Raw genomic sequence first — 144,179 nt, forward strand, 5'->3', positions numbered from 1 at the left:
ATTATGTTTTTGCAAATATGAAATAATTCTAGCTGTTGTTACCTGTGCAACATATTGCGCAGTAGGTCTGTCCGTTATTTTTCGTGAAATAGAAAGTTGCGTTATTTTCAGACAGTATCGAACACTTTGTGTTAAATAATTGTGAACATGTTTTGGTCAGTAAAAAGCGAATTCGATAGTTTCGATTAAGAGGAAAGGATGTCATTTTACAAGTAAGATGACGAAAAGTAAAGAAAATGTTGCTTTGGATAGTGTAACCGCGAATACATACATTTGCAGTTAAATTCCTATTCATCTTTAAGCAAGTTTAAGTTTTTAATATTATAACAATACGTGTACATTATGGTTTGTCTTAATCTAACACCAAAGGAATTTAAAAATGCTGACGGATAGTAGAGTTATGACCCCTGGAAAAAATTAAACAAAACTTAAGAAATACATGTGTATTTGAATATTGCAGGAAAAAACAGAGGTGAAAATTTAAGCATACAAACCAATATGTCCTTAATTTTTTTTCAGTTGCTTCAGTTAGTGGTTCTTACATTTGAATACGTGTTTCAAATTGGTCATGCACTTATCCTCTCAATAACATAAATACGGGAATGAGTAGACATACCCGTATGATCAATGAAAATAATAGAGTGCATAATAACGTACCTTGATATAAAAATATAAAAATAATTCTGTCCATAGAAAACAAATCTAGGAAATGTCCTTAAACCAACTCCTGCAATTTTCACCAAACTGAAATGAAACTTAGTGGGCATGTGGCATACATGCGCGTTTTCTTACCTTTATGTCCAAAGATTTTTTACCGGAGATTTTGGCCTTGTTTACCCTGTATATTACAATGACATCTGAACACTGAAAACTCAACTCCAGCATTCTATCCGATTCAAATTAAACTTGGTAAACATTATTGACACGCCCAATTTGTCTGAAGTTTTGTGTCCGATTCTGTTTGTAGTTATACCTTTTTTTAGACTTCATATTATTCTATCAAGCATTTTCAGCGGGCAAGTATCATAATATTTGTCTTATTGTATTTCAAGTTTATCTTTTTGCACGGCTTGATCATGATTATTTTTATACAATTTTTAATAGAACATCTGTGAAAGGGATATGTTCGTGAACAATTTGAATAAATCTTTTACTACATATCTAAAACATTGGTTGCAGGAATATCGGAGGGAAAGAGCGGCGATTCAACTCTAACTGGCTCGCTGACTATCATTGGCTACGATACTCGCAGTCGCAAGATTCTGTTTATTGCGCTCCATGCTTACTATTTGGAACTAGTAAAGACAGGGCCTCATCTTCGTCTGGAGTGAGCGATTGGAAGAATTTATCAACATATGTTAAGCGTCATCAAGTTGATGAATTACATCGTGCTAGTGTTGTTTTAGCCGAAAACTTTGTTGACGTTATGGTTGACAAAAAAGAATCTATCCTTTGTAAAAAATCCTCTTCCAGCAAACAAATAGTAGAAAAAAATAGGCATGTTCTGAAAGAAATCATAGAAGTTCTAATAATGTTAGGAAAACAGAATATTGCAATACGTGGTCACAAGGAGGAGAAAAGTAATTTCATGGCGGTTTTACAAGGGTTGGCGAAAAAGAATCCAGTTCTGTCAGACCATTTAGCCAATGCACCATCCAACGCAAAGTATACTTCGCCTGAAATACAAAATGAACTTTTAAGTTTATGCGGCGACCAAATATTGGACATGCTAACAACTCAGTGCAAGAATGCGGGTGTGTTTGCTATTATGGCAGATGAATCTTCTGACATATCCACGAAGGAACAGTTGTCAATCTGCGTCCGCTACATTGAAAAGAACGAACATAACAGACACAAGCTTAGGGAGGATTTCCTTGGATTCATCACCTGTAAATCAATAAAAGGACAGGCCATCGCACAACTCATCTTAGAAAATCTGCAACAATGGGGTCTTGATGTATTGAAGTTAAGGGCACAATGTTATGACGGGGCAAACAACATGTCCGGAAAGTATAATGGCGTGCAAGCTTTAATTCGAGAGCGTGCACCACTTGCACACTATGTGCATTGCAAGTCGCATTGTCTCAATTTGGCTTTGGTGCACAGTTCTAAATTACAATGTGTTAGGACAATGATGAAAACAGTGCAAGATATTGCATTTGCTTTCCAGTACTCTGCAAAACGTCTTCAGGCTTTCGCCGACGAGCTTGCAAATGATGCCAACACAAGGGAACAGCTTGACGGGCGACACAAACTGAAGACGCTTTGTGAAACACGATGGATGAGCCGTGCTGATGCACTGACAACATTCAAGAATGCTTTCCCTGTCATCATACATGCTCTGGAAACTCTTGGAGAAGACAACGATGATAAAGCTCGAGAACACTTGATAGGTGTTCTACGGTTTGAGTTCATCATTGCTTTGACGACTGCGGAACATATCTTGAGTGCTCTTGTTGGTTTGACAGCAATTCTTCAAAAGGTAATTTTATCAGATTTTCAAATTTATGCACGATTAATTATTTCTGCAACAGCGTTTTTGTTCAGGGTGGTATTAAGAACTTCTTTAATTCTGGAAAAAATTAAATCATGCAATCGCAAATTTATTAAGTAAATACTTCAATCCATTTTGAATGTAGCAATATTTTCATTGAGAAGACACTTTTAAAAGGAAGCACAAAGAGAGCATATGCATATGCTTGACAAGTTTTGCGAGTAGTTTGAATAAACGAGCCTAAATTACATAGACACAAACAAGTAATTACTCATTTCTCTCAAACACATAGTTATGGTAGTTCTGCAGGGTTGAACAAATATAGATCTACAATGTACAGTTCTATTTAAACATATATTTTCAAAGCACAATGAAAGGGACATGTGCTTGATTTTTTTGTTAGAACGATTTAAAAATTTTGGTTCTGAGGTTAATTTTCAGCGTGGACTCTTGCGGGCATTTTTGACACTTTATTTAAGACATTTTCACGTATAAAAAAGTTCCACGATGTATATTTCAATGAACCTTGTCATTGTTTTACAATTTTCAATCGCATTGTAAAATAAAATGTATGGGTTCGTGTACTTGATTTTACACAATTCACCAAATATCAATTAAAATCTTTACATTACTGCTTGTTTTATGTAATCATTTTGAATAATTCAACGCTAAAACTTGTATCTAGTATCTAGTATCAAAATTAACCATTAGAAAGACCGTTACGAAGACTTTTCAACGAGAATCGTATTTCTTCCACCTGTATGGCGACTACCAGGCATTACTTTAGGTTTTTCGGATAAATGAAGCTACACGGTCATTTCCGGTTTTAAAATCAAACGGGTAGAACTTCCTTGATTTTATTTTGCCTGTTTACTGCACGTTTAATGATTTGAGCCGCGCCATGAGAAAACCAACATAGTGCGTTTGCGATCAGCATGGATCCAGACCAGCCTTCACATCCGCCCAGTCTGGTCAGGATCCATGCTGTCCGCTAGAAGTTTCTCTAATTGCAATAGGTTTTAAAAACGAATAACATGGATCCTGACCAGACTGTAAGTATGCACAGGCTGGTTTGGACCCATGCTAGTCGCAAACGCACTATGTTGGTTTTCTCATGGCGCTGTTCATTTGTTTATCGCTGAATTTCAAATTAACTTTAATAAAATTAATTTGAAACAAATATAATGTGGTTGCAGAATTAGTAAAAATATGATGCATTGAAATATATAACACTAACAATACAATTGTCTAAATGTATAACGTTTAAGATATTGGCAAAAAACTAAGTGTTGCGTCAGAAGATTTGTAAATATGCTTATCAAATATATTGTATAGAAACTTTGTATTATTTAAGGCTGACATGGACTTGATTGAGGCCACAAAAGAGGCAAGGGTAGTTGTTGGTATTCTGAATGAAGAACGTGGAGACCCTCTTGTTTTCGAGGGAATTTTCCAGACAGCAGTAAACATTGCATCCCAGTTCCAGGTAAACAATTCTTTATCACTAAGTAACCTTTTTAACGGACTGGTAAGACTTAAAGTTATACGTTCACTACTAACAAACTCGGTACTTTATTCAAATATTTGATAAACTGGTTCTTTTAGTTATAATAGTTAAATTTCTGCCAGCATAGATCAAATGTACTTTAATGGCATGTGTTTTGAAAATGTCGACATGATGTACTGGTTTCAGATTGACCCGTCCATTCCACGGCAGATTCAGCGGCAACAACACAGAGCTAATTATGATATAGCAGACCCTGAACAATACTGGAGAGTTGCTCTTTACAATGTCTTTGTTGATCATCTTATCCTAGAAATCACAAATCGGGTGATTTCAAATGAGGATCGTTTCACCGCTCAGTTGCTGATACCTACCAGACTACCGGAATTAACTAACAATCTGGTGGATGTATGTATTGTTTAAATACTCCAAATAATATTGACAATTTAGATCCATCTTATTTTCTTATGTAAAAATGTGCTACCATCTTTATTCAGAAACCTGTATAGATAAAATGCTTATTCATTTTTTATTAAATATTTCTTTCTCAATAAAGTCAATTATACGTTAAGTTAAACTGCGTAAAATCACGCCATGTACCCGGATAATCCTAACTCTGTTCAGCGACCCTAACTCAGTGCCAACATGGCTGACAGAAAGACGATGTATGTAGTTAATTTCCTTGTCTTTTTTCGTGTTTTTATGTGAGTATGCAATGTTAGCGTAAAACTTTTGATAGTCATAATATCCTGTATTGATAACATGTTTTGTGTACTAAATATTTCAATCGAAATGTCACATTATGTGGCTAGAATTCATTAAAATGTACTCAAAAAAGTCTTCAAAATGAACAAGTTTTATGTTTCTAACTGTTTTAAAGTACCAGAAATTGCAGTAAGACCTTACTTATTAAATGTATTAGTTCCATAAATATCTCTTTGACAATGTTTAACAGTATCAAAGTTTGAAATCGATTTTTATAGCTTAAAAATTGTATTGATTATGAGGTGGGTTTAAATTTGCGGATAATTCCTAACTGGTATAGGAAACAGTGCTGGATAAATACGAACTTAGAATGGATAAACACCTAACCAACCGAAAACTGCTGTTCGTCTGTGCTTTTTTATGGACTGCTGATGCTCGAAGTTCTTTGATCTACCCACCCCTGCAGGGATGTGGGATTCCTATGTCCAACTTATCCGACTCGTGATTTTGTGCCGGCGGACAAGTGCATTTTTCATTCTGTGTGTCCGTGGACAAGCATACTTTTTCAGGTATAAAATGAGAAAACATAAAATATCATTTAGATTGTGTGTTGCTTCAAGTGTATGGAGGTGATAAAGATAATGGGTTCTTTGACAAGGTCTCGCGCACACTGTAATTCGGTGACCATGATAAAATATCAGAGAAGATTTAGATACAAGAAGATTTATTTAACGTCGGAAAAGTATAAACATATAACACTAGCTTAAAGCTATTTTCCGACAAACACATGTAAATAAGCTCAACATAAGTAAAACAGCTGTAATAAAATGCAAATATGTTAAAGCACATTAAAGCAAATAAAGCATCTGGCTCTAAGTAGATAAGAAACAAATCACAAATTATCACATACATGTTACAGCGCATTAAAACAAAATAGCACATATGTACTAGCAAATAAAACGAAAAAGTAATTTACCACATACAGATTTAGCACATTTAAAGCAACATAAAAAAGTTAGCTGACACTACACAAAAATAAGAAAAGTCACATTTTACAACATGCATTAAAAAAAAAAAAACATAAAAGAAGAAACCATATACATGCTAAAGGGAACATAAGAACTACTTAAAGCAGCTGAAGAAAAATATTTGCATCATCAGCATATAGCATTCTGTAACTAAAACTAAAAAAAAAGAAAACAAAGGTTACACACAGAGAACTAAATGGACATTTAAAGACATCAGACACGTAAACAACTTAAAAAAAGTATTATGACAAGTTTGTAAGTAGAATTCCAACTGCTGAGACAATAAGTCACTGTCAAAGGAAATATTTGACCCAGTAGTCAGCCAAATTAAAATCAAAAGCACACAGAGATCGCAAGTATGACAAAAACAAATCGGAACGTTTTAAGAGTCTTTCTCTGAATTCATCTGGCTTTGCACCATTGCGTGGGCAGTGTTTCGGGCATGACCTCAAAAGATCCCGAACACTGCTTACGCGATTTCAGACTTTTATAAACGTTAAAAGGCAAATATTTCAACAGCCTATATTTTACCACAGTTACTGTGATATGTTTTTCTTTTCATTGTCCTAAATAAAGAACTCGATCTCCAGTCTGTTTGCGCTTTCATGAAGGTTTAATATTACAAATCAGACAAGTGAAATTTGACTATGGACAAGTGGATTTTAAGTGTCCGTGGACAAGTGAAAAATGTAAGGATACCCACATCCCTGTCCCGTCAGTCCATGCATCACTCCCCCACCCCCCACACACACACACGCACGCACGCACGCACGCACGCACGCACGCACGCACGCACACACACACTTTTCATCCCTATTTACCGTCTGAAAATATCATATTTAATAAATAATCATAAATCTAATCCCATTTAAACAATATCAAAAATATTCCTTTAGCACCTCTATAAATCTCTTACACTATACGATATACAAGATTTGAAACAAACACAATTCTTCTGAAACAGTGTGTGTGTGTGCGTGTGCGTGTGCGTGTGCGGGAGAGAGGGTTGGGGACTACAGAACTTCGAACATCGGTGGTATTAAGTAATTTCTTATGTAGATATAATAATTTTGACTTTTATACCGAGTTATTTTTTAGGGTTTATCCAGATTTTTCCAAACATTGCTATTTGCATAATATCAAAATTATGAAAAAATATTTGACTGTAGTGGGCATACATATAACATCTTAAAATTAATGACAAAGTTTGTAGACAATACCGCTTATAAAGTAATGTTTACAATAATCAGACCATGTACACGTCAACTCATTCATTTCTATAGAATACTAGTCAGTTAGGTGTTTATCCGTCACACAATTTCGTTTAAGTTAGGTTTTTATCCATTCCTCATGTAAACTGAGTTCGGTTTTTATCAAATCAAAGTTAGGTTTTTATCCATTTTCTCGCTGTCAGTACATTTGAACATGTATTGTGTCAACATGTAGTGGGTTAACAACATAGTGTAAAGGGGCCTATAAAGCAGTATATCTTTGCTTTCAAACAACAAAATAGTCGAGGCATCAAAAGCATAGAAGTATTTTTAAAGATTTTTTGTAAAAGTTTTCATTGAAAAAGTTGCCTTGTTCGTCGTTTTTCCATCTGAATACACAAAGGTTGATATATTTAACATGATACATTTTGAAATAAATATACACTTGATCAATGGAGATAGATATAACAACAAAAACATTCCTTTATACATCGTAATTACACAGAAAACAAAGTTGTATCGGCTTTACATCCGCCATGTTGGCACTGAGTTAGGGTCGCTGGACAGAGTTAAGATTATCCGGGTACATGGCGTGAAAATACTATTATTATTATGTGCAGAAGAACCCGCTGACTCTATGAGTTCGCATGTGAGCGTCTGTTAAGCTGTCCCGTTCATAAAATAATTAAATTCCTTATCTTTGGCTGACAGGTTATATACACTTGCTATGCAGAGGACATCAACTTACCAAAAGAGCTGTTTGAATATGAGATACGGAGATGGACTATGAGGTGGTCGGATGGTGCACAAAAACCAACCACAATAATCGACACCCTAGACCGAACCCAAAGTGAAGCGTACCCGAGCATCTACAGTATACTGAAAATATTGTTGTCAATGCCAGCCACACCAGCGTCATGTGAACGGTCATTCAGCAGTATGAAGAGAATAAAAACATACCTTAGAAATACAATGACTGAAAACCGTCTCGCTAGTCTTGCTCTGTTGCATATTCATCGAGATATGGAGGTAGATGTTGACAAAATTATTAACAAGTTCGGTTAAATGCCGAAATATTGAATTCATATAGATGGAATGTCATACTGACACAGCTTGAGTTATTTAACGCTGATGAAATAAAGTAGAAAATAAATCATAGAAACCGAGAATAAATGGCACTGATTACAGTTTTGTTTAATACATCCGAAATGCACCAGATTGCACCATTTAACGTACATTTTCAAAAAAATTTTCAGCGGAGTGGGTTTATTGCACATCAAATGCGGTTTCAACCTGTCTGTGCTGTCAGCGCTTTGATTAAAATAGGCAACAGCGGGCCGATACAGCGCGGAGCATTCATTTTTCGAAAATAAATGAATGATTCATTTTCCGAAAACGAGAGGCGCACAATCCGTTGGCTGTAGGTTAATAAAGGTATTTAAAATCTTAAAATAATAAGACATACTGAATTTCCATACTTACATAACATTAATGATTACATATAATATCTAATTAAACTTCTCTATTCAAGTGTGACTCTTTCCAGACATTCACTGACATGCGCAGATGGGTGCCCGCAGATGAACCCCTTGACGAACCTCATTTAATTTTGTTGACGACGTGAGCAAATCATATCGCACAGGCATTCGTTGAGCGCGGACAAAGGAAGGAGTGTGTTTTTCAGTAAAAATGTTGAAACTTATATTCGCTGTTGTCTTGGTTGTGCTAGCAGGTAAATTGTTTTACTTTGTTGACGTTGATGTTAGTAAAATGATAAAAGATCACGTTTGACTTCTTAACTTTTTGATGTAGATCTATAAAGGTAGATCTATAGAGCTAACTTACTTTATCAGTGTGAATCTACAGTAGATCTATAAGCATGTAATCAGAGTTTTCTGTGAACTTTTCACTCTCTCTTATCAATCCTTTTCACAGTACTGAATTAACATGTGTATTTTACTGTAAATAATGTAAAACCTAGGTGATTTGTTTTTTTTGAAAATCAAAGGACCAAGGGCCGATTAGTGTGTGGCGTGGGGGGCGGGGAATGCGCACACGGCGAGCTTGCTTTCTTGATAACTTAAATTGATAGTCATTTCAGTCAAAATTTTCGTCTGGCTTCGCTCATAAAACTATCAATAATTACAAGTTGTAATTTCTCAGGTGGTTGGAGCAGACAGAAGTCAGATTTTTTTTTTTGGGGGGGGGGGGGGGGGGGGGGTTGAAAATTCACAAATTTAAGGTTTAGCAGTACTAATCCCCAATGATAACGTGATTCCCGCCGAAACGCGAGGACGAGTCTAAATCATGATAACTGATGAAATAACCATTCATAATGCTTGCACATTACTTGACAAGCAAATATTAGTATTTCTTTCATTTCAAATATCCACTAAGTATATGGCAACATAGCTCAGTTGGCTAAAATGCAGACAATAATTGGGTGTAAGCAGATCGTTTTGTGGGTTCGAATCCTCACAAGGGTTGTTTTTTTTTCATATCTATTTTTTGTTTTCCCTATTCGTTTTCATTTTTGCTTCCGTATTTTTGTTTCTTTCTTTGATGGTTTGTTGTCGAGCACGCTTGCGGTGAGCTCGATATAGTCGCCACTTTCGGTGTATGTGCGTGCGTGCGTCCGTCCGATTTTGTCCGGACCATAACTTTGACATGCATGGAGCAATCTTGTTTATATTTCGCATTAATGTTTAACTCAATGAGAAGGCTTGTCATGCACAAACCCCATGTTCCTATCTCAAAGGTCAAATTGAAGTTCGTCCGGAGCATTTCTCCTTCATGGCCATGCATGGTAGGATTTTGATGTAACTTGGCATGAATGTTCACCATTATAAGACGGAGTGTCATGCATAAGAAGCAGGTCCCTAGGTCCAAGGTCAAGGTCACACTTAGAGGTCAAAGGTGCTGTTAGGCTCGACATTCTGCTCGTGGTCATACTTGTATTTGTATATATGTCTTTATATAACACACTAGTATGTTCATTGTTTGCATGGCTAAGTGCATGCATTTAATCAATATCATCTTTGTTATGTAATAAACTATTCTGATCTGCCATATCGCCTTTAGCTACCTCTCTGTTGTGTTGTCACGGAGCTCATGAAGGAATCTTGATTTTTATGCAATTTAAAGTGAAACAAAAATTAAAAGAAAAATTAAATGTCGATGCCGAGTTTCGAACCCACATGGCAAAAGATCTGTTGAACTTGGACTGTATGCTTTACCACTGAGCTAATTCGTAATTGGTATAAAACCTGGAAATATTTAGATTGTAACATGTTAGGAAAATGTTGAATTCCCTATGTTCCATTATAATCTATTTATAGTCATGTTTGTAAATATCAAGTTATCGTTGGGGCATAGTATATCACAAAACCACAGAAATTTTTAGTAAACAAACAGTATCTTTATAAACAACCCATCTGACCAATACATTCTTACCGTTCTGTCCAAAGAATTGGATACTTAAAATATTCTAAAAGAGTTGTCCCCCTTTAAAAATGAATGCCATTTGTAAAGAAATAAAAGTAAACAATTGTCAAAAATGATGTTTAACCTTAAAGGTGGTCAATCACATTTAAACAACATTTAATGACATTTTTTACTTTTTGTATATTCTGGAAGAGAATTATTTAAGGAACAAAAAGACCGATTACACAGAGTTAGATTCCTATTTGAAATGTATATTTTATTATTTTTATAAAATTTTGTAATTACTCCCCTTTAATATGAAAGTATATAAAAAGCTGGGTATTTCTTTTTATTTCGATACAATGTCTAGTTTTACATTTGCATTTGATAGACATATCAACTATTGAACAATCTGAACCAAAATGCAAATTTAAAAGCTGTGTGTAGCTTCTGAATTCATTTATTTCCAATCTATCTTGGTTGCGCAACCAAGATAGGCAAAGGGAGGTAATAATAATTTTTCAAACTTGCGTTTCTAATGAATTCCATCTAAATACATAATTTTTAATGCAAATATTTTACAAATATATTACAATATGTCTAATATTTATACATTTCCTTAGGCAAAGTATGTTTATCAAATTTATACTTATGATAAAATAACTCTATCTTGGTTGGGCAACCAGGATAGGAAAATGAAATTTTAAAAATACCTCCAGTGAAAATCTAATTTGTATTAAGTGTTAAGTGAACATAAATGAGTGTAAATGATCAGATGCTAATGTTTCGAACAAATCCGTTACATGGCCAAAATCTGATTATCCACCTTTAATTGATATGTAAAGTTTAAGCACTCAAACATTGTTGCAAATGCATCGAAACGAAGACATGCAACAGCTTTTTTAATAAAAAATGGTGAGTTTTTAAAGGCATTGAACTGTCCAGATGTGTGGCCCCTTCATGCAGTCCCTTTCCGAAATTCAATACATATATGAGTAAATTGACAATGGTTTTGTGGAATAATATAAATGTTTTAAATATGCTGTTTGATTTTCATACATGTAAAACCTTTCTTTCTATGAGTTTGTGATATTTGAACTTAATTCTCCGAAACATGGACCTAACTCTTAAAAGATGACCTTGTCTGAAATATTCATGATCAAATATGTTTAACTCTTACCCTGTTAAATTTCTATAATGAACTTGAGAATGCTTGGGCCTAGGATCACGAAACTTAATAGGGAGGTTGATCATGATCAGCTGATGACCCCTATAATAGGCTGTTGATTTTGAGGTCAGTAGGTCAAATGTCATGGTTACTTTGACCCAGAACAGTAGAACTTTTTTGGCCAAAGAACTAGAGAATGCTTTGGTCTAAGATCACATTTAATACTTAGGCCTCACCAAATTAAAAAGTTGTTCATCGGATTTGCCGCTCGTATATTTTCAGAAACACAAAAAAAATATTTTTTTTTGTTTTTGGCTTGCGCTCGCACCATTGAAAAAAATCAATCCAAAATTTTTTGGTGCGCTACTTTTTACGGACGTAAAAATGTATAAATGCTTATAATTCCAGTCCTAGATTGTTCTCAAATGGATTTTAATCAAAATAAATACATACTACGCACACATCGTCTATAATAAATCATAACACTTATATTTAGTTGCATTAAAATTGTTTCCCCTTTATACAGTTACGCCATTTTCTTCAAATGTTTACCAAATTACATGCTAAAAAAATCGATTTATTTCATTGAAAACTGGATGAAGAAAAGGTTACTAATTTATTGGATAACATCAATCTGCATTATTTTGGTAAGGGTAAAAACTTGTTGATGCATGTCACTTATCTGTTTTCTGTTTTTCCTGTCCAAATGATCAGCATTTGCATACGAAAGTTGGTGGGGTAAGGAATTTACATTATGAGTTGTTTTCAGAACCGTTTTATTTTCCAATCATTTAGTTGACTAATGTTAATGCACGTTTATCTCCATTTCAGACTTTAATTGAGACTTTGTTTCAACAAATTTAATATGTTATGAAAGTTTAAAGTTAGAAAAAGAGCTGTACAATAAGACATCATGCTCGACTTTTCTGAATTAGAGCTTTGCTAGTAAAAGGGGCATGATAGTCAGAAGCTTTGAAAGTACAGAGCTATTGGTCATTATATAAAACTTAATATTTGATGTATCAAAAACTTTGTAAAGTCAGCTAAGAATGCTACATTTTCATAGCAGTAAATATTCAAGTCACATATGTATGTGATAAGTATGGTGTAAGGTTATGCATTGTTGTTTATTACATATTTTCTAACAGCATTTTCAAAAGCATGCATTATTTGATTACAGTGTACTGTATGACACTGTTAATACATTTTTTTCAGGAGTTTGCTTTGTTGTGCGTCTACAGGTCAGATTTTCTCAATCCCTGGGGACTTACTTTTTAATTTAAAAGGGCTATGCATTCATTTTAAGGTTTTTATTAGTCAGCCGAGAGCCAAATGAAGATAAATATATTTCTTCGCTCTTCGCTCGCTCCTGATTTTCTCAAAAACCTAAACAAATATTTAAATTATTTTTTCGCTCGCCGCCTCAATTTTTTCAGAAAAAAATCCGATGAACAACTTATCAATTTGGTGTGGCCTTACGACTGGTCAATGACCCATAATTATTGATTTGAGGTCAGTACGTCAAACGTCCAGTGACCAAATAATTTCTGTTCCTTGTGCAGTTACTGAATGCATTAAGGGGGGCATTTCGTGTTCTACAAGCTCTTGTTTAAATTACCTCCCCTGTTCTTTCTCTTATATATATGAAATTGCATACATGTACCAGATAAGCAATTTTTAATGAAGTTAAATGAGTCTGGTTAGGGTGGATTACCCAAAAATGTCACAGATTGCAAGAAACTAGAACTTGTCGACACATTGACATATTTCAATCTAGATATTTTGAAATCCCCTGATAGATCAATATTAACTAAAAATACGTATTATACCAAGAACAAAAACATGCGCACATCGTCAGTATATAAGTAAGCAGGGATTGTATTAATAAATGATATTAGCTTTTTACTAAGACCCAATTAAACATGTCCGTAAGACAGCACGCTCAATTTTTCTCAGCGCTCGACTCTGAATTAGAGCTTAGCCAGTAAATTTTTTATAAAATTCTGTCAAAATTCAAATCAGTTATGGGGATTGTTTCTCCTGGTGGACTTTGATAGTAAATAACTAATTAAGTTTCAAGTCAAAAGCTTTGATAGTAACAGAGATATTTGACTTTAGCAAAATCTTTAACCAAAAAATTCTAAGTTAAAAAGGGGCATTACTCTGTCAATATTCAGATCAGAGTTATGGGAATGGTTTCTCCTGGTGTAGACTTTGATAGTAAATAACTATTTTAAGTTTCAAGTCAATAGCTTTAATAGTAACAGAGATATTTGACTTCATCAAAAACTTAAACCAACGCCGACGCGGGGGCATGTGCAGTAGATCAACTTTTTCTTCGAAAAGTTGAGCTAAAAAGTGCTCTAAGTTATCAATTCAGTATGTTTGCTTGCAAGATTTTCACTGTGTATCTGTATAAAGACTGCCACATGCCTGATATGTTGCACTGTTTACTATTTAATGCATGTTTATGCCCCTGAAGGGGGGCATATTAGTTTTCAACTGTCCGTCCGTTCGTCACAACGTTAACTTTTTGCATGAAGGCACTTTACTCGCGAACCACTGCACCCAGGACCTTCAAACTTCACATGCTGATAGTACTTATTGAGTACACGACCCCTACTGACTTTGGGGTCACCAGGTTAAAGGTCACGGTCACAGGGGCCAGTGTTAACTTTTTGCATGTCTGTTCGTCGCAATGTTAACTTTTTGCATGAAGGCACTTTACTCGTGAACCACTGCACCCAGGACCTTCAAACTTCATAGCTGATAGTACTTATTGAGTACACGACCCCTACTGACTTTGGGGTCAAAGGTCAAGGTCACAGGGGTCAATGTTAACTTTTGCATGAAGGCACTTTACTTTCGAACCACTGCACCCAGGACCTTCAAACTTCACATGCTGATAGTACTTATAAATTGAGTACAGGACCAGGACCTTCAAACTTCACATGCTGATAGTACTTATTGAGTACATGACCCCTACTGACTTTGGGGTCACCAGGTCAAAGGTTAAGGTCACAGGGGCCAATGTTAACTTTTTGCATGTCCGTTTGTCACAATGTTAACTTTTTGCATGAAGGCACTTTACTCGGCAACCACTGCACCCAGGATCTTCAAACTTCACATGCTGATAGTACTTATTGAGTACACGACACATACTGACTTTGGGGTCAAAGGTCAAGGCCACAGGGGCCAATGTTAACTTTTTGCATGTCTGTTCGTCGCAACGTTAACTTTTTGCATGAAGGCACTTTACTCGCGAACCACTGCACCCAGGACCTTCAAACTTCACATGCTGATAGTACTTATTGAGTACACGACCAGGACCTTCAGACTTCACTTGCTGATAGTACTTATTGAGTACACAACCCCTACTGACTTTGCGGTCACCAGGTCAAAGGTCAAGGTCACAGGGGCCAATGTTAATTTTTTGCATGAAGGCACTTTACTCGTGAACCACTGCACCCAGGACCTTCAAACTTCACGTGCTGATAGTACTTATTGAGTACACAACCCTTACTGACTTTGGGGTCACCAGGTCAAAGGTCACGGTCACAGGGGCCAATGTTAACTTTTTGCATGAAGGCATTTTACTCGTGAACCACTGCACCCAGGACCTTCAGACTTCACATGCTGATAGTACTTACTGAGTACACGACCCCTACTGACTTTGGGGTCAAGGTCACAGGGGCCAATGTTAACTTTTTGCATGAAGGCATTTTACTTGCGAACCACTGCACCCAGGACCTTCAAACTTCACGTGCTGATAGTACTTATTGAGTACACAACCCCTACTGACTTTGGGGTCACCAGGTCAGAGGTCAAGGCGCTGCGGGAGGCATCCCTAGACTAGCTACTAGTCTGATAAGTTTATTTTTAGCTCGACTATTTGAAGAATAGTTCAACTCACCCTGGCGTCGGTGTCACACCCTGGTTAAAGTTTTGCATGCAAGTACATATGGCTATCATTTTAACTTATTTTTTTCTTTTTCTAGGTCAATTACCAACCTCACTGGGTCAAGTCCTTTAACTCTGACATGTAATTTGAGCATATTATGCCCCCTTTTGGACTTGGAAAATCCTGGTTAAAGTTTACATGCAAGTTACTATTTCCAAAACTAATGCATATGTTGAATTGAAACTTCACAATGTGTCTTCGGGGTTACAAAACTAGTTGATAGCATCAAGTCCCATAACTCTGACATGCATTTTGGCCAAATTATGCCCCCGTTTTGGACTTAGAAAATCCTGGTTAAAGTTTTGCATGCAGGAACATACAGCTATTTCTATTTAACTTAAAGGCATATAGATTTGAAACTTATTTTTTCTTTTTCTAGATCAATTACCAACCTCACAGGGTCAAGTCCCATAACTCTGACATGTATTTTGGGCAAATTATGCCCCCTTTTGGACTTAGAAAATCTTGGTTAAAGTTTTACATGCAAGTTACTATCTCCAAAACTAATGCAGATATTGAATTGAAACTTCACGTGTCTTCGGGGTTATAAAACTAGTTGATAGCATCAAGTCTCTTAACTCTGACCTGCATTTCGGCCAAATTATGCCCCTTTTTGTACTAAGAAAATCCTGGTTAAAGTTCTGCATGCAAGTACATACAGCTATTACTTTAAGGCATATAGATTTGAAACTTAATTTTTCTTTTTCTAGATCAAATACAAACCTCACTGGGTCAAGTCCCATAACTCCAGGCCTTTTTTTATGCTGATTTTAGGGCCGAAATTCGGCCCCATTCCCCAATCTAAAAAGTATACTTTTTTCCCCACCTTGGCCAAAAATTCCCCATGCAAAAAAAAATTAAATTAGTTTTGATTTTCAGTCCTGATTTTAACAACTTTTCAGCAAATATATTCCTCCAAACAATGATTTTGCGATGTAAATTTCCCCTCCAAAAGGGTCCTGGTACCCTTCCCCAAATTTACAAAAAAAGGGCTGAACTCTGACATGTATATGGGGCAAATTATGCCCCCGTTTGGACTTAGAAAATCCTGGTTAAAGTTTTACATGCAAGTTATTATCTCCAAAACTAATGCAGATACTGGATTGAAACTCTATAGATATTTTAACATTTAGGGTAACATTTTCCTGCTTCTGGGACAATAATTCGAATAGTCGAGCATCGGCTGTCTTAGGGACAGCTCTTGTTTATACATGTATATTATTCATATTTCCTGGTCAGTTAGCTTTCATTTATTATAATAGATTGCTACCTGTTGAATATCTGACTACATTATCATACACTAGGCAGGAAGAGAAGTTTATCATGTTACAACTATGAAGGGAAGTAATTTAACATGTTAAACTATAAGAAATTTAGACTATGATTGGCAGTTATAAGGACTGTGACCAATTATCTATGATATCCCAAGTGCTTAGTATGACCTGTGAGCATAGGTCATATCACAAAAATATACCTTGTAATGGTGGTATTAATAAAGGTGGCCAATCTGATTCAGACCTGGATTAATTAAAAATGACTTAATTACATTTCCTGAGTAATCAATTGTAATTTGTAATTGGGTGATTTTTCTGTTACATGTAATTATAATATAACAACTTGCAGTAGGATTTTTAGGGTGTTACTGACAAATACATTTCAATTACTTTTCATTTACATGACACATACAAAATGTACATGTACATTAATTCAGGAAACAACTAAAGGAATATAGTCTTTAAATATAATGAGAAAAGTTTGAGAGAGCAATAACACTGTATGGTAACTACACCGGTAGCCGTGTGTTTGGATCTGTCCAATATGGCCTGTCCCGAGCAAAAAAAGTCAAAAACATCACGTAAGTTTTGATATTTTGTACGATTTAACACATATTTTTACATAAAAAAATTACTATGTTTTCAGTTTTCATTCTAAGGTGCAAGTTATTCGATATAAAAAGATCAAATCATGCCAGTTCAAGTTAGTAAGTGATAAAAACGTGCAGATTATGGCAATCAAAAAGCGAAAACGAAACTTTTCAATGATTTTATCAAAACTCATGTAATTGTATTGTCAGAAAAATCAGTTAAGGATGACGAGGGAATTTTTTCTAACGTTAAGAATTTTTTTATACTCTGTGAGCTTGAAGAACATTAGTTTCTAAGACAAACAAGAGCAGAAAAAACAGGTCACCGAACTCGTTTTAATTTTATAGGGCATTTTCTTCACCCACTGCTTAAGCATTTCTGAAATTTTGTAAAATTAGAAAAATGGTGGTGCTATATAAAACATATAATATCCTACATAATCTTATACTTATAGGGATTTCAGGTCTTACAGGTTGATATAAGTATATGGTGATGTCAGTATTATATAAGCATAAATGTCACTAACAAGTCTCTTTAATTTTTACATGTTGACATAATTACCCCACCCACATTATTTTCAATGGAAAAAACGTATTTTGATCTACACAAAAAATTCTGACGTTAAGATTTTCAAAATATTTTGCAGCATTAAAGACACACAAAACTGCTTCAAAATGGAAAGAAAAAAAGTTGGGGTCACCGTGCATCTAAGAGATTTATTAAGAAAAAACTGCTAAAAAGTGGTGAATTTTGATATTTTTTGTTCTTTTTGTTTTAATCTATATTTTCTAGATAATATAAAGTGCTATCTTGAAAACTTTTATTTTATCTATAGCTTAACATTATATGTATCAGTCAGAAAAATATCAAAACCAAACCTGATCTACTTTAATAAATATTTGAAATTACCTACCCCTACCCCATTGTAAATCTCACGTTAATTTTAGGCAAATGCCAGCCAAAAATAAGGGTGAAAAATTTTTTTTCGCAAAAAGCATAATTTATTTTATGTTTTCTAGTGAATTATAGAGTTTTCTCAGTGAAATAAAAGTGATAATCCACAGTTTTGAAACAGTAGATTATCATTTTTTTTTTCACTGTTTTTGCCAAACTAGTCCCGGTCCTCCGTCGCCATTGAAGTCAAATTGTATACGGAGCGTTATGAATACCGGGGACCATAATGACGATGACGTCGTTAAAATTACGTCATTTGTGTTATGCTTTCTGCTGACCTTTCCCGCGATTTTCGACATTTATAAATTACGCAACAAAAGTAGAGTTTTACACATGAAATAAAAAGAAAATTTGTTTGTGTCAGTGAAATATCAATTTTATTTCACTCGTGAGCACCAAAAAAAGTCATTTTCACTTGTGGCTACGCCAGTCGTGAAAATATCAGTTTTTGATGCCCACTTGCGAAATAAAATTGATATTTCACCGAAACAAACAAATATCCTCTATATATTTGGTTAAATGGTACATTTTTAGCCATATTTTAATGATTTAGCATTAATTTTTGGCAAAACTTTTGTTAGAAAGCGATATTAGAAGAAACATTTTTCAAAAAATCGCGGATATCTTGAAAAAAAACGCTCGTACATCCTTCAGAAGAAAGAAGAAACATTTTCACATATCTTGTCATTGGTTTCTAAACTAAAAGTACCGGTATAGTATGTTTGCGAAAAAGTACCATCCAAATTCAATCACATGTATAAAGTGTGTAACGGTTTGGATACAAGTAAATGAAAAACTGTAAACGGTTTGGAATTAGTATATGCACCGGTTTGGACTGCAACTTAATTCACATTCCTGCACGATAGACTGGTATCAAAGATGATAAAACCACAGCATCTATCTCCTTCCATTATTTCTAGGATATCAGAGGTAACTTTTTTATGGATTGCATAAAATCTAAAGAAAGAAATAAACTGAAGTTCATAAAACTAAATATCTAAGGTAAAAGGAAGAACTGTGCATAAACGAACACTGTACCTACTGTAATTATTTTTGTTACCAGTGCATAATAATGTGTTAGGTTTAATAACGAATTTATTTCCGGGAACATTTTCAAAATGAATCACTATATAACCTGATATGTAGGATAAAAGGACTTTAACAAAAAGCACCGTAAGTACGTTTGAATGTCAGGTTGGTTAGATATCAAATTCGTTTGTTTTTGAAGCCCTGGATTCCGTCTGCCGTCTCGAGGGTAATTTGATTTCTTTTCTTAATAAATACTCATTTGTTTATCCTAGTTGTCAACTGCTTGTTTAGAAGAGGAATTGGTAAATGCTTAGAAAAAAGGCTCAAAATAATAATAATAACGTTTGTTTGCCTTTTCCTCTACCAACTTACAAGCAACCCCTTAAAACATTAGTTTTGTTTAACCATTCCAAAAGATTATTTATCTCGACTACTTGAAGAATACGAAAGACTATTGCTCACATCCGTTCGTCAACATCCGCATGCTCTTTGTTTATTATTTCTAAGATGTTATATCAGTAATGGCTAGTGGGGATTTATTGAAACTAAGTTGTTCCATGTGATAATCTGATATGCAGTATACATGTTCCATTATTCTAGTTTGCTTTGTACAAAGGTATGACCCTTTTCCCGATTTACAAAATAGAATTTTGTAACTTTTTTGTACGTACGCAGGTATCTCAATAATCAGTAGTTACAGTGAATCAGAACTTCACACACTTGTTCACCGTGAAGATCTAACATGCAAAGTAAGGGTCTGAAAGTCTGACTTTAAATTCATTATAGAGTTGTGCCGCTTCCTTTAGCTAAGAAATACTGGTTTAGCTTTGGTACTCAAGTACTATTTGGTATGTAAGCAAAAACTTCATTTATCACTTTTAAGAATGAAATGAAACTTCAAACACTTCTTTACACTAATGATCCGACATGCAGTGCACATGCTCCAAGAATCTCCTGCTAATTCATTGTGCCGCTATATTGGTTATGTTCATGTATGCAAGCAGGTATCTTATTTAGCATCAGAAGATGGGAAATTTCTATAACTGAATCATACGTCTTACTAAAATTGTTGGTCATTTTATACTTGTTTATGTCATTTATTCATTCAGTTAGCAAGCCCGCCCGCTTGGCTCAGTAGGTAAGAGCGTTGGTCTACGGATCGCGGGGTCGCGAGTTCGATCCTCGGGCGGGGCGTATGTTCTCCGTGACTATTTGATAAACGACATTGTGTCTGAAATCATTAGTCCTCCACCACTGATAATTCATGTGGGGAAGTTGGCAGTTACTTGCGGAGAACAGGTTTGTACTGGTAGAGAACCCAGGAAGACTGGTTAGGTTAACTGCCCGCCGTTACATGACTGAAATACTGTTGAAAAACGGCGTTAAACCCAAAACAAACAAACAAACATTCAGTTAGCCCGCCGTTATATGACTGAAATACTGTTGAAAAACGGCGTTAAACCCAAAACAAACAATCATTCAGTTAGCTTTCATTAGTGGCATAGCATTTGAATAGCTTATCTTTATTGCCCCTATCAAACTTGATATTTGCCTGTTTTCATCGAGATGCATATAAACAGTCGTGAAAGTAGAACAGAAGTCCGTATATTAGTAAACAAACAAGTGAATCATTTCCTTTTAAAAGCTCTGTTTTGAAATGTAAGATCAGGAGACAGGAAACAAAGCTTTTAATGGGGCCTTACTATTTAATTAACTGTCTTGCTTAATTAACAATGTTATGTATTCTTGCACTTGCAGTAGCCTATGTTATGTAGAACTAGGCATGTGCGTTTGAATTTCCAACGAAGATTGGTGTTGACCACTGCTTTTCGTGGCCATTCCTCTCCCACTGGTGTTTTAGACTGGAAAAATTCACTGCTATGCTTGAGAAAAGAAATTTTAAAATTGGAAATATATTCAATAGGAAATACCACGATGTAAGATCAAAACGTCTTCAAACTGAACCCTACAGCAGGGAATGTATGAATGTGTACATTATTTAAACTATTCTCAAAATATAAAGAGTTTTGTAAAGTAGAAGAAAGAAACAAACAAACATTTGGGCATCGCCTTGGAACTGTCATTGACAAAAGCACCACTTGGGTATAAACGTGTTAGTACATACAGAAAGGTGATAAGGTGTACAAGTCGTGTGTTAGTTAAACACTATATATTAAACCTGTTGCCGGCAGATCATGGAGCATAGCTTCCACAAGGATGTTCATTTGGGCAAGTGCTAACGCATATATCACTTGTGATGTGTGCGTCAATGTGTACCGAACTGAAGCAGTCTTCAGCATGCATTGATCAGTTACTCAGTTTTAACACATTTTTTTCATGGTCATCTGCAAGGATATGTGTATACTCATTTAAAAAATTATTGATTTCAAAATTGTTAACAGTAACAGCCTTCATATTGATCAACATATGAGTGTATTTCTTTAAAGTATATATCCCTATTTTATAAGAATATGTATTTAAAATAATCTAAAATAAATGCTTGATGACCATGCTCGGTATGCCGGAAGACATATTTGAACATGTATCATTGTAAAATATGAAAACATTACTTAGAAACAAACAGTATTTCAAAATTAGCAGTTAAAGTTGTTAGTCCAAACCGCAAACATCCAAGGAGATTAAGTCATCCAAACCGGTGTACACTTGTTATCCAAACCGTTACATACATGTTTTTACTACACAATATGTTTTGTGTCCTTTTGAATCTTAGGTGTTTTGTACATATCACAGTTTATTGTCGAGCCCTCTTGCGGAAGCGAAGACATAGTTGTCCAAATGGCTGTTTGGTGTATGTGCGTGCGTCTGTCCGGATTTGTTTGTCCGGACCATAACTTTGACATGCATGGAGCAATCTCATTTATATTTGGCATGAATGTTAACCTCAGTGAGACGGAGTGTCATGCGCAAACCCCACGTTCCTAACTCAAAGGTCAAGGTCACACTTAGAGGTCAAAGGTCAAATTCAATAACGACTTTGTCCGGGGCATTGCTTCTTCATGCATGGAGGGATTTTTGGATCGATTGTCTCGCAGTCGATCCAAAGTTAACAATGCAGAAATTTCCTTACTGCAAACCTAACAAAATAGTGCGGAAAGTAGTTCCATGCTATAGATTAAGTCAACCATCAAAATATAATTATTCTGGCACGACTGTATTTTCAGCTGTCGAACGTCCAAAACATGAAATTCTTAACGTATTTACAATTTTTATTATGTACATTTCTGTTTTGTATTTCTGACTGCAGTGACATATTAATGCGCGAAAACTAGGTCACCGACAAACCTACGATGCCAGCTTTGTTTACAGCACAGACTGATCCTTAAGACGTTGTTTAAAGATTACAGCTAGCCTAGAAAAGTCTTTTTTTTGTAGCGATTTTGATCGATAAGATTTTATTTACCTGAAAATCAAAAAAACAGTCCGAGATAGCAAGGGAAACAGCTGTAGTGCGAATAGTCTTTAAAATGTTACCTCCCTTTGTTTCATTTGCGTCCTTTGCATACATGTCAGAAAAAAAATTTTCCACGAAGAAAAAGAGGTTAATATCTCATCCCAACTATTCAGATCACCAGGCAGATCATACCTTTATTGTACAACGGACATGCTGATTTAATTTGTAAATGCCCTAGACTCTACAGTTCTGTAGATTATTAATATCTGTTTATGCAGGATGAAGGCGTAATTTCGCCCCAGTCAGTTCGTCCCCAATTTTTATACGCCCGTTTGAAAAACGGGACGTATTATGGGAACGCCCCGGGCGGGCGGGCGGGCGTCCACAGACCTTGTCCGGAGCATATCTTCTACATGCATGAAGGGATTTTGATGAAACCTGGCACAGTTGTTCACCATCATGAGACGGAGTGTCATGCGCAAGAACCAGGTCCCTAGGTCTAAGGTCAAGGTCACACTTAGAGGTCAAAGGTCAAATTCAAGAATGACTTTGTCCGGACCATATCTTCTTCATGCATAGAGGGATTTTGATGAAAGTTGGCACAATTGTTCATCATCATGAGAAGGAGTGTCATGCGCAAGAACCAGGTCCCTAGGTCTAAGGTCAAGGTCACACTTAGAGGTCAAAGGATATAAGAATGAAAACTTTGTCCGGAGCATTTCTTCTTCATGCATAGAGGGATTTTGATATAACTTGGCACAAATGTTCACCACCATGAGGCGGAGTGTCTTGCGCAAGAACCAGGTCTCTAGGCCTAAGGTCAAGGTCACACTTAGAGGTCAAAGGATACAAGAATGAAAACCTTGTCCGGAGCATTTCTTCTTCATGCATAGAGGGATTTTGATATAACTTGGCACAAATGTTCACCACCACGAGACGTAGTGTCATGCGCAAGAACCAGGTCCCTAGGTCTAAGGTCAAGGTCACACTTAGAGGCCAAAGGTCAGATACAAGAATGACTTTGTCCCAAGCAGTTCCCTTCTTTCGAATTACTTCCCTTTGTTGTTACTAGATTTTTGTGAGGACTTACAATTTTTTTTTTTTTGATTTTTTTTTTTTTAGATTAACTTCCCTTAGTTGTTACTATAAATAACTTATATTGTAACTTTTTTATAATTGACCGTAGGGAAAAACCAAGACCACTTTTCTGTGGTACAACATAGATGTTACTTTCCAATTTTAGGTGTATTTTAAGGTATCTCTACCTGGTAAGGAGTTTTTTTGTGGACTTAGAAAAACAAAACACTTAGTTATTACTAAACAACCACAAAATTAAAATTCCATTTGCAAATACAGCTGCTAGAGTAAAAAAATTTGCTGTGACGGGCGTATATTGTGACATTCTTGCACTCTTGTTTTTAATGGAATTGGTTAGAGATCCGTTACATAATAAATACAACAAGTAACATGTACGTATTATGTACTGTATAGCATGTGTATAAAATAATTGCTGCTAAAAGTTCTGATTGCCATTCTGTGTATTTTATACTTCTTTGTTCACGAATAGCGACGATTCATACACTTTCAACAAGAAAACTTATTTTCTTTGTGACAACAATACTAATTTGCCAAAATATTTCATAATTTGTTCAATTAGCCAGTTATTGCAAAATTAATATCTGTGACTTTAGCATTATAATTATTCTATTTTCTGTTGTCGCAATTTGCCATGTGACTGGGACGAATAAATTTGACGCAAACTTGTGATCTTTTTACAGTTATATAAAATATCATTTGTCTTTTATCATAACTCCAGCTCATATGGGCAGTTCCCGATAAATATATTCATGAAAAAATGGTGTCTGGGCATTACAATAGAGCATGTTAAAATTTGACGTTCTACAGACCCCTTTTTGGGCCTGGCTAATTCCCCGCAAACATGACATCATTTCACAGGAAAAACCCTAAACTGGTAATGCCGGAGCTTAATTGTGTATATATGTTAATTGTTTTTATTTTTATATTATCATTATTATTATACCAGATTTATATAGCGCCCTTTTCATGATCAATTTCACGTTCGAAGGCGCTTTACATAGTCCAAATGCAGCCACACAGGGCCCATAATTCATCCTCTACTAGTACAGACACATAGCGATCTGACCAGAGGAACAGAGTGAGACAAAGCCCCCACGACAGAGAGATCAGAAATCAGATACAGGCTAACTTAGCCTAGCTCGTTGCGAATAGACAGCCTGGTTCTTTAACATGCCCAGTGTATAGCACTGATACATGCAAGGATTGCCTGGGTTCCTGACCAGTACACCTCTAGTTGGGTGGGAAACATTGAAAAGCGTTACTGAAAATTCCCCGAGTAGCTGCCAGGGATCGAACCCCCGACCTCGGGATTGGAAGGCCAGTGTGCAATGATCATTTTTAATATTGTTTAAGCTTTTGAGGACGAAATATATGCGATATCTGTCCAGGGACTACTCGTATGCCAGTAATGGTGTTTTTAGCTCACCTGAGCACGAAGTGCTCAAAGGTGAGATTATCATTTTGTGATCGTCTTGTGTCCGTCGTCAACAATTTGACTGTTAACACTCTAGAGGTCACGATTTTGGACTAAACTTAATGAAACTTGGTCAGAGTGTTACCCTCAATAAAATCTTGGACGAGTTTGATATTGGGTCATCTGGGCTCAAAAACTAGGTCACCAGGTCAGATCAAAGGAAAAGTTTGTTAACACTCTAGAGGTCACAATTTTGGCCCAATCTTAATGAAACTTAGTCAGAATGTTACCCTTAATAAAGTCTTGGACGAGTTTGATATTGGGTCATCCGGGATCAAAAACTAGGTCACCAGGTCAAATCATAGGAAAAGCTTGTTAACACTGTAGAGGCCAGATTTTTGACTGTATCTTCATGAAACTTGGTCAGAATGTTAATCTTGATGATTATGTTCCTGATTGCCAAAAACAGACATAACTTTTACATGCATCTTGTTTATATATTTAGCATGATGTTTACCTAAGTGAGAAGATGTGACATGCCTAAACCCCATGTTCGTATTTCAAAGGTCAAGGTCACAATTGGGGGTCAAATTTCAAATTGAAGTTCTTCTTCATGCATGGTTGAATTTTGATGTAACTTGGCATGAATATTCACCTTTGAATTTGCAGGTGGCACTGCAGTTAAGTGCTTTTGCTTTATGTTCCTGATTGCCAAAAACAGACAGTGTCCAAATTGTATGTTCATACAACTCCATTTAGTGATTTTTACCACTGTGACTGAAGTATTTCTAGTTTTATAAGAGAACCAAAGGTTTAAAAAATGCCGCACAACAGACCTAAAAGTATTTATGATGAAATGATATTCTCATCCTATTTCAAAATAATTACATAGGTAATTTCTCAAACTTGCATTTGGTTGAAGAATTTAATTTTTAGCTCGACTATTCAAAAAATAAGTAGAGCTATCCTACTCACCAAGGCGTCGGCGTCACACCTTGGTTAAGTTTTTCGTACCAGTCCACATTTTGACAAAGTGTTTTGAGATAAAGCTTTGAAACTTTCAACACTTGTTTACCATCACCATGGCCAGTTATAGACAAGAACACATAACTCCATCAGGGATTTTGGCTGAATTATGGCCCCTTTTGACTTAGAAATCATGGTTAAGTTTTGCGTACCAGTTCATATTTTGACAAAGTCTTTTGAGATAAAGCTTTGAAACTTTTAACACTAGTTTACCATCACCATGTCCAGTTATAGGCAAGAGTACATAACTACGTCAAGGATTTTGGCTGAAAATGGCCCCTTTTGACTTAGAAATCTGGGTTAAGTTTTTCGTACCAGTTCATATTTTGACAAAGTCTTTGAAGATAAAGCTTTAAAACTTTCAATACCTGTTTACCATCACCATGTCCAGTTATAGCAAGAGTACATAACTTCATCAAGGATTTTGGCTGAATTATGGCCCCTTTTGACTTAGAAATCTGGGTTAAGTTTTTTGTACCAGTTCATATTTTGACAAAGTCTTTGAAGATAAAGCTTTAAAACTTTCAGTACCTGTTTACCATCACCATGTCCAGTTATAGGCAAGAGTACATAACTTCATCAAGGATTTTGGCTGAATTATGGCCCCTTTTGACTTAGAAATCTGGGTTAAGTTTTTCGTACCAGTTTATATTTTGTGTAAAGTGTTTGACATATGGCCTTGAAACTTTTATCACTTGTTTATCCCCCCGCCAAAGGCGAAGGGGATACTAAAAATGCTCTCCGTCCGTCCGCAACGATCTTTGTCCGGAGCATAACTCCAAAAGTACTGGAGGGATTTTCTTCAAACTTCATACACTGATAGAACACATTGGGAGGAAGTGCAGTGTGCAAGAACAAGAACTCTACCTTGCCTATTTTTGGAGTTATTCCCCTTTATCATATTTTCTTAAAAAAAAATTGTCTGGAGCATAACTCCAAAAGTACTGTAGGGATTTTCTTCAAACTTCATACACTGATAGAACACATTGGGAGGAAGTGCAGTGTGCAAGAACAATAACTCTACCCTGCCTATTTTTTGAGTTATTCCCCTTTATCATATTTTCTTTAAAAATTTTGTCCGGAGCATAACTCCAAAAGTACTGGAGGGATTTTCTTCAGACTTCATACACTGATAGAACACATTGGGAGGAAGTGAAATGTGCAAGAACAATAACTCTACCTTGCCTACTTTTTGAGTTATTCCCCTTTATCATATTTTCTTTAAAAAAATTGTCCACAGCATATCTTTTTCATGCATGGAGGGATTTTGATATATCTTGGCACAAATGTTCACCACCATGAGGTGGAGTGTCATGCACAAGAACCAGGTCCCTTGTTCTAAGGTCAAGGTCACAGAGGTCAAAGGATACAAGAATGAAAACCTTGTCCGGAGCACCTCTTCTTCATGCATAGAGAGATTTTGATATATCTTGGCACAAATGTTCACCACCATGAGGTGGAGTGTCATGCGCAAGATCCAGGTCCCTAAGTCTAAAGTCAAGGTCACACTTAGAGGCCAAAGGTCGGATACAAGAATGACTTTGTCCCAAGCATTTCTTCTTCATGCATGGAGGGATTTTCATGTAACTTGGCACAATTATACACCATCATGAGACGAAGTGTCATGTGCAGTTCCCTTCTTTAGAATGACTTCCCTTTGTTGTTCCTTTAAATAGCTTTTATTGTAACTTTTTCATTACTAGTCGTAGGGAAAAATCGAGACCACTTTTCAGTAGTACAACATGCATGCTACATCCAATTTTGATGTGTATTTTGACCAATCTCTACCTAGTAAAGATTTTTGTGTGGACTTACAATTTTTTAATTTTTTTTAAAGATTAACTTCCATTAGTTGTTACTGTAAATAACTTATGTTGTAACATATTTATAATTGACCACAGGGAAAAAACAAGACCACTTTTCTGTGGTACAACCTGGATGTTACTTTCCAATTTTAGGTGTATTTTAAGACATCTCTACCTGGTAAGGAGTTTTTTTTTGTGGACTTAGAAAAACAAAAGACTTACATTGATTACTAAACAACCACAAAATTAAAATTCCATTTGCAAATACAGCTGCTAGAGTAAAGAAATTTGCTGTGATGGGCATATATTGTGACATTCTGGTACTCTAGTTCCCTGTTAGCTTTCCATTCCTTCTTTTTACAGTAGCCATATAGAAAAACGTCATACAGCTATACTGTTCATTAAAATTAATAAAATTTAGCAGTAAACCACCTCACCACTGAATAATTCTTCTTCCACATCAAAGCTTCTCCCAAAATGAATACTTTCAGACACTAACTTGCCTGGAACTTTAGCCTTCAATTATAATATGCCCGGCGGGGGGGATTGGCCATGTCTAACATGGCTCTTGTTCAATATAATAATCTCTGTCTGTAGGAAAGAGTACATAACTCTGTCGTATGTTTTGGCTGAATCATTGCCCTTTTTGGACTTGGAAATTGGTTCTGATTTCATACAAGTCCACGTTTTGTCAAAACTATTTGATATATGGCTTTTAAACTTTGAACACTTGTTTATCATCATGATTTCCATCTGTAGGCAAGAGTACATAACTCTGACAACTATTTTGGCTGAATAATGGACCTTTTTGGACTTTTAAATTGGTTCACATACGCCATTTAGTGCAAGACTTATCGAAATCCACAAATACGGGAACATTGTTTGTCTAATGTATTTTTTTTTATTTTGTCTGAATATCTGTAGAAATATTTTGACTCCATTCTTCAATCAATTCTTCTAATAGTTGAGCGCGCTGTCATCCGACTGCTCTTGTGGATTAATCTCATGATTTTCAATTTCTTGAAATAAAATAGATGGAGGAAAATACATGTAGGCATAAGTATACATTTTCACTTTGTCATTATAATTTGTATACATTTGTTTTGGATTCTTCTGATATTGTATTCTCAAGTTTTACAATATTTTGCTAAATCCTCTCCATATTTAAATGTAAGAATGCTTCTTACACCAAGTAGGAAAAGGTCTGGGTTCAAGTCCCAGTGGAGAGTATTTTACTACTGGGTATAAAAAATTGTGAACTAGACAAAAACATACCTGCTCTGCATAAAAAGTGACTAAAAGGGAAATGTAAAAATTATAGTGTAACCCCCACCCCTAATATACCAGAGTCAAAAGCTATACAAAATTTATAGCTTTAATATGTTTGTACTGTTATAATTCAACAATAATATTGTTTACAGACAATAAATAAATATTGAATGTATTTCACAAAAAGTAGGTTTAACTTAAAATTACCTGTTGTGCAAGCTTTGAATTTTCAGTTCAGTTGTGTTAAAATCTACTTCTCGATTACCATTCAAGATACTGCTGGTTATAGGATGGTGAAATATGATTACTGAATGCATAAGGCTAGCATATATGTTCCTACATCAAAAGTAAAGTTCACATATATGGTTAAATGTCAAACTTTGTGTACATGATATTTACACATGATGTGTACACTCTGTGTTGTTCAGAGACAATCGATCCTCCAGTACTTTCGGTGCTTTGATAATGTAACTTGGCACAGTTGTTCACCATCATGAGACGGAGTGTCATGCGCAAGAATCAGGTCCCTAGGTCTAAGGTCAAGGTCACACTTAGAGGTCAAAGGATACAAGAATGACAACTTTGTCTGGAGCATTTCTTCTTCATGCATGGAGGGACTTTGATGTAACTTGGCACAAATGTTCAACACCATGAGGCGGAGTGTCATGCGCAAGAACTAGGTCCTTAGGTCTAAGGTCAAGGTCACAATTAGAGGTCAAAGGTCAGATACAAGAAAGACTTTGTCCAGAGCATTTCTTCTTCATGCATAGAGGGATTTTGATTTAACTTGGCACAATTTTTCACCATCATGAGATGGAGTGTCATGCGCAAACCTAGAATTACTTCCCTTTGTTGTTACTATAAATAGCTTATATTGTAACTTTTTTATTACTGGTTGTAGGGAAAAGTCAAGACCACTTTTCTGTAGTACAACATGCATGTTACATCCAATTTTGAGATGTATTTTGACCTATCTCTACTGGTAAGGATTTTTGTGTGGACTTAGATTTTTTTTTTTTTTTTTTTTTTTTTAAGATTTACTTCCCTTTGTTGTTACTACAAATAACTTATATTGTAACTTTTTGCAATTTTTTTTTTATTTGGCATAAATGTTTGCCTCTATGTGACAGAGTGTTGTGTGCAACTCCCAGTCCTTTTGACAGCTGACGGGCTCGACATGTTGCCCGTGGGCATCTAGTGCATACTTATACTAGAGATTATCATAAAGTATATTTACATCCATTTAGTCCAAATATTTCAATTTAACAGATAATAAAAATGAAATCTAGGAACATTTGACCGAACTGGACTATTTCCATGAGTTAATAAGATATATCTATGCTAAATATGATTCCGATCGCCATATCAGTCCGGCGCTTACTTCTTTAGACATTACCGCGATTACTGAACAAAGTTTGGTAATGAAACATAGCCAGGCGTAGTAAATATCTTCAAGAACTTACATGAAGTTCCATTGTTTTTTAAGCTCATCGGATTTTTTGAAAAAAAATGATGAGTTATTGTCATCACTTGAGCGGTTGTCGGCGTCGGCGTTGCCTGGTTAAGTTTTATGTTTAGGTCAACTTTTCTCCTAAACTATCAAAGCTATTGCTTTGAAACTTGGAATACTTGTTCACCATCATAAGCTGACCCTGTATAGCAAGAAACATAACTCCAATCTGCTTTTTGCAGGATTTATGGCCCCTTTTGGACTTAGAAAATATCAGATTTCTTTGTTAAGTTTTATGTTTAGGTCAATTTTTCTCCTAAACTATCAAAGCTATTGCTTTGAAACTTGGAATACTTGTTCACCATCATAAGCAGACCCAGTACATCAAGAAACATAACTCCATCCTGCTTTTTGCAAGAATTATTGCCCCTTTTGGACTTAGAAAATCAGTTTTCTTGGTTAAGTTTTATGTTTAGGTCAGCTTTTCTCCTAAACTATCAAAGCTATTGCTTTAAAACTTGCAACAGTTTTTCACCATCATAAGCTGACCCTGTACAGCAAGAAACATAACTCCATCCTGCTTTTTGCAAGATTTATGGCCCCTTTTGGACTTAGAAAATATCAGATTTCTTGGTTAAGTTTTATGTTTAGGTCAATTTTTTCTCTTAAACTATCAAAGCAATTGCTTTGAAACTTGCAACACTTGTTCACCATCATAAGCTGACCCTGTACAGCAAGCAACATAACTCCATCCTGCTTTTTGCAATAATTATTGCCCCTTTTGGACTTAGAAAATCATTTTCTTGGTTGAGTATTATGTTTAAGTCAACTTTTCTCATAAACTATCAAAGCTATTGCTTTAAAACTTGCAACAGTTTTTCACCATCATAAGCTGACACTATAAATCAAGAAACATAACTCCATCCTGCTTTTTGCAAGAATGATGGCCCTTTTTAGACTTAGAAAATCATGGGTAGGACAATATTTCTATTATACAAAAAAAAAATCAGATGAGCGTCAGCACCCGCAAGGCGGTGCTCTTGTTTTATTTGAGCGGCCATATTGGACTAAACCAAACAAGCCTACCGTTGTAGTTACCATACAGTGAATAAAGAGTCTTAATAAAGCAGTAAGAGTGTAAGAGAGCAATGTTGAGAAATAAGAGTCTAAGTGAGCAGTATGGAGGAATAATCTAAGGGAGCAATATAGAGAAAGAGCAATATCATGGACAAAAAGTCTTAAGTGAGCAGTTTGGAGAAATAGAGTCTTAAGAGTCTAAGAGCTGCTGCCCCCTTTCCCATGATCTACAGATAAAAATGAAGGTCAAGTTGGTACCCTCCCCCCACCCCCCCATTCTTTTTTTAGCTCACTTGAGCACACATAAAGTGCTCAAAGTGAGCTTTTATGATCGTCCCGTGTCCGTCGTCAACAATTTGACTGTTAACACTCTGAGGTCACAATTTTGACCCCAATCTTAATGAAACTTGGTCAGAATGTTACCCTCAATAAAATCTTGGACGAGTTTGATATTGGGTCATCTGGGGTCAAAAACTAGGTCACCAGGTCGTATCAAAGGAAAAGCTTGTTAACACTCTAGAGGTCACAATTTTGGCTCAATCTTAATGAAACTTGGCCAGAATGTTGCCCTCAATAAAATCTTGGATGAGTTTGATATTGGATCATCTGGGGTCAACGGGTCAATCAAAGGAAAAGCTTGTTAACACTCTAGAGGTCACAATTTTGACCCAATCTTAATGAAACTTGGTCAGAATGTTACCCTGAATAAAATCTTGGATGAGTTTGATATTGGGTCATCTGGGGCCAAAAACTAGGTCACCGGATCAAATCAATGGAAAAGCTTGTTAACACTGTAGAGGCCACATTTATGACTATATCTTCATCAACCTTGGTCAGAATGTTAATCATGATGATCCCAAAGTCCAGTTTAAATCTGGGTCATGTAGGGTCAAAAACTAGGTCACCAGGTCAAATCAAAGGAAAAGCTAGTTAACACTCTAGAGGCCACTTTTATGACCATATCTTAATGAAACTTGGTCAGAATGTTTATCTTGATGATCTATAAGTCAAGTTCAAATCTGGGTCAGGTGGAGCCAAAAACTAGGTCACCAGGTCAAATCAAAGGAAAAGCTTGTTAACACTATAGAGGCCACATTTATAACTGTATCTCTATGAAACTTAGTTAGAGTGTTAATCTTGATGATCTTTAGGTCAAGTTCGAATCTGGGTCATTTGGGGTCAAAACCTAGGTCACCGGGTCAAATCAAAGAAAAAGTTAGTGAACACTTTAGAGGCCACATTTATGAGCATATCTTAATGAAACTATCTTGATGATCTTTAGGTCAATAGGTCAGGTGAGCGATACAGGGCTTTCATGGCCCTCTTGTTTTTTTGTTACCTCCCCATACATTTAATATGCTTGAATGTACTAATTGGTGTATTAACCAATATTTTCTGTTTACAGGTCAAGGGACAGATGCTGCTGACTGTTGTAGTAGTTATACAGATGTAGCTGGTAACTATCATGAATCTGTGCTATGCGCCGACTACTGCTGTGTGAACTTTAATGTGGCGTATAAAGATTGCTGTAGCGACCCAAATAGACAGATTCCTGCCTCAAGAAATGAGAACGAAGCTTGTGTCAAAAGCTGGATTAGTGAACACATGTGAGTATCAGTATTGAAGCATTAAGCTTAAAGAAAATATACATATAGCTGTATAGTGGCAAAGTCAGTAAGTGTTATTTAAAGGCATTGACATCCAGATTTTGGCTTAAAATGATCTTTCTTTAAAATTGAAGTTTGGTCATATTATGAACATTAGAACATTAGTTTCTATTTCTGAACTATCTAAAAAAATGCCAAAACAAGACAAAATAACATGCCCAGGTGCGGAATCGACCCTGGTTTGCTGCGGCAATCAAATTTTTCTTGCATTCTTGACCAGTACACCACTGAGAAAAATGTACTTAAATGTCCTTGAATATAAAGCTTTGTTATTAAGGCAGTTTACCTACTCTGTCACAAACTATTTTCAATTTTGAATGGAAAAATTAGTGAAAACAACTAATTCTTACGTGTTTCCATATCATATAATCTGTAATCTGTCAGGAACTACGTTTCATAACCTTAAGAAATGTAGCAATAATTTTTTGATATATCTGAACATTTTTAGCTCGACTATACGAAGTATAAGGAGAGCTATCCTACTCGCCCCGGCGTCGGCGTCTTTCCGCGTCCCCACCTTGGTTAAAGTTTTGGTGCACTTTCTCTTTTTTCAACTTATCTCTGTAATTACTTGATGGATTTGATTCAAACTTGGAATACTTATTCCTCATCATCATCCACATCATCTGACATAAGGGCCATAACACTGGCACCCGTATTTCATGAATTATCCCCCCTTTTCACTTAGAATATCAGGTTAAAGTTTTGATGCACTTTCACTCTATCTCTGTTATTACTGAATGGATTTGATTCAAACTTAAAATAGTTGTTCAACATCATCACCCACATCATATGACACAAGGTGCATAACTCTGGCACCATTTTTTCATGAATTATTCCCCCTTTTTACTTAGAATTTCAGGTTAAAGTTTTGGTGCACTTTCACTCTACCTCTGTTATTACTGAATGGATTTGATTCAAATTTAAAATAGTTGTTCAGCATCATCACCCGCATCATATGACACAAGATGCATAACTCTGGCACAATTTTTCATGAATTATTCCCCTTTTTACTTAGAATTTCAGGTTAAAGTTTAATGCACTTTCACTCTATCTCTGTTATTACTGAATGGATCTGATTCAAACTTAAACAATTGTTCAACATCATTACCCTTATCATATGACACAAGGTGCATAACTCTGGGACCAATTTTTAGCTCGACTATTCGAAGAATAGTCTAGCTATTCTACTCACCCTGGCGTCGGCGTCGGCGTCACACCTTGGTTAAGTTTTTGCATGCAAGTACATACAGCTATCATGTAAAGGCATAAAGCTTTGAAACTTATTTATTCTTTTTCTAGGTCAATTACCAACCTCACTGGGTCAAGTTCCATAACTCTAACATGTATTTTGAGCAAATTATGCCCCCTTTTGGACTTAGAAAATTCTGGTTAAAGTTTTACATGCAAGTTACTATCTCCAAAACTAATGCAGATATTGAATTGAAACTTCACATGTGTCTTCAGGGTTATAAAACTAGTTGATAGCACCAAGTCCCATAACTCTGACCTTTATTTTGGCCAAATTATGCCCCCTTTTGGACTTAGAAAATTCTGGTTAAAGTTTTGCGTGCAAGTACATACAGCTATTACTAAAAGGCATATAGATTTGAAACTTATTTTTTCTTTTTCTAGATCAATTACCTACCTCACTGGGTCAAGTCCCATAACTCTGACATGTATTTTGGCCAAATTATGCCCCCTTTTGGACTTAGAAAATTCTGGTTAAAGTTTTGCGTGCAAGTACATACAGCTGTTACTAAAAGGCATATAGATTTGAAACTTATTTTTTCTTTTTCTAGATCAATTACCTACCTCACTGGGTCAAGTCCCATAACTCTGACATGTATTTTGGGCAAATTATGCCCCCTTTTGGACTTAGAAAATCCTGGTTAAAGTTTTACATGCAAGTTACTATCTCCAAAACTACTACAGATATTAAATTGAAACTTCACATGTGTCTTCGGGGTTATAAAACTAGTTGATAGAATCAAGTCCCATAACTCTGACATGTATTTTGGGCAAATTATGCCCCCTTTTGGACTTAGAAATCCTGGTTAAAGTTTTGCGTGCAAGTACATACAGCTGTTACCAAAAGGCATATAGCTTTGAAACTTATTTATTCTTTTTCTAGGTCAATTACCAACCTCTCTGTTTCAAGTTCCATAACTCTTAACATGTATTTTGAGCAAATTATGCCCCCTTTTGGACTTAGAAAATTCTGGTTAAAGTTTTACATGCAAGTTACTATCCCAAAACTAATGCAGATATTGAATTGAAACTTAACATGTTTCTTCGGGGTTATAAAACTAGTTGATAGCATCAAGTCCCATAACTCTGATATGCATTTTGGTCATTTTTTGTCCCCTTTCGAACTTAAAACTCTTTTGATATTTAACATTTTGGGTAATAATTTCCTGCTTCTGTGACAATATTTCGAATAGTCGAGCTTGGCTGTCTTACGGACAGCTCTTGTTATACAACCGTTTGAAAAACGGGACGTATTATGGGAACGCCCCTGGCGGGCGGGCGGGCGGCGTCCACAGACCTTGTCCGGAGCATATCTTCTACATGCATGGAGGGATTTTGATGAAACTTGGCACAGTTGTTCACCATCATGAGACGGAGTGTCATGCGCAAGAACCAGGTCCCTAGGTCTAAGGTCAAGGTCACACTTAGAGGTCAAAGGTCAAATTCAAGTATGACTTTGTCCGGAGCATATCTTCTTCATGCATAGAGGGATTTTGATGAAAGTTGGCACAATTGTTTATCATCATGAGATGGAGTGTCATGCGCAAGAACCAGGTCCCTAGGTCTAAGGTCAAGGTCACACTTAGAGGTCAAAGGATACAAGAATGAAAACTTTGTCCGGAGCATATCTTCTTCATGCATAGAGGGATTTTGATGAAAGTTGGCACAATTGTTCATCATCATGAGACGGAATGTCATGCGCAAGAACCAGGTCCCTAGGTCTAAGGTCAAGGTCACACTTAGAGGTCAAAGGATACAAGAATGAAAACTTTGTCCGGAGCATTACTTCTTCATGCATGGAGGGATTTTGATATAACTTGGCACAAATGTTCACCACCACAAGACGGAGTGTCATGCGCAAGAACCAGGTCCCTAGGTCTAAGGTCAAGGTCACACTTAGAGGCCAAAGGTCAGATACAAGAATGACTGTCCGAAGCATTTCTTCTTCATGCATAGAGGGATTTTGATGTAACTTGGCACAATTATACACCATCATGAGACGAAGTGTCATGCGCAGTTCCCTTCTTTGAAATTACTTCCCTTTGTTGTTACTATAAATAGCTTATATTTTAACTTTTTCATTACTAGACGTAGGGAAAAATCGAGACCACTTTTCTGTAGTACAACATGCATGTTACATCCAATTTTGAGGTGTATTTTGACCAATCTCTACCTGGTAAGGATTTTTGTGTGGACTTACAATTTTTTTTGTATTTTTTTTTTTTTTTTTTTTTTTTTTTTTTTAAGATTAACTTCCCTTAGTTGTTACTATAAATAACTTATATTGTAACTTTTTTATAATTGACCGTAGGGAAAAACCAAGACCACTTTTCTGTGGTACAACATAGTTGTTACTTTCTAATTTTAGGTGTATTTTAAGGTATCTCTACCTGGTAAGGAGTTTTTTTGTGGACTTAGAAAAACAAAAGAATTACAATGATTACTAAACAACCATAAAATTAAAATTACATCTGCAAATACAGGTGCTAGAGTAAAGAAATTTGCTGTGACAGGCGTATATTGTGACATTCTGGCACTCTTGTTTATGAATTATTTCCCCTTTTTACTTAGAATTTTAGGTTAAAGTTTTGATGCACTTTCACTCTGTCTCTGAATGGATTTGATTCAAACTTAAAATACAATGTAGTTGTTTAACATCATCACCCACACCATATGACGCAAGGTGCATAACCCTGGCACCAATTTTTTTATGAATTATTCCCCCTTTTTACTTAGAATTTTAGGTTAAAGTTTTGATGCAATTTCTCTCTGTCTCTGTTATTACTGAATGGATTTGATTCAAACTTAAAATAGTAGTTCAACATCATCACCCACACCATATGACACAAGGTGCATAACTCTGGCACCAATATTTAATGAATTATGCCCCTTTTTGCTTAGGATATACTTATATAGTGTTTTGATACATTTTATCTTTACCTCTCTTATTACTTTTAAGTTGATATTTTTAACAGACTAGACTCAGGCTATTGTGCAATATCTTCATCCACAATTGGAGTCATTAAACACTCCAGTGACAGCTCTAGTTTCCTCAGATGTGCCCAGTTTCACTATCCAGCATCGAAATAGTCGAGCGCACTGTCTCCTGTGACAGCTCTTGTTTCTCTTTTTGTTGTGTTGTACAATCTGCAGGTTAGTGCCTTTAAGCCGTTATATGTTGACTCTGATAACATTTCTTTCAGTATAAGAACTAATGTGAAGTTGAGAGTTTGTTCACTTGAATGTTTATCTTGATTTGAATTGAATTGTTTTACTTTCAAATATATGAGCAATTTTTAGCTCACCTGTCACAAAGTAACAAGGTGAGCTTTTGTGATCGCGCGGCGTCCATCGTTCATGCGTGCATAAACTCTAGAGGTCACATTTTTCATGGGATCTTTATGAAAGTTGGTCAGAATGTTCACCTTGATGATATCTAGGTCAAGTTTGAAACTGTGTCACGTGCCGACAAAAACTAGGTCAGTAGGTCAAATAATAAAAAACCTTGTGACCTCTCTAGAGGCCATATTTTTCATGGGATCTGTATGAAAGTTGGTCTGAATGTTCATCTTGATGATATCTAGGTCAAGTTCGAAACCGGGTCAACTGCAGTCAAAAACTAGGTCAGTAGGTCTAAAAATAGAAAAACCTTGTGACCTCTCTAGAGGCCATACTTTTCAATGGATCTTCATGAAAATTGGTCAGAATGTTCACCTTGATGATATCTAGGTCAAGTTCGAAACTGGGTCAAAAACTAGGTCTGTAGGTCAAATAATAAAAAAAAAAAAATCCTTGTGACCTCTCTAGAGGTGATATTTTTCATGGGATATGTATGAAAGTTGGTCTGAATGTCAATCTTGATGATATCTAGGTCAAGGTCGAAACTGGGTGAACTGCTGTCAAAAACTAGGTCAGTAGGTCTAAAAATAGAAGAACCTTTTGACCTCCCTAGAGGCCATATTTTTCAATGGATCTTCATGAAAATTGGTCAGAATGTTCATCTTGATGATATCTAGTTCAAGTTCGAAACCGGGTCGCGTGCGGTCAAAAACTAGGTCAGTAGGACTAGTCTAAAAATAGAAAAAACTTGTGACCTCTCTAGAGGCCATATTTTTCATGAGATCTTCATGAAAATTGTTGAGAATGTTCACCTTGATGATATCTAGTTCAAGTTCAGAACTGGGTCACATGCCTTCAAAAACTAGGTCATTAGGTCAAATAATAGAAAAACCTGGTGACCTCTCTAGAGGCCATATTTTTCAATGGATCTTCATGAAAATTGGTCAGAATTTTTATCTTGATGATATCTAGGTCAAGTTCAAAACTGGGTCACATGAGCTCAAAAACTAGGTCACTATGTCAAATAATAGAAAAAACGACGTCATACTCAGTTCAAAACTGGGTCATGTGGGGACAGGTGAGCGATTCAGGACCATCATGGTCCTCTTGTTATATGCCCATTCTGAAGAAATGGACATCTTATGTGATGGCGCGTGCACGTCCGTCCATCAGTCATATTTCTTATCCAGAGCATAACTCAGTAATCATTCAAGATATTAACTTCAAACTTGGCATGGTGGCATAAAAAAAAAGCTTAAAAGGGCCTAAAATAGTGTCGTACATATCTTAAGAAGTAAGGAAATTTTATATAGCATGTCAAAGATGTGTACCTGGAGTTATGTCTCCCACCACACAGTGGTGTGGGAGACATATTGATTTACTCCTGTCTGTCTCTGTCTGTAAAAAGGGCCTAAAAAAATAGTGTCGTACATATCTTAAGAAGTAAGGAAATTTTATATAGCATGTCAAAGATGTGTACCTGGAGTTATGTCTCCCACCACACAGTGGTGTGGGAGACATATTGATTTACTCCTGTCTGTCTGTCTGTCTGTCTCTGTCTGTCACAAAGCTAGTCCGCACTCTAAGTCAAACATTTCTCATCCGATCTTCACCAAACTTGAACAAAATGTGTTTGACCGTAAGTCCTCGGCCAAGATCGTTAACTAGCCAAATGGTCCCAGGCATTTCGGAATTATGGCCCTTGAATTACCAAAAATTGGCCTTTTTAGCTCGACTAATCGAAGAATAGGGGAGCTATCCTACTCGCCCCGGCGTCGGCGTGAGCGTCACACAAATGTTAAAGTTTGCGTACCACCCCAAATATTTTCAAAGTCCATTGAGATATTGCTATGATACTTTGCATACTTGTTTACCATCATGACCCCAGTCTGTAAAAAGGAGGAGGCAACTCTATCAAGCATTTTGACTGAATTATGGCCCCTTTTCGACTTAGAATAAATGTTAAAGTTTGCGTACCACCCCAAATATTTTCAAAGTCCATTGAGATATTGCTTTGATATTTTGCATACTTGATAACCATCATGACCCCAGTCTGTAAAAAGGAGGAGGCAACTCTATCAAACATTTTGCCTGAATTATAGCCCCTTTTTGACTTAGAATAAATGTTAAAGTTTGCATACCACCCCAAATATTTTTAAAGTCCATTGAGATATTGCTTTCATATTTTGCATACTTGTTTACCGTCATGACCCCAGTCTGTAAAAAGGAGAAGGCAACTCTATCAAGCATTTAGACTGAATTATGGCCCCTTTTCAACTTAGAATATGCTTATTGTAATGTTATAGTTTTACTCATAGCTTATATTATACTATCAAACACTGAGAATAGTCGAGCGCGCTGTCCACTGACAGCTCTTGTTACTCTTGTCTGCACTGTAAATCGAACAGTTCTCATCGGATCTTCACCAAACTTGAACCAAATGTTTTTGACCATTACTCCTCGACCAAGTTCATTATAACTAGCCAAATCACCCGAGGCACTTCAGAATTATGGCCCTTGAATTACCCAATATCAGCCTTTTTACTCTTCAAAGATATATTTGTAGTGAGTAAACAGTATATAGAGACTGACTTACTATTTAGATGATAAGGCAGTTGTAGGAGACATGCGATTTCTCAAAAGCAGCTCTAGTTTTGTTTGGATTCCAGTCAGCAGGACCAGAGTTATGGCCCTCGGCTTCAAAAATATGCATAAATACAAAATGTATACTAAAAGTTTGTGTTACACATATTTCAGATGTATTTTACTTATAAGTCATGAAACTTTTTAGGAATGGTATAGAGAATCGGAAATTTTGCACCAGAGGGTTTTGGGATTTTTCTCATAATCAAGTATTTATTTTACTCTTTCAATTTCTTGCATCTTGTGTTTCTTGACACAGTTTCATTAGTAGCCCATTCCCACTCCCATCTCCCCATCCCCTCCCACCATCCTGAGATGTTTTGGTTTCTTAACAATGAAGCTGAATTGAAAGCTTTCTTATTTTTGCATTGTCAACAAGTAACATATGGCAATGGCACTTTTCTAGATTGTTTAATCTGTATAGTTAGCTCAGAACAGTTTCTACAGATCAGTTAATAATTTAAGAGAATATATGCTACCAATTTGAGGTGTGGTATAGACTAAAAAAGTTTATGTTGGTGTTGTTTTATATTTATTCAATACTAATTTTTGTATTGCAGTTGGGTGCCGATCGTTGGTGGCATTGTGAGTCTGGTCATATTGATTGGCATTTGTACTTGTTGTTGTTGTTGCTGTGGATGTTGTCGCAGCAGACAAACCCCTGTGATAATACACAGTAATGCCCCACCATGTAAGTATATATTTTACAGAACTTGACACTAGTTTATACTTCAAAATCTTATCTCAACACCAGTCTGGCTCAGTAGGAAGAGCAGAAGACTTTGAATCTAAAGGTTGTGGGTTTGATTCCAGGCTGAGGATAAAGCAATTATTGTCTGTGGTGGTTTGAGAGAGGAAATTTCATCTGAAATTAGTGATCCTCCACTTTTGATTCATGTTTGGATGTTGAGAGGAAATCAGGACTGGAACAGAATCTGGGAACATATATAAGGTTAATAACTGCTGTTGTTTAATGGAAGTTTGAAAAACTGTAACAAATCCTAATTACATCTGTATAGCAAACAAGGCAAAAAAAAGTGTCATGTTTGAAAGGTTTTGACTTGTTTTTGCCCTGAGGATCTAAGTTTAAAGACCCACCACGACCTAGTGACCTACTTTTCCTCCCACATGAAATTCGTGCAAATAATTCTGATAATACTGGTATAATACAGCTATTCTACAAGATGACAGGTGGACAATTTAGGCCCTCCCTGAATTAATGTGTTTTCACAACTTCATCTGCAGACTTATTCAGTCATTCTCTTTTGAGTATAGTTTTATAAACAAAGAATAATAACTATCTTACACTGTAGAAACAAAGTGTTGTCTAAACTCACCTTAATACTACAAGTACTGTGCATACTACTACATTAATTTAGTAATATATCTAGACATTAAACACATAGTCAAAGCCTTATATATGCCACTGTCAGTTTGTAACTAGATATTTGTTATTTCTCATTTTCTTATGCAAAGCATGTATAATTACCATCATGGAAATACAAGAGAATACAGTTATTTTGTGGTGCGTCTTTAAGGTAGAAAATCAATAAGTTAAGCAATAATTTTGACTGAAATGTCACACTATTTGAAAACCACAAAGACCCAGCATATAAAACTGTACATTTTTTTTACGATGCAGGTATTTATATCTGTATAATTTTCATGGGAACTGCAGAGGCAAACAAAAGTCTTTATGTATTTAGAATTTGATATTAGTGTTTAAATTGTTCATGTGGAAAAGAAAATGTATTATGTTACACTTTGGTTATTGTCTAGTAAGTTATGTTATGTTCTGTACAAGGTGATACAGGTGGGTAGATGGTCTGTAAAGGAAAATAAACAGTTAATTTTATGAGAAGGAAGCAAATATCTAAGTTTATGTACCTGACTAACCTTTTACCCTGCTAAATTTCTAAAATGGATTGGTCCATCATTTAATTTGAGCAGTATCATTGATTATTGGAAGGGCTGTTCACTGAAAATTTACTGACTGAATAGCGAACAGTGCAGACCATGATCAGCCTGCACAGATGTGCAGGCTGATCTTTGTCTGCACTGGTCTCAAAGGCAGAATCACTTGCCACCAGCAGGCTAAAGGCTAAGGTAAGTATTAAGGTCCATAAACTTGGATATATATTCAAATAGTCGAGGCTTCTGTTTCATGTAAATAGCTGATTGCTTGTATTGACATGCTGCTGTTTAAGCTGTAATTCATTAAGAATTATGTCTCCCCCCACTGGGGGAGACATATTGTTTTTGCCCTGTCCGTCCGTCCGTCCATCCATCTGTCACACTTCATTTCCGATCAATAACTGGAGAACCATTTGACCTAGAACCTTCAAAATTCATAGGGTGGCAGGACTTATGGTAGACGACCCCTATTATTTTTTGGGTCACTCCATCAAAGGTCAAGGTCACAGGGGCCTGAACATTGAAAACCATTTTCGATCAATAACTTGAGAACCACTTGACCCAGAATGTTGAAACTTCATAGGATGATTGGTCATGCAGAGTAGATGACCCCTATCGATTTTGAGGTCACTCTAATAAAGGTCAAGGTCACGAGCTTGAACATGGAAAACCATTTCCGATCAATAACTTAGAGAACCACTTGACGCAGAATGTTGAAACTTCATAGGATGATTGGTCATGCAGAGTAGATGACCCCTATTGATTTTAGGGTCACTCTGTTAAAGGTCAAGGTCACAGGGGCCTAAACATGGAAAACCATTTCCAGTCTGTGACTTGAGAACCACTTGACCCAGAATGTTGAAACTTCATAGGATGATTGGACATGCAGGGTAGATGACCGGTATTGATTTTTGGGACACTCTATTAAAGGTCAAGGTCGCAGCTAACAGAACATGGAAATCCTTTTCCGGTCAGTATCTTGAGAACCACTTGATCCAGGATGTTGAAACTTCATAGGATGATAGGACTTACAGAGTAGGTGATCCCTATTGTTTTTGGGGTCACTCAATTAAAGGTCAAGGTCGCAGCGGACAGAACATGGAAATCCATTCTAGTCAATAACTTGAGAACCATTTGACCTAGAACCTTCAAATTTCATAGGTTGATAGGACTTACAGAGTAGATGACCCTTATTGTTTTCGGGGTCACTACATCAAAGGTCAAGGTCACAGGGGGCTGAACATAGAAAACTCTTTTCAATCAATAACTTGAGAACCACTTGACCCAGAATATTGAAACTTAGGATGATTGGACATGCAGAGTAGATGACACCTACTGATTTTGGGGTCACTCTATCAAAGGTCAAGGTCACAAAGGCCTGAACATGGAAAACCGTTTTCAGTTCATAACTTGAGAACCACTAGGCCAGAATGTTGAAACTTAGTGGGATGATTGGACATGCCAAGTAGATGATTCCATTGCAGCCAACCATCAGTGTCTCTTTGACTTTTGCTCCTGTCCCCTATTGACTTCTTGCCTATACGACTATGCATTGGTGGAGACATGTGCTTTTCTACAAAAGCATCTTCTAGTTAGTCACTATTTTTTTATGATTTTAGATTTTAAACCTGATTCTTCGAAGTCCATGTATCCCCACAAAGATAGATTGGATTTAAATAGATTTTGAAGCTATGCTTTTCTAAAACTTGCCTTATTGTTCAGATTGTTGAAATAATCATATATCTTTTAAACACAAATGTAAAACAAGAAATGATATTGTAGACATCTTTTTACCTCACCTGAGCACAACTGGAAACTTCAAAAATCTTCTTGTATGAAACTGCTGGCCCGAATATAAAATGAATTCACACAAATGGTCCATGTATGATCATCTACCAAGATTGTTCAAATTATTCCGATTCGTCAAAAACATGGCTGCCAGGGGTGTGGTCTCTTTCCCCTATATGTATATAGAGGAATCTTTAAAAATCTTCTTGTATGAAACTGCTGGTCCAATTTCAAACTGAATTTACATAAATGGTCCTTGTTTGATCATCTATCAAGATTGTTCAGATTATACCAAAAACATGGCCGCCAGGGGGCCTGGTGTCTTCCCTATATGTATATAGTGGAAACTTTAAAATTCTTCTTGTATGAAACTGCTGGCCTGATTTTAACATAATTTCACACAAATGGTCCTTGTATAACCCTCTGCCAATATTGTTCAAATTATTACAATTCATCAAAAAACATGGCTGCCAGAGGGCGTGGTCAGTTTTCCATATGTATTTAGTGGAAACTTAAAAAATCTTCTTGTATGAAACTGCTGGCCCGATTTTGAAATAATTTCACACAAAAGGTCCTTGTGTAACCCCTCTGTCAAGATTTTTTCATCAAAAAGCATTGTATTATGAGGTGTGGTCACTTTACCCCTTATTTACCCAGGTATGTAGTGGAGACTTTAAAAAATCTTCATGTTTGATATTGTCATACCACATCATCCCACAGCGTCTTACAGGGTTGTAGTAATGCTAATGCTAATGCATTAGTAATGCATTATTTTTTTCAAATAATGCCAAGTAATGATTAATGCCACAATTTTAGCATTAAAAATAATGCTAATTGAATGACAAAGTTAGTAATGCTAATGCTAATGCTTAGCATTACTTAGGCATTATTTTCTGTATCACTGGAAATCCCTGGTTCAAGTTAACTTGGTGTGAACCAGATCAGATCCAGAGATTACAACAAACCTCAAACAGAAGGACATAAAACACAGTCCAAATGTTCAGGTATGCACAATATTATGCCTAAATACTGATAAAATTTAAATCATATATGGGCCATCTGGTTATGAAACATTTTTGAACCTACAATTTTACTTAAAACTCTAGCACTATTTGTCTGTAAGCAGTGAAACATTCAAAAACATTCACAGTGTATCTAATGCAAATTAACCCTTACCCTGCTAAATTTCTATAATGAACTTGTCCATCTTTCAATTCGGACAGTTCCATTAACTGTTAAAAGGGGTCCTTGCCAAAAAGATACTGACTGAATAGTGAACAGTGCAGACCATGATCAGACTGCATGGATGTGCAGGCTGATCTTGGTCTGCACTGGTCGCAAAGGCAGAATCACTTGCCGCCAGCAGGCTAAGGGTTAATGCATTAAACTATACATTTAAAACCTGGGTGCAAATTCATAATAATCAAACAGAATCATTGTTATCTTTTGACACCTTTTTATCAATTAACAGTATGCCACTGACAGTGATGTTAAAGACCTTAGGCCAGAGTTCTTTGATTTTTCGTTACTCAGACCCGCCGACCCTATTTTCCGTCATTTTCGAAAAAAATAAAAATTGAAATTTCAAAAATTTCAACATTATTTTCGGGCGACGATCGATGTTTTGCTGCATTCTGACGACGACAACGTCTATATTCGTCAGCGCATTATCCGTCAGTGTCATATAGGCGCAATTTCCGCTCAAATGGAAGCGTCTCCCGTACTTAAACAAAAACTTGAGTGAAATTTAAGATTGTCTTTGAACGATTTATGCGCAATAGAAAAGCGGAATATTTGGTTTGTGATCTAGTATATAAACAATAAAACAACGAAAAACAAGTTCTGTAAAGGTTACGGTCAGTAACGGTGTCTCAAAATGTCAGAAAAACATAGATTTACCCGACGTAAATAAAAACGGCAACATTGAATGTGAATTTGACATGCCTTTGGCAGTTATATATTACATGAGGATGAGGTATAGGAGCAACAAAGTGCTGCCAAACAAAGGAGTCATCCGTTACAGATTTTGGGTTTTTTTAACCAGGAGGGAAAGGGGGCCCAGGCCTGTGATTTGGAGCAAAAACTTCTCGGTGTTTGGGCAAAGGGGAATAAAAAACCTGATGTAAAGTCAGTTTTTGGGGAAAATTGCATAATTTAAAAGATATTTTCTGAGGGAAGGACCCTATTATGAAGGGGATAAAACCCTGTGATATGCTTATGAAGACATATATATATTACAAGTTGCCTGATTGGAGGTATTTATCTATATATTCCATATATGGCCAGACTTTGAATCACTTGCCCCTGACCACTGTGGGATCGAGCCCCACTCAGGTCTTCATGTGAAAAAGATATCCAGCTGGCTGACGGAAGGTAGGCCATTCTACCCAGATGCCAATTCTTGCCTGAGATGATGCCCAGAGGAGTACCTGGGGTCTTCCTGCTCCATTTAAGTCTGGAAAGTCACCATATGACCTATAAAATTGTGTCAGTGTGACTTATAACACAACAAATAAATATTAAAATGTATTAAATAAAGATCTTGGTCAGAAAAGTTTATGAATTAAAAATAAAAGTATGCACATGCTAAAAATGAAACCAGCCGATCAGACCAATGAAAATTGCTATTCAGTCATCAATTTAATACTCGCCAGAGATGTTATGACCAAGGGCAAATAGTACCCATGCCCAAAGAGTGATTTTGTTAAAGTTTTTGAAATCATCAATTTTATGTTCAAGATAATAAAAAAGCTAAACACAGAATGGTAATTTTCTTTGTATTACATGTTAAATGCGTATTAAAGTAGTGTTAAAATCCTTTCAGGCAACACATTTGAAGTGATCACTTATCGTCTGTTGTTTTAGTAATTTTACTGCCTTTTTATTTTTAGCTCGACTATTCGAAGAATAGTCTAGCTATTCTACTCACCCTGGCGTCGGCGTCACACCTTGGTTAAGTTTTTGCATGCAAGTACATACAGCCATCAATTAAAGGCATATAGCTTTGAAACTTATTTTATCTTTTTCTAGGTCAATTACCAACCTCTCTGGGTCAAGTCCCATAACTCTGACATGTATTTTGAGCAAATTATGCCCCCTTTTGGACTTAGAAAATTTTGGTTAAAGTTTTACATGCAAGTTACTATCACCAAAACTAATGCAGATATTGATTTGAAACTTCACGTGTGTCTTCGGGTTTATAAAACTAGTTGATAGCAGCAAGTCCCATAACTCTGACCTTCATTTTGGCCAAATTATGCCCCCTTTTGGACTTGGCAAATTCTGGTTAAAGTTTTGCGTGCAAGTACATACAGCTATTACTAAAAGGCATATAGATTTGAAACTTATTTTTTTCTTTTTCTAGATCAATTACTAACCTCACTGGATCAAGTCCCATAACTCTTACATGTATTTTGGGTAAATTATGCCCCCTTTTTGGACTTAGAAAATCCTGGTTAAAGTTTTGCGTGCAAGTACATATAGCAATTACTAAAAGGCATATAGATTTGAAACTTTTTTTTTCTTTTTCTAGATCAGTTACCAACCTCACTGGGTCAAGTCCCATAACTCTGGCATGTATTTTGGGCAAATTATGCCCCCTTTTGGACTTTGAAAATTCTGGTTAAAGTTTTACATGCGAGTTTCTATCTCCAAAGCTAATGCAGATATTGAATTAAAACTTCACATGTGCCTTCGGGGTTATAAAACTAGTTGATAGCAGCAAGTCCCATAACTGATATGCATTTTGGTCAAATTATGCCCCCTTTTGAACTTAAAACTCTTTTAATATTTAACCTTTTTGGGTAATATTTTCCTGCTTCTGGGACAATATTTCGAATAGTCGAGCTTGGCTGTCTTACGGACAGCTCATGTTATTTTTTTCCCTCCTCCTGTCAACATTTTTCTGCCCAAAAATCCGAGTAACAAAAAATAAAAAAAACTCTGGCCTTAAGGCAGCTAGCTTTACAATTCAATTCAATTCAGTTCAATAGTTTATTTACATCTCATCGTATGTATGTCACAATAAAACATAATAAAATCTTATTAAAATACATATGCCATTCTTAACAGAATTACAAGAGACAGGCAAGCATAGCTTACTTTAATTAATATATCTGTTATTTATACTATACATGTCATTTTATTTCTAAAACATTTTTAAAACGAGAGCTGTCAGTTGACAGCGTGCTCGACTATTCTCAGTGCTGGATAGTATAATATAAGCTATAAGTAAAACTTTAATATTCCAATAAGCATATTCTAAGTCGAAAAGGGGCCATAATTCAGTCAAAATGCTTGATAGAATTGTCTGCTCCTGTTTACAGACTGCGGTCATGATTGTAAACAACTATGCAAAATATGAAAGCAATATCTCAATGGACTTTGAAAATATTTGGGGTGGTACGCAAACTTTAACATTCCAATAAGCATATTCTAAGTCGAAAAGGGGCCATAATTCAGTCAAAATGCTTGATAGAGTTGTCTGCTCCTGTTTACAGACTGGGGTCATGATGGTAAACAAGTATGCAAAATATGAAGGCAATATCTCAATGGACTTTGAAAATATTTGGGGTGGTACGCAAACATTAACATTACACTAAGCATATTCTAAGTTGAAAAGAGGCCATAATTCAGTCAAAATGCTTGATAGAATTGTCTTCTCCTGTTTACAGAATGGGGTAAACAAGTATGCAAAATATGAAAGCAATATCTCAATGGATTTTGAAAATATTTGGGGTGGTACGCAAACTTTAACATTTGTGTGACGCTCACGCTAACGCCGACACCGGGGCAAGTAGGATAGCTCCTCTTCTTCGACTAGTCGAGCTAAAAATAAAATAAAATAAAAAAGATGTTGTGAACCGATCTATTCTTGACAACTGGAAAAAGTTATTTATAAACCGAGATCCGAGAGGCGTTACCTTGGCTTTGCTTTTATAAGACTGTTAACACACACACGCACACGCACACGCACACACACACACACACACATCAACAAAGAAAGAAAAAAATCAAAACTTTTGCTTCTAAGGTATTCAAGAAGATTGATGTGACGTTAAGTTAGGTAAGTTTTATTTGGCACAAGTGTACATGACATGGCAATATAGCGATAAAACAAATGACAAATCAATGCGTAATAAATATTACATAGTGACAAACCAACAAATCATTAGACAGTTACATCATATTACTCAGCAAAGCCATGTAATGCTCACCAATACCAGGGATAACACAAAAAAGATGAAGTGATTCTTCTTATTTCCATTGTGGTCCCTGTTATTGGCGGCATGACACAGAAAGTCATGTTTAACTGTTATATTTTGAGTAATTAAGCAAGATACATAATCTTAAGTACTTAAGTAATTTATGAAAGCTGATTGAGATCACATATATGTATCACAGTAAAGGATTTATCACATAATATTTCATGAGGAATGATCAGTGAAGGATAAAATGATCACAAAGTTGTCAGCCAAAATAGAAAACTCACTACATTGTACTTCTGACGAAAATAAAAATATTTATACTTTAAAAATGTAAGTATAGCTACATTTAAATGAAATCAGTACAGCAGCAAAAATAAAAAATATAAATGACTGAGATAAGAATTATATTTCAAAGACTTGTCTGTTTAAATCAATTAAAAGATTTTAATATACTACAACTGAAAGACTATTAAAATCAATTAGGCATTAAAAAGGATTTGATGGCATGCTTAAATGAATGGGAAGATTCAATATCCCTAAGATGTTGAGGGAGACCATTCCATAAGACAATCCCATTGTAAGCAGAAGACTTTCTACCAAAGCTACCCATCCTCTCTGGCAAAGAAAACCGACCAGTATCAACAAAGGAATAATTAGAATCAAAAGAATTTGATGATGGAAGTGCAGACACTCTAGATCTGGTAAAATGGTCATGGACTGGAAAATGGGATGTAAAATGCTCCTTAAGATATTCCGGTGCAGTGCCTGACTTTATTCTATGGACATGACAGAGAGTTATCTGATCTACTCTCTTTGAGACAGGCAACCAATTTAGAGACTTGAATTGCTCTGACCCAACATGAGACCTACTATCCATGTTCAAAACAAATCTGATCATTTTGTTTTGAGTAGTTTGAAGCCTATTTTTCCAATACTTGGTCAAACTTGGATACCAACTAGAGCATACATAATCAAAATGACACTGTATCAGAGACATTACTAAAAGCTTCTTAGTATGAAGATCCAAGAACTGATGCTTTCTATGAAGGAATTTTCACCGAGCATTAGACTTTGTGACCACTGAACGTGCAATTTCATCACCGGAAAGATTTTGGTCTAATGTAGCTCCCAGATACTTCACTGAACTGGTTGCTTGAATGTTTGTACCATTACAAGAAACATTTAAAGCATTTTGTGTCTTTAACCTAGGCTTAGACCCAAAGAGAATAGACTCTGTTTTACCAAGATGGAGTGAAAGCTTGTTGTCAATAAGCCATTCACTTACATTTTCCATTTCCATAGATAAAATAGACTCAATATCAGCTATATTTTTACCATAATTTATACAAGAATTCCAGTCATCAGCATACAGTAATAACTTATTTTTGACCACAGCTGACATATCATTGACATAGATTAAAAATAAAAGGGGACCAAGGATTGAACCTTGGGGAACCCCGCAGGTTACAGGGGCACGAATGGAATGGACACCTGAAACAGCAACTAACTGGTGTTTATCAGAAAGATATGATTGGAACCAGAGAACAGCATCTGAACTAAGGCCAATTGCATTCAGTTTCATTAACAAAATACTATGATTAACTGTATCGAACGCCTTCTGTAAATCCAGCAGAACCATTCCAACCATGTTACCTTTATCCATTTGAAACTTGACAAAATCTGAAAGATGGATAAGACAGGTATTCGTGGAAAATCCACGTCTGAACCCCGACTGAAAACTGTATAAAAAAAATTTCTCATTCAAGTAACCTTCCAGTTGATCATAAATGACCCTTTCAAATATCTTGGAAAGTATACATAAAATAGACACAGGACGATAGTTACCAACATTGGTTTTATCGTTCTTCTTATAAAGAGGGATAACCCGGGCATTCTTAAGATCATCGGGAACAGAACCCTGGATAATTGAAAGATTGATAATATGAGTCAAAGGACTGGCTATAACTGAAGCACTGTCCCTTAGAAACCTACAGGGGATGCCATCTAAACCAGTAGCCTTATTAGCACTGAGTCTGTTAAGAATTACTTCAGAATCTTGTTTTCAGAAACAATTGAAAATGAAAAACTATTTGGAAAAGTACCTTTAGATAAATAAAATTTATTTACAAATGATTTACCATATTTAAAACAACTTTTCAACTAATTTTGATGCAACGGTTGTATAAAAACTATTGAATTTTTCAGCAACATTTAAAAAATCAAAGCTAACTATAAACTATTGAATTTTTCAGCAACATTTAAAAAGTCAAAGCTAACTTCTCCATCAATTTTCAAAACAATGTTGCTAAATGAACTAACACCTTTCTTAGATGGCAAACCAAGCTGTTTTAAACATTTCCAGAGGGATTTAGAGTCTGATTTATTGCTTTCTACACTCTCTTTGAAGTAATTTTTCTTTGCATTATGAATAAGAGTTTGAGTACTATTTCTGTGTTGTTTATTCTTTTTGTACAAATTAAAAGCTTTGTCTCTAGCATTGATACTTTGTAGAATGTCATCATTGATCCATGGCTCTGTTCGCTGTTTAATGCGAACTTCCTTTACAGGGGCATGCATGTCCAAAACAGACATAAAAATGTTTTTGAAATTACACCATGCTTTACTAACATTATCACTGAGTATAACAGTTGACCAGTCAGATGAAAGTAATGACTGTTGAAAATCTTCTCTATTATAGTTTTTCTGAGATCTGATTTTAACATTGTTGTGTTTACCAATTGAAGAACGAGTAATTTTCCTGGTACAAAATATCATAGAATGGTCACTCAAAGATACATCAACAGCACCACTATTTCAAATTTTATCTTTGTCTGAAACAAGTATGAGGTCAATTGTTGTAGATGATAATTGTGAGATTCTGGTAGGATCCTTTATTAACTGCTTGAAATTGAAAAGCTCACAAAAAGATGATAAGTTGGTAAGAAGTGAACATTTAATACCACTAACATTATCACCGAAAATTAAGGTTTCATGTGTAATAAAATCGTCACAAGAATGGCACAGTGTTTCCAGGATGTAATAAAAGTTAAGCTGTTTTGGTGGTCTGTAGATGACTCCACAAAGTATGGGTTTGGATTTGGGCAGAAGAATATCCACCCAGGTAGCCTCCAGATCCATGATGGTTAAATCATGACGGGGGTTAAACGCCAGGTCATTCCTTATGTAAGCGCAAACGCCACCTCCTCGACCGTCCGGCCTGTCTCTTCTTTGAACATTATAATTAGAAATATGAATTTCAGAGTCTGGCACAGATGTGTCAAGCCAAGTTTCAGATATGAATATAGCTGCAGGATTGTTTTTTCTGGCTATAATACGAATTTCCTCCAATTTTGGTATCAAACTACGTGTATTTAGATGAATGAAATGCAAACCACGCTTTCGATGAAAGCAAAGAGCTATAAAAATAAATGTATTTTATACTTCTTTGATGAAAGTTAATGCCAGATTTTTCACTATTTTCTCTATGGACGGGGCCGGGGCATGGGTGAACGTCACCACACAGTAGAAGCCACACTGGGGTAGTTTTCTGACTTTTAGTAATGCGAATGTGTGAAGTTCTTTTAGAAACATCAGTAAATGAATTGACAAAGTTCTGGTAAAACGTATTTTGTCCATATGAAATTGTCAGATCACTCGCTGTTACAAAAAAGTGGGTGGGGTACAGCTCATTCTCAGGTTTTTCAGTAAATATAAAGTCACCAGTTTTTCTTCCAATAACTATTATGAATATAATTGATCTCAGCACGTCCATTATTGTGTTCTCCAATATCAAAACGTTGTAAAATAGAGTCTAAAATCGTTTAAAAATCAGTTTTCTGTCAAATTTTCTTTTGTTTACAAAAACACGACTTTAGGTATCACACCACCAAATCAATTTTGACAAAATTTTATCAACATTTTGACCAAGAAATTAAAATCTTTGTTAAGTACACATAAAGGGCCATAATTTTTCGAAATGTATGGAAGGATTATGGTTCTTGATCTGTTTACTCATTTAGTGATGGTACACTATCATTAAGTTTCAAAGGTATATTTCTTAAAGTTGATAAACCAACGCCAACGTACAAAGGTCAACCGCCTCTTGTAGATTTCATTTATTTCCTCCTGTGATCAGACAAGCTAAAAACAACTAAAATAGTACTTCTAAAATGATTTAAAAGAAATTCATCCTGTCAGATCAAATTTGATAAAAGATATGTCAAATTCACAACATCATTACATGTCATGTCAAATAGCCTGTTAGGGAGTCATTAAACAGGTACTTGACTTTCAACATAAGTGTTTTTATAAAGTAATGGTAATGGTAAAAGAATAATACAAGAAAGCCATGCATGTATTTAACTATAGATTACCTAGGTAAATACTGTAATGCAGACTAAACGCTCAAATCTTTGAGCGGCTCATGTTCATAAAATGCAACAGTGATAAACTATAATACATTAACAATATCAAGCACTGGAGATATAGACATACAAAATACTGTAGAATTTAAATGCTGTGTTTCTTATGGTGCTGTTGGATCATTTCAAGTATTTCATACAAATTATATACATGTATAATCCCTAGTTGGTAGATTTGATTCATTACGAATGATAAATGTAATAAAGTCATGTGTTGCTGCTATGAAATAATTACTAAAATGATTAATTGAAAAGCAAACAAATAGTGTAAGCGATTATAACATGCAATGATTCACAAAAAGTAATGCTAATGCTAATGCACCCTATGTAATGCTAATTTAATGCTGATTTTTTCTAAGTAATGCTAATTTAATGCATTACTTTTGCAAGTAATTTTTAACACCCCTGGTGTCTTACCCCACCTCTATCACCATCCCCCCTTCCTTAACACGCCCATACACATATATGCAGTACCTGCCTGTATATATTTAATAGAAACTTTTAACTATTCAAGCAAGCAACTAAACTCAGATGAGCGATATCTCTTGTTTAAAAATGTTGTGATTAAAGGGTGTTAATTGCTAAATTGCAGAAAAATTATACAGCATACATTACTAACAGAGATCTAACTGTGGAATGCAATTTTTTGCTCTAACAGAATAAATAAAAGCTAAAAATGTTACAAAATGTTTAAATGTGATTGACCACTTTTAATTTTAAATACGATTGCTTTAATTCTTTCTTTCAGCAACAACAGTTGCCATGGCCAGTACCAACGTTGCCCACAACCAATTCCATGCAGGGTACGATCAGTAAATGTCACGACAACAACAACAACAACTTGACCGGAAATAGTTGCAGCAGGAAAAAGCCTCTAGTTTTAGGTGGACAAATCGTTTGGACTAATTAAAGAAAGTTGTTGTTTTTTTATTTAGAAAACCTTTTTTGACATGAAAACACCTTTGGAATTTTTATTAAAATTTTATAAGTATAGATGTATATTTTGTATATAGCATGTATTAGGAACATCAAGGTGAATATGCCATATCCCTTATAACTTGCTGTAGTGAGTACATAAAATAAATCCCTTTAAAGAAATTTTCAGATGATGGCTATTGTCATAAATGTCAACAGCGGAGATTATACACATTTAGCAGTAAGTGTTTTACAAGCATTTAACTTTTTGGCCTATTTTTATTTATTTTTTTTTTTTCAAAATATGCAATTCATAACAAGGCCTAGGATTCTTCAGGACTGGCCCTGATTTCAGGCTTTTGGCGCTGCCAGAATTACCCTATTTAACTACATTGGAAACTATGATTTCAGGCTTTAGTATGTAGGTTTTCAGGCTTCCAGTTTTTGTCTGAATCCCAGGCCTAATTTCTCCATAAATACATGTAGCTCAACAAATAAAACCTGCCAATTTCTGTTTGGCTTACTTTTAGGATCATAATTGTCCTTTGAAAAAAATTCATTTTGTATATAATCATTTATGTTCTCATGTCATGCAAAAAATGATCCATTTTATGCACAGCCTATAGTATCGTATGACAGATCTTTTGTTGTCACTAAATAATGTATGCAAGCTGGTACATTTGTGGTGCATCTACCAGGGAAAAGATCTGTTTTCGTATCAATTTTATTTGTTTACCTGAAAAGATTGTTGTATGTCCTGTGTCAAGGTCATTTGGTGTATAGACTTGTTTACTATTGATCTTTTTATTTTGTATGTCACTTGATTTATCTATCATCTGGTGCACTACGCAAAAATGTTTCATTTTAAATGTATACATGGAATTTCTTCAATCATACTTGTTTGTCCATTCTTTGTGCCTACATTTTGAAGAAAAAGGAAGAAAAAACACTAGCATTTATGTTTCAAACATTTTTTTGGGGGAAAAAGTTAACTTTGTGATGACATTGAGTTGGGGAATGAGAGTGGCTAGGGTTAGGCTATTTGCACGAAGATTGGAAAAACTTTGAGAGTTTTTATGACATTTTTTGTAAAATTTGTATAATGAAAACATTCATTTGTGTTTTATATATATTATGGGAGAACCATATTTCTTTCACTTTAACCAAATTTGTTTTGTTTTTTTTTGTTACAAAAACTTCCTGTAAAAGGTGCTTTAACCTAATCTAAGTGAATAAATATTCAATTCTCATTATTTCTATTCTTAAAAATGGTTTGATTTTTAGCCCACCCAAAGTTTGTTCAGGGTGATGAACTTTGTCCAGGATGAGCTGTTAAAGGTGGGACTCCAGAGCTAAAATAGAAGAAAACTAAATATTTTCTTATCATGAAGTTTGTTCTAATGGTAAAGCATTTTTGGGCCATCACAGCAAAATATAGAAAAAATAAAAACTTCAAATAACTTCTTTAACGATCTGCTTAAAGGATTTTTACCAATAACTTGGTCAAAAGCAAGGTCAGGTTGTCAAGGTCTTATCAGATGACTGCCTAATGGCTATTTGGGCCTCTTGTTTACTTTAAAAGTTTTAAGCAAGGATATAGGGTTTCATGCAGAAAACATTTTGACATACAGAAGTTTTATTGTTTACAACAGATTAGCAACTTACATGATTTTCAATGTAATCAGTGTAGCACAGTTATAAAACTAGGTTGTAAATGTTTTAGCCCATCCTTTGAAATTATAAAACAAAAATGTGTGTATTGTAGTTTTAAAACCACAAGTTATAAAGGTTTTTCAGTATGTTTTGAACATATCATATTGTAAATTATGAGAGTGAAATTCATCAGTATTGTTTCCTTGGTGATGTGATGAGATAAGGAGGGATTCCCCTTTGCATATTTTTATCAAACTTTACACGAAATAAAAGCTGATTCCCCTTTGCATATTTTTATCAAACTAAACGCAGAATAAAAGCTGAACAATTTTAGTAACGGTTATTTGTTCAAAGGTATAATTTGTTTTAAAATTGGTCTTTGCTTTTCCTGGTACATGTACAGTGGAACTCCACTGAATAAACAGTCCTGGGGCTAAAAGAAACAGTTGTTTTAGGGACAATTCCAGTTTAAGAAGGGTTATTTTCAATGGGAAGAACTCATTCTGGACAAAAACAGTTGTACAGGTTAGAGGCAATTCTGCTTTGTAGAGGCGACTTTGTTTTACGATGGATAATGTTCAGTGAAAGTAACTTATTCTTGATCATGATGATTGTTCAGTTTTGAAGGGTTTCTACTTTGTAGACATTGTGGTTTAGAGGGGTTATATTCAATGGAAACAAGTTCAGTTGTCCAGTGTAGAGGGGATTCTACTGTGTACAGAAGAGTTTCGCTGTAGTAAGGATTTTCTTTCCAGATAACCATTGATAACTTGGCTCTAACATTTGTTTAATTCAAAGATTTTTTTTTTTTTACTTTTGTGTAGGTGTGAACATCTTAAAGTTTACAGGATATGCAACTCTTAAATATATTTATCCAGGCGGTACAGATAATACTTCTACTATTTATAAAGGCTTTTCTCATGATTGTGGTAGATTTACTGATTGACGTGGGGTAAAATGGTGCACAGATTTGAGGCCCTGCATGAAAACCTTTACATGCAAAGTATTTTTATATATTTCCATGTTAATGTATTATTAACTCTATAATAGTCATATCACATTGATTGTATATTTATTTCAAATTTAAGTTGAAGCAAATTCTTCTAACTTATATTCATAGTAAAAAACATTTATTTCTATGTGGGCACAATGTTAATGGTGAAATAAATTCTTCTAACTTAAAAATATTTATTGCGAGAAATATTTATCTCTATGCATGCCCCAAATTGTTGATTGTGAAACAAATTTTCTAGCTTAAGAAAATTCATGTTGAGAAAAGGAAACAAATTATTTTCTATGCGGGCCTCAAAAGACTTGTCAACTGTGGCATTTTACAGTTGTATATAGGGTTATTTGGCATGCTTTTCTAGTTGCGTAATATGATAACTGAAGCATATCGGATATGGTAGATGCCTTGAAAGTGGTTTGCTGGGGCAGTAGATGAATATGTTAAATTTTGACTATATAACCAGGGGTTGTTGAGTTCGAGACCTCGCTCATCCGACTAAAAAGAAAAACACCAACAGTCCAGTGTATGGGTGCTTTACACCTGGTGCCCTCTTAAAGAACTATCGGGCATTTTATACCTTTGACAGATTGGTACATTTAGAATAGCAAGAAGTGAAGAAAATATTAATTTTTTGTTGTTGTTTGATATAATTAGTTCTGTCAGGCAAGACAGTAGAAGTTTCGACTCTTTTTCGTGACCATGTTGTCTAATAACGCTGAATTTTACTGTTGTAAATAATAACAGCATATTTTTATGTACATTTATATATATCACAAATAAAAATTGTTAACAATTCATGATATAATGTGCTTTTTGTGTTTTTGTAAATGTGGGTTGGCATGGTAAAAAGAGCAAAAACAATGATAATTTTGAAACTATCCATTTTCCACTTTGTGATGTTAATAGACTTTAATTACAGTATTAATTTACCCTCAGTTTGGGTTTAGATTTATGTAAAAAAATAACATTAAATATGTTTATCAACAAAATGTATGTAACACTGTGACTTCATTTAATATGAAATGTTTTCTGTTGAAACCTTACCATGTAGTCTTCATTATCTTGACAGCCCACAAATACACTTAGCAGTTTTGTGAGTATTCTGTTGAAATTTTTATTTTTATTGTTTTCTTTGTTGTACCATTTAAAAAAATCAGTTTCACAGTTTTTAGAATTCTTCAAGGCTTTTAATGATTCTTTCCACTTTTCAAAAGTTCATAGAAATGTATTAATAAGTTCATACAAAACGTCACTTAAATGTTAAAAAAGTACAGTTTAAAAAAAGAAAACTAACCTCCCCCCACCCACACACCACTCCCAACCACAACAAAATAAAAAGGAATTACCTAAAAAATTTGAATCCTTAATACAACGTGGTTTGAAATTTTTCTATTTACAAGTGCACTTATACAGACAAAAACTTGTCTGGACATAGACTTTCCTAGTATATACTAGAACCTAGTCCCAATCTGTGACTCTAGTTACCTCCCCTGACGGTCAGTCCACAGAGTCACGAGAAATGGTAATATCAAACTGAAAAGAAATGAAAGTGATAATTATGCCACGAGTCGGACTAACTAGAATGCGTTTAAGTGAACAGTTTCATTGGCTATTTACCTAAAGTCGAGCATTTATTTCTTTTTAAGTCGAGCACAAAATAATTTTTTATTATTCCATTAACTTTAACAGGGATATTGTGCACCTTAAAACAAAAACCTAACATAAAGTTGAGAATACTTTTTTCATGGTGGTGATCTTGTGAAATACATAATTCCTTAATTGTCATCAGAAGTGTCATATATACTTTTTTTTTTCTTTTGCTTAGCTACTTCAAATCAGTGTCGAGTCATATCCTTTACAAATACTTAATATTTAAGAGTGCATTCTCTTCTTTTTGTGACAAACTTTACTTCCTCAAGCTGCATTATCCGGTTGCATTGTCAAATGTATATAAGGAAAAGCAATCTTATAATATCTATTTTTAGCAAGTTTTAGATATTTTCTCTGTAATTGTGTGGGAGTTACTTATCAATTATATTAATATTTACCTTGCTAAATTTCTAAAATGGACTGGTCCATCATTCAATGTGGGCAATACCATTTATCATTTGAAGGGGTATTCACTGAAAATTTACTGACTGAATAGCAAACAGTGCAGACCATGATCAGCTTGCACGGAAATTTTTTAATATTTTAGCGGTCAAAGTTTAAGACAAAACTGAAGAATCTGGGCCCAGGTTAATGACTACAAATCTCTCTTATTGTTGAAATATGGCTGGTGACCGTATGTTGAACAAAATAATGATAAAAACCATGGAAACAGTATTAATTTACCAGTATCTTGCTTTTGATTATTGGCCCAAGTACTTCATCTTTATGGGACTATAAATTTCTCTAACCTTTGCAATATAACTCATGACCTTTTTCTATTGAACAAGATAATAGTAGAAACCACAAAAATTTTAATTTCACTAACATCCTGAAATATGTCGCAGTAATACCTTTTGACCAAATACATTATGACCATTACCAAAATTTCATGAAAAGAATCCGTATTACTATTTGAGGTTTACATATTTTATTTCACCACATTATAGGTCATATGTTTATTTACAACATTGAGAAGTTTCATTAAAAGCTACATTGTAGAAAAATTTCTATTTGAGCCGTGCCATGAGAAAACCAACATAGTGGGTTTGGGACCAGCATGGATCCAGACCAGCCTGCGCATCCGCGCAGTCTGGTCAGGATCCATGCTGTTCGCTAACAGTTTCTATAATTGTAATAGGCTTTGGAAACGAACAGCATGGATCCTGACCAGACTGCGCGGATGCGCAGGCTGGTCTGGATCCTTGCTTGTCGCATACCCACTATGTTGGTTTTCTCATGGCGCAGCTCATTTGCGAAAATGTTATGAAAGTTATGATTTTCCTATAGACTCTCATGAAAAATTGCACAAGGTCCAAATTTTTCAAATCTGTCCAGAAAAAAATCAACCCTGTCTTTTTTATTTGCTGAATTTCCTAAGTATATTCTGAAGTTTTAAAAAATCAGAGTTTAATCGAATTATACATTGATCCGAACATGCAGAAAGACATTAACAGTGAATAGTTTTCAGAAGGACTGACTTTTACTAACTGAAAAAAAAAAAAACATTATAAACTAGCTATATAATCCTTTGCCAATAGTTCTCATTTTACACTACCAGATTAATAAAAAAAACTTGAATATTCCTTTCAAATAAGTTTTAATGGCTCTATAGAGACATAATTAAAATTTCAACAAATCGCTCAAAAGAAAAAATTTCTTTTTTACTTTTAGGGTTTTACGACTATTATAATAACTGTGCTTTTTGTGTTTAAATTTTAGTTATATCCTTTTGTGAATAAAAATTTGTATTCAGATTGTTGTTTTTGTTACTACATGAGTTTGTGGTTAAGGTGAAAATGTCCTTGTGGGGACACAAATTTATAGATACTAAATTATGAAACAAAAGGGAACTTTTTGGGGGCTTGGGAGTATTAAATTTTGAGTTTAGCCAGCCTGCTTAGCTCAATAGGGAGAATGCAGATCTACAGATGGCGGGGGTCACTAGTTTGATCCACAGGTGGGGAGTATGTTCTTCATGACAATTTGATAAAAGACATTGTGTCTGAAATTCTCCACCTCTTGATTCATTTAGGGAAGTTGGCAATTACTTGCGGAGAACAGCGCCGAATCCATGAACACTGGTTAGGTCAACTGCCTGCCATTACGTAACTGAAATACTGTTCATTCCCCACAAATATTAATGCTTTCGCAGTAGCCAGTCAGTCATTAAAGCATTTATGCAGGCATTAATGTAGACATTCTCTAAGACGATTTCAGAAACCTTTGCCCCCCAGCTATACGTTGATCTTCCCGCACAACGAGTACTCCGAAAGATGGACTGCTCGTCATGGAACTTTTACGCTTGCCAAATAACTGAGCAGAGATGTCGCTGTCTGTCCATCCCTCACACTCTTGGTGTGATCTCAACTACTGCAACAAAAAAGCTGAAAAGAATACTTTAAAATTAAATCTACAGAGGATATTTGTTTGTTGTGCCCCTCAAAATATTTTTGGGGAGGGTTGGGGGGTGGGCACTCTCGAGTTGCCCTTGTCTGTCTGTCCAAATTTGTCATGCATATCTCAGAAAGTACCTGACCTAGAGTCATCAAATCTCATAGGATTGTTATTTAGTATTCAGTATATGATTAAACTGGGATTTCACAGCTAGACCAGAGTTATGGCCCTTGACTTAGTAAAAAATATGCAGTGACAGTAGTGCGGGCACCAGTGTCCTATGGACACACTAGTTTTATTGTAAGATCAAAATGGAAACCAGCATATTTCTACAAGTAGCATAAAGTGTAAAATCTGGTGTTCACAGTTGGAAGTACAAATTTCTTTTTAGCTCACCCGTCACATAGTGACGAGGTGAGCTTTTGTGATCACCCCACAATTTCGTGAACATGATAGACCACACTTTGCACACAACTTGTATTGCCATAATATCTCGGTTTCCTTTCAAAAACTGGCCAGATCCCTTCATGGGTTCCAGAGTTATGGCTCCTTAAAGGGCCAAAATTTGCTATTTTGGCTTGTGAACACGATAGAGACCACATTTTGCAATCGATTTTATCAAACTTGCACACAACTTGTATTGGCATTATAGCTCGGTTCCTTTCGAAAACTGGCCAGATCCCATCATGGGTTCCAGTTATGGCCCCTTAAAGGGCCAAAATTTGCTATTTTGGCTTTTTAATCTCCTGCCACAAGTGGTGGGGGGTTATAGGAATGGTCTCCGTCCGTCCTTCAATAACACTTTCGTGTCCGCTCCATATCTCCTAAACCCCTCGAAGGATTTTCATGAAACTTGGTTCAAATGATCACCTCATCAAAACGATGTGCAGAACCCATGAGTGAGCCTTGTCGGCTCAAGGTCAAGGTCACAACTCGAGGTCAAAGGTTTGAGCCTACCATTTTGTGTCCGCTCTATATCTCCTAAACCCCTTGAAGGAATTTCATGAAACTTGGGTCAAATGATCACCTCATCAAGACGATGTGCTGAACCCATGAGTGAGCCATGCTGGCTGAAGGCCAAGGTCACAACTTAGGGTGAAAGGTTTGAGCCTTCCATTTTGTGTCCGCTCTATATCTCCTAAACCCCTTGAAGGATTTCCATCAAACTTTGGTCAAATGATCACCTCATCAAGAACTCATGAGTCAACTCAAGGTCAAGGTCACAAATCAAGGTCAAAGGTTTGAGCTCTGTATCTCCTTAACCTCTTGAAGGATTTTAATGAAACTTGGGTCAAATGATCACCTCATCAAGATGTTGTGCAGAATTCATGAGTCAGCCATGTCAGTTCAAGGTCAAGGTCACAGCTAAAGGTCAAAGGTTTACCCTTTCACCATCCATAGCAGTGGCGGGGGATTAAGCTGTCTTTCAGACTGCCTTGTGCAGCCATGTAGGTACTATTTATGGTTTGATTTGATACAAACTTGCAAAATATCTTTAACAATAGATCTTGGATTCCGTGATGAATCCGTCAGATCCAATCGTAGGTTCCAGAGTTACGGCCCCTGATTGACCCCTGAAAGAGCCAAAATTTGTTAATTTTTACCTTGTGAACACGATAGAAGTGACATTTTACATTCCATTTTAACCATACTTACACACAACTAAATCTCGAGAAATAAGATCTCGGTTCCTTTTGAAAACCGGCTAGATTCCATCAGGGGTTCTAGAGTAGAGCCAAAATAGAAAATTTTTCCCCTTTCAGCCATATAGAGGTTTCATTTATGCTTTGATTTGATACGAACTTGCACAGAATGTTTGTCATGATGACCTCTAGGCCAAGTTCGAAACTGGGTCATGTGGGGTCAAAACCTAGGTCACCAGGTTAAATCAAAGGAAAAGCTTGTTAACACCCTAGAGGCCACATTTATGATCCTATCTTCATGAAACTAGGTCAGAATGTTTATCTTGATGATTCCTATGCCAAGTTCCAAACTGGGTGACATGCGGTCAAAAACTAGATCACCCGATCAAATCAGAGGAAAAGCTTGTTAACACTTTTGAGGCCACACTTATGATCCTATCTTCATGAAACTTGGCCAGAATGTTTATCTGGATGATTCCTAGGCCAAGTTCAAAACTGGGTCATGTGGGGTCAAAAACTAGGTCACCACTCAAATCAAAGGAAAAGCTTGTTAACACTGTAGAGGCCACATTTAATACCCTATCTTCATGAAACTTGGTCAGAATGTTTATCTTGATGATTCCTAGGCCAAGTTTAACAGGTGAGCGATGAAGGGTCATCATGACCCTCTTGTGATTTTCAATGGTTTTAACTAGATTTTTTTCCCCAGTGAAACATATATTTGCACTTGTGACTTAATCAGATATATTTCACTCTTATTCTGAGACTTTTATCAACAAGAGGGAATGCAGTGTGCAAGAACCTATTCTGAATAGTTCTCAAATAATCTCCCTTCTGACTTAATTTATTTCCTTATTTTTCTACTTTGCTGTTCCTTGTCAGGAGTCGACTCAAGAAGTACCTTAGAGATTCAAATGAAATATAAAATGTAGATGAACAGTGAGAGAAAGAACAGAATAGACAAGGCAGTCTAAAAGACAGCTATATCCCCCGCCACTGTTATGGATAGTGAAAGGGTCGACGGATTGACGTTAAGTATACTTTATAGTCCATGTATGACGATATCAGTGAATTTGTTCAGAACGCAGGAATAAGTTTAATATAAAAAGAGTCACGAGTATACATTACAGCCAAGTCATATTAAAATCTTTCAAGGGGTCTAGGAGATACAGAGCGGACACAAAATGGGAGGCTCAAACCTTTGACCTAGAGTTGTGACCTTGACCTTGAGCCAACATGGCTGACTCATGAGTTTTGCACATCATCTTAATGAGGTTATCATTTGAACCAAGTTTCATGAAAATCCTTCAAGGGGTTTAGGAGATACAGAGCAGACACAAAATGGAAGGCTCAAACCTTTGACCTCGAGTTGTGACCTTGACCTTGAGCGGACATGGCTGACTCATGAGTTCTGCACATTGTCTTGATGAGGTGATAATTTGACCCAAGTTTCACGAAAATCCTTCAAGTGGGTTAGGAGATAGAGAGCGGACAAAAAATGAAGGCTCAAACCTTTGACCTTGAGTTGTGACCTTGACCTTGAGTCGACATGGCTGACTCATGAGTTGATCACACATCGTCTTGATGAGGTGATCATTTGACCCAAGTTTCATGAAAATCCTTCAATGGGGTTTAAGTTATATGGAGCAAACACAATTGTTACGGAAGGACGGATGGACAGAGACCATTCCTATAACCCCACGCCACGAGTAAACATCAGTGAGAGAAAGAACAGAATTGATAAACATCAGTGAGAGAAAGAACAGAATAGATAAACATCAATGAGAGAAAGAACAGAATAGATAAACATCAATGAGAGAAAGAACAGAATAGATAAATATCAATGAGAGAAAGCAGCTACAGATCAATGAGAGAAAGAACAGAGCACAAAGATCCATAATTGTATCTTGAATTATTTTACTTTTTGTACACAAGTTTTCCATGTAATTACTATCAAAACAATATACTCATCTGCTGATAATAAGTGAAAAGCTTCAAAGCTACACAAATACCTTAACCAATGCCAACATCACAACATGAAGTGATGACAATACCTCCTCAAACTTTTTTCAACTAGAGCTATCACTGAAGGTGATGAATGTACTCCCCGCACACACTGATACAGTACATTGCAATTTGACGCACATAAGAATGCATTATTATGTGGACTGTATGTATACAGACTCTATGTATATAGTATAGTAACAAAAAACAAAGTCCTATAACTCTGCAGAATATTTTTCTGAAAGAACCTAACATGCACCATGCACAAGTAAGGTTGGTACTGATCACTTGTGTGAAGTTTAATTAAATTGTGTGCAAGGGTTCGGAGATTAGATGCGCACAAGATTGCATATGCTGACTCTATGTATATAGCATAGTAACAAAAAACAAAGTCCCATAACTCTCCAGAATATTTATCTAAAAGAACGTAACATGCACCATGCACAACTAGGGTTGGTACTGGTTACTTGTGTGAAGTTTCATTAAATTGTGTGCAAGGGTTTGGGAGATTAGACACCATAAGATTCCATATGCAGACTGTATGTATATAGTATACATGTGTATTAACAAACAAGAGGACCAAATGGTCCTAGGTCGCTCACCTGAGAACAGCCAGAAAAATCTTCCTGAAAATGACTGTTAATTTTTTTTTTGTACCTAGATGGCCCATATTGCTGCTTGACCTAGACTTCATCAAGAGAAACATTCTTATCAAATTTCATAAAATATCCAGTCCCTATTGCATACATAAGGTTTTTCACAAGGTATCTATTTATTTGTCCAGTTTACCTATTTTTTGACCAATATTTGAACCTGACCTAGATTTCATCAAAACAATTGGCAGGATCAAATTTCATGAATATCCAGTCTAAAGTGCAGCCCCTAATGCTTACACAAGGTATTTCTTTGATTTGACCTGGTGACCTAGTTTTTGACCCAAGATGACCCATATTTGAACCTGACACAGATTTCGCCCAGACAAACAGCCTGATAAAATTTACTTGAATATCCAGTCTAAAATGCAGCCCTTAATGCATGCACAAGGTATTTCTTTGATTTGATCGCGTGACCTAGTATTTGATCCAAGATGACCCATATTTGAACCTGCCCTAGATTGCATCAAAAGAAACATTTTGATCAAATTTAATGAATATCCTGCTTAAAATGCAACCCCTTTTGCATAGGCAAGGTATTTCTTTGATTTGACCAGGTGACCTAGTTTTTGACCCAACATGACCCATATTTGAACTCGACCTAGATTTCATCAAGACAAACATTCTGATCAAACTTCATGAAGATCCAATGAAAAATGCAGCCCCTATTGCATACACAATGTTATTCTTTGATTTGACCAGGTGACCTAGTTAATGATCCAACATGACCCTTATTTGAACTTGACCTAGATTTCATCAAAGCAAACACTTTGATCAAATTTCATGAACATCCTGCCTAAAATGTAGTCCCTATTGCATTCACAAAGTTTTTCTTTGATTTTACTGGGTGACCTAGTTTTTGACCCCAGATGACCCCTATTTGAACTCGACCTAGGTTTCATCAAGACAAACATTCTGATCGAATTTCATGAATATCCAGTGTAAAATGCAGCCACTATTGCATACTTTGATCTTCATTGATTTGATGACCCATATTCCAACTTGACCTAGATTTCATCTAGACAAACATTGTGATAAAATTTCATGAAGATCCAGTGTAAAATGCAGTCCCTGTTTCATACACAAGGTTTTCCTTTGATTTGCCCAGGTAACCTAGTTTTTGGCCCCAGATGACCCATATTTGAAATTGACCTAGATTTCATCCAGACAAACATTGTGATCAAATTTCATGAAGATCCAGATTAAAATGCAGTCCCTATTGCATACACAAGATTTTTCTTTGATTTGACCTAGCGACCTAGTTTTTGACCCCAGATGACCTAGATTTCATCAAAGCAAACATTTTTATCAAACTTCATGAAGATCCAGTGTAAAATGCAGTCCCTATTGCATACACAAGGTTTTTCTTAGATTTGACTGGGTGACCTAGTTTTTGACCCCAGATGACCCATATTTAAACTTGACCTAGATTTCATCCAGACAAACATTCTGATCAAATTTCACGAAGATCCAGTGTAAAATGCAGTCCCTATTGCATACACAAGGTTTTTTCTTTGCTTTGACCTAGCGACCTTATTTTTGAACCGAGATTACCCATATTCGAACTTGACCTAGATTTCATCCAGACAAACATTGTGATCAAATTTCATGAAGATCCAGATTAAAATACAGTCCCTACTGCATACACAAGGTTTTTCTTTGAAACCCTAGTGACCTAGTTTTTGACCGCAGATGACCCATATTCGAACTAGGCCTAGATTTCATCAAGGCAATCATTCTGACCAAATTTCATGAAGATCAATTGAAAAATACAGCCTCTATCACATACACAAGCTAAATGTTGACAGACAGACGATAGAAGACGGAAGCCAGACATCGAGCGATCACAATAACTCACCTGTGAGCTAAAAACAAAGTCCCATAACTGTGCAGAATTTTTTTCTGAAAGAACCTAACATGCACCATGCACAACTAGAGCTGTCACAGGAGTGACGAATTATACCCCAACAATACGGCCTTGTCACAGAAGTAAGCCAATGTCAAAGTCGAACCTCAAGATCAATTGGGGTCATCTGCTGGCCATGATCAACCTCCCTATCAAGTTTCGTGATCCTAGGCCCAAGCATTCTCAAGTTATCATCTGGAAACAGTTTATCTGTTCCTGGTTACTGTGACCATGACCTTTGACCTACTGACCTCAAAATCATTAGGTGTCATCTGCTGGTCATGACCAACCTTCTTATCAACTTTCATGATCCTAGGCCCAAGCGTTCTCAAGTTATTATCCGGAAATGGTTTAACTGTTCCGGTTCACTGTGACCTTGACCTTTGACCTACTGATCTCAACATCATTAGGGGTCATTTGCTGGTCATGACCAACCTCCCTATAAATTTTCATGATCCTAGGCCCAAGCGTTTTCAAGTTATCTTGGAAATGGTTTAACTGTTCCGGGTTATTGTGACCTTGACCTTTGACCTACTGATCTCAACATCAATAGGGGTCATCTGCTGGTCATGACCAACCTCCCTATCAACTGTCATGATCCTAGGCCCAAGCGTTCTCAAGTTATCATCCGGAAACCATTTAACTGTTCAGGGTCATTGTGACCTTGACCTTTGACCTCAAAGTCGAACTTGACCTGTATTTTATGATGTTACACCTGTGTACCAAAACTTATTATCCTAGGCCCAAGTGTTCTCAAGTTATCATCTGGAAACTATTTGACTGTTCCAGGTCATTGTGTCCTTGACCTTTGACCTACTGACCTCAAAGTGTGGCTTAACCTATATTTTATGATGTTACTCCTGTGTACCAAAAATTACTTAAATCTGTCAAGCCTGTCATGAGTTACTGACCGGAAACCATGAAAACCAACGGATCGACTGACAGACCAATCAACAAGCTCACTCCTATATACCCCGCTCAAACTTTGTTTGTTAGGACTAGGGCTACTACTGATCACTCGTGTTAAGTTTCATTAAATTGTGTGCATGGGTTCAAGAGATTAGGTGTGCACAAGATTGCATATGCAGACTATGTATATAGCATAGTAACAAAAAACAAAGTCCCATAACTCTGCAAAAAAAAATTCTGAAAGAACCCAACATGCACCATGCACAACTACTGTTGTTACTGATCAGTTGTGTGAAGTTTCATTAAATTGTGTCAAGGAGATGAGGAGAGTTGGTGCGCACAAGATTGTGTCTATGGACAGACAGACAACCTGAAACCAGTATACCCCCCACCCCCGCCTTTACAACTTTGTTGTTTGGGGGGGTACAAAAACAGACAAACTGAATATTTCTATAGGTAAAAGACTTAGCTAACATGGTTTTAGTATCAATACCAAAATACTGTTGAAGCTTAAAACTGATCATATAGGAATCAACAAAAGGGTCATGATGACCCTGGATTGCTCACCTGAGTAATATGAGCTACATGTTTCAAATGTCAAACTGATGCTAAAATATTAAGAAAGTCAGTAGGTCTCATTCATGGTCAATGAAATTCAGTTTTACGATCGGTGTACAAAACTGTGTATGTCATCTAAATTTCAAGGCTGTATCTTAAAAAACAACCAAGTAGGACAGCAGGTCAAGGTCACAGTCAAGTGACATCATATTACTTGGGGTCATCAGGTAATTATAATTAAACAGTCTTGGAATAGGATCAGATAATTTTTTTAAGTATCTTTTCCTATATAACTCATATAATAACTAAGTAACCCCAGGGCAGGGCCTCTTTTAACCCAAGAGGCATAATTTGAACAATTTTGGTAGAGGACCATAAGACAATGCTACAAACCAAATATCAAAGGCCTATGTCTTGTGGTTTCAGACAAGAAGATTTTAAAACTTTTTTTCCTATATAAGTCAATGTAAAACTTGGGACCCCCGGGCGAGGCCATATTTGACCCTAGGGGGATAATTTGAACAATCTTGGTAGAGGACCGCTAGATGATGCTACATACCAAATATCAAAATCCTAGGCCATGTGGTTTTGTACAAGAAGATTTTCAAAGTTTTCCCTATATAAGTCTATATAAACAATGTGACCCCCAGTGTTGGGCCATATTTGACCCTAGGGGGATAATTTGAACAATCTTGGTAGAGGACCATTAGATGATGCTACATACCAGATATCAAAGCCCTACGCCCTGTGATTTTGGACAAGATTTTTAAAGCTTTTCCTTTCGGTTGCCATGGCAACCAGAGTTCTACATGGAATTCAATTCTTTGAAAAATTTTGCAAGGGGGCCACCCAAGGATCATTCCTGTGAAGTTTGGTGTAATTCTGCCCAGTGGTTTTCAAGAAGATTTTTTTAGAAAATGTTGACTGACACACGACGCACGAAGGACATTGAGCGGTCACAAAAGCTAAAAAAAACTTTTGATATTACTTTATTCCACCTTAATAAATATTTATTAAAAAAACAAAATATTTCAGAATATATAAAATCAAATACATTTCATATTTCTTAAAAGAACAGTTTTTTACATAAAACACTGCTTTTATTAACAACATTCTTTTTATCACAGATAAGTTTTCTATCTAACTCTTCAAGACTGTCCCCAAAAATGTCGGGAGAATCATCAACACAAATGTTTTCTTTCATTTCATTCAGACTTTGTTGATAACCATGATGAACTCCAGTTTCAGAAGAATGGTCCTGAAATTTTAAACACATGGCTCTCTGTTTAGAAAGAATATCAGTATCACAGTCTGGGGTATTAATCACCAAACATTTTAAAGCTTTCCTTTGGCTGATTTCCCCAACTTTCCCAACAAACTGAAGAGGCGGGTCTTTGTTAATCTGGTACTCTGGTAATTTGCAACTTTCTGAACAATCATTTTTGCTCCCTTTTGAATAGGTAGGAAGCTTCATAAAATTTTGTTGACTGGTGAATAAATCTGGTGTTTCTGAATTGGCCGTAGTGAAATCAGATGCATATACTTTTTCATCATTATTTTGCATATCATCGGGATTCTGTGAATGTCTGTTACCTGGGATAGCTTCATACATAAATGAATCAGTTGATTCATTTAGCCACAGATCTTGACTATTAGGCATACATGGTGTTATATTTTTCTTGTCTTCCCTTGTAACATTCTCTTTCATGTTATATGTTCTTACTGTTTCAAGATTATATGCCCTTACAGTTTCAGCTTCTCCAGTTTTTTGTTCTTCATGCTTACCTTTATGATCAGTTAAAATTAAAGGTTCTTTTGGTGAAATAACCAAACTTTCACCAAACAAATCTGATGATCCATCTAATTCTAAACAAACTGAAGTTTGTTCTACATTATTACCATTTAAAGTACTACTTGCTACAATACACCCATTTTGATCTTCTGAGATCCTTTTATCAAAATCAGCGTTAGCTTCAACATTATGACTATTATTACGGCTTTCCTCTACCACAGAATTTTCAGCAACATATTTTGACGACAATTTACGTGATTTCAAACAGGACTTTACAGCTAGAACTGGCATATTTAAGGGACTTTCATTTAACCTCATTCTAATATCCATAACATGGCAAGAGCTAACTCTTCTTAATCTTTTATCAAATTTCACTTTTCTTTTAGCATCTCCCTGATTAGCCAAATTATTTTTAGACTGACTTTCATAAACATCAGACATGTCTTGACTGTCAAATATCACACATTCATCTAACCCTGGTGTCGATGTTCCCAGTGGACTGTCTTCAAATGCATCTTCATTTAAACTAGAATTTTCAGAATTTAGTTTAGTGTTAAAGCTTGGAGTGCAAACGGTCAGAACATATGCAGAACCTTGTTCAGATTCTCCACCAGACATTTCAAACAGATCGGCTGAATAATTTATTGAACTTGATTCATATCTACTATCTTTACATTCTCTCTTTTCTGTTGGAGTTTCCAAAGTTCCAGATGTATTTTTCACTTTTTCAAAAGAACCAGTGTTAGAAGCATTCACTTCATTAAATGTTATCACTGTTTCAATGGCATTAGACTCCTTTGCAGTGTCTGATCTAGTGTGTTCTAACTTACTGGAATCAGCGTTCAATTCTGTCACAGTTTTAACTGTCCTTTGTGATGTATTTCCTACTCTCAAACAACTGCTAAATGGCACTAATCTAAACACTGGCTTGATTTTGCCTAATTTTACATTTGTTGCTTCAAAATCAGAAGACTTGTCAATAATACTGCAGTTTTCTTCATGTTGATGTATTTCATTTTCAATAACTGGATTAGCAGTCATTTTGCGCTTTGTAACATTATTTGCATTACTGTCTGTTTTAGAATTTACATTTTCATTGCCTATTTCTATAATATTTATACAAGAATCTTTTCCAGATTCCTTTAAGCATAATTGTGATAAATCATGAAAGAACTCATCAAGATCACTTTCTGTATCTTCAGCGACTTCTACTAAGTCAGCAGTAATTTTTTCTGTCCTCGTTTTCTCCATATCATTTTCTTTTGAAAGTTCATTTGCTTGTTTATTCTTCAAAGAACTGTCATCAGGTCTAAAGATTTCTTCTCTCATTTCAGGAATTTGTCCTTCATTATTTGAAATATCAGCCAAGAACTGCTCTAAGTCACTGGACTCATTTTTATCATCTTCAGACATGCTTTCGGCTGTACTGTCAATTAACTCATTTCCTTCAAGCCCAAGGTCACTTTGCACTTTATCTAAATCACTGTGCGTAGATCTTGCAGAATTGTCTTTACCTAATAACATTATGCTGGATGGCTCTAACTTTAACTCAACACTTGCGTTATTAGTTGAAGAGTCATTAAAGTTAAATCCGCATTCATTTATACCTTCATTTTCGATATCGTCTAATCCATATTTTGTCCCCTCATTATCATTTTCAACAAAAGACAAGGTTGAAAAAAATTCTTCTTCTTCATGAAGATCAGCTTCTCTGTCAAGTAAGAAATCATCAACTACTTCACCTTTTAACTCATTTACAATATTGTCATTAGCAACCTTTCCAACTTCCTTAGTTAATTTGCATTCTTCAGCTATGTTTCCTAATATTGCAGCAGTTTTTATATCAGTTGACTCTTTATATACTTCCGTGCAGTTATCTGTTAAATTCTCCTTTTCATCACCATCAAGTTTTTCACTTTGCGTGTTTTCTGCAACAGTTATTACTTTAACCTTACTCTGTGCTGCAAGCTCTTCTTGGAGCAAACACTCTTCAAAGGAATCAAGAAAATCTTCAATCTGTTCAGATTCTGGTAAATAGGGAAAATCTATTGTAACATCTTTCAGATTTATTCCTTCAACTCTGGCCATTACTGGACACTGTTTATTTTTTACCCTATCAGAATCAATCTCTTTATTTTTAGTGTCAAACTTGTCTAAATCAAGATTCTCAACCAAAGTATCTTTTGATTTCTTGTTTATCATATTAGTTAAATATTCATCTCCATCCTTTTCTTTGGTATTATTCTGTACATCAACAACATCTTGTGTAAACTGTATACCTTCAAACCCAGACTCAAAGAAGGCATCAAGGTCTTCAGACTCTGGCATGTTGAGTTCATCAATTATATTACAGTCATGTTTTCTCTTTAAACCAGAATCAACTATTTTATCAGATACATTTTCAAAGTCCTTTAATTTACCCTTGCTAATTATAGCATCATCACAGTCTGTTTCAATAGTAATGTCATTCAAATTCTCACTAACAGTTAAATCATTTTCACATTTTGTTTTCAGTCTATTTTTATCCCAGCATGCCTCTATATCAGGTATTCTCCAAAATTCTGAAGATGCTGCTGTCTTGCAACACATGCTCTTCTGAAATGACACAAGTCTTCTTCTTACAAGCTCATTATCTATTTTTCTGCTTGTGTTTGAAGCATCACTTTCATTAAGATTATCAAAATCCAATCTTGCAATTAAATTATCACTGAAGGTATCAGCATTAATACTTCCTACAGATGAAGCAAAGTTACCAACTCTAACAAAATTTTGATTTTCTGACTGCAAAATACTAAATGCTTTACTCCCATTTCCTACAAAAGGGAAACAACTTTCTTCATTTTCTTCATTTATGGTATCAAAAGTCACACATCTTTGAAAATCATCTGGATTTACCCCACTTCCTGTAAGAAACCTTTCTTTATTCCTTAAATTTTCTTCATGTGTTACAAAAGGACTTTTGTCATTTTCTGAACATTCTGTGAGATGCTGGTAGTTTTTTGATACACTGATCTTACTTCTGTTAAATCTTTCAGTTTCCTGAAAAGAAATGCTCCGATTTTCGTCAGTCTCAAAACTAAATTTCAATGATTCTTGATCTGCACCAAATGACACTGTTCTACAGGAGCTTAGACTGCCTGCAGTTCTACTTGACAAATTTTTAATAGACTGTGGCTCTTTTGAAACTTTCCAGGACTGGTTACAGTCTGGAGTCTTAAACGTTTTAGACTGGTTCTGATTTCTAAGATGTTTAACCAATAACCTCATATGGTCAGTAACAGTGGCATAAACAGCATCTGAACATGCAAGCATCTGATAAGCCAGAGTATGAGAATTTTCAAAGTTTGAGGTACAGTCTAGCTGACTGTAACATAGACTATTTTCTGATTTCAGGACATCCTTTAGAGCTGGTGTTTCTTCTGCATCACTTGGCCCAGTCAACTTAAAACCAAAGTAAAAATATTTCCCATGGAAGGTCCTCAGTAAAGCTTCTGACAACATTGATGATGCAGGATAACCAGTCCTCTCAAGATCATCAATACTCCTGAAATTAAAATCAAAGTTATGAAAAAATAAAATGTATTTCTGACACTTTTTGTGAATTTCCTTTTTGCTTGAATCATAACAGGATTTCAAATCAACAGGTCTATTGCTCCTAGATTAATAGAAACACCATATTTAATTCTATGGTGATTTTCATACAATTTGTCCATTCTTAAATTCCAAATTAACAAGTTTAATTTAAGAAAATTTGATCATTACAGGTACAATGTTAAAAGTCACAATGTCCACAGCAATAAACGTCATGTGTTAACTACATGTAGCTATAATTACTTCTCACGAAAAGTTTGTAAGACATTTCAAGGCCAGTATGTTCAGACCTTGGGTCATATTACCTAAAGAAACAAGAGCTGTTTGTATCTACTATTCTGAAGTGTTTGCCAGTTTTATAGAAAATGGACACAATAACAAGAGCTGTCACAGGAGACAGCGCGCTCGACTATTTTGATGCTGAAGAGTGAAATTGGGTACATCTGAGGAAGCTGGAGCTGTCACTGGAATGTTTAATGACTCAAATGTGGATGAAGATATTGGACAACAGCTTATGTCTCAAAAAATTAAATCAGTATAAAAGGAACATAATTCATGGAAAACTTCTGCAAAAGTAATGCACCATGTGTCTTATCACGCGGCTAAAAATTTGGAACAACTATTTTAAGTTTTAATCAAATCTATTTAGTAATACTGGAGATACAGCAGAAGTGCATCGCAACTTAAACCGGAAATTCTATTAGTAAAAAGAGGGCATAACTCAGAACATATTGGTGCTGGCATTATCGAACTTGTGTTGTATGATGTGAGTGATGATGTGGAACAACCATTTTAAGTTTGATTAAATTCATTTAGTAACAGCAGAGATATAAAAAGCATCAAAATTAAACTAATTCTAAGTAAAAAGGGGATATAACTCATAAAACATTTGTGCCAGAGTGACTGACCTTGTGCCATATGATGAGGATGATGATCTGGAAAAAGTAATTTAAGTTTTAATCAAATTCATTAAGTAATGACAAAAATATAGTGAAAGTGCACCACAATTAACCTGAAATTCTAAGTAAAAAAAGGGCATAATTCATGAAATATTGGTGGAAGAGTTACGCCCCTTGTATCATATGATGTGGATGATGATGTAGTACAACTATTCTAAGTTTGAATTAAATCCATTTGATACTAACAGAGATAAAGTGAAAGTGCATCAAAACTTTATCCTGAAATTTTAAGTACAAAAGGGGGATAACTCATAAAATACAGGTGTCACAGTTATGGCCCTTGTGTAAAATGATGTAGGTGGTGATGATGAACAATTATTTTAAGTATGTATCAAATCTCTTGTGAAATAACAGAGATATAGTGAAAATGCATCAAAATTAACATAAAATTCTCAGTAAAAAGGAGGAATAATTCATGAAAAACTGGTGCCAGAGTTATGGACCTTGTGTCATATGATGTGGGTGATGATGTGGAACAATATTTTAAGTTTGAATCAAATCCATTTAGTAACAACTGAGATAAAGTGAAAGTGCACCAAACCTTTAACCTGAAATTCTAAGTAAAAAGGGGGGATAATTCATGAAATATTGGTGCCAGAGTTATGACCCTTGTGCCATATAATGTGGGTGACGATGAGGAACAACTATTTTAAGTTTGAAGCAAATCTATCAAATAATAACAAAGATAAAGAGAAAGTGCATCAAAACTTTAACCGAAGTGCGGACGCAGAAGGACACCAACGCCGATGCCGACGCCGGGTCTAGTAGGATAGCTCTACATACTTCGTATAGTCGAGCTAAGAACGTAACCCAGACTTGTGTACCTTTGGGTGATGACAGCATGAAGTGAGAACTGAAGAATAATATGGTGAAACACTAGAAACTGAAAGAGGAAAGAACCTGACAAAAAGCACAACATTTTTAGAAAAGAAAGAACCTGACAAAAAGCACAACATTTTTTCTAACACCCCTCCCCCACTCCCTTAAACAAGAGGGCCAAGATGGCCCTAGGTCGCTCACCTAAGAAACACTCCATAACAGTGTAAAACATGTTTGACCTAGTGATTTCATGGAAACAAATATTCTGACCAATTTTCATTAAGATTGGACCAAAAAATTGGTCTCTTGCGATAAAACAAGCATTTTCTTAGATATGACCTAGTTTTTGACCCTAGATGACCCATGTTCAAACTCGACCTAGATTTTATCAAGGCAATCATTCTGACCAAAATTCATGAAGATCAACTGAAAAATACAGCCTCTATCACATACAGAAGTTTTTTCTTTGATTTGACCAAGTGACCTAGTTTTTGACCTCAGATGACTCATATTCAAATTCGACCTAGATTTCATTAAGGCAATCAACCTGACCAAATTTCATAAATATCAACTGAAAAAAAACAGTCTCTATCCCATACACAAGATTTTTCTTTAAGTTGACCTAGTGACCTAGTTTTTGACCTCAGATAACCCATATTCAAAACCGATCTAGTTTTCATCAAGGCAATCACTCTGACCAAATTTCATGAAGATCCATTGAAAAATACATCCTCTATTGCATACACAATGTTTTTCTTCGATTTGACCTAGTGACCTAGTTTTTGACCCCAGATGACCCATTTTCGAAATCAGCCTAGATTTTATCAAGGTAATCATTCTGGCTAAATTTCATGAAGATCAGTTGAAAAATACAGCCTCTATTGCATACACAAGGTTTTTACGTGATATGACCTAGTGACCTAGTTTTTGACCCCAGATGACCCATTTTCGAACTCGGCCTAGATTTCATCAAGGTAATCATTCTGACCAAAATTCATGAAGATCAATTGAAAAATACCGCCTCTATCGCATACACAAGGTTTTTCTTTGATTTGACCTAGTGACCTAGTTTTTGACCCAAGATGACCCATTTTCGAACTCGGCCTAGATTTCATCAAGGCAATCATTCTGACCAAAATTCATGAAGATCAATTGAAAAATACAGCCTCTATCGCATACACAAGGTTTTTCTTTGATTTGACCTAGTGACCTAGTTTTTGACCCGAGATGACCCATTTTCGAACTCGGCCTAGATTTCATCAAGGTTATCATTCTGACCAATATTCATGAAGAAGAATTGAAAAATACAGCCTCTATCGCATACACAAGGTTTTTCTTTGATTTGACCTAGTGACCTAGTTTTTGACCCGACATGACCCATTTTCGAACTCGGCTTAGATTTCATCAAGGTTATCACTCTGACCAATATTTATGAAGATTAATTGAAAAATACCACCTCTATCGCATACACAAGGTTTTTCTTTGATTTGACCTAGTGACCTAGTTTTTGACCCGAGATGACCCATTTTCGAACTCGGCCTAGATTTCATCAAAGTTATCATTCTGACCAATATTCATGAAGATTAAATGAAAAATACAGCCTCTATCGCATACACAAGGTTTTTCTTTGATTTGACCTAGTGACCTAGTTTTTGACCCGAGATGACCCATTTTCGAACTCGGCCTAGATTTCATCAAGGTTATCATTCTGACCAATATTCATGAAGATTAATTGAAAAATACAGCCTCTATCGCATACACAAGCTAAATGTTGACAGACGACGGACGACAGACGACAGACGACAGACGACGGACGCCGGACATCGAGCGATCAGAAAAACTCACCTGAGCATTGCTCAGGTGAGCTAAAAAACACACCAAAGAACTTCAAGGGTGTGCATGTGTGTGTGTGTGCATGTAATGGGAGGGAGGAAGAAAGGAGAAATGTGTATGGAGGTCAAGCACAAAGGAGCTGAAGTTGAGAGAGGAGGGAGAAAAAAAATGTTTTTTCCAAAAAAAATCCAGGGTGGGGTTGGGGAAATTTGAGTTATTTAAGGAATATCAAAACATTATCTGTAGCATAAGTAAGTGCAATAAACAAAACAAAGTGTTCAGAAGAGACAGCCGCTCAACTCCTGATTGCATCATGTCAAAAAGGCCTTGTAATATATAATAGGAGAGATGATGGGGAACAACTGTTTTAAGTTTGAATCAAATCAGTTATAGTGTGAAAGTACATCAAAACTTTAACTTCTAAGAATCAATGGGGAAATAATTAAAGAAAAATTAATACCAGAGTTACGGACTTTGTGTAATATGACACGGGTGATGAGGTGGAAAACTAGCTTAAGTTTGAATCAAATCCATTAAATGAGCCGCGCCACGAGAAAACCAACATAGTGGCTTTGCGACCAGCATGGCATCCGCGCAGTCTGGTCAGGATCCATGCTGTTCGCTTTCAAACCCTATAGCAATTAGAGAAACCGTTAGCGAACAGCATGGATCCAGACCAGACTGCGCGGATGCGCAGGCTGGTCTGGATCCATGCTGGTCGCAAAGCCACTATGTTGGTTTTCTCATGGCGCAGCTCAAATGTACTTGTTTGAAACTTTAACATCTGATCATTTACACTTACCTTTGTTCACTATTAAAGCCCTTCATAAAAGTTAGATTTTCACAAGATTTGATTTTTCCATTCCTGGCTGCCCAACCAAGCTTGAGTTATCTTACCGTATTATAGTATACGTTGGGTAGAACATATGATGCCCAAAAAAGTACAAATACAAGACCTATTGTATTATTCATTAACAATTTTGCATTTTGATGAAACTCATAAGTTTGTAAAAATTATTACCTCCCTTTGCCCATATTAGTTGTGCACCTATAATAAATTGGAAATAAAGGAATTTTGAAACTACACACAATTTCAAAATTTGCCTTTTGGTTTTAGATTGTATCACAAAATGTATAATGAATACTGAGTACCACAAGAAAGTAATAAGGGAAAGAATGAAATAAAAACAATTCAGGGGTTTAATGGGAAAGTTATCCCTTGTGACCTTGATTTGTCAGGTCCCAAAATCAAAACAAGGAGCTGCATTCAATAAACGCTTGATGCCCCCCGGTGGCATCCTTGTCGATACAAAGCAACCTAAGTCCAATATGAGGTCAAGGTCAAACTGAGGTCAGGGGAGGTTTTAAGATGAGGAATGGTCACAGGTTACATCTGTGTTAGTATCAATTCATTCTTGTAAGCAGTAATGATGCTAGACGAAACGGTCCCATTTGGTTAACCAAGAGATGGCCCATATAAAGCAACCTAAGTCCAAAATGAGGTCAAGGTCAAGGTCAAACTGAAGTCAGGTGATGTCTGAAGATAAGGAATGGTCACAGGTTACATCTGCATTAGTATCAAGTCATTCAAGTAAGGGGTATTGATGCTAGACGAAACGGTTCCATTTGGTTAACCTCGTATGGATGGACGGACGGACGGACGGACAGGACAATCACTATATGCCTCCTGCATCAGTAGATGCCAGGGGCATAACAAGACAGTCACCCTTTCTCTAAGAATATCAGTCCCATGTGAGGTTATATGATAACAGAGGTAGTAGTTAAGAGGAAATGTGAACCTGAGAACAAGGTCATATAACATTTACAACATTAATTAGTGACAATGACTTTTAGGTTTCATGATATTATTATTAATCCAGAATATGTCTGTCCCTTTACCAAGACCAATCTTATGTGAGGTTTAATGATTGTAATGACAGTTGTTAAGAAGATATACTGTTAAATCTGACCCTATTGACCTTGACCTTATGGGTTCCTGACCCTTAACACATAATTTCTATCCCTTAACAAGTCCAGGTAGAGTGATGATACAGTGAAACTGAGAAGCTTAGGCCAAAACCATAGAGAGTGCAACAGACCTTCCAATTCTTTGATAAGTCAAGTTAAAAGGAATCTTTAATAGTGCAATGATATATATATATATATTGTGAGAGGTTACCTATGGCTCAACGAACAGTGTTACTGTCAGGCAAAAAATGGAAATCAACTCTGAAACACATTTTTGATAATTACAAGGCACTAGAGCTTTTCATACAACACTTAATCATTTACCCATCAAAACTACCACCCTATGATAACCTGTCAGAAATGACCCCAAAACAGTGGAAGTCACCTATTGACTGCAGGATATCCTTTTGTGAAGGCTCATTTATGTCAGTCCATGAATTCTCCAGTTACTGATACGAAACAAAAGTCATTATGACCTTGTTCTGACAATGTCAGTTGAACCTAAAACAGTATTAAATAGGTCATCTTTAACTAACAGCAATAAGTCTATGAAGTTCTATGACAGTTTTAGACTGAAGCATTATCTAGCTATTGATTAAAAAAAAATCTTGAGGCCGATGTAATCTTTTACCTACTGATCTCTTAAAACAATTGGGAGTAATGTTGACCAACTGACCTTAAGATCTATAGGGATAATGTATTAACAGCACAAATCATGTTTAGTTTGACTACTGTAGGCTCCACATTCTTCACTACGTGATATGAAACTGTTTTTAGTGTTGATGTCACTGTGACATTGACCTTTGACCTACTAACCTATAATGGAAAGGGGTCATCTACTGACCACAGGCAATCTACCTATGAAGTTTGGCAATGGAGACCCAAACACTCTTCACATGCTGTTCAGTTTTGTGGAACTTTGACGTTCTAACCCCAACACAATAGTGGTCACCTACTGACAACTTGCAATCATCCTATGAATGTACCAACACCAACCAACATGAACAAAATAAGCTATCTTCTTTTCTTTAAAGGTGGCACTTAATTTGTCTAAAAACGAAATTAAACACGCAACAACCAGAATTTGAACCTGCATCATCATTACATTTACCTGCTAAAGTCTGTAGCCGTCTTTCCAAAGAAACCATCCAGTGTCCTGCCAAACACGACTACTCTGCCGATAGTTGTTCCATCTGCTACCGATAGAACCAGTCTGTATCGCCATTGTACCTTTGTTCTGTCACAGCTTACACCACACCGAATACAGTGATACCTGTCAACACATGCAAAATTATCATACACTTACCTATTTAGAAGTTCCTATTGAATAAGAATCTTTTTAAATACTAGTTTCACTAAATGCTTAAAATTATATCTGTTACTCATGCAGAAGCATGGACACCAGTGTATCTACTAGCAGTTTTTTTGGATCCTGTTCATTTTTGTTGAGTGCTGTTTTGTGCTGTTTTACATCAGAATTTCAGGTATGTAATGGGAGGCAGTTATCCTATCGTAAGGTCCTGTGGATTCTGTACAGGAACTGAACTGTTCTCAACTAGTCTATCAAACCATCATGGAGAACATACACCTTGTAAGGGTTAGAACTCACTATACCACAATCTGCAGATCTGCCTCTCCTTACTGAGGTAAGCGTACAGGCTGTTTGAACAAACAATTCACGGAAGTTAAATAAATACTTCCCCTATATCATGATCAATACAACTTCTGTATTTCTTTAAGACTTATCTGTCATACCTATCTGTAGTGGGGTCCACCAAGAGTTTACTGTAGCAACCACAACAACTTGGATATGTAACTGTGGAATCGTGTATATCTGTTACCACAGCAAGAATCAGGACACGCCTTTCACACATGGAGAGTTACATGTCCGAACATTTTCTAAAATATCTGTAACTAGAAAAGGGAATGAATACCTGATACATCTGTGGGTAAAAAAAAAACATGATAATATTAGTTACACTGCTTGTTGGTGACAGGATACGGTATATAAGCTGTCTCGAAAATCCATACCAGGCAAGAGCGTAGCGTTGAATTTTAGTCGTTGGTTACCGAAAGATTACGGAATTTAACAATTGTATTGCTCTACCTATTTTGCTCGTTTTTTGAGATTACCATTATTTGCGTAAGTCAGAGATTAACTCCGCCCCGCCAGATCGAATAAAACGCACAATAGTTGTTACTGACATACATAGAACAGCTTGATAATTGCAAACAAAACTTTAACCAAATTTTCCAATTCTGAAAAGGGACTTAATTTTAATCAATTTCTACAAGGAGTTATCTAACTAGGTTATTTCTGTAGGTCTGATGACTAGGATGCCTTGTATAACCGATTGATTCTGCCTTTGCGACCAGTGTAGATCATGATCAGCCTGCACATCCGTGCAGTCTGATCATGATCTGCACTGTTCGCTATTCAGCCAGTATCTTTTTGGTAAGCACCCCTTTTAACAGCTAATGGTACTGTCCAAATTGAAAGATGGACAAGTTCATTATAGAAATTTAGCAGGGTAAGGGATAAAGATTCAATCCAGTACATATAGTTGTTACAGCTTGATTGTTGCACACAAAACTTTCAAAGTTAAAAACGGGCTTTAATTAACCCTACCCTGCTGTTCTATAATGAACTTGTCCATCTTTCAATTTGGACAGTACCATTGACTGTTAAAAGGGGTGCTTACCAAAAAGATACTGACTGAATTGCGAACAGTGCAGACCATGATCAGACCGCACGGATGTGGAGGCTGATCTTGGTCTGCACTGGTCGCAAAGGCAGAATCACTTGCTGCCAGCAGGCTGAGGTTTATCTTGAAGTCAATTCAATCAAGAGTTATCAAACTTGGCTATTTTAGAAGGTTTGATGACTGGGAATCTTTGTTGGAAGTTTTAATCCAATAGTAATACTTTTATGTAGAAAAGTTGAATTGATTCAAGCAAGAATTATATAACTTGTTACATCTGTATTTCAGCAGGTTTGATGAAAGGAAGCATTGTGTAAAGTTTCAATTTCCATTCAGGCAATGGTTACTGAGATATATCTTGTTTGCAAAACTTTAACCAAAGTGTGATGCCAATTGCAGTGCCTCCAGGGGTGAGTAAAATAGCTCTTTACCTTCTTTGCGAATAGTCAAGCTAAACAAGAGCTGTCTGTAAGACAGCCAATGCTAAACTATCGAAAGCAGAAATATTAGCAGGCCTTTTTTTATGCTGATTTTAGGGCCGAAATTCGGCCCCATTCCCCAATCTAAAAAGTATACTTTTTTCCCCACCTTGGCCAAAAATTCCCCATGCAAAAAAAAATGAAATTAGTTTTGATTTTCAGTCCTGATTTCAACAACTTTTCAGCAAATATATTCCTCCAAACAATGATTTTGCGACATAAATTTCGCCTCCAAAAGGGACCTGGTACCCTTCCCCAAATTTACAAAAAAAGGGCTGATTAGCCTAAATTTTAAAATATCTATAGAGTTTCAATCCAGCATCTGCATTAGTGTTGGAGATAATAACTTGCACGCAAAACTTTAACCAGGATTTTGAGAAAGTTGAGCCCTGCTGTATGACCAGCGTTTTTAACTTAAATATTGATTATATGAAGGTTAGCAACATATTATCTATGTAGTGATAGTAGGTTTATAGGCCACTTCCGACAGCCTTGCTGCTGGGCAAACCCTTTAGCAATGTGGTTAAGAGTGTCTGCTTATAGATCATAAGGTCCGCAGTATGACCTCGGCAGGGACCTTGGTATTTTCTCTCCCAGGGTTTACTTTAATGGTGTCAGAAGTGTTTGACGGACTCATGCGATGTGCATGGAGTATCATTCTAGAGAGCTGGTGAGCTCTGAAAAGTAAAGGGGGAGAAGTGTAGTGATAGTACGTTTATAGGCCACTTCAAACAGGCTTGCTGTTGGGTTAACCCTTTAGCGCTTACAAGGTCCAGTAACCATGCGGGGTGAAGCAGTTTGGCTGGGGTGTGCATCTGAATTCAGTAAACAGTCTGCGGCAGACATTGGCCAGGAGTGCCAATGTCTTGCAATAAGAGGGAAGGTGTGTAGCGGTTCTCGTATCAGGTGGCCTCGGTAGCTCAATTGGTAGAGCGTTGGCACGGTAAGCCGAAGGTCCGAGGTTCGAATCCCTGTCAAGGCTGCAAATTTTTCCTGAGACTGTTACACTAATACCTAAGAAGCCTTTGACCCATCTTAGTGTGTTACCTCTGACTCCATATTCGTGCATTTTTAGAAGGACTTTCCAGGGCTTTTTCACCCTATCTCACGGGGCCGATATTCGGCCCCATTCCCAATGCCAAATATGCTCTATTTTTCCCAATCTGGAGCAAAAAATTCCCAATCCAATGAAAAATTTCCCAACTGAAATCAGTTACTTTCTGTTTTTTAATAATAATTCTTGCACAATTAGCTTTGCTTGCCAAGTAAATTAAACAAAATGTTGGAAAAACCAACTCGTTTCTATTTTTAGTAACACGACCGTCTGCAAGCTCGGCAAAAAATAATTACAAGATTTTGCTGAAGAAATGCAAGATTTGCATGCAAAAACCTCTCAAAATACATAAAAACACAAATATTAATTGAATAAAGTACCCAAAACATGTTGACAGGTAGTTCTTATATCATTAAAATCAATTGTCACATATTTTCGCGACCTAGTTTTTACACTCGAAAATACAAGCACTTTGCCATTCTACTTTTTGGATAACTTCAGTTATAACTTTAGTGAAAACAAACTAAACAAAAATTATAGCATGACAAATAAAGAGTTACTGCATTTTTAGGCAATATTGGAACACAATCCTGAAAAAAAAAATCAAAATTTCACAAGGGGATACTGTCTACCAGTAAAATTTGAAACTGAAGATTTAAACTAATATATATTAATTAAAAACTCACTTAATTTGTCAGTATATTTTCCCAAATTTGACAATTTACCGCGTTAAAAATTCCCAATATGACCAGGGGCCTTTTTCCCAAAACCCCCTGAAAAAGCCCTGCTTTCTCATGGCTAACCTTGTCGAAAGCCTTACTAAAATCTAGTAGTATAAGATCTACTTTTTTCTTATTGTAGACTGAAGTGACCAGATCATTTACTAACATAACTAACTGAGTAACGCATGACCTTTTTTCCCTAAATCCATGCTGTAGGTCATACAGAATACCATGGTTGGTGAAGTGCTTAACAATTGATGAGGAAACAATGTGTTCAAGAACTTTGCATAGGGCGCATGTTAATGAAATTGGCCTATAATTTACTGGATTTGACCCATCACCTTTTTGAAAAATGGGGGCAACATATGCAGACTTCCACTGGGATGCAGGGATCACTTTTGGCCGCGATTTCGCGATTTTCTCGCATTATTTTGGTGAAAATCGCATAAATTTTGCTCAAATGCGCTTAAAAATCGCATCCGTGTGGCCGTAGATCTTTTGCCGAAATTGCAACTATTCACTGAAATGCGGTCTTGCCGTTACTTAATTTTCGTATGACGTTCATTTAGGCGCTTGAATTTCGCTTTTATCTCCATAGAGCGTCCGATGATTATGACTACCAGACAAAAATAATCTGTTTTCGCGATGTTTCAAAATACCACTGAAACAGAAATTTAAGCATTTGGAAGGCCTAGCTTTCTGCCTCCATTCGCGCGGATGAATAGCGATGAGAATAACAAGATGGTGGAGAAACCTCCGGTGAAGTCCCTTCATAAAAAACGCTGAACGCCCGAATTTCCAAACGAAATGGTTGAGTGTAGGGTCATAAATAAGTTTGACTTTAAAGTTGTTTTGACCTAATGGAAGTGTATCAATTTAAGTCCAGAAAGATTAAAACATAACTGAACTTCAACTTTGACAAAGCAGCTTTGAAGTAAAAGCATTAGGGGGAAAATGCATGTGGACCCAAGACTTGGTTACAACTTTCATCAACCTATTCAGCAATTCCTGGCACTGAATTTTAGAGTTGTAAAAGGTGTCTCTGAAAGGATATGTTTTGTTTATTTACAAGATAATTGTTCTTACAAATAAACAGATGGTTGGTTTTCAGTGTAATAAAAGCTGTCTGCCGATGTAAAATCCCATTATAAAAAGAAAAAATCCCATTCATTTTGTCAAAAATCTCATTGATTCAAGGCAAATGGGAATTAATCTCATAATAGTATCTGCCAAAAGTGATCCCTGGGGATGGAAGTGATCCTTCCTCCAGGGATTTATGGAATATGACCTCAAGGATGGGGGATAGTTCTACAGAGTGTTTTAAGTATTATAAGCTTGATTTTTTGTCAGGACCACTGGCCTTATGTTGCTGAGAAGTTTCTCAGTATCAAGTATAAACAACTCATAAAATTTAAAACATAGATGTTTTTAAAATCTAACTTTTACCCTCATATTTCTATAGTATTTCCGCTATAAATATAGGCAGTGGCTACGATTACGGTACCGTAATCCTAGCCTCCGGTTCTAGGATTACGGAAGTTCCGTATTCCTAGACAACCCTATGAGATAGATATGCTATGAGAATAGGCTAGGATTACGGAAGTATTTAAGAGGCATCATTTATTTATTTTAGGACATGCATAAATGACATTGTAAACTTACTCATTTCACTTAAAATTAATTTCACTAATATTTCGTGCTATCGATCGGCCGTTTTGGGTTAGTATAATCTTAATGGCGGTGCGCGGAAATATTATAGAATGTAATTATAGAAATGTTTCGTATATACCTGCATTTTTTCATCAGGTCAACACAAATGGTATTTAATAACATATAATATGGCTATAAATCATAAAATTCAAAGTATAGAATATTTTTTTTAATCTAACTTTGACACTCATATTTCTAATATATTTCCGCGCGCCGTCATTAAGATTATTCTGACCCAAAACGGCGGATAGATAACACGAAATAATAAGGCAGGCATAAAAAATTAAGTGAAATAAGTAAGTTTACAACATCATTTATGCGTGTCCTAACATACATTTTATGCCTCCTAAAATACTTCCGTAGTCCTAGCCTATCCTCATAGGGTTGTCTAGGAATACGGAACTTCCGTAATACTAGAACCGGAGGCTAGGATTACGGTACCGTAATCGTAGCCAGTGCCATAAATATATCGTTCAAGATTATACTAACCCAAAATTGTTGATCGATAACATGAAATAATTGGGCAGGCACGAAAAAAAAACTCTATTTTAAGTGAAATAAGTAAGTTTCCAACATTATTTACGCATGTCCTAACAGACATTTGATGCCTTTTAAATACTTCCGTAATTCTAGCCTATCCTCATAGGGTTGTGTAGGAATACGGAACTTCCGTAATCCTAGAATCGGAGGTTAGGATTATAGTACTGTAATCGTAGCCACTGCCAAACAAAAACTGAAATGCTCGCATTCATTTTTTCAAACCTAGCTTTCTTTCTTTCTTCCTATAAATTATGACTTCGATCATTATTGATCATAACGTCATGCGGGTGGCAATTTGTACAGTCAGAAGAGTTGATAAAAACAAACAACTACCACTTATTGCGTTACATTGAGGGTATTTTAAATTAAATATTCTTAAAACATAAAAGAAGCTATCACCGGATATTGCCAACACAACAATCACTGCAAGCAGTAATTTTCGTCAAACAGCCCTCGCGAAAACTAATGAAATTATATTTCCATGTCACATATATTTATAAAAATAACTACCTGCTCTACTTGCTGACTATATTCATATATCTGTATATATTAACATGTTTTAATTCACTTAAAGAGGGGCGGAAGACTGAAATTATGTGTGGTTTCTACTTTCGTTTGTTCGAATTTCCCAGAAAATATTGTAACCCAACTAAAGTTAAACTACAACAAGTCTTTCAAACGCACAAAAAGGTGGAAACTACGGGTAAGTATGGATCCATAACCCTAGAAGCTTCAATAAGTTCATTTTATACAATTTTCAAAGTTATCAGTGTTGAAGTAACTATTGAAACTGTTTGGCTGATGATTGACATGTGCTTTATATTAAGAGAGAACAGATATCATGTGAACTACGTTTACTACGTTTATATTGCAAACTTTAAAGTGATATACCAATTTTTCAAAAAGGTGGAAAAACACACGACAAATGGACATGAGAAAATAATAGTGCTTCACTGTATCTGATATTCTCAAGGTTTCTCATAATAAATTGTTCTCATTTATCCTTTAAAGGTCCAATACTAAGGAAAGTGAACATTTTAATTTCTTTTAAAAAGCACAGAAACTATTTCATTTTATTGGAAAATGAAAGTTGGTATGTAGAAATTCGAAATAAATCGCAGTATATGTACAATTATTTTTCTATGAAGTATGAAGAAAGTTAAAAAGACCTGGGGGGGGGTCATTCTGTCGATTCATTGAAATTTCAACATAATACACATACATTTCTTTGAGTTCCAAAGACCTTCTGTAAATTTTGACCTGCCAATCTTCATTATTTAGTGTCTTGCAGAAGTCTATGCACTGGCTATGAAAAAAATTGCCAACTCACTTTCCCTTAGTAATGGACCTTTAAATTAATGTTTGTCAAATGATTTATTGTATGTTTGTTATTTTCTAAATAGGTATGTGACAAATCTGAAACACTAAAAATTTCAAATGTTTTGAGCGCAAATGGGATATTGCCAATTTTAATGAATTGTATGCATTTACTACAGAATATATCTCTTTATTGGACCATGGTAGTTTAGATTTTTTAAGTTCTACATATGTTGTCTGTGCAGAATAGTCAAATCAATAAATCCATGGAAATACGAAAAACTCTTGGTCCATTTCTGAGGTTGGGGTGGTATCAAAAACAATAAAATGGGATAATTTCTGTAACATCTCATGGCTCCATCTAAAAGTCAAATGAATTTTCTAAAAACCCTATTTTCTATTACACCCATATACTGTTTATGGACTGACTAATCTGGAAAAAATACCATTCGGCCAATACTGGTCTTGCATGCCAATATAGCCGTAAGGCACAACAGCCCTGTATAATAACCTCTAATTACTTATGTATCGAGATCTGTGCACAGAGGTAAGACCCCAGTTACCTCCCCTGGCGGTCCGTCCACAGACCTAAATGGTAAAGGTAAAATTAATTTACAATCTCTTTGTGAAACAATGAACATAAGCTCTGTAGAGCTTTTGAGCGGCCCTATTTTAAGAACAGTTACAACCAATTATACCTGACCCCCAGCAAATTGATGGTACCCATCATTTACAGCAGGGTCGACTGAGGCAATCATGATAAAGTGCCTTGTCCAAGGACACACCGCAATGGGAGTAGCAAGGAATCGAACCCGGGGCCTTCACCTCCGTAGGAAAGCATCTTAGCCCTCTCGACCAATGCATCCTCTAATGAAGTTCACGAGTTGGTTTACTGCAGCGGAAATTAGCCTATTACATGAAACTTCAAGAGAGCAATATACAGACTGCGAAAGAACGAGCGTATATTTTTATATTAGAATCTTATAATCTTTTTATTTGAACATCTATACTTAAAGCTATCATAAATTTCATGAACAGGCTCAGTCAAACCTAGTATGCAACACTTTTTTTTCTCATGTTGAGCGACCTATTGAGTTTTGCCTGCCCTAATAATAATGATAAACGTTGTCGTAAATGATTTTTTAGCTCGACCAAGTTGCAGTTGTGATCGAAAATTTATATCAAAATATCAATGGTCGGGCTTTTGTCGTGTTATGAACGAGCGAAAAATAGTATGCTTTAATAAGCATTTGCCGACGGGTGATTTCTAAATCGTGTGGGTGGGGGGGGGGGGGGGGGGGGGGTGAAGTCATCCGAAGCTACGCAACTATCTATGCTTTTTGCTTTTTTTCCCTTGTAAATTTTTGGACAGTCAAAGGAAAGCATAAAAATTTGGGGGCGCCAAAACGTATGTAAAATAATTCAAGTGTGTAAATTTATGATATCATACACGTCGCAAGGGCTGCTCCCATGGTTAGACAATATCTGATATTATAGGTGCTGTATTTCTTGACTTATGAAAAACATTGATCTTGTTGATCATACTATTTTACTACATAAACTAAGATTGCATAAATTTACAGATAGTACAATTAAATTATTTCAGTCGTATTTATCTAACAGGAAACAGTTGATCAAAGTTGGTAACAGATCTGAACAATTATTATTATTATTATTATTATTATTATTATTATTATTATTATTTTGTAGGGATAACGCATGTTTTTTCGTGTTATAACGTCAGCAGAGTTGGTAGCCGAGGCCGTAAGGCGAGGGTACCAACGTATCCCGAGGGATTCTGCAGATGTTATAACACGAAATGAACATGCGCTAACGCTATTCTAGCATAAAACGCGAAAAACAAACTAATAAATAAATACATTCTACATCAACATCATTAAATTTCCATGAAATGCGCGGAAATATCTGAGTTTTTTTTTTTCACGTTGACGTCATTTCCATTTGAATTATCCGTTTTGGGGCCGTAATACGTTTACGCTTTGCCACAGGACGCGCATATATAAAACGGTATTATAACAGCACGTGAGCGCGAGAATCTCCCTGTTAACACACGTTTTCTCTCTTGTTAAAACACCCCGAAAAGTGACAATAACAGCAGTTTTATGCTAGAATTATTATTATTACTTCAAACTGTTTTAGCTTTACATAATTTAAAGTCGACTATTCAAACAATCCAGCAAAAGCTCATACGAGTTTTTAACCAACTTTTAACAACACAATCATGATAAAATAACTATAAAGGAAAATGCATAGGTTACTAGACTATATATAGGTGCAAGATGCATGAGACTAATGGCAAATGAATTGAGATGCAAAAAAAAAAAAACAAAAAACACAAAAATGCAGCAGATTAGATTATGAAAAGCAACTGAGCAAAGCACAAATAAATAAGACATAATACTAAACAATACATAAGTTACATAAGGGTTAAGCAACTGAAAACTTCTACCATATGAAACGAGGTGCATTTCAAAGCATTTGAAGCTTTGATCAACAGATAGTGGATTTCCAGACGTGCAGAACTCACTGTACATAAAGAGTCGTATGCAACACATTTACAGTCCTTACCATTCCAGAATGAAACAAGTGAATGGAGTATTGCCATGCAATGCGAAGTCCCCTACTGGAAGGCAAGTAATTGTAACACAAGGATCTAATATCTGTCAATGATGTATAAACAATATTGTACTATATACATGTATACAATACCATGTTATAGTATGTTATCACAAAAATTTGCATATACAAAAATCTCTTATAACATTAATAAATATAACAAGAGGGCCAAGATGGCCCTAAATCGCTCACCTGAGTAACACACCATAACAGTGTAAACATGTTTGACCTAGTGACCCAGATTTTGACACCACATGACCCAATTTGAAGGAGATAAACATTCTGACCAAGTTTCATGAAGATTGGAGCAAAAATGTGTCCTCTAGAGTGTAAACAAGGTTTTTCTTCAATTTGACCTAGTGACCTAGTTTTTAACTCAACCTGACCCAATTTTTAACCCGTCCGAGATATGTCATTGAGATAAATATTCTGACCAATTTTCATCAAGATTGGACTAAAATGTGGCCTCTTGAGTGTAAACGAGCATTTTCTTTGATTTGACATAGTGACCTAATTATTGATCCCAGATGACCAGCATTCAGACTTGACCTAGATTGCATCAAGAAGATCACTCTGGTCAAATTTCACGAAGATATTGTTGAAAATGCAGCCCCTATTGCACAAACACAGTTTTTCTTTGACTTGACCAGGTGATCCAGATAATACCTCGTCCAAGATTTAATGAAAACAAATAATCTGACAAAGTTTCTTAAGTTTATAGCAAAAAAGTGGCCTCTAGAGTGTAAACAAGCTTTTCCTTTGATTTGATCTAGAGACCTAGTTATTGACCCCAGATGACCAACATTCAGACTTGACCTAGATTGCATCAAGAAGATCACTCTGGTCAAATTTCACGAAGATCTTTTGAAAATGCAGCCCCTATTGCACAAACACAGTTTTTCTTTGTTTTGACCAGGTGACCTAGTTTTTGACCCCCAGATAAACTATATTCAAACTTGACCTGGATTTCATCAAGACAAATATTCTGACCTATTCTAATGAGTTTCAAACTTAAAATGTGTTCTCTAGAGTGTCAACAAGATTTTCCTTTGATCTGCTCTAGTGACATTGTTTCTGATCCCGCATGACCCAGATTCCCAGATTCGAACTTGTCCAAGACAAACATTCTGACTAAAATCTGGAAAGCACCGAGAACAAAGCAAACAGTGAAAATTGCAGACTCGGTTTTATTGAGTCTGTTCATGAGCAGTAATAGAAAATGCAACACTGCCCAGTCTCATAGAGATAGGATCATAAATGTTTCTTCTAGAGTGTTAACAAGCTTTTCCTTTAATTTGATCGAATGACCTAGTTTTTGACCCCACATGACCCTGATTCAAACTTGACCTAGAAGCCATCAAGGCAAACATTCTGACCAATTCTCATGAGTTTCAGACTTAGAATGTGGACTCTAGAGTGTTAACAAGATTTTCCTTTGATTTGGTCTAGTGACCTAGTTTTTGACCCCACATAATCCAGATTCAAACTTGGTCTAAAAATCAACATCCTGACCAAGTTTCATGAAGATAGGGTCATAAATGTGGCCTCTAGAGTGGTAACAATCTATCCTTTGATTTGATCGAATGACCTAGTTTTTAACCCCACATGACCCAGATTCGAACTTGATCTAAAAGTCATTAAGACAAACATTCTGACCAGTTCTCGTGAGTTTCGAACTTAAACTGTGAACTCTAGAATGTTAACAATATTTTCCTTTGATCTGACCTACTGACCTAGTTTTTGGCTCCACATGACCTAGTTTCGAACTTGACCTAGAGATCATCAAGATAAACATTCTGACCAAGTTTCATAAAGATTGGGTCACAACTGTTGCCTCTAGAGTGTTAACAAGACAAATGTTGACGCACGCGGACGAGGGACGACGACGGACGGTCACAATAGCTCAACCTGAGCAGGTGAGCTAAAAATGTATCTAATTTCGATTTTGATAACCTTTCATACTGAAACTAGTAGGAAAATATGAGAAAAATGTAAGAAGTCATCATATTAAAGGGAAGTAATTCTGAAAAATACACCAACAATTTTTTAAATTGGGTCCATATTATACATGATCTTATATTAAAATATTTTACAGAATGGACAAGAAAAGATCAATGTTGACTTTTGACCTTTAATGGATGGCAGAGTTAAGGACCAGACAGGAAAAAGCCCTATTGACATTCGACCTCCGGCTGTGACCTTGACCTTTGAATTAGGGATATGGGTGTTGCACAATACATGTTGTCTCATTATGGTAAACATTTGTGTCAAGTAATATTAAAATCCCTTAATGGATGACAGAGTTATGGACCGAACAAGAAAAGAACCTATTGACCTTTGATCACTAAGTGTGACTTTGACATTTGAGATAGGGGTCTGGGTGTTGTGCATAACACATCATCTTATTATGGGGAACATTTGTGCCAAGTGATGGATTGTTGAATTACAGACCGGACAAGTTCATCAAGGGGTCCGGGTTTTGCGCATGACATATCCAGGAAAATATATTTAAATCCTGTTTTGCATGACAAAGTTATGGATTGGACAGGGAAAACAACCTATTGACCTTTGATCTCCAAGTGTAACCTTGACCTTTGAGCTAAGGTTCTGGGTGTTGAGCGTCGTCTGGTTATGGGGATCATTTATGCCAAGTAATATTGTAACCCCTTGATGGATGACTGACAGAGTTCTGGACCTAACACGAAACAGAACCATGCCATGTTAACATTTGACTGCCAAGTGTGACCTTGACTATTAAGCTAGTGTCTTAAAGTTGTAGAAGAAACATAGTCTTATTATGGGGCACATTTGTGCCAAATAATTAAATCCCACAATGGATAACAGACTCATGGACCGGACAGGAAAATAACCCTACTGAACTTTGACCTCTAAGTGTGCCCTTGACTTTTGAGATAGGGATCCTGATGTTGTACATGACACATCATCTTATTATGAGGAACATTTGCGCTAGGTAATATTAAAACCCCTTTATGGAATGTTGAGTTACAGACCGGACAGGAAAAAAGCCCTATTGGCCTTTGAGCTCCAAGTGTGACCTTGACCTTGACCTCTAAGTGCTCGTGACACGTACGTCGTCTGATTATTGGGAACATTTATGCCAAGTAATATTGGAATTCCTTGATGGATAAAAGAATTCTAGACCGGACACGAAACGGACCTGTTCATGCCATGTTAACATTTGACTGTCAAGTATGACCTTGACTTTTGAGATAGGGGTCTGAAAGATGTGCACAACACATTGTCTTATTACGGGGGTATGTTTATGCCAAGTAATATTAAAATCCCTTCAAGGATTATTGAGTTACAGACCGGACAGGAAAATAAAACCCTGTTGACCATTAACCTGCAAGTGTGGCCTTGGCCTTTAAGCTAGGGTCCGTGTTTTGCGCATGACTTGTCTCATCATTGGGAACAGTTGAAAATCCCTTTATGGGTGACAGAGTTATGGACCGGACAAGAAATTGCGGACGAACGGACGGAAAGACGGACAGACGGAAACCCCATAGTCCCCGAAACTGGTTTTCATCCAGTAGGGGATTAATAATGTTCTTGAACTGGCTTAAATTTGCTATTTGTCTTAACTCATCTGGCAATGAGTTCCAAAGAACCGGAGCAGCATTTTTATTGTTTTTACTAATCAAGTTTTGTGGTCTTGACGTAAAGTATCTGTAAAATATCGGTATATTGAAGATTATAAGACTCTATTACATAAAAGTTCCATCGTATATGTATAGACAGACTCCAAATGCTAAGTCTGGAATTGGATAGCGATTTCAGACTCGTGACGGATGGGCTTTTACAACTCGTCATTATATTTTTTTAAATTTTAATGTTCATTGTAAGTAATTCCTACAATGTGCGGGCTTCTGGCTAACTGGACAAGAATGAGACATCTCTTGATATAGAAATACCAAATCAACGGAGAACAGTTATTTTAATTTGACAGTTTAAAAGGATGAAAAATTGTCACTCTAGTTAGGGCCTAAAAATGTTTGTTTCCAGTATACCGACCTACCCTAAATTTTTGGTCCGACCCTAAATGTTTTTACGGCCTTGGAGAATTTTTGTTCCAACTTTTTAACAAAAAGTTGCAAAACTGCACTTTTTATGCTTTAAACATGGTCAGTGATGTTAGAAATCAATTAACTGATGCTTTGATGGTTTAAAGGCATAATCCCCTTATTTGTATTCATTTTTTCACACTAAAATAATTTTCGAAAAGGAATATTCCCCCCAAAAATACCGACCTACCTATCCTAAAAAAAATTCGCATGTTACCGGAATCAAACATTTTTTAGGCCGAGTCTTCGTCTAATACAATTATGCCTCCATGTATTTGACATTTCGGCGCGAAAAATAATGTTTACCTTTTTTCGCCAATGGATCACATGATAAATCACGTGACGCAATCGTACTCGGACGACACAATCCGCCATGTTTTATGTTTTGTTGTGCCAAATTACAGGTATTATTTTATTTTTGTAACAGGAAGATTTGCTATTAATAATTTGAGTGTTTGGATGTCGTAACGTGCGATTGGTGTAAATTTAGATGGATGTAGTGTTGTCAAGGTAATAAATGTACTCGTAAAATGAAAGTTGTCAAGAAAACGTGTTTTGTTTTTCACAGGTGACAGCGCAGGTGTAATTATCTGCTGTTATTTTAGCACACATTTTGTCAGTAGGCTAGCAGAGCTAGATGTCAAAATATGAAAGAGTTAGAACCATTTTGTTGACCGATCATTAAATTTCTAATATCATTTTGATGAAATATTGACTTATTATTTTTGTGTTGTTTTACTGATTCATAACACCAGGGTCTTTCAAAAATGGTTATTTTGAGTGACCCTGATAACACTAAAATTTATTTTTTGGACAAAGCAGTTTTTGCCATAATTTTTTTGTAATTGTCAAAAGATGAAATCCTGATCAATAAGAAATAATCATTCATCCTACAGGTACAGGTATAGTTTCAAAAAGTTCAAAACACTTCAAATGGTACTAACTTCACTTAGTAAGTTAATCTAGCATCAATTAAAGTATTAAACTGATTTATTAGTATTTAAATGAAACTTTAAAGCATTTTAGTGTTGTATTATCCTCTAAGACATGTGTGGTTATAATTTGATTTCTGAATTAGTGTTATTAATTTCTATTTGTTGTAAAAAAGCTTTTAACTTTTTAATTAAGATACAATGAAAAATGACATGTACAGTTGGAATCCGGCAGCTCTCAGAGAGGTCAGCCTGATGTAACGTTAAAATCAAGCTTCATGAAATCACCAGGGGTCCAGGTACACAAACCCATTCTGAATGGTATAAACTATACTCCAGGCAGTCACCTCCCAGTCATAGTCAGTTACAGACTGTTGGGACTTGGGAGCATCATGTAGATGTACTTCAGTTTTACAAAATAAAAATATAACGACTATAAACTGCTTATATTTGGGACATTCAAGGATAAAACTTGCCAGGACTTTTGCAATTTAAAAGTCACTACAGGTCAAACATATAACGTTAACAGCTGTTCAGACCACCAATGCCCCAGAGAGTCATTAGTTACTGTAAATCAAAATTCTTCTTCAGAGATTTTCAGTGGCAGCCTGGAAAACCTGGGATGGGCTCGTGGGATGGGCTCATGGGATGGGATGGGCTGAAGGTCATGGGATCGTGGGCCCAAGGTCAAAAAAATATATAGTGAGGAACATGAATTAAAAGTTCAACTGGGCAAATAAGATGTCAGCTAAGGATAACAGGGACACAACCTGTAATTACAATTCCCAGAGTGAGACTCACACTGTATTCGCTGCCAAGAAGGGGAAAAAAGAAAATAATTACCAACACTTAGTCTTCTGACTTTTTAGAATGTACTTCTACGGTTCCAAAATAAGTAATGAAAAAAATTATGGACTGTATTTTTTATCATAAATAAAGCAATTGTTTTGAACAAAATATAATCATTTATTAGCTCATCTGATTTTTTGAAAAAAAATGATGAGTTATTGTCATCACTTGAGCGGTTGTCGGCGTCGGCGTCGGCGTCTGCGTCGGCGTTGCCTGGTTAAGTTTTATGTTTAGGTCAGCTTTTCTCCTAAACTATCAAAGCTATTGCTTTGAAACTTGGAATACTTGTTCACCATCATAAGCTGACCCTGTATAGCAAGAAACATAACTCCATCTTGCTTTTTGCAAGATTTTTGGCCCTTTTGTACTTAGAAAATATCAGATTTCTTGGTTAAGTTTTATGTTTAGGTCAACTTTTCTCCTAAACTATCAAAGCTATTGCTTTGAAACTTGGAATACTTGTTCACCATCATAAGCTGACCCTGTACATCAAGAAACATAACTCCATCTTGCTTTTTGCAAGATTTATTGCCCCTTTTGGACTTAGAAAATCAGTTTTCTTGGTTAAGTTTTATGTTTAGGTCAGCTTTTATCCTAAACTATCAAAGCTATTGCTTTAAAACTTGCAACACTTGTTCACCATCATAAGTTGACCCTGTATAGCAAGAAACATAACTCCGTCCTGCTTTTTGCAAGATTTATGGCCCCTTTTGGACTTAGAAAATATCAGATTTCTTGGTTAAGTTTTATGTTTAGGTCAACTTTTTCTCTTAAACTATCAAAGCTATTGCTTTGAAACTTGCAACACTTGTTCACCATCATAAGCTGACCCTGTACAGCAAGCAACATAACTCCATCCTGCTTTTTGCAATAATTATTGCCCCTTTTGGACTTAGAAAATCATTTTCTTGGTTGAGTATTATGTTTAAGTCAACTTTTCTCATAAACTATCAAAGCTATTGCTTTAAAACTGCAACAGTTTTTCACCATCATAAGTGGACACTGTACATCAAGAAACATAACTCTATCCTGCTTTTTGCAAGAATGATGGCCCTTTTTAGACTTAGAAAATCATGGGTAGGACAATATTTCTATTACACAAAAAAAATCAGATGAGCGTCAGCACCCGCAAGGCGGTGCTCTTGTTGTTCACTTGGTGTTAATGTAAACATCATTTTTTATCATAAGTAAAGCAAAAAAGGGCAATTGTTTTGAACAAAATATAATCATTTATTGTCCTCTTGGTGTTAATGTAAACATCAAAATTTATTTATTTTATCTATAATCAATAAATTGAAAATTGCCATATGTTTGAGAATCCACTTTTTCATATGTTATAATATGTCTAATATATTAAATTCATTTCTGTCATCTTTTTATATTGAAATTTGTCAATTAATGTTTTCTTTTTATTTTCGGTAACCTTTTTTCAGAATTGACTATTTTCCATTCCAGATTTTCTCTCAAAATTAATTTTCATCTAACAAATTAATGTTGTAGGTTCGTTCTCTGACTTGTTAGAGGTCAACTGCTAAATTCATCATTTTTCTCCATGTGATACATATACATGTAATTCTAACCTTTATCTTCATAATTCTTCATTATACCGAAATGTTTTGTTTTGATATTCAAATACATTTTTTTCCGCTATATAATTTACTTTTATTTCATAAAGGTATCACTTATAAATACATATATGCAAGAAGTATATATTTTTTAGTTTTCATAATATTACTTTAAAACTATTATTGTTCTACGTGTTTTTTATTTTTCATAATATTACTTTAAAATTATTACTGTTTTATTAAGTGTACTACTGACTGGATCAAGAGAATTAACAATAATAATGGTAACAATAATAAGAAAATGTAGTTACTGTTATTTGCCTATAGAATAATACATTAACCCATTTTGTTACTCTCGACCAGATCTTATTGGCAGTATGGCATGAATTCCCAGGAGTACCATTTATTTTATAGAGAACTGTTCACCTTAAGAAACCTTCGAGAATCTGAGAAAATTTTAGGGGCAAATAAGTTCAGCCCATGTCCTTGAGCCCATCCCATTCCATCCCACGAGCCCATCCCATGAGCCCATCCCAGGTTTTCCAGGATCCCATTTTCAGTTACCACTGGCAAAGGATGTAATTGAATGAAATACTGTTGAACTAATACTTAAATCCTGTTTTGCATGACAGTGATATGGACCGTACAGGAAAACAACTCCTATTTACCTTTAAGTGTGACCTTGACCTTTGAGCTAGGGTTCTAGGGGTTGCGCATTCATGACACACCGTCTGATTATCCGCATTAATAATTAATATTTATTAAACCTGTTTTAATGTGTTTGTTTAAGTAAGAATATTATGATTGCTGGCATTGATTTGTTTACTTCATAAAGGTACGTAGTAAATTGGCAAATGTCCATTCTAGAGATAAATGGCAATAATATTTTACCCTTCTGCTGCCAGTGAATCCTTCTGGAATCAATATTGTTTATTGGAATATTTTGGGTAAAGCTTACTTCAAAATTTTTAATTTTAGATCTCGCAGACATTTTTGACATAGCCCCCTACTGAATGCAGGGATCATAAATTAGCAGGGGCCCAGTAGCCCATGGCCCCTATATTTTGGGCTGGGCCCCTAAATTGTTGGAGAAAATGCCCATATACCTAATGTTATTTTTTTTTATTACAGTCTGGGCCCCTAAATAAAAATAGCTAGCTTATATCCCTGGAATGAAAAAATAAACAAAGTCCAAATGTCACACTCTTGTAGTCCCAGAATGTCAGTTTCTTTAAATTTCAGCTTTGATACATTGAAAACTATGGCCTCTTTTTGTTGGTACAGTGACTGGACATGATCTTTGATGTATTGAAAACTATGGCATGGCAGGGTCTGACCTGGCCTGGTCGAAAATTGGGATCATCAGGCCAGGCCGGAGATTAGAACATACCACTATTTTATACTAGAGTCAAATGAAACCTATAGACTGTAACACATTTAATGTTGAATATACCTTGTTTTAATGAAGATCTAAATATTTCTTTCATCTAAACTAGTTTTGAAATATGAGATATTTTTGCTTATGAATTTGAATTACAATTTCAAACATATAGATCATGGTTGTTTACTAATTTAGTAAAATGCTATATAGTAACTCATTGAACCGGCGCTCAACACCACTTTTGATGATTTGAAAGGGGCATTCAAAATTTTGAATTAATGTTTTCATAACCATAGCTTTTATAAAATGTTCTATGAAATCAGATTTATGTTATTGCCCAAAAGTACTAACTAGATTAAACTTGGTACCTCTGTAAATGGATTAATACCATGTTTAGGGATTTCTAGGTGAATTACTGCATAATGTGGTATTTTACAGGATGATTTAGTCTTGTACACACTTATTGTACCCACCGACAACAAAGTTGTAAGGGGGGGTATACTGGTTTCAGGTTGTCTGTCTGTCCGTCTGGCTGTCTGTCCGTAGACACAATCTTGTGCGCACCATCTCTTCTTATCCCCTTGACAGAATTTAATGAAACTTCACACAAGTGATCAGTACCAACAGTAGTTGTGCATGGGGCATGTTAGGTTCTTTTAGAAAAAAAAATTGCAGAGTTATGGGACTTTGTTTTTTTGTTACTATACTATATACATAGACACAATCTTGTGTGCACCATCTCTCCTCATCCCCTTGACACAGTTTAATGAAACTTCACACAAGTGATCAGTACCAACAGTAGTTGTGCATGGGGCATTTAGGTTCTTTTAGAAAAAAAATTTGCAGAGTTATGGAACTTATATTTTTTTGTTACTATACTATATACATAGACACAATCTTGTGCGCAACATCTCTCCTCATCCCCTTGACACAATTTAATGAAACTTCACACAAGTGATCAGTAACAACAGTAGTTGTGCATGGGACATGTTAGGTTCTTTCAGAAAAAAAATTTGCAGAGTTATGGGACTTTGTTTCTTGTTAACATACTATGTACATAAAGTCTGCATATGCAATCTTGTGCGTGCCTAATCTACCAAACCCTTACACACAATTTAATGAAACTTCACACAAGTGATCAGTACCAACCCTAGTTGTGCATGGTGCATGTTACATTCTTTTAGATAAATATTCTGCATAGTTATGGGACTTTGTTTTTAGTTACTATACTGTATACATACAGTCCACATAATTATGCAATCTTGTGTGCGTCAAATTGCAATGTACTGTGTCAGTGCATGCGGGGGGTACATTCATCACCTTTAGTGATAGCTCTAGTTATAACTACTACTGTCTCGTTTTAACCCTTATCATGCTGGATACAACTGATTCTGCCTGTTCGGCATTCAGTCAGTATCTTTTTGGTTAGGACCCTTTTTAACAGTTAATGGTACTGTCCAAATTGAAAGATGGACAAGTTCATTACAGAAATTTAGCAGGGTAATGGTTAAGGATTTCCATGTGAATTATTGCATAATGTGGGATTTTAAAAGATGATTTAGTCATCATACAAACTTTTATTGTACACACTTATTATAACTACTACAGTCTTGTTTTAACCCTTATCATGCTGGACGTGATTGATTCTGCCTTTGTGACCAGTGTAGATCTTGATCCGTGCAGTCTGATCAAGATCTGCACTGTTCGCCATTCAGTCAGTATCTTTTTGGTAAGCACCCCTTTTAACAGTCAATGGTACTGTCCAAATTGAAAGATGGACAAGTTCATTATAGAAATTTAGCAGGGTAAGGGTTAAAATGATAAGAGCAGTAGCCACCAACTAACAGAAATATTAAAACAGACAGATGCAGAGAAAAATAATACAGAAGTTATTAATTTGATTTCAGAAAATACCTAATTTGTGTTCAGCAAGACCACAATTTAACATTACCCAATAATTTGATAAATTGGAGGCACTAGGTTAATTTGGCAACATCCTTATTGTAAGTACAATAAGATGTAGACAGGCTTGTTTGGTCAAGTTTGGTAGGAAAGTTCGATTTGTTTTTTGATTGGCTGGAAAAAAGCTGTAAATAATTTTTTTTTTTTAAAAAGCACTTTAAACATAATAATTTTGGTTTCTTTAACAATCAGGAAAATAAAAGATACAATTCATAGAATGCATTTCTGCACTGTGTGACTTTGAGGATAAAACAATATAGATATCGGTTTTAAGTTTGTAACAGTTTGTGTAACTTTCTCGCTGAAAACAGATTGATTGATTAAAGGTAATGATAAGTTATATCTTTAGACTTCCTAAGATAATCACTAAAGAAAACATTTAAGAATATTAGTGGTGAGTGATAGCACAACCTTTACTGACGTCATTTTCCTTTCCTGGGTTATAATTTTGACATTTTGTATTTGTTACTTTTAATACTTAATAATAGGGTTTTATATCTTCAGACTTGTTCAGACAGTTTGCAGATAATGGAAAGTTTTTATGTGAAATACTGAAGTTAATAAATCAAAAAGAAAATATTGATATGTTTTATTAGTTCAAGATCATGAGTTTTGTTAAGATCTCATTTTGAAACTTTTATATTATTTGGACCCCTGGAGTGAGTAATGCTTGCCACAACTCAGTGACCTAAAGTTGATGAGTACGTAACAAGATTTAGTTAACACATCATGAGTTTGATCCCTAGATGGGGCACAAAATTTTAGAAATTTACATGTACTTTATAACTTCTTCTAATTGTGATATTTAAAGAAAAGTAAAGTTATTTTAGCATGCCAAGCACTTTCAAATCATCATAAAATAAAGGAATAGAACAGCTACATTTTTTTGTACCTCGGTTGCTAAGCAATCCTCTCCTTAATGATGTGACAGAATGCTAATGTGTTTGAAGTCTTTTGGTCTCCACTTTTAATTTATGTTTGGAAGCTGTTACTAGCACTTCTTTAAGGAGAATAGGTGACCTCGGGTGTGAACTGGTTGACTAATTGTCATAATGTAATAATATACTGTTGAAAAATGACTTTAACCCAATCAAACATCCACCTAATGAAGTCACTGTCGTTGTTATTAACCCTTATCATGCTGGACATGATTGATTCTGCCTTTGCGACCAGTGTAGATCATGATCAGCCTGCACATCAAAGCAGTCAGATCAAGATCTGCACTGTTTGCCATTCAGTCAGTATTTTTTTGTAAGTATGTCTAAATTAAAAGATGGACAAGTTCATTATGGAAATTTAGCAGAGTAAGGGATAAGTCACTGTCATACAGTTGTATGAAACTGCAGTTATAGACTGGCATCAGTCGTTACTGTCCTTCACAAAACAATTATCTCTACTATAAAAACCTTTTTAATTGCACTTTCTGGAAAAATTTACAAAATTTCTGACGCTAACCTAGAGAGAAAATGTATCAGTGTTTGTATGAAGAGAGAAATTAACATTATTACAGATTACTTGATCTCAACAGACTTTGTAAGTCTACTGCAGTTACATCAAACCCCTTTACTGATTTTAATACTCAGTTTTACCTGGATGGTCCCCCCTTAAAGCATAAAAGCTAGATTCTCAAGTATTTGTTTTGTCTGATGTGTTCTTTCGTGTTTTGTTTTGATACAAGAAAAAATAACATGTTGTTTTGCTTTAAATGCAAATTTTTGCAATGTAAAACTTTGTTTAAGGATGTTCCCTTTCATGGTGTATTGTTGTTATGACATGTAGCGTTGCAGTTATAGTAACAGTGACATGTCTTGTATATTATAGAGAGATAATGTTGTCCGTCATATGTATTAATGAAACAACTTGTACTTGCGACAAGGTACGTTTGATCATTTATGCGGCATTATGTTTGTGTAAGGTAACAAAAGGAATAAGAAATAGTTTCTATAAGTGGAAATGATTGTGATGTAATTTCTTGGAAAGTACCAAAATCATTTTGTCTTGCGTTTAAGATGTAAGGTTTAGAATACCATAAAACATTTTGAATTTTGGTATGTGTTTGTGAGTTATTAAGGAGGATAATTCTATTGGTAAATACTTTTACTATTAGTGGAGCCACACAAGAGTGCGTTAGTTACTTTTTCTTGAAGTACAAGTTTTAGGGCGAAGTTTTAAGTTAATTATGTTTTAAAATGTATAACAGCATTTAGGATAAGACGTCAGTTTCAAGTTCAACAAAGTTTTGTATTTTCTAAATTGGGTGAATTTTAATTATGACTTAAATTTGTCTGAACTTAATACCTCTGGGTAGGTTGGCTGATACAGTATCAAATATTGTATATCGGCACACATGTATAAAAATGTTAGTTTAGATCATGGGATGTTTAAACAACTTTTATTTGCTGCCTAAGGGATTGAAATAAAAAATATCTGATTTTGAAAATTTATCCAGTTAACTTATTGGTTAAGTCTAGATAATAATCATGCAGTCAGCAGTAAAATTCTAAATGTGCAAGGCGTGCAGGTTTTGGTATAACTTTAAAACACATGGAAAAAATACCAAATGAATTGGTTGACATATATGGTCGTTAATGTACAGGTACTAAAACTTGGCAGGGAGGCACTAAATGTCTATACATTATAATCATTGATCTGTTAATTAATCACGTATATAATTGATAAAGGTGAATCAAGGTAATGCAGTGACAGGCGGGATAATGAAACACATACCAACTTGTCACCCATCAATAACCTATCAATTAACTATCAAAATGTAATTTCATATTTATATAATACAATGTATGAAAGTGGGACAACCTTAAAAATGTGTTTTAGCTCACCTGTCACAAAGTGACAAGGTGAGCTTTTGCGATCGCGCGGTGTCCGTCGTCCGTCCGTTCGTCCGTCCGTCCGTCCGTAAACTTTTGCTTGTGACCACTCTAGAGGTCACATTTTTCATGGGATCTTTATGAAATTTGGTCAGAATGTTCATCTTGATGATATCTAGGTCAAGTTCGAAACTGGGTCACGTGCCATCAAAAACTAGGTGAGTAGTTCTAAAAATAGAAAAACGTTGTGACCTCTCTAGAGGCCATAATTTTCAATGGATCTTCATGAAAATTGGTCAGAATGTTCACCTTGATGATATCTAGGTTAAGTTCGAAACTGGGTCACGTGCCTTAAAAAACTAGGTCAGTAGGTCTAAAAATAGAAAAACCTTGTGACCTCTCTAGAGGCCATATATTTCACAAGATCTTCATGAAAATTGGTCAGAACGTTCACCTTGATGATATCTAGGTCAAGTTTGAAACTGGGTCACGTGCCTTCAAAAACTAGGTCAGTAGGTCAAATAATAGAAAAACCTTGTGACCTCTCTAAAGGCCATATTTTTCATGGGATCTGTATGAAAGTTGGTCTGAATGTTCATCTTGATGATATATAGGTCAAGTTCGAAACTGGGTCACGTGCTGTCAAAAACTAGGTCAGTAGGTCTAAAAATAGAAAAACCTTGTGACCTTTCTAGAGGCCATATATTTCACAAGATCTTCATGAAAATTGGTCAGAACGTTCACCTTGATGATGTCTAGGTCAAGTTCGAAACTGGGTCACGTGCCATCAAAAACTAGGTCAGTAGGTCAAATAATAGAAAAACCTTGTGACCTCTCTAAAGACCATATTTTTCATGGGATCTGTATGAAAGTTTGTCTGAATGTTCATCTTGATGATATCTAGGTCAAGTTCGAAACTGGGTCACGTGCTGTCAAAAACTATGTCAGTAGGTCTAAAAATAGAAAAACCTTGTGACCTCTCTAGAGGCCATATATTTCATGAAATCTTCATGAAAATTGGTCAGAATGTTCACCTTGATGATATCTAAGTCAAGTTCGAAAGTGGGTCACGTGCCTTAAAAAACTAGGTCAGTAGGTCAAATAATAGAAAAACCTTGTGACCTCTCTAGAGGCCATATTTTCCATGGGATCTGTATGAAAGTTGGTCTGAATGTTCATCTTGATGATATCTAGGTCAAGTTCGAAAGTGGGTCACATGCGGTCAAAAACTAGGTCAGTAGGTCAAATAATAGAAAAACCTTGTGACCTCTATAAAGGCCATATTTTTCAATTGATCTTCATGAAAATTGGTCTGAATGTTCATCTTGATGATATCTAGGTCAAGTTCGAAACAGGGTCATGTGCGGTCAAAAACTAGGTCAGTAGGTCTAAAAATAGAAAAACCTTGTGACCTCTCTAGAGGCCATACTTGTGAATGGATCTCCATAAAAATTGGTCAGAATGTTCATCTTGATGATATCTAGGTCAAGTTCGAAAATGGGTCATGTGCCTTCAAAAAATAGGTCAGTAGGTCAAATAATGAAAAAACGTTGTGACCTCTCTAGAGGCTATATTTTTCATGGGATCTGTATGAAAGTTGGTCTGAATATTTATCTTGATGATATCTAGGTCAAGTTTGAAACTGGGTCAACTGCGATCAAAAACTAGGTCAGTAGGTCTTGAAATAGAAAAACCTTGTGACCTCTCTAGAGGCCATACCCTTGAATGGATCTTCATGAAAATTGGTAAGAATGTTCACCATGATGATATCTAGGTCAAGTTCGAAACTGGGTCACGTGCCTTAAAAAACTAGGTCAATAGGTCAAATAATAGAAAAACCTTGTGACCTCTCTAGAGACCATATTTTTCAATGGATCTTCATGAAAATTGGTCAGAATTTTTATCTTGATAATATCTAGGTCAAGTTCAAAACTGGGTCACATGAGCTCAAAAACTAGGTCACTATGTCATATAATAGAAAAAACGACGTCATACTCAAAACTGGATCATGTGGGAAGAGGTGAGCGATTCAGGACCATCATGGTCCTCTTGTTTTTGTTAGGTGTAATGTTTGTCATAGTTTGTATTTGGTAGTAATTACTGGAGCTATTGAATCCAAGTGTGACATCGCCGCCTTGGCTGGTAATTTTGTATTACCATCTGACAACAAACCACAACATGAAGTGGTTTTGAATTATATACAAATATACATGTATTGTAATAGTTACGACAATAATTATAACTTTAACAGTGACTATCAAATAATTTAACTTAGGTTAGGACTTGGCATTAAAACCACATGGAGTCCAGTCACCTGTCTTTCCAAAGGCTTTAGTAACATGGTCAGCCCGGTGTCAGCTACTAGTATAATGTGACTGGGTGGGGTATCATGCCACGTGTCTACAGCGTGATATTCCAGTGAGGCAGCACTATAAAGTTGGGAATGTGCTCACTGCTACAAGTAGACAACGTCGTTTATATGACTGAAAAATTGTTGAAAAAGACGTTAAACCCGAACACACACACACACACACACAACATTGTTTTACAAAGGTTGAGAGACATATAATTATATTACTTATAAATGCCCTTGGGTTATTTTGAAAAAGGGGGGTGGGGGGCGGGGGCATTTATTACGGCCATAGCACCACTACCATAGAACTGGTATTCACTTCTAACCGAAACTTAGAGAAAAAATATTTTGGAAAATATGGGATAGACCATTTATTAGCTAGGTGGAGGGCATTAAAAAACTTCGGATGTATACGGTAAATAAACTACACTCATTGACTGCTTCCAGTGCTAATCTGACCAGTCTTGGTAAAGGGTTTTGCCGTCGGATTCAGCTTGCACTGGGATTCAAAACTTCAACCTTTCTATCATTTCTTGTTCCAGATTGACTGATCTGTTTGAAAAAAGCTCCTCTCCCTTTATTCCATGTATCGTATCAAGGTTAGATATATCTAATATATTTTAATTTGTTTTCTCCAATCTGATCTACCTCAGCAGATTTGGTTGAATTCATTTTATAACCTTTCTTTTACCTTTAAAATTATACCGGCCAGTTTAAATACGATAACGATTGATACAAATCGGCTGTTTGCCTTGACGGTCCGTGACACAGCATGACACAGTGTGTTAATATAAATAATTGAATCACGTTTTGATTACTTTTATTGTCCCCGATTTTTCTGATGACTTTCCAACAAAGTTTTTAAAAAACCTGATCATTTTGGGGCCAAAATACCTGGATATTTGGATGATCTTCTAGCCTAGAGGTGTCACAAAGTGATCATGATTACAGTATAATTTATTACACTTTACAGTGAATTACTGAAAAATAATTACAGCACTGTAATTTCACATTGAAAAACATAAAAAAAAGATTTTTGCTGGTAAAAAACAAGGGTTAAAAACTACATGAAATAGAAAGAAAGTTTTTTGGTTTTAAAGATCAAAATAGCTTTTGCTCACACATGAACACCAGATCTTATATTTAATTAAATTAACCATGCCAGCTAGTGGTGAAAATCGGCTAGAAGTGAAAATCTGCTAGTGGTGAAAATCGGGCATTTGGAGTTCATTTTGTGATTGATATTTTACAAACAAATTTGAAGCGTTTTTATCTTCCTCGATCTTCCTTTTTTTTTGGCATACGACTTTTTTCTGCAAGTCATATAAGGAAAGTTTTAGTCTTGTCTTGAAAACTGCATTTATTTGAAACTTCCGAGTACTGGAAACTTTCATTTTCAGTTCATAACTGTCCAGCATGACAAAGTGAAAAAACTGGGTCATATCCTCTTTAAATAAAGTTTTGATAGTATCTTGAATGCCTGGATATCATAGCACCTGAGTGTCTGTAGGGAGATCTATTAGATGTATATTAAATGGTCAGTAATGGAGTATTTGTGTCAAGTTTCAAGTATGATAAATGACGTGAGAGTTTGTTTAGGGAATTTCTTATTAAAGTTATTTAAAGGACAGGTGGTTTTTAAGAACAAAGTTAGTATGGTGACAAAAAAAATAATGAAAAGAGACTGTTAAACCTTTTTGGGGGAATGTATTTAAAAGGGATTTTTATGCAGTAAAACAACAGTTACTAAAAGTCGCAAAGCAAAATGCTCGAGTTATCCAAGGTTTTGAGCCATCCAAACATAGAAAATGTTAGGAAAACAGTGAGGGAGCACATGAATTGCCAAAGTCTACACAGGTGATTGAGCCATCGATGCTTGCATGAGCATTGTTCCACTGTATTTTAGCATGAAGATCTCGACTACAAAGTTGGCACCAATTCCATAGTTACGGCTGATGTTGCAGCCCCTGGTGCCATGGTGACAAGCATACACATGGATTTACAATAGGCCTCCGTGTCCGAGTGGTTAAGGTCATTGACTTCCAATTACTTACTCCTCTCCGATGTGGATTCGAGCCTAATGCTCGAGGGGTTGAATTCTTCATGTGGGGAAGCCATCTAGCTGGCTTATGGAAGGTCGGTGGTTCTATCCAGGTGCCCTTCCGTGATGAAGTGGTCTCTGTACCCAGACTGCAACACTGGTTTCTTTCATTTCTTTTTTCTTTACCTTCCTATTTCACAATTACAAAAAAAATCTTAATTGATGGAAAACAAGTATGTAAAGTCTCAGTTTGGACATATTCAAGCAGCTGATAGTTTAAACCATTTTGATACAGAGGGTACATAAGTAATTTACCTTAATTATTAGAACATTAGCCTAATTTTTTCACACCTGTTTGAAAGTTGGCTCTCAAATAAGGAAAACCTGTGACAAGATTACTGAGTAATCATAGTGTCATAAATTATAACTGTTGATTTAGTTCATGGCATCTGACTATATTTTGTTTTAAATGTTTAAATCATCCTGATGAATTATGGGTGGTAAAGTTTTAATAATAAAATGGCCAAATTCTGTACAAAAAATTAAGGTCTAAACTTTTCTTCTGAGAAAACTATAAATCTATAGTTTGTCATAGTATTTCCTTTTAAGGCAATCATTTTTTTGCATTATTAAAACGTGCTTGTCCGGAATAACCAGAATTAAGGATTTACATTTTCTTGAAAAAAAAGTTGTCTGACTTTCTGTCTTTTTTATACGCCCGTCTCTGAAAGAGTGGGGCGTATTATGTGAACACCCGTGGCGGTGGCGGGCAGCGGATGGGCGGCGTCCAAAGCATGTCCGCTTTCTAAGTCGAGCAGTTTTCATCGGATCTTCACCAAACTTGCTGACAGTGTTTGTGGGCATAATGTCTTGGCCAAGTTCTATAACCTGCCAAATCACCTTAGGCACTCTTGGATTATGGTCCTTCCCCTGCAAAATGAAACGATACTGTTCATGAACAGTGCATGCATATTTCATGAATGGAGTTCATGAACACTTCATGAATTGTTTGTGAAGATAAAATGGCACAAATTCTTGAAACATTCTTAAATACCATGTTCATGAACAGTGCATGAAAAGTGAAAGATGACTTCAAGAACTAATGTACATGAACAGTTCATGAACAATTCACTTCATGAATAGTTCTTGATATTTTGTTGAACATGAATAGTTCATGAACTTCTTGCTATATGTTTTTATTGTGCCATTCTATCTTCACAAACTAGCAGTGAACCATTCATGAACATGATTCTTCATTAGTTCATGAACTACCTGTCATGAGTAGTGCATGAAAGATTCAAGAAAATAACATCATGATTGTTCCTTTAACCTTTTATCATGGACAAGTCAAGAACTCTGTGATTCTTTAGTAGTTCATGAACTGTTCATGAACACTTAAGGACAGTTCATGTCCAAAAATTCATGAACACAAATCAAGAACTGCTGAAGGTTACAGTTCATGAACAGTTCTTTAATGGTTTGAAGTGTTCATGATTTCAAGAACTGCATTTTGCAGGGGTTGTATTACTCGAAAAACAGCAAATTTAGCCTTGTCTGATCGCTGAGTCACTTCACCAAACTTGCTGACAATGTTTGTGGGCATAATATCTTGGCCAAGTTTGATAACCAGCCAAATTGCCCAAGGCACTCTTGGATTATGGCCCTTGAATTACACGAAAAACTGCGAATTTAGCCTTGTCCGCTCTCTATAAGTCCAACAGTTTTCATCCGATCTTCACCAGATTTGCTGACAATGTTTGTGGGCATAAAATCTCGGCCATGTTCGATAACCAGCCAAATTGCCCTTGGCATTCTTGGATTATGGCCCTTGAATTACCCAAAAAACTGCGAAATTAGCCTTGTCCACTCTCTAAGTCGAACAGTTTTCATCCGATCTTCACCAAACTTGCTGACAGTGTTTGTGGGCATAATATCTCGGCCAAGTTCGATAACCACTGAGCCAAATCGCCACAGGCACTCTTGGATTATGGCCCTTGAATTACTCAAAAAACTGTGAATTTAGCCTAATGTCTGCACTCAAGTCGAACAGTTTTCATCCGATGTTCACCAAACTTGCTGACAATGTTTGTGGGCATAATATCTCGGCCAAGTACGATAACCACCCAAATCGCCCCAGGCACTCTTGGATTATGCCCCTTGAATTAGGCCAAGTTGATGACGGGCGTATTTTGTGATACTGTCACAGTCTGGCACTATCTTTTAAATAAGCAACATTGTTGGGATAGTCATTCTTAATACCAAAAACAGGTATAACTTATGTATAATACTTTAAAACTAAACAGTTGTCATCTATACATAGTAGTTAGAAGTATCAAACTCTAATAAGACTATGATCTATCTATACCATACTACAACTAGCTGAATGCTTCTAAAAAAATTTGGAAGTACGGAGAAATAAATATCAGTTACATAATATAAAATTTTTATATAGTATACTTAGCCTATTTTCACCCAGAAGAGTTTGATACTGGCCCCTTTAGATTAGTATTACCCCTGCACTTCTCATTAACTGACAACATCTCCTCATGTCATGAAGGTGGAGAACAATTCACTTGAAGACTTCTTTAGATAACACATTTTTTATCAAATTTTTCAAAGTTGACATTCTTGTAAGCATGAGTTCAAACTTATATCTCCCTGATTAGAGGCCAGAAGATCATAGATGCTCAGGTCCAAGCACTTCCCTCAGTCCACTTTTAAGCTTTTTCCTTGGACCTAATGCCGCCCAAAGTGACAAAATGTAATGCATTTGTATGTCTTGATTAAATAATCAATTAAATAAGATTGTGTAATTCAATGAGTCACAATGGCAAAGTTTTATTATCTTTGTAAAACAATTGTTAATGAATTATTTATAACTAAGGCAATTTTCTGACTCATTGATAATGTGCAAGAATTATCGGATTTTCTTTCTCGGTGCCCTGCTTTGTGCAAGTCTGAATTGTGGTTTTAAGATAATACGACCTTTTGTTAGCAGTAAAGAATATCTACTTTATTTAAAATAAAAGTAATTCCGAACTTAAATGAAAAGACAGTGTGCTGATCATAACAGATACATATTGAATATATAGTAATTAGTATACCTTCGATCCACTTTATGATTGTAATACTGCGTTAATTTCATTCGGGGATAGTTATTGTCCGGTGTACAAATGTCGATAGTAAGGATTTATATTCATATGTTACGCTTAACTGATTTGTTTATACTATAAATGCACTTTGCAAAACATTTGCTACCATAAAAAGCTTTTACGCACAGTGAACACAATCATATAGTACTAAAAAGTTAAAGTGTTACCTGAACGGAAATGGAAATTTATCTACAGACGTGTATATGTATGTTTGTATTCAATTTTAATACTTACAGGTGTGTACAGACGGTGTAAATCAACAAATTTAGAAGTTTGATGACATCACCAACAGTTTAATTCATGGATCGCTTACAAAAGATTTATTGACGTGATTAAGCTTCAGGAAAAACAAAGCGGGCATTCAAGTAGTAGTTGCAAATTAAATGGATTCGATGACAAAGTCACTCATTCGAATGAATGATAACATTTTACACTGATCTCAATGTTTTGAATCGCTTGGTAGTGTAATAAAGGTGTTGTGAAGATACAAATTCATTAAAGTATTGTAAGAAATGGGAAATGTTGTATTAAAGATTAATATAATTGAAATGGATATATAAACACCTGCTGAAATAAAAAGTTTAGAAAGTGACTGTGTGGATCGGAGACGTAACAGAATGTCTGCCTCGGTGGATATAAATAGTGGAGTAAGTGGTGGGATGGCATCACCAGTGGAAGCAGAAGATGCATTTGGAGATGGTAAATATCACTGTCAGATATATATTATGCAAGTGGTCACTGTGTAGTTCAATCACGCACTTTACCAAACATCATTTGACATCTGTACTGTAGGAGACCTTTGCCTGAAATGACCTGACTAGGTCTCTCAAAAGCAAAGAAAGATCCAGAGTTTCATAGGACAGTCAGATTGACCTTTAAAAATCATTCTCTCGAGCAAGGAAAGGCTCCAATTTCTTAGTCATTATGATAATGTGACTGTTAAAGTCAAGTCACAAATCCATTTTTCAAATTATTTGAAACTGCAGGGTGCAAAAACATTGTTAATAATATATCAACAACAGAAGGTTCTCTCTGGTCTTGTGTCGTGTTAAAATTAAACCAATCTAGGTTTTGCATTACCCCATTACAATGACCTCACTTCAAAGAACTTTACGAGACCTTATGATTTAATGCTTTATTGTACCCTGCCCCCCCCCCCCCCCCCCCCCCCACCCCGCCAACAGAGTTGTAAGGAGGGGGGGTATACTGGTTTCAGGTTGTCTGTCTGTCTGTCCGTAGACGCAATCTTGTGCGCACTATCTCTCCTTATCCCCTTGACACAATTTAATGAAACTTCACACAAGTGATCAGTACCAACAGTAGTTGTGCATGGGGCATGTTAGGTTCTTTTAGAAAAAAAATTTGCAGAGTTATGGGACTTTGTTTTTTTGTTACTATACTATATACATAGACACAATCTTGTGCGCACCATCTCTCCTCATCCCCTTGACACAATTTAATGAAACTTCACACAAGTGATCAGTACCAACAGTAGTTGTGCATGGGGCATGTTAGGTTCTTTTAGAAAAAAAATTTGCAGAGTTATGGGACTTTGTTTTTTTGTTACTATACTATATACATAGACACAATCTTGTGCGCACCATCTCTCCTCATCCCCTTGACACAATTTAATGAAACTTCACACAAGTGATCAGTAACAACAGTAGTTGTGCATGGGGCATGTTAGGTTCTTTCAGAAAAAAAATTTGCAGTGTTATGGGACTTTGTTTTTTTGTTACTATACTATATACATAGACACAATCTTGTGCGCACCATCTCTCCTCATCCCCTTGACACAATTTAATGAAACTTCACATAAGAGATCAGTAACAACAGTAGTTGTGCATGGGGCATGTTAGGTTCTTTCAGCTACAAAAATTGCAGAGTTATGGGACTTTGTTTCTTGTTAACATACTATGTACATACAGTCTGCATATGCAGTCTTGTGCATGCCTGATCTACCAAACCCTTGCACACAATTTAATGAAACTTCACACAAGTGATCAGTACCAACCCTAGTTGTGCATGGTCATGTTACATTCTTTTAGATAAATATTCTGCATAGTTATGGGACTTTGTTTTTTGTTACTATACTGTATACATACAGTCTATATGCATACAGTCCACATAATTATGCAATCTTGTGTGCGTCAAATTGCAATGTACTGTGTCAGTGCATGCGGGGGGTACATTCATCACCTTTAGTGATAGCTCTAGTTTTTATACAGTTTAAGAGAAATTTAATTTCAGTGTCAGAGCTCTTAAGTATATCCTGGTGACAGCTCCTTGATATATATATTTTCTTGCTAACATTTTTACAGACCCAAGAATGGACAAGAAGAAAAAGTTTAAGCCATTCCAGAAGATGAAGAACTTTTTCCGTGGTAGCAGCAAGAAACGGTTCAAACCGGAGGAGGCTGGTGGTCAGAAATCTCATTCTATAGGTGCGCTTCACCAACATTCTAGTGGTGCGGATGATGACGATGAAGGAGGGTATACACTGTTTATTTTATTAGCTTGATAGGAGTCAAATCATTTCTGTTTAGATACCCATCTGCAGGCTTTTAAATGAAGTAATGAATGCCTTGGGGGTCATCTTGTGTCTTCAGTCACTGGTATAACAGGTAGAAAGTGGATACAAGGTTAAAAGTGGTTGTTGGGCAGAAAAACCAGAAAAGATGCAGTTACATTTTTTGTATACATGCATTTGTCATGACGTTACTGTGAAATCTTTAATATTCATTGGAGGCTGATTTTTGTCAAGCCCGCTTGCGGTGAGCTCAATATAGTCATCACTTTTGGCGGGTCGGTGTATGTGCATCCGTCTGTGTGTGTGTCTAACCGATTTGTTAGGACCATAACTTTGACATGCATGGACCAATCTTTTTGTACCCCCCGACAACAAAGTTGTAAGGGGGGGTAAACTGGTGTCAGGTTGTCTGTCCGTCCGTCTGTCTGTCCGTAGACACAATCTTGTGCGCACAATCTCTCCTCATCACCTTGACACAATTTAATGAAACTTAACACAGGTGATCAGTAACAACAGTAGTTGTGCATGGGACATGTTAGGTTCTTTCAGAAAAAATTTTTGCAGAGTTACGGGACTTTGTTTTTTGTTACTATTCTAAATACATAGACACAATCTTGTGCGCACCCATCTCTCCTCATCCCCTTGACACAATTTAATGGAACTTCACACAAGTGATCAATAACAACAGTAGTTGTGCATGGGGCATGTTAGGTTCTTTCAACGACAAAAATTGCAGAGTTATGGGACTTTGTTTCTTGTTAACATACTATGTACATACAGTCTGCATATGCAATCTTGTGCGCGCCTAATCTTCCGAACTCTTGCACATAATTTAATAAAACTTCACACAAGTGATCAGTACCAACCCTAGTTGTGCATGGTGCATGTTACGTTCTTTTAGATAAATATTCTGCATAGTTATGTTTATTGTTTATATACTGTATACATACAGTCTATATACATACAGTCCACATAATTATGCAATCTGGTGTGCATCAAATTGCAATGTACTGTGTCAGTGCATGCGGAGGGTACATTCATCACCTTTAGTGATAGCTCTAGTTTATCCCCCCGTCAAAGGCAAAGGGGATATTAGAAATGCTCTCCGTCTGTGCGTGCGTCCGTCCGTCCGTCCGCAACGATCTTTGTCCAGAGCATAACTCCAAAAGTACTGGAGGGATTTTCTTCAAACTTCTTACACTGATATAACACAATGGTAGGAAGTGCAGTGTGCAAGAACAATAACTCTACCTTGCCTATTTTTTGAGTTATTCCCCATTATCTTATTTTCTTAAAAAAATTTGTCCGGAGCATAACTCCAAAAGTACTGGAGGGATTTTCTTCAAACTTCATACACTGGTAGAACACATTGGGAGGAAGTGCAGTGTGCAAGAACAATAACTCTACCTTGCCTATTTTTTGAGTTATTCCCCTTTACCTTGTTTTCTTAAAAAAATTTGTCCGGAGCATAACTCTAAAAGTACTGGAGGGATTTTCTTCAGTCTTCATACACTGATAGAACACATTGGGAGGAAGTGCAGTGTGCAAGAACAATAACTCTACCTTGCCTATTTTTTGAGTTATTCCCCTTTATAATATTTTCTTAAAAAAATTTGTCCGGAGCATATCTTTTTCATGCATGGAGGGATTTTGATATATCCTGGCACAAATGTTCACCATCACGAGGCGGAGTGTCCTGTGCAAGAACCAGGTCCCTAGGTCTAAGGTCAAGGTCACACTTAGAGGTCAAAGGATACAAGAATGAAAACCTTATCCGGAGCATTTCTTCTCCATGCATAGAGGGATTTTGATATAACTTGGCACAAATGTTCACCACCATGAGACAGAGTGTCATGCGCAAGATCCAGGTCCCTAGGTCTAAGGTCAAGGTCACACTTAGAGGCCAAAGGTCAGATACAAGAATGACTTTGTCCGAAGCATTTCTTCTTCATGCATGGAGGGATTTTGATGTAACTTGGCACAATTATACACCATCATGAGACGAAGTGTCATGCGCAGTTCCCTTCTTTAGAATTACTTCCCTTTGTTGTTACTTTAAATAGCTTTTATTGTAACTTTTTCATTACTAGTCGTAGGGAAAAATCGAGACCACTTTTCTGTATTACAACATGCATGCTACATCCAATTTTGAGGTGTATTTTGACCAATCCCTACCTGGTAAAGATTTTTGTGTGGACTTACAATTTTTTTTTTTTTTTTTATAAGATTAACTTCCCTTAGTTGTTACTATAAATAACTTATATTGTAACATTTTTATTATTGACCATAGGGAAAAAACAAGACCACTTTTCTGTGATACAACATGGATGTTACTTTCCAATTTTAGGTGTTTTTTAAGATATCTCTACCTGGTAAGGAGTTTTTTTGTGGACTTAGAAAAACAAAAGACTTACAATGATTACTAAACAACCACAAAATTAAAATTCCATTTGAAAATACAGCTGCTAGAATAAAGAAATTTGCTGTGACGGGCATATATTGTGACATTCTGGCACTCTTGTTCCCTGCTAGCTTTCCATTCCTTCTTTTTACAGTAGCCATATAGAAAAACATCATACAGCTATACTGTTCATGAAAATTAATAAAATTTAGCAGTAAACCACCTCACCACTGACATATTCTTTCTTCCACATCTTTAAAACCCCTGATGTGGACCACAACTAAATGGTTCTTCAAAGCTTTTCCCAAAATTAATACTTTCAGACACGTAACTTGCCAGGAACTTTAGCCTTCAATTATAATATGCCCGGCGGGGGGATTGGCCATGTCTAACATGGCTCTTGTTTATATTTGGCATGAATGTTTACCTCAATGAAAAGGAGTGTCATGCGCAAACCCCATGTTCCTATCTCAAAGGTCAAGGTGACAGTTGGAGGTCAAATGTCAAATTGAAGTTTGTCTGGACCATAACTTTGACATGCATAGATCAATCTTGTTTATATTTGGCATGAATGTTAACCTCAATGAGAAGGAGTGTCTTGCACAAACCCCATTTTCCTATCTTAAAGGTCAAGGTCACAGTTGGAGGTCAAAGGTCAAATTGAAGTTTGGCCGGAGAATTTCTTCTTTATGCATGGTGGGATTTTGATGTAACTTGGCTTGAATATTCTCCATTATGAGACAGAGTGTCATGTGCAAGAACCAGGTCCCTAGGTCTAAGGTCAAGGTCACACTTAGAGGCCAAAGGTGCTGGAGGGCTCATCATTCTGCCCGTGGGCAAGCAGAATGTATTTCTAGTTGTTGTTGGGTCATTATTAGCTCATCTGATTTTTTGAAAAAAAATGATGAGTTATTGTCATCACTTGAGCGGTTGTCGGCGTCGGCGTCGGCGTTGCCTGGTTAAGTTTTATGTTTAGGTCAGCTTTTCTCCTAAACTATCAAAGCAATTGCTTTGAAACTTGGAATACTTGTTCACCATCATAAGCTGACCCTGTATAGCAAGAAACTTAACTCCATCTTGCTTTTTGCAAGATTTATGGCCCCTTTTGTACTTAGAAAATATCAGATTTCTTGGTTAAGTTTTATGTTTAGGTCAACTTTTCTCCTAAACTATCAAAGCTATTGCTTTGAAACTTGGAATACTTGTTCACCATCATAAGCAGACCCTGTACATCAAGAAACATAACTCCATCTTGCTTTTTGCAAGAATTATTGCCCCTTTTGGACTTAGAAAATCAGTTTTCTTGGTTAAGTTTTATGTTTAGGTCAGCTTTTATCCTAAACTATCAAAGCTATTCCTTTAAAACTTGCAACACTTGTTCACCATCATAAGCTGACCCTGTACAGCAAGAAACATAACTCCATCCTGCTTTTTGCAAGATTTATGGCCCCTTTTGGACTTAGAAAATATCAGATTTCTTGGTTAAGTTTTATGTTTAGGTCAACTTTTTCTCTTAAACTATCGAAGCTATTGCTTTAAAACTTGCAACTCTTGTTCACCATCATAAGCTGACCCTGTACAGCAAGCAACATAACTCCATCCTGCTTTTTGCAATAATTATTGCCCTTTTTGGACTTAGAAAAATCATTTTCTTGGTTGAATATTATGTTTAAGTCAACTTTTCTCATAAACTATCAAAGCTATTGCTTTAAAACTTGCAACAGTTTTTCACCATCATAAGTGGACACTGTACATCAAGAAACATAACTCTATCCTGCTTTTTGCAAGAGAGATGGCCCTTTTTAGACTTAGAAAATCATGGGTAGGACAATATTTCTATTACACAAAAAAAATCAGATGAGCGTCAGCACCCGCAAGGCGGTGCTCTTGTATGAAATAAAATACCATTTGCCAAGTAAAATTTCCCTTCATTTTATGTTAGGAAGGGTTAAAATCCATGAATTTATATTCCCGCAAACTGCCATTTTGGCAATACCCACAAGATTTAGTGCATGAAATTAAATGATTTCACTGTAAGTTATAGCCCATATTTAAATCTATTGAATTTGTGACAGTCAAGATAAAGATACATGTACTGGGTATATTGAATTGTGAGTACAATTCTGAGGCATCAAGGAACAGATTTTTGTTTTACTCCTCTTTAATCCAGCCAGGACTCAAACTAGCAACTTTTTTTGTTTGGCAGTAGTGTTGGTTATGGAATTGATGACCATGATAGCCTAAATACCAGTACTTTGGAGAGAAGTTCATTAAGAGCTGCAAATTGACAACATGATCATTATTGGGTCTCTCTCATCACCAATGATTTATCTGTCTGACCTAGGCCGCCACAGCCACTAAAGGTCACACTGGGCTACTGAAGTGTTTTTTTGTGTGTATAGAATAGTGATCACAGTATGCACATGAAGAGATGAATTAACTTTTATATAACTTCAAAACTTTCAAGCAGCATCACATGTTATTTTATTGTTTCGTTATTTTGCAATTTCAGTCATGTGTATTAAGAGTACCAAAAGCACATGATGGAAAGAAATTTCACATAGAAAAAATCTCCACAGATTGTGATAATGTGAGCTATGTAGAAAAGTGTGTATTTTGAATTAATTTGTTTTCATTAAAATTCATGAGCTTTTACATTGTAATGCCATTTTTAGATTCAGACCCAAGTCCCTTGGTTTAGCGGGCAGCCGGAGTATTTCTGAGGATAGTATCTTCAAGCCAGAACCCAAGGAACAGACACCAGGTGTTTTAGAGAATAAAACTGTCTCCATGGAAAATATCGACACAAATCCATTTCAGGTAAGATAACACATACATAATATATATTCTAGAACCAACTACATAAACATGTATCTTGTGTAATCAACATTAATTTACATATTAATTAAAGGCCATATATATGGTTGTTAAAATTGCATGATTGCATGAATGTTTTGTTTGTCAGACAGTGGGGAAAAGTTATTTCATTGAATGAATAGCATGGCATGCATTGTAAAAACCAAAAAAAAAATTGGAATAATTATGTTAGGAATAATATTGTAGTATGAGCTTACGTTAGCAGTGTAATAAATAAAAGCCAACAACGGCGATGTATTGATACAGTCAAACATGTGCAAAGGCAGCCACTACAGTCAAACCTGTTCTTAAAGGGCATTATATTTACCATAAATAGTGCAAATCAATCTGACTTAAGTACTTGATCTTCTAAACGAAGATCTGAGAACGACCCATTCACATACGTCTTCTGTATATTTTGGATTTCCAGTATTGCTATTTTTATTTTAACCAATCAGACGACTTGTTCGAATTTCAAAGAGTACTAAAAATGTGCAGTCATTCCAGGGCTCGAACCCGGGACCCATCGCTTACGAAGCAAGTGGCCTACCGACTGAGCTAACCGGCTATCTGACACATTACGACATAAGAATCGTAAATATCAAAAGTCAAGGCTACAGGTAGATTTGCAAAATGTTGCAAGTTAAGCTCTGATTGGCTAGCGAAAGGGTCGTCAGAAAGAGGCTATGAATAGGTCGTTCTCAGATCCTATGCGTAGCGTAATAGGAGATGTACTTTAGTCAGATTGAGTGCAAATTAACTTATGTTGAGGGAAATAAACCTTTTGATTTTTTTTCCATTTCCTAAGGATGGTCTTTACAGACAGTTTTGACTGTACATATTAAAATGTTCAGTGCCTGAAAAGAAACCCGCTAAGACATATTGTTTCAAGAAAAGAGAACTTAGGTAAAAAACTAAGTATGAAAAACACAATAAAACATTGATGCATTCATGATCTAGCTGTAATCAGTCAACCTCCACCTCATATTAATGTGGGGAAGCTATTTGTAACTTGTGGAGAGCAAGTTCAGTACTGGTACACATTAAACACTGTTACTGACCAAAGTTAATGCACATTTTAGAAATATTGTTCAGGTAGAAATATTGTTGAAAACAGGGTTTACCTATATTCAAAGAACAGATAGGCTTACAGTCAGCTGTTCTGATATATGACATACATAGGGAGAAGGAAATACAATACATCAGAAATGCTGAAGTTCAGACCGGTCCACTTACTAGCATTATTTAATTTATATTTAAATTTGAAAAACAACATTGAACAAACACACTTGATCTCTCCACCGCCCCCTCCCAGAAAAAAAAGTTATTTGTTTAATTAAAAAGAACCAAACGATTTTGTAACGCAGAAAGCATTCACAAAATGAACCTCAAGATTTTTTAAAGTTTATAATATTTATTTTGAAGTTACATCAATTGTGTACTTTTGTAGTAACACTAAAAATCGTCTAGAGAAACTTCTATGGTTCAATAAAAATTTAAATAATGCAAGTTTAATGTGTATGTCAAAAATTCATTTTCCATTTTATGGGTTAAAAAATGAGTGAAATTCTTGACATATTTGACTTAAAGTTTGGGTGTATTGAAGCATATATAACCCATTTAATTATATGGTAGTGGAGACGGTATAGTTGATCAAAAGAGACTGAAAATGAAATAATATGGTCCGATTTCATTACAGTTCCTTTTTCAAATGAACAAATAAGGCAGAAAAGTTCGCAATAAATCTTGTTCGTTTTTGTATTATTCCGAATGGAGAGTGATTCAAATTCAAATATAATTTAATCTTATACATGTATGCTAATCTTTAAAGAGGGAAGGGGAACAATTTAAATTGTAAATTAGCTATTTCACAATTAAGGCTACTGCTAAACTATGTTGTTAAAGTGGTTAGGAGAGGGGGGGGGGGGGGGGTAAGAATATACAGTTTCCTCAGGTTTGAAAAATATTGCAACCTGTTGGATGACAGGTTGTCTTTTCAAGATTCATTTACTTTTTAAGGTAGTGAACCTGTAATGGCAGTCTGTAATTTCCTGGCGATAACGTATTCTTGTTTGGTTTTTCTTGGGACGCTAATACAGCTCATACGAGCACCTGACTTTTCTGTTTATACCAGAGAATGGCCAAATCGCATATTGAGAATACGTAATCTAAAGAGAAATTTCCGATTGTCATTACTGATCAACTTCCTTAGATAGACATGTCATACATATGACATCACTTCTCTACAAAAAACATTGAGAACAAAACATTAAGAGAACAGTCATGCTTCAGATATACATGTAGAATGTAACATGAGTAAGTCTAGACATAGAACATTAAAATTACCAACTTCAATGGTGCACAAAATATGTTAACACCTATACCAATAATAGCGAAAAAAAATCAGTTAAAGAAAATGAAAAAGCAGTCCTGTAAATAAGAGAATGAGACAAAAAAAAGCAACCGTTGTATTTGCTCAGGCTTATTTATATGTAGGAATTTTTGCGGTTTAAATTCATTTTTATTGTTAGTTTAATCTCCTATCACTTTATGATTAACAGCTGGTTAAAAGCAATGCTGCATAGTCAAAATAATTTAAATAATATGTAAACAAAAATTCGATTTTAATTTAAGAAATATACATGTTTTGCATAACCATAACAATATTACGAGTTAAACTTAACATAGTTAATTTCTCAGTTTTTCATTTCACTGGTGAAGGTATCTTAAATTTCTTGTAGTATTAACATAAATACATGACCTTAAGGGGATATACTTTCGTAAATATTATCTGGACACGCTTATCTGAGCATGTGGTATATTTGCCCATATACATACTTACCGCATCCAAAATAACTTAAAACAGTTTAGAATTTTTTGCGATTGATTGAATTTAGGGCATGGATGGATGTGGTTAAATTACTTTGTCATAGTGAAATTCTTAACCCTTACCCTGCTAAATCTATAATGGACTGGTCCATCATTCAATTTGGGCAGTACCACTTATCATTCAAAGGGGTGTTAACTAAAAATTTACTGACCGAATAGCAAACAGTGCAGACCATAATCAGGCTGATCTTGTTCTGCACTGGTCGCAAAAGCAGAATCACTTGCTGCCAGCAGGTTAAAGGTTAAAATACAGTTACATTTTATGGATTTTAACCCTCACACTGCTAAATTTCTATAATGAACTTGTCCATCTTTCAGTTTGGACTGTACCATTAACTGCTTACAAAAAAGATACTGACTGAATGGGGAACAGTGCAGATCATGATCTACACTGGTTGCAAAGGTAGAATCAATCGTGTCCTGCATGATAAGGGTTAAAAGTATCTTGTAGTCAAAAAGCCTGGCTGTCAAGAAATTATTATGGTTTATATTTCAATAAATGCATAATTATGATGAAATTCATACTTTTATCCATACTAACTGATAATTAGTAGTAACAGAATACATAATTTGCATGAGCTAGATTTATTTAAAACATTTTTTTTCTTAAAATTGATGGTAGTTTTCCTAAACATAGAGATGTTTATCCAAAGGAGAATAGCCATGGGAATCCTTGTAATTTTCCTGGAATTTTTTACCTCCAAAAGACCTCTCAGACAAGGTTAAAAGTTAATGCCATAGATAATTTATTACCAGGGCTTCGGAAATTTGCTGGTTTGTCGGTTTTGGACCGATTTTTGGCTTTTCAGACCGATTCGTGAAGTGAAAAAACGAAAACAATCGGTCCCGTAAAAATGGAGAAAAGTATAAATTTCGCTCTGATATCTAAATACACGACCACCTGTCAAGCAGGAAATTGTTGGTCAAACCTTCAGATAATCAATAAACATGTCAGTCGGTCTGATTGTCACTTTGATAATCGGTCCGTAATTAGCATGTGAAGCAATCAGTGCTCGCGCGGCACATCCTTTAATGTTTGCAGACAACAGACTGCAATGTATTAAACACTTTTGACTGGTTTCCAATTGTTTCTGACTGGATCCAAATCATTTTGACGTGGATCCACTTCATTTATTTAGAATCCGAGGGATGGCTTATTTCAAAAGGCTATGTTTGATCATGGGTAAAAAACAAATGGTCACTGCATTTAATCAACGAGCTATAATTGTACATTATAGGTCTTTGATTTAATGAGACATCACACGGAAAACCGATAAAAATAATTTCTGTAATTACTTGATTAGAAAAAATTACATGATTCATTTTTTGGGGCTCCAGTTGAAACAAACCCCACCGTACAAAAAAGAAAAAGAAAAAAATGGACTGGCAAACACGAATGATAAAGAAAACTGGGGTGGCGCTGTTTATCAAATCGGTCTTTTAAAAAACGTTGCAAAATGAAATTTTATTTACATCAGAAGAGAACAGATAACTTTATAAAATGTAGTTGCTTACTGAAGTACAACGTAAGTGAAATGAAATATCCGTGGCCAACCCGCGTGATCTTTTGGTACATGCGGGAAATTCGATCTCAGCGTTCACATAAATGACACATTCGGTCCGCGGCAGAGTATTCTTGAAATACTGAGGCTGTTTAGCAGAGAATATATGTCGTGTAATTCACTTTGACGCATTGTATTTTATAGAATTCCGTCAAAGAATGAGGAAACATCACAAAGTATCTGCTGTGTATACGGTACCGAAGTCACATGCGTTGGCTTTTAGACTAGTTACGTGCCTCGGCAATTTTATCCTGCAAGTATTTTCTCGGAAAAACATCGAAATTTAAACAAAGTAACGATCACTCATAACACTGAATAACTGTCTTCATTGTATGGTAACTCGCGGTGACCGGTAACTTATATTTAATGAATGACATGCTTATTTCTTTACTCTATCACGTTTTACAAAATGTGTAATTTTGAGAATGCGGTAGGTGGGGTAGTGCCGATATCAGGATTTTCGTTTCGGACCGATTGAGTTATCAAAATTTCCGGAGCCCTGTTTATTACATATTAACTTTTAACAATGCTTCAGTTATTTTTTTTTTTTTAAAGAGGTTTCATTATGATTAATAACAACTAGAAATCAGATAGTTTAAAATACTAGAAATGAAACAGTTGTGAGGGAAACTGAGCTCTATGTATATCCACCCACCTATCTTGCACATCACTACATCTGTATAGTCAGTATTATATATATCCTGCACTAACACTTAGCACCCTTGGTTTACAGAGTGAATTGTTCGCCAAACTTAGATCTCGACAATCAGATTCTGATATTGACGAGGGGCTACCATACAGCCCCTTGACAACGCTAACTGCACATGGTCTTATGTTTGATACGGGCCGAAAGGTAAGATGCATCATGTTTTTTTTTGGTTTACATTCTACGGTGAAACACCACATGCTTCAGCATCAATGTCTCGAGCAACAGTTGGGCTTGTTCAAGCAATTCATGTGGTTTGTGGATGTTTTCCGTTTCTTCTCTGTGTTTGGATGGCTTGAAACTGAATAATTTTAGTTTTTGAGCCTCCGTATGCGACCACAAGTGATCAGTCTTCACAGTATAACAAACAAATGTTGTCTTAGTATTTACTCAGCATTTTCAGATTTTTAAAGTTGGAAATGAAGCAAAAGAAATATTCTCAATCTGTAGGTTTGTCAAGCAACCAGTAAGAGCCAGTGTCTCACAGTCTGACAGAATCAGTTCCCTAAGCTGAAAATCTTAATTGTTCATCAACTTTTTTATTTCATGTATAGATTAAAATTGAGCGTAGTTGAGAGTGGTGAATAGAGTTTAGATCTGACATAAAACTCTGATTAATAATAAATATATGGACCATGTAATGCTACATTCAATAAGTTACGTATACCTTGTAATGCTAGATTTTCTGCAAGTGACATCAGTGGGTCATTATTCTGTCAAAGAAATGCAGTTGAAATAAACCATCGTGTTATCTTTTTATCATGCTTAATAGTAATGCAGTGTATTGTCTTGCATGTCAGGTTATGTTTGTTACATCAGATATAATTTCCCTAGGGATATATCATCTTTTGATACAACTTTTATTCCTTTTGTAGTGTGATAATTTTAGAGTTGTCCTTAAGGCGCTTATCACATATTGATACTAGCATAACAGTGGATCAGCTGATTTTTATATGGCAGTATTGTTTGATACATTAAAAGGGAAGTAATTACTGAAAAGCTTCGTTTGATTTATCCGTAAACCTCTAATTCGCACAGCAGTTATCTTTTGTTCCAGTAAAGAGCTGTAGAACTCAATTTTTGTATACCGTAAAAGCAGAAATTTTCACGAGGGTTTAACTTTTGCTATATTCGCCAGGCCCTACATCTCGCGAAAAATTAATCCTCATATAAATATTCATCATCAGTATGATGCTAGTAGGATACCATTTTTACAATTTCCTCGCGAATATAGTCTAAAATCCAAAATTGCGAAATTTTGACACAGCGAAAATATGTGCTTTTACAGTAAGGTTTTCATTTGAATGTGGACTTTTGTTTTTATTAAAGCAGATGTCAGATTTATTGAAAAGGTTAAGCGGAATTGTTTGTTGTATTAAGCACAATTGTAGCATATACTGACAACTTTAGAAAATGATGCTGACTATTGATTATTGGTTACCGTGGTAACGTCTCATTCAGAATCTGAGAAGATCACCTGACAGCTTGGAGTTTCAAGTCAAAACATTGCCATTTATGGCACACAAACAACTTGGAATTTATTATTGATTAAAAAATTTTACGGCAGTTTCGGTTCGGATTTAAGTTATGTATTATCAAGCGAACAAGGTAAACCATTTAAGATTTATGATTTTGATATGAAAACATGTTAATTTGATAATGCCATTAGCCATGACTGTCAGTTTATCAGGTTTAGTGGTCTACAGGATTAATACAGATTTGAAATACATTCAGTTTCATTTTAACAAACACTTCCGGGATATGTTAAGCCTCACTGAATAATTTTCAGTTTAATACTACCATTGATGAAATTCTGAAAAAAAAACAAAACAAAAAAACAACAACAACATTTTGTGCAAATGTTTCAGAATTTTATCAGTAAGTGTCATATGTTTCCAAATGTTCTAAAAAGTCACTTTTTAATGAAAGGCATTCCCAAATTGTCCAGGAAGTGGGCTGCTAATTCCGGATTTCAGGATTTGATGATGGCAATCGATATGTGGAAATTACTCATGTTTGTAGATTATTGATACTTAACAATCAATATACCCTAAAAGATCCTGTTCTGTTTGTTTAAAGATGTATTCAATGTTTGATTTGTGAAGATATATGGTCAATGTAGTAGATATATCATGTCGGAGGAATAGGATATTGATGTAGTACCAAGTTTTGGCGAATTTTTTAGATTACGAAAGAAAACAATCTGTTTGTAAAGATTGCTGTATTTATAGTCCATAATTTAAGGTATGTGTTTCCCAAGTTAGAAATTATACCAAAAAGGAAAAGACAGTATTTGCTTTAGCTCAAGATATTTTGGCAAACCAATACACAATAACCATATTTAAACAAATCTTAACTTTTAATGCCACAGTATAGATATATATATACTTTTATTATTTAGAGGGATCAGTTTTATTAAAATCTGAAAAAATCAGACTTTAGAAAATAATTGAAATTCCATTTTAAAATGAATCTTGTGTCTGTTGTTAGTCAGTAAGATATAGTTCTTATTTTGAAAAACGGCAGTGTCAGGTACATTGAATTGGGACAAAAATAGATAAATTGTTATTGATTGTTTGCAGCACAAGAAAACTGAATCATTGACAAATGTGTATAATTGTCACCATCCTTAGAAATCGGGAGACATTTTGTTTGTTTTGTTTGAGTTTTAAGTAACACAGGTGCAATTTAGGTCATATACGGTAGCTACTTTCTAGCTTTAGAATGTAGGCAGCTTGGTAAAATAACTGACCTTCTACAAGTGCACTGGACAGTTTTCTCACTTGAAACAAATCTTCATTTCAAAACCAGTTAGGGAAGCCGGCAACACCACAGGGGCATAGGGACCCCTTACACGGCAACAGTGGAGTGTAATTAAGAGTTACTGAGTAACACTAAAATGCAGTATTCCACAGGTGTATTATGTATCATGTCACAAGTATAATTTGTTATGAGATAATATTTCTATTTTTTTCATGAAATGATATCCAGTTTGTCAATTATACCAATATAAATGTCATATATATATACCTATTAGCAGTGGGTTACCTATATATATCTATAAGTGATAATAAATTGTCATATAAGTAGTCAGTATAGGGCAGCACTGATATGAAATTGTTATGTCAGCATTATTAGCTTACTGTGAAATCATGAAATTTTGTGAACAAATTTTTTAGATTTTGATGAAAAATGGCTATTTCCTGGGAGTAATTAAATTCATGGATTTCAACTTTTAAACAGAAAATAAAGCAAAGTGTTAGTTGTTTGTTGGAATTGAATTACATGGATTGGCTCGACCACAAAATTCATGAATATTAACCTTTAGCTTGCTGGCGGCATGTGATTCTGCCTTAATTGCACATCCGTGCAGGCTGATCATCATATTCGCTATTCTGTCATTAAATTTTCTGTGAACACGCCTTTGATAAACAAGTGGTACTGCCCAAAATGAGTGATGGACCAGTCCATAGGATAAAGATAAAACCCAATTAATGCAAAAAAGGTACCAAGTGCTGATAATTAAAGGTTAGGTTAATTATGTCTCCCCCAGGAGACATATTGTTTTTGCCCTGTCCGTCCGTCCCTCCGTCCTTCCGTCCGTCCGTCCGTACGTCACACTTCATTTCCGAGCAATAACTGGAGAACCATTTGACCTAGAACCTTCAAACTTCATAGGGTTGTAGGGCTGCTGGAGTAGACGACCCCTATTGTTTTTGGGGTCACTCCGTCAAAGGTCAAGGTCACAGGGGCCTGAACATTGAAAACCATTTCCGATCAATAACTAGAGAACCACTTGACCCAGAATGTTGAAACTTCATAGGGTGATTGGTCATGAAGAGTAGACGACCCCTATTGATTTTGGGGTCACTCTGTCAAAGGTCAAGGTCACAGGGGCCTGAACATTGAAAACCATTTCCGATCAATAACTAGAGAACCACTTGACCCAGAATGTTGAAACTTCAAAGGATGATTGGTCATGAAGAGTAGACGACCCCTGTTGATTTTGGGGTCACTCCGTCAAAGGTCAAGGTCACAGGGGCCTGAACATTGAAAACTATTTCCGATCAATAACTAGAGAACCACTTGACCCAGAATGTTGAAACTTCATAGGATGAATGATCATGAAGAGTAGATGACCCCTATCAATTTTGGGGTCACTCCGTCAAAGGTCAAGGTCACAGGAGCCTGAACATTGAAAACCATTTCCGATCAGTCACTAGAGAACCACTTGACCCAGAATATTGAAACTTCATAGGATGATTGGTCATAAAGAGTAGATGACCCCTATCGATTTTGGGGTCACTCCATCAAAGGTCAAAGTCACAGGGGCCTGAACATGGAAAACCATTTCCGGTCAGTAACTTGAGAACCACTTGACCCAGAATGATGAAACTTCATAGGATGATTGGTCATGCAGAGTAGATGACCCCTAACGATTTTAGGGTCACTCTGTTAAAGGTCAAGGCCACAGGGGCCTGAACATGGAAAACCATTTCCAATCAATAACTTGAGAACCTCTCGACCCAGAATGTTGAAACTTCATAGGATGATTGTTCATGCAGAGTAAATGACCCCTATTGTTTTTGGGGTCACTCCGTTAAAGGTCAGGGTCACAGGGGCCTGAACATTGAAAACCATTTCCGGTCAGTCACTTGAGAACCACTTGACCCAGAATGATGAAACTTCATAGGGTGATTGAACATGCAGAGTAGATGACCCCTATTGATTTTGGGGTCAGTCTATTAAAGGTCAAGGTCACAGTGGCCTGTTCATGTAAAATCATTTTTTGGAAATAACTTGAGAACCACTTGACCTTCAATGTTGAAACTTAATAGGATGATTGGACATGCAGGGTAGATGACCCCTATTTATTTTGAGGTCACTTGATCAAAGGTCAAGGTCACAGGAGCCTGAACAGTGACTTGAGAACCACTAGGCCAAGAGTGTTGAAATTTAGCGGGATGACTGGACATGCCAAGTAGATGATCCCTATTGCAGCTAACCATCAGTGTCTCTTTGACTTTCGCTCCTGACCCCTATTGACTTCTTTCCTATAGGACTTTGCATTGGGGGAGACATGCGCTTTTTTACAAAAGCATTTTCTAGTTTTGCATTATAACTGGGCGAAATTTAGTATTCCATGAGTATTAATGGTTTTCACAGAATTTTAACCCTTACCCTGCCAAATATCTGTAATGAACCTGTCTATCTTTCAATTTGGATAGTACCATTAACTGTTGAAAGGGGTGCTTGCCAAAAAGATACTGACTGAATGGCGAACAGTGCAGATCATGATCAGACTGCATGGATGTGCAGTTTGATCATGATCTACACTGGTCGCAGAGGCAGAATCAGTCCTGTCCAGCATGATAAGGGTTAATGATTTTTATGTAACAATTTTAAATGTATTTTTATAATCCCAGCTGTGATACTGGTGTGACTATTGCTTTCTGTAACAACTAATGCCACTCCTTGGATTTTCTTTTAAATTTCTTTAAAAACTAAAACAGATCTGAAACCCTCATAAAGAAAGAAGGAGAGTAAAATGTCTCACTAAATCTCATGATAAATGAGATCTCATTTATTGATGAAGACACTTACCTTCATTAAGCTTAAAATTTGCTTACTTAAGCTTGGAGTTGGTTAGAAGTTTTATTCTATTGGAAATTTTGGAATGGTGTATGTTTTTTCCATGTCAGTTGTATTTTTATTACATTATTCAATTAATCTTATTACAATTCATTATTATTATAATATAAATTGTGTGTTATCGGTTGCTATATATTTCTTCATTAAAATAGTGATATTACTAGTTGCAATATTGGATAGTTATAGGGCTGTTTTAAAAAAAATGGCAGGAAACATGTAAAAATGATCAAAAATTAAAACAGGTCTAAGTAGCATTCTGATTATCTCATTTTAATAAGCCGTCATTGCAGTCTATAAAAATGGTTGCATGCAAACAATACAACACATATTAAGTTTTTTATTGATCTTTAATTCAACTGACTCAACAAAAAAGAGAAAACAACATACCATCTTCAAAGTCACTGCAGAAACAAAACGTATAATTCTTTGTGTCTTTTTATGCTAACTTTTCTTAGTTTAGGTGTTAAAGAAAATGAAAAAAATGTCCAAGCTAGCTATATGCCTCCAAAAAATTAAATTAATTGATTTTTTCGTTATTTAGCCCAATTTTATGGCTATTATAATGAAGAAAGTTTGTTTTTTAAATTAACTGTGTACTCTTAATAAAAAAAGGCAACTTTGCCATATATTTTAAAGAATATCAAATAAATACCACAAGGTATTACATAAACATGACTTAGTATTTCATATTACAGAACTGATTAACAGTTTGACCAATAAATGTTTCACTCCTGACATAAATTACATTATTACCATAACTTAGATTTTAACTTAATGTTGTGATCTAAACAGAATGCAAGTCTAATAACACCTTAATTTATTATTGCAATGCAGAAAAGAAGCGGCTTTTTAACAAGTTTTGATTCTGAAACTTTGATATTTTTACATTTTTAGAACAACAACGATGAATTTGATTCAAGAAACAACAACAGATTTTCAACTTTGAGTTAACTTACGAACAGTTTTATAAGAACAGCTCCTCACAGTGCTGATTTGTTACATATCAAAGTAACAATGAGCTATTAATAGAATATAACCATGATAAGTTCTGAAAACATAAAAATGTCAAAATGTTTCACTCCTGACACCTTTGTCAACTTAAACACTAAGAATGAATAGTTCATCCTGCACATTCAAGCTCTGGTATATTGAACTCCATTTTGATTCCACTGCAAGGCAACAGTTAGGCTGAGTTAGAGTTTGTTAAGTATCATGTAGTGACTGCCAGGACACACCAGTGTTTGGCTATGTTTGAACTCCCGGAAAGCCTCAGTGTCTTCTGGAGGAACCTCAACTGTATTTCCGGTTCATCAACCTTTTCATCCTGCAAATTTACGTGAAATTCAAGGTTATATTTAGAAATTAGAGCTAAACATTACATAAGTCATATTTTATTACCTTAACATATAAACTTGATTATTTTATATTATTTGAAGTGTCAGTTTCTACTATCGTAATTAAACCCCCTGAACATCGAGGTTGTAAGGTGCCTGGTGGGTTAACTGGTTTCAGTTTGTCTGACTATCAGTCTGTTCATCTGCCTGTCTGTCCATCTGTCTGTATATAGACACAACCTTGTGCTCATCAGTTGTTACCCCCAAAAAAACTCAAGTTGTAAGGGGGTATACTAGTTTCCTTTTGTCTGTCTATAGACACAATCTTGTGCAAATCAACTCTTCTCATCCCCTTGACACAATTTGATGAAACAAACTTCACAAAAGTGAAATTTAACAACTGTAGTTGTACATGGTGCAGGTTATGTTCTCTTTCAGAAAAAAAAATATGCAGAGTTATGGGACTTTGTTTTTTTGTTACTATACTATATACATAGTCTGCATATGCATTCTTGTGCGTGCCTACTCTCCTGAACCCATGCACACAATTTGATGAAACTTAAGACAAGTGATCAGTAGTAACCCTAGTTGTGCATGGTGCTTGTTAGATTCTTTCAGAAAAAAATACTGCACAGTTATGGGACTTTGTATTTTGTTAATAAACTATATACATACAATCTGCAGATGCAATCTTGTGCACTCCTAATATCCCGAACCCCTGCATACAAATTTAATGGAACCTCACTCAAGTGATCAGTAAAAACTCTAGTTCAGTGAATGGTGCATGTTAGGTTCTGTTTGATAAATATTCTGCAGAGTTATGGCACTTTGTTTTTTGTTACTAAACATACACTCCACATAATTATGCAATCTTGTGTGCATCAAATTGCAATGTACTGTGTCATTGTGTGCAGGTGAGTAGGGTACATTCATCAGCTTCAGTGATAGCCTTAGTGTTTTTAGTATTACCTTCAACAATGATACTGCTTGTTTTCTACTTTTCTTTTATCCATTCTCTCTGTTTAGATTTCATTCTTTCATCTACAACTTTGTTTGATTTTCTTCCTTTTCTGACCAGCTCTTTTGACTTGTTTCTGTTTTTGTTTCAGTTTCGCCTTTTCAAGTAGTTTTCCATCCTTTTTCAGCGTTTGTAAAAGTTTTCAAACTCTTTCTGTGGATGTTATTCTATTGGTTTCAGTCTTTATGTTCTTCATGATTTTTCTGATGGCTGGAAGGCTAACAATAAGTTTTCTCATCTTGGCTGCTTCATATTTACTCTATAAAATGAATGTATGCAATTTTACCATTTTAATGTCAGGAGTGAAACATTTTTACTCATGCAAGAAAGCATGCTAAAAAGAAAAGATATATGCTGTAATTTATTATTTTCAGCAATAGGTAAATACACTTGATAAAACATAAACAGGAAAATCTTAAAAGTAATACATAAAAATGTTTTACTTTGTGGACATAGATATTTATAAGATATATTTTCTACTGCTAAAATATTAATGTATCAATTTCAGTTTATAGAGCAGTAAAACACTTACCTAAAATGAACCAGATTGTAGTGATATCCTCCATTCATCACCCAGAATTTTAAAAAATGCCCAGCTGAACAGTGTTGCTTTTTAATATGCTAGTTTTAAGAATAGCACCAAAACTGAAAATAATGTTTCACTCCTGACATATACATACGAGCCACGTACTCCATACAAAAACACAACTTCACTCATGACTGTCTTTTATGATTGCAACACTACACACACTACTTGAAAAACTGCATTTGGGTACATGTATGTTTTATTTTCAAACACGGTGCCTCATTAAGCGCAAATGTTTCACTCCTGACCAAATTTGGGTCCACTGCGATATACCATGTTAAAAATAGTTTTGAGAGATATTATGATTAAATTATTACTTTTTTAAGTCAATTGTATGTGTTACTCTATAATAGTAAGTGTAGGTTATGAAATACTATTAGTACCAAATATTTGTAGTCATTTACATAGATTTATACTGATTTTTTATGGAAATTAACATAACTGCCCTCATTCCTTTTCAGCCTTGTATTTTGTTTAAAACATTCTTATATTATCCATAGATTTATGTTACCTTTTAGTCAAGACATTCAACTTGAATAAAATATACATGTTTTACTCTCTCATATACATTTTGACATTGAAATAATATTTTGAATTTTAAGCTTTTCTTAAAGTGTCACACTTTTTTGTTGCACTCCTGACATTTTTGGCATGTTTTTCAGACATAACTTTTTTTTCTGTGAAGCAATCTTGACCAAACTTTACATACAGCTCTATGACACCAGTTTGCATTTTTAGACAAAAAATCAGCATCTAATAATGCATGATGTGATAGTAGTTTAAGAAAAACTAAAACTAGCCATTTTTTTTGAAACAGCCCTATAATGATTTTCTGTAATTTTATGCAATGTGTTTAAATGTTTCTGCACTGGATAGTAATCATGGAATGTCAAAAACCACAGTTTAACTCATTAGTCCTATATTGTGATAATTTTTTTCTACTTTAAACACCGAAGTTAGTCAGTTTGTCAGAGTAGGAGTGTTAATGTCAGCAATGTATCTATTAGCAGTCTGTTACCTATCTAATATGTCATTATTAAATGTATTTAATTAGTCTGTATAGTTGATATTGCCATTGGTGTGATTTGTATATTACTGTTCTTGCTTTGTGTAATACTGCGATACTGCTTTAATATATGATTCTGGTATTGATGTGATTATTTTTATCCTACATCCCGGAAAATGTTTTATTTGTATAACACATATATTTAGCAACAGACAATACGATAAATCTTGCAAATTGATAATATTGAGCCATTGTCATCATATTAGAGTGGAGTTGGTTCATGCAGTGATGGAGTCGGTGAGATAATATTTTTTTCTTCTGAAGGGTGCGGGGTGTATTGTAAATAATGTTTTTTCTTCTGAAGGGTCCGGGGTGGGAGTGATTGGGGGAGGGGAATGAAAGACATGTTGAGGAAGGAAGCACCCTATAATTAAGACATCTGTTTATGCCAGTCTCATTCCCTGTTGTATACCAAATTTTAGAGGAAGACATAAATTTGATTGCTGTACAGAGGTGCCTAATTTAGTAGAGTCTCAGGAGAGAGTAAAGTAACATTAACCACTTTTAAGGACAGACATGTGTACATGTACATGATAAACACTTGTTAAGCCACACACTCCACTAGAAGTCAGATGTCATTAACAGAGAACTTGTCCTATACTGGTAGAGTGGAGAAAACTTACACTTACTCCAGAATTTATAGAGGAAGTACATGTCTGAAATCATTTGTGCTCCATCTATGAGTTATGTGGGGAAGTTGTTGGTAGTCATTAACGGAGAACTTGTCCTATACTGGTAGAGTGGAGAAAACTTACACTTACTCCAGAATTTATAGAGGAAGTACATGTCTGAAATCATTTGTGCTCCATCTATGAGTTATGTGGGGAAGTTGTTGGTTACCTGTGTAGAAGTGGTGTACTGGTGCTGACTCTAGGAATATTCAGTTACTTGCAGTGAGCTAGTGTACTGGCACGGACTTGAGGAACATTGATTATAATATCTGACTGCTTTGATATAAGTAAATAAAAAAAATACTCATTTTAGCTTTACTATTTGAAGAGTACTGAGAGCTATAATCTACTCACCCGGGTGTTGATGTTGCCGCCAGAGTCACACCTTTGTTAAAGTTTTGCTTGCAAGCTCATAATGTATTCTCACTTACTCAAAGACCATTTCATGTATTGGACCGAGTTCCACACCAGGCTGCTAGCCACCAAGTGTTCCGAAATAATCAAGTTTGATAACTTGTAGTTCAATTTGATTCAAATTATGTTCAATTTTCGGCTTCGAAAATTTGGTTAAATTTGCAAATAAATCAGGAACATCTGCATGTATACTCATGAAAACTACTGAAATATCAAGTTAGATAACTCTTTGTTGAATTTAATAATATGCACCTTAACATAGAATATTTTGTTAGTTTTGAATACAGCAATCAAGCTGTATCTCAGGAACAAAAACTTGTGTTCTACTGAAATAAAATACAATCATCAAACTTTAAAATACTGAAATAATCAAGTAAGATAACTCTTGATTGAATTTAATACAAATTTGAGAACTCGTTTTTGAAATTAATTGAAATGATGACCCTTATTTGACTAGAAGTTTTGCATTCAAGTTGTTATCTTTGCAATTATAAAATTTTGAATTTGTAATAAATTGTAATGAAATAATTCAGTTAAATAAGTCTAGCCAAGTTATTGCTATTCGTCAACTTAAAAGTTGCTGAATAGTGGAGCATTTTGTCTCACAGGCAGCTCTTGTTTTTATTTTGTAGGAAGCTATATTACCTTGTTTTGATGTGCATATTTGTTTATTACAAGTTGATACACAGAGATAAAGTCAGCTCAGTCTGATAGCTTTGGGGTCATCTCTACTGGTACAATCTGTTGTTCAAATGACATAAAGTTATGAAGTACAGCTAGGTCAACACCCCATGGTGTCCATTACACCCTTGTCATGAATGGGATATAGGCTGATATGTAGTACTCTAGCTGTGATATTACTTATACTGTTATCATTTTGTATTTATTTAACCTTTCGTTCAGGTAAAAGGTCCATTTTCTCCCTTTGTTTTTACCTGTTTAGCCTACAAGTGATTGTTTTAAGGTGAGAAATCATAACAACTTCATATTGCTGTATAACAGTGGTTAGGAAAAGGTAATAAAAATGATCTGGAATAATTGAACTTTTTCATTTTTAATGTGATAAGAGGTTTGTGTTCTTGATACACAGTGTAAAAATCTTCAGAATACAGATTTCTTTGTTTAGAATTGAAAAATTACAGCACCAGGCAGTGTGATCAGGTTGTGCATGCTTGTGTTAGTGTCCATTTGACAAGCTTGAATAGAATGAGGTTCTGTATTGAATAAGGCAATGCAAATATTTTACATGACAATTTGACCAAAGAGGGTAATTCTACAGTCATATTGTTCTCCACCTCATTTTCATGTGGATGACATGTTCTGGTAGTTTGATCACAAGATTTACACTAACTTACTGAAAGATTAAAACAATTTTTTACGGGAAATGACGTCATGTCACACAGGAAGTGACATCATGTTTGGATTTTGGATTAAAAAGGTAGGTTCTGTACAGTGTGAAAAAATCAACAGTAGAAGGTTTTTATACAAATATATTCTCTTTTAAGCATTTATTAAATAAAATTTTTCCCCAGAAGTTTGGAGACATGTACTAGATAATAATAATTTATGAATTGTTTGAACATAAAGTACGATAACAATAGGTGCTTTTATTTTGATTAAAATAGTTTACGTCTCATTAATGTTATCTGTAGACTTTTGGAGGGCAATGTTTTATAACTTTTTTAAAGGCAAGAAATAATTTAGATTTTATTTCTATGCAGCATGTGAGGCATGTCAAGTTTATACTATTAATAATTATGTTGTTATTATTTAGCTTGTGATATAACTTGATTTTTGTGAAGTCACCGTTTTATTTTATTTCTTGAGAGAAAAAAACACCACTGTAGTGTTGCTTAATATTATGAGGCATGGTTGGTGCTATATTTTCTGTTGCTTACATCCATAACAGCTCGCCCGCTTACCTCAATAGAGAGAGCGCAGATCTGTGGATTGTGGGGTCGTGAGTTCGAGCCCAGGGTGAGGCGTATGTTCTCCGTGATGATTTGATAAAAGAAATCATGTCTCAAATCATTCGTTCTCCATCACTGATTCATGTGGGGAAGTTGGCAGTTACTTGCAGAGAACAGGTTTGTACTGGTACAGAATCCAGGAACACTGGTTAGGTTAACTGGTCGCTGTTACATAACTGAAATACAGTAACAGCTGAAAAACGGCGTTTAAAACCCAAAACAAACAAACAAAATATATACATAACAGTATAAAAACATCTCTTGAGTTGATTTTTTAAAGCTAGGCTTGAACTAGGCTTGAACTTCAGCCTGACTGGAATGAGGCCGGGACAAGTGCTTTAACTTTTAACTGAGCTAAGTTTTACTTTGAAATGAAAGGAAATAGACAGTGATATTTTAAGTACTTTTTTTAAATTTAGTGACAATCTGACAAGTTGCATATAATTTATATTCTTTGGACAGGTTTGTTAGTATTTTACTGCAAGTATATTATTCATATAATCTTATGTATCATATCATATAGGTGTGTAATAAATTTTAGCTGAGGGATATTTATTGTATAGTATTTTGCCTTTAGCTGTGGGTCATAATATTATGTACTTGTTAAACATGTTCTGTTTAGTACAGATGTCAAACAATTTTTTGAGACATGTTAATTTGCATGTATTGCGTTTTATGTAATTGTATTATAATAATTATTGCTTTTTTATGGCTTTTCTTTAAATTGTGTTCAAGTAAGCCCAAATTTGGTTTCATTTACTGCATAGAGAGTAAACAAAATTAGTTTGACTGCATGTAAATATTATAGAATTTTAGCAAAATTTGCTTTTTATTTCATGTAATCGATACTTCTCACTTTGCCCAGCAGGTTTCATGCCGTCATAACATTTATGTTGAAAAAGGTTTAATAATTTTATGAAATAATACAAAAAGTCATCCTTTAATAAAAAGGTTGCATACATGTGGATTTTTTGCAAAAAAAGTATATTATACCCAAAAGTCTTTTTGCTAATGACATAAAGTTAAATTTAAGGCAATGAATAATATGTTCAATGACTCATTGAAAACAGTAAGTTTATGAGGATATAATCTACCTTTCTATACTTAATCCCATTAAAGACAAATGTTGGATGATAGAAATATCAAATAATTAAAGCCTTTGGGTGGTTTACTGTTTCAAAATTTCCGTGCACAGGAATTACACCATGAGGGGAGTTAGCTGCACTGGTTAAATGTCCAAGCATCTATTATGGTAAAATAGATTATAATCCACAAGAATACCTTTGCTCATTGAAATATGATGATTAAAATTACCCTCAACTTTATTTAATGAAATAGATATGAACTGGAAGTCTTGTGGCAATTTGATGTCGTAATTGACATCGTCATGTTGTCTCATCTGTCCATGCACCACACCAACTGTTGTTTATTGTAGAATTTACAATGCTTTTCTTCCTTAGTTGTTTAACTGCCAAACAAATTAAACGAAGTTAAAATTAGGAATTTGATGACTAGATAAGGTAGTATTTAATGTGTTTAAACCTAGCTAACCTTTGTAATCTTTCAGTTTTTCAAAAGTAAAAAAAACAACAGTACATTAAACGGTATATCTGTCTCAAAATAACTATCGTTATCAGTTGCATTATGTTACTAATGATTCCATAACATTACTTTTTACTGTTCACAATGGATATAGGATCTATATGGCAAAGCAACAGCTTTTATACATGATCGAAGTTGATACATGGATTATATCTCTTGAAAATGAATGTTATCGCAGTAATACACATATACGCGTTTTGATTTACAGCAATTTGGACTTTATCACCAGCTTTTAGTGCAGTTCCACCACTTTATATTAACACTTCAAAGTCATTTTGAACAGTTTATATCTTGGATGAGATTGTTTACTATGCTGTGAAAACTCTTTAACTCTTTATGACTGTTAGTTTGAGAATTTATATTGGATGTGGTCATTCGTTCTCCTTTTGTTTTCCGTGCTCTTAAGTACTTAACTCTTAAGGTGGAAAAGTGAATGGATTATATTTTTGTGCAGAATTTTTTGTATTAATTCTTTCGAATTGTATATGGATATTACATAAATGTAATGGTATTGTGGTGATGTGTCATTTCTTTATTTGCTGGAGTTCTCACTTCATTAGATAAATGCAATGGTATTATAAACTATAGAGCAAAAAGGGGCTATTGATATATATTCAGAGAAGGTAGATAGCCTTTTTTGCTGTATACACCTATGTATTTGGATGTCAAAAGATGCATTTTTAAGTGTTATTTTATTATTTAGTTATTATAGATAGTGTAAAAACTTTAATGTTGTGGTGTCATTAATTTTAGGTGCCTGGGATTTCTCATTAGATAAAGTGGTGGTAGTTTCCAGATCTGCTTACAGCGTAGACTTAAGTCTTGCCAAATTTGGACTAATATTTCCTTCATTGCATTAATGCAGAATAATTAACGATTTTTGCTTCAAGGGTTCTGTAGACTTGAAGATTATAGGAGAAATTTGGGGATTTATCAGTCTAATATTAAATTATTCTCTGAAATAATTTTGAGACATTTGTGACCGTCGGTTCGGCGGCTCCAAATAGTTGCGGGGAAATTAGTACTCAAGTGGTAGCTGTCCACCGAACACCGATCAGTCAACAGATATTTTGGAGTGGGGTCATTGCCCCTGTATGGTTGCACAAATGATAAACTCCATGTTTCAGTTCAGTAATTAATTCTTTTATTTTATGATGGACACCAACGTGTAGTTTATGTAATGTTATTTCAATATTTTAGTATAGTCCAGTATTCCAAAATTAATGTTATCAAAGTTCTATGTTCAAAATAAGTTAAAGATAAACACATCTAAAACAAGCACCAAAATTGTACTTTATCCTGTCAAATTAGTTTAGCGATGTTGCTTGTTCGAAATTTCAAAGAAGACTGATTCTTACTTCTAAAACAAATAATAAGGTTTCATTACAAGGACAATCTCCATGGTAACCATATTAGCCAATGAAATTTTAAAAGTAATTTTATATTTAAACCAATGAAAGTTATTGTAACAAAAAGGTGAAATCATTTACTTAAGAATTAAGAAGTTTACATAAGAACATGCTTGGGCTTCACACTTAATCAGCCAAGGAAGCCAAGGTGTTTGTTAACAATAGCCCATAATGCAAAGTGCTAAAAGCAAAATCTGTTTTATAATTAAAATTGTTTAGAAAGTGATAAAATAAAAATTTCTGACCTGTTTAAGCAGGAAAAAATAATAAGTTAAGTAACACTTGTCCAAGCAAAGAATGTTACAAAATAGAAAAATCAGTTTTGAATAATTCTTACTTAATTCACAAAATATTGATATTTAAATTTATAAAATTTTAATTTATCATTAAAATTTTAAGAAAGAATTTGGCTAATTTTATAGCCTGGTTACACATTAACCCTCCTTGAAAAAATGATTGTCCTCAATCATAAAATTTACTAAATAACAAATAACAAATAGCAAATAGCATGATTATGCTGTAACAAAAATTGCATACAAATCTGGTGAAAGACAATAATACACATACAACTCATTTATACATTTGTGTCTCAGATTTAGCATAACATATCTTTCCTTGCATTATAGAGGAATATTTTTAATGATTTCTCCATAATAGAAGATTACAGAAGGAATTTGATGTCTTTTAATCAACTGTATTGAATCATTTTTAGACTTTGGAAAATTAATGTCTCTCATTGAAAAGGTTATGCTGCTGTTTTTGCATGCAGTTTCTATGAATATTCATTGGAAGCTTTGAAATATTTTAACTGATGTAAGAATGGCGGATTCAGTGAAAATCTGTAACTGAAATTTTATGCAAAATATTGATTGACATTTTGGTTGTGGAATTCTGATAAATTTTAAGTTACAGTGAAACTGCAGTAATATTTTACAGAAAAAATGATAAGAAAACCATTTGATTGATCCTATCTTAACCTAGCTGTCATTTTGTTTACTGATGATACACTATCATGTATCTGTTACTTGGTTTTAGTTTGCTGTTCTCAAGAAGTGTGGATCGGCAAATTTTATGATGTTTTTTGGGTTGTTTGTTTTTAAATACAGATGTTAAACAAGAATCGGTTGCATATAATGAAGTGAAACACCTGGACTTAATTTAATTTATGGATAAAGGTGAATAAAGAAAAAACGGCTGATTTATCAATCTTGTGAGAAAGGAAGGGTTGTCCGGACAGAATGATTAGCTGTTTATGAACTTGGTTTAAAGCCTGTGTTGACCTTTAAAAACTGGCAGCAGCTCTTATAATAAATAGGCTGTATCAGTTTCGTTTTTGTCAGATATTTAAAGGTCGTAGGTTAGCTGCTGAATGCTACTGAAAATTTTCTGGAGATAAAATTTTCCTGATACTGGATGATAATGAATTACAAAATATGTGTTTTATTTGAAATAATTGATAACTGATTGGCAGAGTTTCAATTGGAATAATTCTGAAAAGGATGAGTTTTACAAAGAAGCTGTTCAGATCAGTGGTAAGATAATATTTTCTTTTTTATTTTCATTTCAGCAGTGTCGGTACTATTTTTGTTTATAGTGTGATTGCCACACATTTTGTTCTGAACATCAGATTTTGTTAAATCCAGTTTTTGGTAATTGTTTCCTCGTAAATTTTTCATAGTTTTGAATATCTGTGTAACATAGTAGAAATTGTTATTCATTCTGTTGTTTGTGATTACCTCCCTTTATTGCTCAGACAGAATTAAGTTCATGTGCAGTATTGAAAGTATTGCTTTTCCAACCATGTAATTATGAGTATTCTCTGTTTGGACAGCAGCTCTATCTGGTTTTTTTTATGTTTTTATGATAAAATTAAAAAGGCTTAATGAACTTTGAATTTTGTTCATAAAATGGCTTCAGTCCTTTGAGAATGGCTGGTTTATAAAGATTGGGGAGCATTAAAAATTTTCATTCCCAGTGCAGACTTTTCTGTCACAGTAGACTTTAAAGTTACAACAGAGTCATGTGGAGATATTGTCTAAATAGTTACTTGTAGAGAAGAAGTTAGTGTCTGTAAGAACTCAATGATATCAGTGATGTTGATTGCAAACTGTTATCTGACTGAACAAAATGTTGAAAAATTGTTCCGTTTTGTTGTGTTTAATGTTGCATGGTGACTATTCAGCTTTTGATGGCGGAGGAAGGCCCTTGGTACCCTCTGTGCATTATTATATTGCTGGCGGGCACCTGGGTCAAACCACCAGCCTTCTGTAAGCCAGCTGGATGGCTTCCTCACATGAAGAATTCAATGCCCAGACTCAGAGGCTCAAACCAAAATCAGTAAGGGGCAAGTGATATTCAAAGTCAGTGACCTTTAACACTTGACAAGGGGGTGGGGGGTGGAGGGGAGCCCGTTTTGAAAAATGTCTTTGAATCAGTCAAAAAGAAGAAATATCAGAACAACCGAAAATAAAGTAATTAATGCTTTCAGTACAAAACAATAAAAATAAAAGTGAAATTGTGTCAGCAACAAAAAGATAGCACACTCTATTAGATTGTACTTTGTCATAAAAATGTCAAATGCCAGATCTTGTAGTGCAAAAGTTAAGAGTGTCATCATGATTAAACTGTAGAAAATAGAAACGAAAAATCTCAAAAAAATGTGAATATTTTGATATGATTGGCAGTCACCCGCCCGCTTAGCTCAGTAGGTAGAGCGTTGGTCTACGGATCGCGGGGCATATGTTCTCCGTGACTATTTGATAAACGACATTGTGTCTGAAATCATTAGTCCTCCATCTCTGATATATGTGGGGAAGTTGGCAGTTACTTGC

General features: G+C 35.5%; 4 protein-coding genes across 10 annotated transcripts in view; 3 read left to right on the forward strand and 1 right to left on the reverse strand.

Annotated features, from left to right (window-relative positions):
• The first annotated feature begins 464 nt into the window (after nucleotides 1-464).
• Nucleotides 465-8,250, forward strand: LOC123557270 (52 kDa repressor of the inhibitor of the protein kinase-like). The gene is made up of 4 exons (XM_045348655.2): nucleotides 465-2,482; nucleotides 3,849-3,980; nucleotides 4,188-4,406; nucleotides 7,654-8,250. Exons 1-4 carry the CDS (start codon nucleotides 1,427-1,429, stop codon nucleotides 8,005-8,007), a joined length of 1,761 nt encoding a protein of 586 aa, XP_045204590.2. The 5' UTR covers nucleotides 465-1,426; the 3' UTR covers nucleotides 8,008-8,250.
• Nucleotides 8,251-8,517: 267 nt separating this feature from the next.
• Nucleotides 8,518-56,222, forward strand: LOC128557063 (uncharacterized). The gene is made up of 4 exons (XM_053543633.1): nucleotides 8,518-8,674; nucleotides 33,299-33,500; nucleotides 41,354-41,484; nucleotides 54,872-56,222. The coding sequence occupies exons 1-4, from the start codon at nucleotides 8,632-8,634 to the stop codon at nucleotides 54,937-54,939; spliced, it is 444 nt and encodes a 147-aa protein (XP_053399608.1). The 5' UTR covers nucleotides 8,518-8,631; the 3' UTR covers nucleotides 54,940-56,222.
• A 9,065-nt stretch (nucleotides 56,223-65,287) lies between these two features.
• LOC123557271 (uncharacterized) lies at nucleotides 65,288-88,216 on the reverse strand. Its single transcript, XM_045348658.2, has 4 exons — nucleotides 88,097-88,216; nucleotides 82,135-82,287; nucleotides 81,491-81,652; nucleotides 65,288-74,753 (listed from the first exon to the last, which is right to left on the reverse strand). Exons 2-4 carry the CDS (start codon nucleotides 82,251-82,253, stop codon nucleotides 70,484-70,486), a joined length of 4,551 nt encoding a protein of 1,516 aa, XP_045204593.2. The 5' UTR covers nucleotides 82,254-82,287; nucleotides 88,097-88,216; the 3' UTR covers nucleotides 65,288-70,483.
• Nucleotides 88,217-95,965: 7,749 nt separating this feature from the next.
• Nucleotides 95,966-144,179, forward strand: part of LOC123557272 (nucleolar protein dao-5-like) — a 78,102-nt gene continuing 29,888 nt past the window's right edge. For 2 of the 7 annotated variants that reach the window (XM_045348662.2, XM_045348659.2), the window contains exons 1-5: nucleotides 95,966-96,026; nucleotides 112,919-113,381; nucleotides 115,004-115,175; nucleotides 120,289-120,433; nucleotides 125,654-125,773. In XM_045348662.2, coding sequence (XP_045204597.2) covers nucleotides 113,300-113,381; nucleotides 115,004-115,175; nucleotides 120,289-120,433; nucleotides 125,654-125,773 — 519 coding nt within the window. In that variant the 5' untranslated portion in view covers nucleotides 95,966-96,026; nucleotides 112,919-113,299. Of the gene's footprint in view, nucleotides 96,133-112,918; nucleotides 113,382-115,003; nucleotides 115,176-120,288; nucleotides 120,434-125,653; nucleotides 125,774-127,198; nucleotides 127,235-140,040; nucleotides 140,563-142,454; nucleotides 142,881-144,179 lie in introns of those variants that run through there. The other 5 variants (XM_045348660.2, XM_045348663.2, XM_045348665.2 and 2 more) reach the window with 5 other exon arrangements.

Source organism: Mercenaria mercenaria, chromosome 5 (genome assembly GCF_021730395.1).
Source record: "Mercenaria mercenaria strain notata chromosome 5, MADL_Memer_1, whole genome shotgun sequence".
In the NCBI taxonomy this organism is placed as follows: Eukaryota; Metazoa; Mollusca; class Bivalvia; order Venerida; family Veneridae; genus Mercenaria; species Mercenaria mercenaria.

Bases quoted from the DNA above. Each gene is read 5' to 3' on its own strand.
- LOC123557270 (XM_045348655.2), top strand. From the start codon at position 1,427: ATGGTTGACAAAAAAGAATCTATCCTTTGTAAAAAATCCTCTTCCAGC. The intron at 2,483-3,848 runs GTAATTTTATCA...GTATTATTTAAG, and splicing joins TGACAGCAATTCTTCAAAAG to GCTGACATGGACTTGATTGA. The intron at 3,981-4,187 runs GTAAACAATTCT...TACTGGTTTCAG, and splicing joins ACATTGCATCCCAGTTCCAG to ATTGACCCGTCCATTCCACG.
- LOC123557271 (XM_045348658.2), bottom strand. From the start codon at position 82,253: ATGTGTGAAAGGCGTGTCCTGATTCTTGCTGTGGTAACAGATATACAC. The intron at 81,653-82,134 runs GTATGACAGATA...ATGTGTTGACAG, and splicing joins GTGGACCCCACTACAGATAG to GTATCACTGTATTCGGTGTG. The intron at 74,754-81,490 runs GTAAATGTAATG...TTTTAATTTCAG, and splicing joins ACGGCTACAGACTTTAGCAG to GAGTATTGATGATCTTGAGA.
- LOC128557063 (XM_053543633.1), top strand. From the start codon at position 8,632: ATGTTGAAACTTATATTCGCTGTTGTCTTGGTTGTGCTAGCAG. The intron at 8,675-33,298 runs GTAAATTGTTTT...TTCTGTTTACAG, and splicing joins TGTCTTGGTTGTGCTAGCAG to GTCAAGGGACAGATGCTGCT. The intron at 41,485-54,871 runs GTAAGTATATAT...TCTTTCTTTCAG, and splicing joins ACACAGTAATGCCCCACCAT to CAACAACAGTTGCCATGGCC.